The sequence below is a fragment of the Lissotriton helveticus genome, chromosome 10 (genome assembly GCF_964261635.1).
Source record: "Lissotriton helveticus chromosome 10, aLisHel1.1, whole genome shotgun sequence".
NCBI lineage: Eukaryota > Metazoa > Chordata > Amphibia > Caudata > Salamandridae > Lissotriton > Lissotriton helveticus.
Window position 1 is genome coordinate 750,526,335 of NC_136071.1, and position 144,179 is coordinate 750,670,513.

The following is a 144,179-nucleotide window of genomic DNA, read 5'->3' on the forward strand; positions in this document are numbered from 1 at the left end:
TTTAGCATGTTTAAAGTACAGAGCACAAACACTTTAGCACTGGTTATCAGTGGTAAAATGCACAGAGTCTTAAGGCCAACAAAAACAAAATCAGAAAAATAGAAGGGGTGAAGGCAAAAGGTTTGGGTGTGACCCTGCAGGGAGGGCCACTTTCATCATTTCCCATTGTCAGTATTACAGGGTAAGTTCAGAATAGCAAGAGTTCAGAGTGTGGGTAGAGAAGGCTTTGAATGTGGGGGGTGAGTGGTGTGCTGGTTGAACACTATGAAGTGAAGAATGAAAAGAAAGGAACATTATTTTTTGTAGATCCTTTGAATTCTTTTGCAGCCATGATAAATGTTCTGCATTAAGATGTTCAGAGGGATAGAATATAGAGCATAAGCTTTGTATCTGCATCCCTACTGTGACTGTGTGGCTGCTGGGGAATAACGATAATGCTCCATTGAGACTTGCTCTCATACGTTGATTATTGAAGTTCCTTTTTTAGGTATGGTAGGGACAGCTTCAGTTGTTTTTCCAGCCTCATGTAATAAGAAATATCATGAATAAAACATACCTACATACATATGTACATTCATATATACATACAAATATAAAGGGGGCTTAGGGTCAACTCTCTTCAACCATGGGACCATTCAGCTGTCATTCACATTTTGGTTTCACCCACCACAGCATACAGCATGAAGAAATAGATCAGTTTAAATCAGCCATTGACTCCCTTGCATTCAGAGTGGTAGCATTTGGCCAGGTCAATACTGTTTTACGGCAATAGGAACCAGATTCTTTTAAAATGAAAGGCACTTTAAATACCGGAGATGTACTACGGTTTAGGTTTATAATCCGAGAACAAATGGGCTTTTTCACCTGGAGATTTAATAGCTCTTCGTCTGGTAAAACCACATAAAATGTTCACGACTACAATAGAAACATATATATTGCAGTTTGCTCTGATTCATGTTTATGCGCGATGTTTACAAACGGCACAAACACAGCCACGAAAATGAAGTATGTTAATTTGTGACAAAGAGAAAGTTTATCATGCTATAAAATTAGCAAAGTCATTAATTCATTAACACAGTAGACATTGAACACAATATTTAAAGTTGACATTTGGCAAGGGAGTAGGTCAATCACTTTTTCTTTTTTTCTAATTCTGGTTCACTTTATGTTCCTTAACACCTTAACTGCTGGGCCTTTTCCCATCTTGTGTTGAGCCCTTTTTTTGGCAATTTGGGGTAGTTCACACTTAGGGTTCCAAAATCTTTTCCACATAAGGTATCCACATCGAATTTGTGTCCTTTTCTTTTTACCACTTTGAGGATTCTAAAGGTACTCTGGGGTTGTGGATTGCCCTGGATGAGACAGAGAATAATAGGCAAAATGCAGCTACATTTTGCGTTTTTGGGCAAAAATAGAAACAAGCGCTCTGGATGCAAGTGGACCTCCTCCTTCCTCTCCGGCATCAGTCAGAGAGTCTGCCTCCCCACGTTCCGAAGCCTCTGAAATCATCTGCGGCGTCCCGCAGGGATCCTCCCTCAGCCCGACACTGTTCAATGTCTACATGGCGCCTCTCGCAAACATCGCACGACAGCACGACCTCAACATAATCTCCTACGCCGACGACACGTAACTGATCATCTCCCTCACCAAGGACCCCCTCACCGCCAAATCCAACCTCCACCAGGTAATGAAGGCCGTCGCCGAATGGATGGAGCATAGCCGCCTCAAACTGAACACAGACAAGATGGGGATCCTCAACTTGGGGCCCAACCCCTCAGCAAGGGACGACTCCTGGTGGCCCACATCACAGGGAACACCCCCCCGCACCCACCACCCACGCAAGCAATCCGGGCGTCATCCTCGACTCGAAACTCACCATGAGCAAACAAGTCAATGCTGTCTCCTCCACCTGTTTCAACACCCTCCGTATGCTCCGCAAGATCTACAGATGGATCACGACAGACTCAAGGAAAACAGTCACCCAGGCCCTAGTCAGCAGCAGACTCAACTACAGAAATGCCCTCTACGCCAGAGCCCCGACCAAGCCTATCAACAGACTGTAAAGAATCCAGAATGCCTCTTGTTGGACCTGCGATGGGCAAGCCCAGCACAAAGGGGGTAGCTTGGCTCAAGTGTCAAGGCAGTGAAGGCTGTAGTGCTAAGCCGGCTCTGACCCAATAATAACCCCCTGCACAGTCACACCAAAAGAAGGACACCACACCACTGCTGTAGAAAAATACGATTCCTTTATATAAAAGTTCTCTGCTGTAAATAGGGATCAATTGGGGAAGCACATTCACATTTCATTTGTTACAGCACTCTGGGATTCAGGTTGAGAATAAATACAGTAAATAGGACTTCAGGAACACTGGTGTTGCATAAATATTAGGAATAGCTCTATCAATAAATAAAATGAATATCAGGTTTATATATCACCAATACATGGAATAATAAAGCCTGGTTCATTTAAATGCATAACCACATTTTCATTCTGGTATCGCTGCCACCAATTAAATAAATCAGGAAGTTTACATTTGCAAGATAAACCCACTTTGAAAAGGATAACAGTACTTGTGGAATCATGGGGAATGCATGCGGGCTTCTCTGGATTCACGGTGCACTGGGGACTCTTTTATGTTCGCGCGGGGCCCATGCGCGTGTACCTAAAGACAAGGAAACACGGTAAATATGACATTTGGCCCTCCGCTGCCACCGGGGAAGGATGTCCGCTTGCCGGTGAGGTTTACTTGAGCCTACGCCAGTATCGCAGGCACCAGGGTAGCACAGTTCAAAGTCAGTAGACGAACGAACGGCTGCCAGCGGGGTCACTCAGTCTCAGCGCTCGCTCAAATCAACGCCGGTGCACAGTTCCTTGATAACGCGGCACCCCTCCAGGGGAAACGACCCACCTCACTACGGCTGCAATCGAATAGCGATTCAGTCGGGGCACAGCACTTCCTACGCCAGCATCAGGGTTCTCAGGGGCTTCACGGACCTCCCTCCGACTTCCTCATACGGGTACTGGTCCCGCCCACGGCAACAGTTTCCCGAGTCTCTGGGAAAGGGCAGGGACGCTAATCCCGCCCAATGAAGGCCGGCCTCTCCCCGCCCCGGCGCACCACCTCACCTTCGATCACTGCACAACCAGGAAGCGTGCAACGCCGGTGGGGCTTGGAGACTTCCGAGTCCCCCACGATAGGCGCTATTCACGAAGGGGGCACTGTGGAAGGTCGCGACTCACCTTTTCTTCATGACTTCGCCACCGGGGGGGGGGGGCGGGGAGGCACATAAACTTGGCCACAGTCTTATGGGGCAATGAGGCACTAGCTGGGCAGGCGTTGTAGGCGCAAGGTTACTGGAACACGCCTGACTGGAACGCCAGTCAGGAATCAGGATATTAACCCTTGCCACTCTACTGCCTGTGCTCTCAGCCACCTCAGGGGTCAGCAGGGCAGGTGTCACTCTGGTGTCAAGTCTGGAACCTGAATTACATCTAAAATGGCCGCCAGGGACTGGGCTTTATATAGCCAGTGCCCTGAGGTACTGGCACGAGCCAGAAGGTTCTAGAACCTTCCCTGGCTGTGTCAATGGCTTGGCACTTTTGAGGTGTCTTTTGGTCACTCAGAGCCACCGTACTGGGGCTCTGAAGCAGCCATTTTGTGTACCTGAGGAAAGTTATGAAATTCCTGTCAGGAAAGCGCGCCAACCAGAAAGGGCGCCAAAACCTCAAAAGGTCAGGGTTCAAGGAGGCTCCAATGGGAGTCACTCACATGAGGGAAATATGTGTCCACCATTTTAAGGTTAAACACACACAGGTTGCCAACCTCAGTTTTCATGTCCACAGGTTTCGCGAGGCGCCTTGTACATAGGTGCCAGAAACCTTGTGAGCAACTGGGTGTCAAGGAACACCTAGCCCCATGAAACAACACACAAAAAGGTCCTGGTAGACAAATAAAAAGCGGCAAATTTTGGGAGGTTCAGGGGAACAAAAGAAATCATATTGGTGAGGGGACTCTCAGAAGCAGACGGGTCCAACACCTCTACACGCCTGATCGTCGACGTCCCACGCCGCGACCACATCACCGCCCACCTGAGGAACCTGCACTGGCTCCCTGTCAACAAAAGAATCTCCTTCAAGCTCCTGAACCAGGCACACAAGGCACTCCACAAGACTGGCCCAGCCTATCTCAACAGCCGACTCTCCTTCTACGTACCCAACAGGAAACTCCGTTCCGCAGACATCTCCCTGGCTTCCATCCCACGCATCCGTAAAAACCGCAGCTGGAGGCAAATCCTTCTCCCATCGCGCCGCCAAGACCTGGAACACCCTCCCCCACAGCCTACGACAAACCAAAGACCTTCTATCCTTCAGGAGACAACTCAAGACCTGGCTTTTCGGCCAGTAGCAACAGCACCCCCTTCTCCCCTCCCTTCAGCGCCTTGAAACCCTCGTGGGTATGAAGTGCGCTTTACAAATTATTTGATTGATTGATTGATTGAAGTTTCTGATTTTTTTCCTAAGCATGTCATAGACTAATGGTTTTTTATGCTAAAGTCACCATCATCCCAGCTTTCAGGAACATGCAGAGCTGAATTAAAAACCCTAATTTTGTACCACAGTTATGCCATTTTTCAAAGAGGGAGCCTATTTTTGTGCTGTCAACCTGCTTCCAGCATGTGGTGGAAACCAGTGTGAAGCCAATGGGCGATCCAGAAAAGCTATAGATTTCACAAAAAAGCCAAAATCAGCAAAAGGTCATATGAGTAGATCCCTTAATGTTTTTCCAAAGAAGCTAACTGTTGAAGTAAAGAAATATTGAAAATTTGTAGGAATACAACGACCATTTGTAACAACATTTTCATCTGTAACTTCTCGTCACAATTGCTGATTAACAAAAGCAATAGTCTCTTCTGGTTGTAGGAATATATAGAGTTTATAGATTCTCCAAGAACCCAAGGTACACAGAGCCAACAACTGAGCTGCACCGTACAATGGTTTTTCATTGTGTACCAAGTATAGACCAATTAATATGGTGAAATACGTAGAGTGAAGTGGGTATCAAGAAAATCTGTGTGTTTTTGAAATGGGGACAAGATGTGAAGTTTGGAGCAGTGGTTATTTTTACATATCTGATTTGTGGGCACCCATATTAGCATACGATTTTAAGGGTATTTTTTAAAATGTCTTCTTTCTTACGCACTGGCTTACATTTGAAAGACACAAATGCAGCAAAATCTAATGTGTGATAACAAATGTTCTACTATTCTATGCTCCAATAAATATGGTGCCGCACTTGAGGAAAGGCAAAAACAACAGTTGATGGACAGAATGCAGAACAATGTCATACATTCACCCCAGTACAGAGATCTGGGCCTAAATCCATTGTTTTATTGCTCACCACACCACACCACCCCAGGTCAGACATGGCCATATGCAAATCAGCCTTGACCCTGTGCCTCATGGGAACAGTCCAGCCCGAACTTCCAAGCCATGTCCCTTGCTCACTTTGCCACTAGATTCAAGCAAGCCTGGCTGAAGACGGCTGAAATGGCAGCAAACGGTCCTTGTAAGCTTGTTTCCGGTCCAGGGAAGGCATGGCTTGGCGGTTCGGGCAGGACTGTTCCCATGAGGCACAGGGTCAGACTGATTTGCATATGGCCATGTCTGAACTGGGGTGGCAGAGTGGACTAAAGAACGGTGATGGATTAAACCCAGATCTGTTGACTGGGTGAGTGTTTGATTGGTTCAGATGCTCCGTCCATCACCACCTCCTTTTGTACCGCTTTGTTCGCCATAAGTTGGCAGGGTATGCTCAGACGTGAGTCCCTTGCTCACTTTGCCACTGGATTCAAGCAAGCCTGGCTGAAGATTGCTGAAATGCCAGAAACCGGTCCTAAGAAGCTTGTTTCCGGTCCAGGGAAGGCATGGCTTGGCAGTTCGGGCTGGACTGTTCCCATGAGGCACAGGGTCAGACTGATTTGCATATGGCCATGTCTGAACTGGGGTGGCAGAGTGGGCTAAAGAACGGTGATGGATTAAACCCAGATCTGTCGACTGGGTGTGAGTGTTTGATTGGTTCAGATGCTCCGTCCATCACCATCCCCTTTTGTACCGCTTTGTTCGCCTTAAGTTGGCAGGGTATGCTCAGACGTGAGTCCCTTGCTCACTTTGCCACTGGATTCAAGCAAGCCTGGCTGAAGACGGCTGAAATTGCCAGAAACCGGTCCTAGGAAGCTTGTTTCCAGTCCAGGGAAGGCATGGCTTGGCAGTTGGGGCTGGACTGTTCCCATGAGCCACAGGGTCAGACTGATTTGCATATGGCCATGTCTGAACTGGGGTGGCAGAGTGTGCTAAAGAACAGTGATGGATTAAACCCAGATCTGTTGACAGGGTGTGAGTGTTTGATTGGTTCAGATGCTCCGTCCATCACCACCCCCTTTTGTACCGCTTTGTTTGCCATAAGTTGGCAGGGTATGTTCAGACGGGAGTCCCTTGCTCACTTTGCCACTGGATTCAAGCGAGCCTGGCTGAAGACGGCTGAAATGCCAGAAACCGGTCCTAGGAAGCTTGTTTCCGGTCCAGGGAAGGCATGGCTTGGCAGTTCGGGCTGGACTGCTCCCATGAGGCACAGGGTCAGACTGATGTGCATATGGCCATGTCTGAACTGGGGTGGCAGAGTGTGCTAAAGAACGGTGATGGATTAAACCCATATCTGTTGACTGGGTGTGAGTGTTTGATTGGTTCAGATGCTCCGTCCATCACCACCCCCTTTTGTAGCGCTTTGTTCGCCATAAGTTGGCAGGGTATGCTCAGACGTGAGTCCCTTGCTCACTTTGCCACTGGATTCAAGCAAGCCTGGCTGAAGACGGCTGAAATGCCAGAAACCGGTCCTAGGAAGCTTGTTTCCGGTCCAGGGAAGGCATGGCTTGGCAGTTCGGGCTGGACTGTTCCCATGAGGCACAGGGTCAGACTGATTTGCACATGGCCATGTCTGAACTGGGGTGGCAGAGTGGGCTAAAGAACGGTGATGGATTAAACCCAGATCTGTTGACTGGGTGTGAGTGTTTGATTGGTTCAGATTCTCCGTCTATCACCACCCCCTTTTGTACCGCACTTGAGGAAAGGGCACAAAACGCAACTTGGACGCATCACATTTTTACACAGAAAACTGACCCTTTATATGCAATATGGGTAGCTGCGGATTTGGCACCTAGCTCAGCCAGCACCTAGGAAAACCAAGTAAACTTGCACATTTTTAAAAACTAGATGCCTGTGAGAATCCAGGGTGGGCTGACATGCATGGCTCTCACCAGGTTCTATTACCCAGAAACTCTTACAAACCTCAAACTTTGAATAAAAAAACACAATTTTCTCACATTCCTGTGATTGAAAGTTCTGGAATCTGTGTGGAGCCACAAACTTCCTTCCACCCAGCATTTCCCCAAGACTCACAATAAATACTGTACCTCACTTATGTGGGTAGGCCTAGTGCCTTTGACAGAAAAGGGCCCAAAAAGCAACATGGATACATCACATTTTTCCACTCTAAATTAACCATTTTTTTGGAAAGTAGGTAGCTGTGGTTTTTGGGCCCTAGCTCAACATGCACCTAGGGAAACCTGGCAAACGCACACATTTTTGAAAACTAAACACCTGGGGATCAAACCAAGGTCAATGGGGGTCCGTGCAAGGGGACATACAAGAGGGAAGAGAGTTTTATCATCACAAGTGGAGTAGCGCTGGGTGGTAGGAATTTTGTGGATTCCTGCAGGTTCTGGAAGTTTTCATCACAGAAATGTAGGGAAAATGTGTGATTTCAGGCAAAATTTGAGGTTTGCATGGCACTATGAGTAAGTAAACCTTGTGGGATCCACGCAAGGCACATGACCCTAGATTCCTTTGATTGTCTAGGTTTAGAAAATGTCTGCAGATGGTAGTTTTCCATGAATGGCTGATGATCACTGCCCTAAATCCCACAGCTACCCTATCACTGTTCTCTCCACAAAATGCTTTAAGGCCTGTTGTGTTGCGGTCTCATGGACCACCCACACAAGTGGGGTACTGTTCCTATCGGGAATTGTGCGGGAACTTAGGGTGGTCCCCTCCAGATTCCAGAAGTGTTCCTCACAGAAATGTAAGAGAAATGTGTGCTTTTAGTCACAGTTTGAGGTCTGCAGGGCATTGTGGGTACGAAAATGTTGTGGGATCCACACAAAGTACACCACCCTCAACTCCCCTGGGTGTCTAGTTTTTCAGAACTGTTAGGGTCTGGTAGGTTTTTCCTTTCCTTTCTGGTCCGCCGCCTCTCTACACATGCACCTGGTAGACAAGAAAATACAACGTTCCCTGCAGCGGCTTCGGAGAAAAGCAGTTCCCTCAGCGGTCCGCTATGCGGATAGTGACGTAGCTCGGTCACGTGTATAAAAATACCTATCCTGTCCGTCTGGTTACCTCCCCTTCAGCTTAGGTTGAGCCCGAGGTACCGATGGACAGGTAAGGCGTCTCCTCTCCATGAGGGATCATAGCGGTTTCTGGCGTCTTGAAGGTACTTGCATCCCACCTTTTTGGTGTGGACCTTTGAGATAGCCATATAATTAATTTTTAATTTTTAACTTTGTGTTAGGCATTTATCAGTTGCTCTGCTTTGAAAGTAATATGAAAAGCAATTGCCTAATATTATGAACACAGTGTTCCCAATCGGTATCATTTACCATCCAGGATACACTTCACCAGTAGCATATATTTCACCTATTGAATTTAAGACAGCGAGGTGTCATCTTTTGGTGGGAACACGGATGTCGAGATTTGGGTATTAATTTAGCGGCCAATTTCGACTGCCGATGACTAAATGCCACCTGGTAGATACCTTCTCAGAGGGGTTTGACAACTGTGGGAATCGCTACAAATAGGGTTTCAGGACTATCTGTAGCCGTGAGTCCATGCCTAAACTACAGATATGTTTCTGATTACATCCTTATATGTTTTTGATTACATCGTGATATACACTGATTCTGAGTGTTTAGACCTACCCAGACCAATATGCATAAATTCTTTCAAAAGAAGGAGGAGTCAATGGCACATACATGGGAGAGGATAGGTCTCAATCATGCTGTTGTCTTCATTGCTTATATCAAGTACCAAGGTTTTTGAGCTTTTTTAAGCTGGTGGAAAAGTGAAAGAGGGATACTGATTGAGTCCTCTACCATTTCTATCCACTCACAGAGCGGGGCCTCATCACCTGAGCAGTTGCCAGGAGAGGTGAGGAGTACTCCCATGATATAATGGGTGAGTCAATGACAAATTAAGGGATATCTTCTAATACTTAATAAAATTCTTGTTTTATTACTTAAATAAAAAAATGGATGTATGCGGTAATACTTATGATACTGTAGTTTAGAACTGTTAACAGCCTTTTTAGGAAATAATCTATTTCTATGAATACTTGTCCTACACGATGGAACCACAAAGTATGGTAGGACGTATCACTATTGATTTGTTTAATATTTTTTCAATACACAGTTTTTTTGTCGATTTTACAGTAGTGTAGTCTTTGGTCCTGAAGAAAGCCAGCGGTTATTTGTTACCTTCAAATGGCTGAAACATGTACACCCGTCTTAATTGATCGACGATAGATATTTTGTCAAACTATCCACACTCTGTTTTTAGTATTGACACTGTGATAAGCTCCAAATAAATTTACTTCTGTTATCAAATTAGTCAATTTTAAATTGCACTTTTTTGCTTTTCACTCACAATTAATATCACTGCAAAAAAATTTTTTTTTCAGCACCAGTTTTTACATTCATGGCCTGATCCATCACTGGTGGTTTTGATTCAGAACAGCTTCCGATTGTATATGGTGATCTGTACCATCAAAGACCGGTTCTTTTAAAAATCCCAGATGATGAAATTCTGCTATTTGGTGGGCTGATGGTATTCCTTTCCAAATTCAGCGCAGTCTTATAGGCTGCAGTCTCTGATTTTTCCCGCATTTCACCTTTGTGTCAGACTAGTAGTTTCCTTTTTTGTTATGGTATACTAGAGATTGGGGTCAGAATACTACTTGGTCTATAAATAATTTCCCTTAGACCCTCTATTAACTGTGTGTGTTGTATTTTCCAGGAGGCATCCTACTCAAGCCCAAAAAGCAAAGCCATTCACCATTGCAAAAGTGATAATATTGGGAGTTTGCCACACTCTCCTTGTCCATATAAAAAAACAACACCCAAAAGAATCAAATGTCCTCTCGCTTGCCATTGGGCTGGGATTCTTTAGTACACAGAGGAGCAGAACGACTGATGCTTTAGGGGAGAGGGCTACTTTTGGTGTTAGGGTGGGGCCTGATGTTAGGATGGGTCAGACTCACTCCGATATTTTATTTAAAAAAAATAGTATTCGTGACATAGTGGACTTTTTACCCCCTGGTGCAAACCTCCTGTATGCCCAATTTGGGGGAGGGGAGCCAAAGAGACTGGGTTGTCCTTCTTGGAGTTGGGCTGTGGCCAATATCAGAGTGCAACACCCGCTCTACCTTATTTTGCCATTAAGGCAAAATCCCTCATGTCAATTGGAATTTAATTTATACCCCTCAGAGGCATATTTGAGACCACCTTCCAAATTGGGATAAACCTATCTGCAGCATGGGGGAAGAAAGACAATGCTGCCTCTTCTGAGGTGAGGATATGGCTTGATGCCAGGGTACATTGCCCCCTCCTTTTGTTTGTTTTGTAATCCCTGGTATTCAGTGGGCTATCTGGCCCCCAGAGGCAGATTGAGGGTGAATACCCCTATATATCCCCAGGGGGTAGAAAGTCTTTGTTCTGCGAGGTAAGGGAGAGCACAGGCTCATATCCAGGGGGGCTATCCCCACTGCAAACAAATACTGCATAAATGCAGTCCTTGATGTCTAGTGGGCTTTCTGCTCTGGGGGATGGATTGGGAATAAACCCCACACCCACCCCAGAGAGGTCAGAAGGCCAGTCAAAAAATGTTATGTGCGGTGGGGGTTTGGCCAATGCCCATAGGGCTTAGCCACTACCCCCATATAATTTTTCTATATTATTGGTGCATAGTGGACCTTCTGCCCCCAGAGGGGCAGATTTGGGGTAATCACTCCATCCGTCCACCTGGGGGGAGCAGAAAGATGCCCAGTATATTTTTATGGGGTTGGAGGCATGACCATGCCCATGATGGACAGGCCCATCCCTATATTATTCTTTTAGATATTTCCCTGGTGACTAGTGGGCTTCCTGCCCCCAGGGGTCAGATTGGGGATAATCACGCTCACCTGCCCCCGGGAGGCAGAAAGACCAAAAGACCACCAGCATAGTCTTTCTGTGTGATGGGAGCATGGCCGTACCCATGATGGGTAGCCCCCACCTCTATATTTTGTTTTACTTGAGCCCTGGCACCTTCTGGTTTCTATCCACTTGGTGGGGCCAATTGGGTGTGCGAACTGAAGGCTGCAAACATGAAATGTGCTGGAGGAAGACCAAGCCCTTGCCTAAATGGTTTTTCCTCCGTCACTGGTGTCTAGTGGGTGAATCAATGCTAAGGGATCACTCTCCTGTGGCCCTTTCCAAAAATACTGCTCCCATCCTAATAAGGACCCAGAGGATTGAGATATGCCTTGTAAGCATTGATGCAGTGAAAGTAAAACAAGCCCAATGGCTTGCTTTGCTTTGTTATTAAACTAAAGGCAAAAAACAAACTGAGGCTACTTGGAAAGCTCTTCCAGAGAAGCCTGGGTTTAATAATAGTAACAAGGGAATCCTTCTAGTGCTCTGCACCAGAGGGGCCTTTATATGCCTCCCTGGTGTAGGCCAATGGCAGACTGATGCACTGTGGAGGTAGTGAGGGTGTCGGCCATTGGACGATAAACACACTTCAATCAATCAGTCAATCAGTACTTGTATAGTGCAGTTTATCACCCGTGAGGGTATCCAGGAGCTGGGCTGTGGGTCTCATTTGGATGTAAGGTCTTGAGTCCCTGCATGGAATCTGACAATGATGGTGATGTTCAAAGGTAGAGGGGAAGGGATTTGCAGGTTTTGGAGGTGAGGTGGGAGAAGGATCGTCCTCCAGGTGACAGTGGCGGATGCGTGGTGTCTGTGTGAGTGTGAGGTGGGCGTAGGTTTCTGGTTGGTTGGTGGAACTTAAGTCGGTGGTTCATGTATGCGAGTCCTTGGTTGTGAAGGGCTTTGTAGGCATGGGTCAGAGCTTGAATTTGTATCTTTTCTGGATGGGGAGCCAGTGGATATCTCTCAGCTGCAGGGTGATGTGGGTCCTTTAAGGCAGGTTGAGGATAAGTCTGGCTGCTGTATTCTGGATCGTCTGGAGTCTTCTCATGAGGTCACTGGTGGTGCCTGCATATAGTAAATTGATATAGTCCAGGGGCTAGTGATGAGGGTCTGCGTCACTGTTTTTCTGGTGCTGATGGGAAACCATTTGAAGATTCTGTGAAGCTTGCGTAAAGAGTGGAAGCAAGTTGAGGGGACTGCATTGATCTGTCGTTTCATGGAGAGTTTGCTGTCCAGGATGATGCCAAGGGAGGTGTGGCTGCTAAAAATTAGCACTTTGGTTTTGCCTGTGTTGAGCTTCAGGAATCTGTCTTTCATCCAGGCTGAGATGTTCTCCATGCAGCTGTGGTTTTCATTGTGGTGGGGTCAGCTGAGAATGAGAGGATGAGGTGGGTGTCATCTGCTTAGGAAATTATGTTGATGTTTTGGGTTTTGACAATGTCTGCTAGCAGCTTCATTTAGATGTTAAAGAGGGTGGGACTGAGGGATGAACTTTGCAGGACCCCGCAATGATGCGCTTGGGCTGTGAGATGAAAGGAGTGAGGCATATGCTCTGTGTACATCTCATGAGGAAAGCCGCCCTTCATCTGAAGGCTTCATCTTTGATTCCAATCTGGTGTGGTCGGCTGATAAGAGTGTGGTGGGAGACTGTGTTGAAGGCTGCAGAGAGTTCGAGAAGGATCAAGGTGGCGGATTCTCCTCTGTCAAGTAGTGTGAGCATGTCATCTGTCACGACGTTCAGGGCCGTCTCCGTGCTGTGGTTTGCTCTGAATCCTGATTAGGAGTGGTCTAGCAGGTTGTTTACCTCCAGGCGTTTGGTGAGTTGGAAGTTGATGGCTTTCTTCAGGACGTTGATGAGAAACGGGAGCTGCAAGATGGGGCTGTAGCACTTAAGGGGATCAAAATTGCACTTTTTGACAATTACCTAGATGTGAAGGGCTATAGAGAATACATGTTTTTTACATAATTTTAGATCAATATGAACCTTAGTGTTTTGAGGATATTGCAGTTTGGAATAGATGCAGCACCTCTAAGTGTTGTGTTTTATAGACTGGATATTCTTCTATGTTGGTGGGGTTCTCCATACATAACAATAAGAGACAATGCAAATCACCCAATATTGCTGTGGTTTTCTCAATACATATATAAATAAAGAATTTCAAACAGTTTAATCAAAGCTATTGGTAACTGCCCCCTGACTTTTTCACTACTATTTTTATTCATAAACATTCTCTGTATCTTCTCCAGATACAGAGCAAGGCACTTTGTTGACCTGCCGTCTCCTGAACTTGTAAAAAATTGGTTGAACCTGGAGTCTGGTTATAGTAGGGCAATTTTTACTCTTTCCATTGGGATGGTGGAGGATACTACATCGGTCACCCCAATGGACAGAAGACTGCAACATCTGGGGATCACCACAAACTCATGGTGATTCATGTGAAGGCAGTGAAAGTTTGGTGCACAGCAGCCATCTTTTTGGTAGCTGTGCACCAAATTCTCTTTTAGAAACAAAGTCCCAAAGCATGAATTTTTTTCTGAAAAACTAATTGTCCCACACCATTTTCTTCCAAGGTGGGGGAGGAAGTAATGGCTGCCAGGTTTTATATCTCACGACTGAATACATTTAGATGCCTAGGAACATCATAGGTCTTATGTCTGCCTGGCATAAGCATTGGCTTGCAGAGAATGTTGAACAATGTTGCATTGCCATTTTTTACACCGTTTCTTATGTCGCTCTGTTCAAACATTTGCATGAGTCCGGCATCTGCCTGGATGCCCAGAAATGGGCCAAATCTTTTATCTCAAACAGATCGCAAGCAGTCTTGTTGACTCTTTTTCAATCTGCTACCACTTTAGGTAACCAAACTAATTTCAGCTCCTATGTGACACAGGTAACCAACAGGTTGAGATTAACTGCCATAAGCTTAACGGCAACAAGACAGAAGTGATCTTACTTGGTAGGCCTTCAGACTATCAGTCTTAAAGCCAGTGTCTTAGGGAACTTGGAAACATTCCACAGCCCTTCCGTTTTGCCAGGAGCCTGGGGGACATATTCAACAAGGATCTTCCTATTGTTGATCACATCATCTCTCTGTTGACCTTGTGTTTTGGTATCTTAAAGATGTTACACAAAGCATTTATTTAGCTGTCCCTGAAGACTTGCAGAAAGGTGATTCAAGCCTTGGTGCAGTCGTTTGGATGACAACTGTGCTCTCTTTGTAGGCATTCCCACCTACTTAATAAAAAGACTGCAACTGTTCAAAGCTTTTTATCTTGGCAGGTACTCAACTTCCCTATCTATGCTTCTGTGTCTATCAACCCCAATACCCATCACTGACTATCCATGCACAAACAGGCTCTATCATTTTTTGCTTGGCTCACAAAAGGCTTTACTTCTTCACACCTGCTCGACTTTTAAGGTCCTCTCTCCTTATCTTGCTGCTATTCGCTGTATCATCTGTTCTAGATTAGGATGCCCCCCTTTGTGGACAAAAGCTGATATCATCTTCCTCACACCTGATCAGTGACATTTTGATGTTCAGAAAATGATGGAAACTTGGCTGTGTTAAATTTTCTGTTGCTTTCAAATTTCACCTTCCTTTGCCACTCAGGAAGTGTTAGTATACCCTTTTTGGATGACAGCTTGCTCTATAAAAATCACACTAGTATAACATAGATTTCCTCCAACCTATGCCATCAGGTTTTTGCCCAGATGAGGTATGCTTGATTTTGGTTTGTCACCTGTTTTTAATACTGTTCGTCAAACCACTTTATACGTCTGGTTATTGGTTTTAGATATACTGGATTTCCCTGCCCTATAGGTATTTAAATTCCTTTTGGTGAACAAGGTATTGTAAGAGTGATTTGAGGGAAGACATATATATATTTACATGTCTGTGACAGATTCCCTTGTGATATAGAGTAAGGCACAACAATATAGCATTAGCCAATGTTAGGTACAGTAATTTTATTCAGTGATCAATCAGAATCGTCATTTGTGTAATATATCATAACCCAGAGTTTCACTAGCTCAAGACACGTCTCTTTGAAACCAAGAATGTCTTTAAATAAAACTGCTTTGCCAAGTTGTTTTATGAACTCATTATAGCTCAAGGATCTTCTGGATAGGGGCTTGTCTTCTTGCAGATGGAAAACTGATTGCTGATCAGGATCAGTCTTCCTAATCCTGTGATTTCTTTCTCTCCTTTCATTTAGTCCATAATCCTCAAAACCATTGTCCCAGTACTTGTCACTTGCCTACTGAACAAACAAAGAGAGCTCTTTAAGATCAAGCTTCCCACTCTTGTATTTCCATGTGGACTGATCTCTCAGTCCCTTTTTACACTTCTAACTGGATTATAACCCTTCCCCTTCAGGCCCCTTTCCTGAAACCTTGAATCCCAACCACTTTTAAAATGAGGCTCATGCCGCATGGAAGTAAACGCCCTAGTCATTGTATCTCTCCATAGATTTTCCCATCTTTCTTCGAAGTTTGGTAGGCCCCTCCCCAATCAAACAACTCTGCTGCACTTGCAGCAAGAGAAACATGAACTGGCAAGTTGTGCTTTCACTTTCATATTTCTTTGAACGTCTTTTCAGCCCCTCAAGTGTTAGGAACTACATCCAGTTCCTTTGGAAAAGTGTCTATCCAGAAGTGTGTTCAAGTATTTCCCAATCAGATTTCCTGTGTTTTTAGAATGTACTCCACTTGTTCTTTCCAGGGTTATTTGATTTCATTGTGTCTGGTGGATCTATCTCAAGATAAAATGCCATGTTTTTAAGGACACTTTGAGACAAGAGAAAACACTTATCCTCAAGTAATATTTGTAAGGGTTTTTCCATATTATTTCTCAAAGTGTCCTAATCTTCAAGTGTTTCAGCAACCCATATTGCTTGCACAAAGCCACCCTTAATGGATTTCTTGGACGCAATTTTGTCTGTATGGTAACACTCCTGTGATTCTCATGAGCATTTCTGGCATGAAATTGTTATTTTCTTCCTTGCACTTGTTCAGCCCTGATTTGGCACAATTTGATTCAAGGTTTTTTCTAGGAAGTCTTGTTAGGTCTCCACAAGGCAGCTTAGGTATGGACTTGAAGCTCCGCCCATTTTCCGCCCATCTTTTCCATTGGCTCCTGTTACTGTCCTTTCTAAATGGTTGCTTTTGATCCATGAATAGGCTTAGCAGTTCCTCCTTAGTACTGCCTGTTCTCCTTTTGTAGCCTCACATGAGGACTGGTCCTCTTATGTGTGTTGATACTCTGTTGTATTTATCGTCTGTGAGCACTATTTACCTAAATGATTTTCTCCTATTGCAGGGACAACATGCTTTACTGCAACAGCGCACACTTTTCCACTCACTGCTGACTGTCTGCTCCTCATCGCCGCCCCACCTCCCGGCGCCAGACTTTAGGTTTCAGCACAGCGCTTGCTTTTCTATTTTTATTAACATCCACTTTTATATTTTTATTAGCAATGGCGGCCGCGTGATATTTTCAAAATGCATGGGTCGCCCAACATGCACCTCTTCATCTTTATTTTTTTGGCATGGTGGCCTTTCTTCTCCTCGGAGTAGCAGACAATGGTGGCCGAACACCTTAATTTACAAAATGCGCGCCCTGCCCCCACTCCAATGCTTCATTTCTTTATTGGCAATGGCAGGCGATCGTGTTATTTACAAAATGCGCAGTTAGCATGACTTGTTTGATTGAACCTACCAGTCTGTATTGTGCACCGCTTTGAAAAAAAGCCCTTGCAGACTTAGTTGTTGTGTGTTAGCGCTACAGAGATGTGCGATGAGTGCTCTGGTGTTTTCCTACTGTCGCCTCTCTCCATTTTCCATTCGGCTTTCTACCCTGTTTTTTGTTCTAAAAGAACTGTAAAAAAGTGCATTTCGTTGTCTGTCTTGCAGCGTTGTGCACTCCTCACAGCCTCCCCCATCACGTTATCCTCACAAGCAAAGATCACAATACCCACTAAAGTGTCAGATATTGTTTTATTAAATACATGCTGCATTAAATTGAAGTATTTTGTATTGCCTGTGATCAATACATTATTGATGTAATATTGCATTCACTGCACATAGTTGGAAATGTTTATTACAGCTATAAACAATTGTAAGATCCACCGTAATGTATTGGTAACATGGTGCCTAAGGTTGTCGGCACACAAGTCATGTTTTTAGGGTATTATTTTCTTCCTGCTGTTTGATGTTCTTCCCAGGCTTCTGTTCATAATTTGTTGAAAATGCTCTGGCTGGGAGTGGGCTGGCTGGCGCAACAGCTGCTGTTTATGCAGCAAATATATCCTCTGCCTAACTCCGAGGGCTTCAGCCAGCTTCTGTTTGCTCAGTCTTACCTGCTATTCTGGAATATTTGATTGGACACTTCAAATGTGGTCCCTTCTTCCTTCTGACGCCCATTGCACCTAACAATCGCCCGGTATTGTGAGCCAAGCCAGACTTCACAAAGATGCCTTCAGAATCACACAGTTGCAGAACTTAATTGTCCCACCAGAAGTCAGCTTATCTCCAAGCAGAGGTGGGAAGGAAACAAGCAGGCAGCACTTTCTAACCCTGTTTTAAAAATAAAAATACGATCCTGGTTTCCGTTGTTTGTGAGAGCCAATGCCCTGCACCCAATACCCCCAGTTGATTGCAGCAGACGAATTAAGACATGCACTGAAATGCCACTGCAGATAGAGCAGGGTGAAGCCTCTGATTATGATAGTAAGAATTGTCGACTAATGGTAAACTGACACGTGTTCTGTTGGTACAAGTTCACTGTGTAAGACGATATAAATATAAATGTATAAAGCCCTCTGGCTACAGTTTCTTGCGGCTGGCTGAGTGAGACCGTGTGAAGAAGGGAGATCATGGGGGGGAGTTCAAGAATCATGAATTGAAATGTATGATACTTCTAGTTTCTGAGCCAAATTGATTTTCAGACAGTGACATCCTAGTCAGAAAAGGTCCTCTGTTTTATGGAGTTTTCTACAAATCATCAGCCTGATTCATCATTCTCCCGTTTTGCGAGCCCCTAATAGCGATTCATAACGAATTGCTATTAAGGACTTGCAAAACGGGATTCATGTAGGAATTGCAATAAATATTGCGATTCCTACATGTTCCTTATTTGCGATTAGCTAATTGCTAATCGCTAATAAGGAATCACTCCCCATGCATTCCTATGGGCCCACAGGCCCATAGGAATGCATGGGGAGTGATTCCTTATTTGCGATTAGCAATTTGCTAATCGCAAATAAGGATGCGATTTCAAAGGTGCAGGGGTGTCCAAAGGACACCCTGTAGCACCCCTGAAATGTAATCTACATTGGTGTTGCGCACACACATGTCCAAAGGACATGTGTGTGTGTAACATGCAACTTAGAAAAATGCATTTAAATGCATTTTTCTAAGTTTTTGCTATTTACCGAGAGGTCTGACCTCTCGGTAAATAGCGGCCCAAAATTGCAATTTCGCAATTTTAAAATGCTTCATGAATTGAATTTAAGGAATCTCAAATAGAGATTCCTTAAATTCAATTCTTCGCAAATGTGCGAATTCTTAAATAGCGAATTTTGCATTTGGGATGATGAATCCCAAATGCAAAAATTGCACTCGCAAAAGGCAAGATTCTGAGAATCTTGCCCTTTGCGAGTGCAAATTAGCCTGATGAATCAGGCGGCATGTGCTGTAAATTTGAATCGGTGTACACGCTTTATACTCTTAACGCCGAATATTAGTCTGAGTTTGTTGCCAATCAATCCCCATTTGATGCAGATGGAATGGCATGACATCCTCTGGCTTCTGAGGTGGAAAGCTGTTCAGTGCTCTTACATGTGAAGTCACTAGGATGTGTGATCCGCATGCTGAAAGTGGCTCCCTTTATCTGGGGGTTTACTAGAGGTGGATAAGCAAGCAAACTAAGACAGCTGAGCCAAGGACCTTACTAGGTTTTAAGCGTCTGTGCACTAGCCGAGCCATGGAAATGTTTGGCATGAAAATTGTGAAACAATCATCTTGTAAAATTGATAGTCTCTTTACAAATCAAAAATGTATTTCTTTAAAATGTGGCGGTTTAGTACATCAGATTATATTTCTACATTAAGCAGAATTTAATAGGTGTATTCATACACACCACTCCATGACACTACATTCTACTCAAATGTACAAAACTATACTCAACACCCTTGCACACCAAATAGGTGTAAACATAACACATGGCAACCACACATATACAGCAAAACATAAAAATATTAGCAAAGCTATTCACACAGTTCGACACAACACAATTAAACTCCACACATTTCCAATCCACACCACATAATTCAACACAAAACCACATAGTTGAACTCAACAACATAATTGCACAACACACCACATACATCAAATTGAAACCACAGAATTCCGCATCATGCTACAAAATTCAACTGCAAATCATATAATTAAACTCCACTACATACCACTCCAGAACACAAAATACCATTCCACATAATCACAGTCCATAACACACAATTCCACTCCACGTAATTCCAGTATACTCAATGCCACATAATTACTATTCACATAATTGCACTGCACACCATGCCATATATGTTCACTACACAAATCCACTTCACACCACACAATTCAATGCTGCACAATTTCACAACCAACCATTCCAATCCAACTAACATAAGCCCACTACACACCACATACATACAATCCATAAAAAATAGGTAAAACACCCTGCCATTTACAATGTTAATAGCGCTAACTCAAACAAATGCGAGACCTATTGCATTCCAATACTTGTTTTTTTGGGTGAATCGTCTTAATGTTGTTTAAGTATTATGGTTATAGTTTTTTTTACTCACTATTCTAGATTCAGTTTGTTGAGGGTAATTCTAGATCAGATTCCAGTGAATGCTTTGACACCTGAGTGAAGTACTATCAAGTTAGCCTTAGCTGAGGAGTTTAAAGTGCTGTTGTTTCCTGAGTACTCGGGTAGTAGGCCAAAAGTGCTGTTGTTTCTGTGTGAGGTATTAGTGACTTTTTGTAGCTCAGATTTGATATCACCATTGCTTACTGAGCGAGGTATGCACTGAGGTACTAACCCAGAGTTTGTTTCCAGCGTGGATTTCATCTGGTCATCCAGCTATCCATTTAAAGGGCTAACTAGGCTTCTGTTGTGCCGAATATTTTTGTTAGTAAAAGTGGGATGATTAGCCCTCATTATTATGACTATTCTTGTGGGAATGGAAATGTATGAGAGAGAATAATTAAAGTTTGCATAAAAACATCTCATGGACGAGTAATATCAAATGGCAGCTTTGGGTAAAACCCATGAAACATAAATCAGAAGATTTCATAACTAATATGCTGAGAATCATTATAATAAGTTTTTTTAACAGGCTAAAGGAAGTGAGATACAGAGAAATTAAAATTTTAAGAAATACCAAATGCTTGTCAAACTTACCAAAACACTTAAGAACCACTATTACTGATATAAAAGTGAGACCTAGTGCTTTGCTAATGCTTGATAACGTCTATGTTGGGGTTTCTTCAAATGGACAAACATTTTGCAAGCAATGGTGTCCTTCCTTGGTTGGAAACAAGATGGACTAAGTGTTAATTCTTGGCATGTTTGACCTACAGTTGGATAGAGATTGCAGGAAGGATGGTTGACATCAGTGGTATATCTGAATGGTGGCATTTGAGGTGGAGATCATGGACCATGGCATGGGTTATCTTAACCCTTCATTCCATGCAGCAGGACGTGCTACTCAAATATTCCACATTACCTGCATTCATTCTACTGACTACAATGTGTGTGGACAGTGACCATTTCACAGTTAGTAACAGAAGTGGCTTTATAAAAGAGAAATTTCACTTCAGGACCGAGTAAACAAATACAATCCCTATTAAAAAATGTCTCCCTTTTAAAGAACACAATGTTCTTTCATTCACCAATTATTATTATTATTTTTTTTAAATATGTTTATTATTGCAAGAAAAGACAAATTAATTTCACATATCAATAGGATAACAAAATTATAATGAATAGACAAATCAATTGCTATCAAAAAAACGACCAAACAAGAGGAGAAAACAGTACATTATAGAAAAACATATGTAATATTAAATAAATGATAGAAAATCACAAATAATTAAGTTTGGCCTCTTTTTTAACTAAGACTTATATAGTAATTTTTCAAAATTCGAGAAAGTGTTTCCAGATCTTTTCCTTTTTTTTACAGGCTTTTGGACCTCTATGTTTTGCTAGCGTAAGTTCCATTATTCTTATTTCGCTTACCAAAGTACACCATTCTGATATGTTTGAGGGTTCTTTAGAAATCCATGATCTTGCTATCACTAACCTAGCACAAGCAAATAGTATAGTTATGAGATCTTTATTCTGGCAGTTAGAATCTTGAATGTCTAGAAGAACCAGATGTGCAGAAAGCACCGGAGTTATAATTTGTTTGCGTTTTAAAACATCCATTATTCCTTTCCAGTATGTGAATAGTTTTGGACATGAAAACAACATGTGTTCTATTCCGGCTGCAAACAAGTCACATTTCGGGCATTTTGTTTTATCAGTTACAGAGTTACCCTGTGACCAGCTAGATATTCTTTGTGGGGTATAATAAAGCTGTGTAATTGTTCTATATAATTGCAGTCTTAGATTGGAGGAGTGTACTATAGAGTTTATGTGAGATAGTGAGGCTGCAATCTGTGCAGAATTAATATTCATGCTAAGTCTGCCAGACCATTTGGATGCAATTTTAGTAGTATCATCGTATTTGCCACATGTTAAATATTGATACCCCAAGCTAATAAGTGATTTTGTTTTTTCCGAGTATAGACAAGCTAATAAGTCTGATTGGGTTACTTCCAATATTTTCATTTTACGAAAAAGGTAGTCTCTTATTTGCATATATTTGAAGTACATATCATTTGTTAGACCGAATGTAATTTTAAGTGTTTCAAAATTCAGAAATCCATTTGGACCGTAGAGGTCTCCCAAAATGCTAATGCCATGTCGGGTCCAACGATTTCCTGTCCCATCTGAAAATATATCTGGGAGGCCTGGATTGCCCCAAAGTCTAAGTTCAGCGTTAAAAAAGGAACTTTTATCAATAATCATAATTTGATCCCAATTTTTTTTTATGTGTCTAGCCGTCTTGAATTTGGCATTTGAGGTGGAGATCATGGACCATGGCATGGGTTATCTTAACCCTTCATTCCATGCAGCAGGACGTGCTACTCAAATATTCCACATTACCTGCATTCATTCTACTGACTACAATGTGTGTGGACAGTGACCATTTCACAGTTAGTAACAGAAGTGGCTTTGTAAAAGAGAAATTTCCCTTCAGGACCGAGTAAACAAATACAATCCCTATTCAAAAATGTCTCCCTTTTAAAGAACACAATGTTCTTTCATTCACCAATTATTAAGGATTAAAATATGATGTAGCAGTCGGATCAACAATAGACAGATATTTGCAACTGTCTGTTAAAGTTGTAATTTCCAGAGTAATATATCAAATGTGTGGGGACAAAATGATGAGAAGTGCCACAGTTCCCCATTGTCTTAATTGTTTCAATACATGTTCACATTCTTTTGACGAGGCTTACTGACACTTGCACATATGTCGAGTCTAAGCAGCTGTTATGCATTAGTCACATTCTTGAATTCGGAAATACAATTAGCTACACCCAAATATATACAGATTTCTTTTTCATGCAGGATTTCAATATAGGCATTTTCAGGGTCTTAACCCAGGCCCCTATAGCACAAGGAACCCCCCCCCCCCATTTCAATTTCCCAGATTTGTATTTGGCGCACTTGATCTGCAGGTATTGGAGCGCTTTACATGAGCACCAGTTACAGTAAACAAGGACACATTCATGTTTTTTTGTAGGCACAGGAAGATGAAGCGATTTCCCAATAGTCAATTCAAAGTTTTGTTAACCTGATGTTTTCAAAGAAAAGGCAATTGAGAATAGTCCATTCAATCTTGAATTATGGGCCAGTTGCACTAAGGGCCTAAACAGTCGCAAACGCCCCAATTAGGCTTTTGTGACCTTTACATTTATTTTTCTTATTTACCGGTCCCATTTTAGGTGTTGGAAAATATTTTTCGACGCATAAAGTGGGATTGTGAAATTATTCGCTATTTGGAAAGGGTGAGTAGAAGACTTCCCTACCAAATATTGAATCAGTATTTAATGTATCAATGTTTTGTGACTAAAATCTAGTTGGAAACATTGATATTTTCCCAACACCTCAAAGGAGGTGGTAGTCTATTTGCAAAAGGTAGGAGCTCATCCTGGGACCTCTTCCTTTTGAGAATGTATAAAAAAATAAGAGGGGGAAGTGCTCCACAGGACCACGGCCTCCTCTTAAACAAACAAAAAAAATTAACAAACTTTTCTTTTTAAACTCTCTTTGAACTTTAAGGAATACATGCGGCATTTAAAAAATTGCTTTATTAAAAAGCAATCACAGAAATAGTGGACATTTTTTGCATTGACTTCCCACCGACTTGTAGATATTGTCCCTGTCCGGCCCAACGGGATGAGAATAAAGTGGGCTGGCGTGGACCCGCCGGAGATTCAAGCAGAGGTGGTTACCAGATGTAGGGACGCTATTGATTGTTGTTTAAACAAGGATGTTACACCTGGAATTTTACTAACTAAGTTTACAGAAATAAACAATGTAATCAAGAAAGTACTGACTAAAATTCCTAGAGCGGAAAAGCCGGGTGGCACGAGGTGGTTCAACTCAAAATGTACTCAGGCTTTACAGAAACTCAAACTAGCGTTAGGGTCTAAACCCCACAATCAACTGTTAATCCATGAACTTAGAAAGATTTATAAAATTATTTTGTTGTCACATAATAAAGAAATGAGAACTGAAGCCTGGGATAAACTAAATATGGCTGCCGACACGAAAAACAGTCAACTTTTCTGGGAAACTGTTAACAGCCCCTTTTTAAAGGAGAACTGTACACCTCAATTAACATTTTTCTAACATTTTTAACCCTGGTTTTAAATTTATTTTTAGACAATGATTATACGTGGCCAAGACTACCATTGTTAATTAATGTGGTTGAGGTACGGGAGGGTTTGATAAATAGCAAAGGGGGAAAAGCACCAGGACCGGACGGCGTCCCAATAGACATTTATAAGGATTTGATGGACTTGTGGGCTCCGCTCCTTACAATAATGTTTAACATATCGGCTTTGGGGAATTTTCCCGTAACATGGGCACAGTCAATCATTGTCCCATTACACAAAAAGGGATCATGCTCTGAGGCCTGTAATTACCGGCCAATTTCATTACTGGACTCCTCCATAAAGGTGATGAGCAGGGTACTCCTAAAAAGACTGGAAACTTGGGCCACAGATCACAATGTAATGACCCCAGTCCAATTTGGATTCCGGAAGGGCATGGGAACGATCGAACAATGCGTAAATCTGTATCTACTCATCAGCAAGTACACAGTCGCCAAGGAGGGCAACTTGTTTTTGTGCTTTGCTGATTTGAGTAGTGCGTTCGATCTGGTGGACCAAGCCCTGCTATGGAAAGTATTGCTTGAATCTGGAGCCCCTGAGGAAATAGTATTTTTCCTGGCGCGAGTATATGAGAGACGTACGTGCAGTGTGCTATGGGCCCACAGGCAAGCGAACCCCCTTTTTTCCAGTAAAAAGAGGCATAAGGCAGGGTTGTGTATTGGCACCCCAGTTGTTTTCCCTCTTTATCAATCAAATAGCCACAATTTTAAATAATATCCCAGCAGATGCCCCAAAAATTGATGACACAGTGGTATATGTCCTAATATATGCTGACGATGCTGTTTTAATCTCCCGTACCCCCCTAGGCCTTCAGCGACTTATTAATGAATTTACAAATTTTATTAAGGATAGAAAACTTTTAATCAATAAATCAAAGACTTACAACATGGCATGCGGTAAAAATAAGAAGACACTAAGGCCATTTTTTCTTGAGGGTTCAAAAATAGAGGCCGTTACATCTTCTTGCTACCTTGGTGTCACTTTTGAATATAATAGTAAATGGGTATGCGAACAAGAAAATATTAGACACAAAATGATAAGGAACACCAATGGTGTTTTTCATTTTGCTAGTAAACTAGGGGACCGTAGATTACAAGATATGGTAACCATATATAATGCCAGATGTGTCTCCTCAGCTCTATATGGAGCCGGTATATGGGGCCATTCATCTACAACCCAACTTCAAAAAAACGAAAATTGCTTTTTAAAATGACTAGTGTGTGTCCCGGTTTTGGCTTCTAATGATTTAATCCATCAAGAAACCGGCCTGAACTACATATAAGATCTAGCAGCCTTACGCCCATTACTTTTGTGGCGTTCGATCTGGTATAAGAGCGAGACAGAGTTCACTCAGAAAATAATTGAAGACTGCCTCAACTTACCATGGCTTAGCTATATCATACATTGGTATAATATATTGTTTGATCTTAATATTTTAAAGATATCCGAATACATAATCCCCTTCACAAAGAAGGAAATCAAGGATTCCTTCTTGTTATACAAAAGGGAAGGGCGACCGAAGCTAACTAGGACTCAAAAAACTGTTGTGTTTTATAGGCAACTCGAACTCAAAAGTGGGTTCCAGGCTTACCTGTCCGATGTATCTAGACCCTCACATCGTTTTGTTTTAACACGCCTGAGGTTGGGGATTGTACATCACTTGGTATCCTTTCCTGTAATAGGAGAGAGATCTACTGTGTTATGTCCATGTGATAATACCTCTAGCCAGAGTTGCTGTCATTTTTTACTTTTCTGTAAATTTATATATTTTTAAGGAAATTTTATTTCAAACCTATCCTTTTAAAATACAATGTTCGTACAACAGCGGATGCAATGAATTTATTATGTGTCCTTGAAAATACAGTTATTTGTTTTCGAGTTGCATTGTATATACTGAAATGTAGGACAATAAGGAAATCGATAATACCATAACTACCACAATTAGCAGTTATGTTGACTCACTCACAAAGCACAAGACACTTTTTGGAGTGGAAATGTCTAAAATGTACCATAAGATCACAAATGTTTACTCAGGCACATGTCACTTTAATGAAAATTTATTAGGGGCAAAACCCTTAGCTAAAATACTTTTTAGCACTATGCACTTTATTGTAATACTTTTCCATTTGCTGCTACTAGTTTGTACGTAAGTGTTTACCCAGGCACATGTCACTTTAATGAATAATGGCTACAGCCTAAGTTAAAGTACTCTTAGCATTATGCCCTTTACTGTAATATTTTTCCATTTGCTGCCATTAGTTGCACGTGAGTGCTTGAACTATTTTTTAGTATTTATTAAATAATGTTTTCCCGTTGGTGCACCACACTGTGGGTAAATATATGGAATGCGCAGTCAACCCTTTCTACCTTACCAGGGAAAATGTAAAATTTTAAAATTATGATGAATTCACGTTATATGCTATTGAATGTATTTTTTAATGTTGCTTTTATGGTTGTGTCATGCAAACCGAATAAAGCTTTCCAAACTGAGCTGAACTGCATTGACTTCCCACCCACAGGTAGAACGGAAGTCCTGTGCAGTACTAATCTATATGACAACATGGGACACAAGAAATCAAATCATGGCACTAATTATAGAAAACTTACTAACTAACCTGCATCTCTTCAAGGTGCATCGGAAAGAGGTGGTTAAGACTGATCTATTCAAGGGTCTATCGGATGGCAAAGAAGAGAGAGAAATGAAGAACAGACAGGTACCAATCAAATCACTATCGGAACCCACTACATAAAATCCTTAGTCATGCATTGAAAATGGCATTTTAACAATCCTTTTTATTTTACTAAAAATGCATACCAAATAATCAGCATTAAATGGGCATACAGAGATGTACATTATCTGCATTTTTTATCAAAACGAACAACTTATATTGGACAAGGGGTGGAGCCAGTTTTCATGCGCTAAGGACGCATTGCGATGGAGCTCCCCACTGCCTGTGATCTCCCTGGCCCTATTCACTGGTCGTTGCCTCTCCGCTTCCATGGGGGAGGCTTCCTGAGGTGGCTGGAATCTCGGCAATGTGCCTGGGTTGCCTTGAGAGTGTGGGCCTGGGTTTGCGGCCACCGCTTTCTCCAGCAATGGATCCAGAGTGCTGGACAGGATGGTGACCCCCTTTGATCGCAGCGGCTGCATTATTGATGCCCTCAGCAGTGGGATTCCTCAGGGGAGCTCCCCCTTACAGCTGGTGGCCCCCTCATTATCCCCCAAAGGGTATACAGATATTCAACAGTGTTTAGACATGGGACATCATCACCTATGTGGTCCCGCCCTCTTCTTCAGGCTGATTTCCAGCTACCCCATGGCCGTATTGGTGTGTGTTGTGGGCCGAATTCCCCCTTTTTCTTCTTTTGTGAGGGGGGCCTGTGATCTGGCCGGCCTCCTGTCATACTGCAATCAGAGCCCTTGGGCTCATACGTTTTGCTGCTGGCCCGCTCCCTGTTTTCTTGATGACTCTTTTCCATACGCCCGCTTTCTTCCTGGCAATGCTGGGGGGTGGGGGAGTGAGATGGTTGGCTCTCTGTTCCACCGCTCCAAGAGCCCTGAACTCCTACGTTTGGTTGTATATCGTATCCTCATCGGCTGCAGAGGTGAGCTGCATTTAAGGATGCCAAGGCCCTACGTCAATATTTTGAGGTGGGAAGGTGGTTGGCTGCTGAGACTTTGTGGGGGCATTCCAGGCCTGTCTTACTTCTTTGTGTTTGGCCCTGTACCCCATTTGGTGTGGGCCGCCTTTGCTTTTTCAGGAACCTCAGTCTCCCACTGATTTATCTCCCCTTGTGCCATTGAGGGAGTTGGTGGCCTAGCCTGTGGTTCTGCTTTTGGCATCCCTTAAGAGTCCTTGCTATTTCTGGGAGCCATTATAAGATTCACTCAATGCTCTAAAAATGCTGCTGCTACGAGTGCCTCCCCACTGCAGGGGATGAAATAGGGTGCCGGCGGCAGAGACACCACTTATGGAGATGACAAAATTGATAAACTCCTGGCTGCCATCAACGCTTCTGGGGAGTGCTGGGAGGGCAACATTGACTCCCTTTCCATTGAGCTGGGTCTTATCTGAGAAGATTCATGAAAGGTTTAGGAGAAGGAAACTGCCTTGGAGACTGGGGTACAGACTCTGATGACAGCTGTTCAGTCAGCAGATCATTGCATTTAGTCTCTTGAGGAGCAGCCTCAGCATCTGACTGCCCCACTGGACCACCAGGAGAGCCGGGATAGGCGTAATACCAGCGGCATTGTTGGACTACCTGAGCATGCTGAGGGGGATTCACTGCTGGCTTTCCTTGAGGCCTGGCTAAAGGAAGTTGTGGCCCAGAGGGTGTCTCTACCTTCCATCCTTGGAACGTGTGCATAGGGTGTCGGCCTGGGAGCCTTGCCTAGGGGCCCCACTGCAACCAGTAGTGGCTCTCTCCTGCATTTCAGGAACTGGGATCCTCTCCTGCAGCAGGCCTGTGCTCAATGCCCATTTGTGATGGGCAATACCAAGGTGTCCCTGTAGCCTGACTTCACCCTCCAGGCTCAAATGCAGAGGGCATCCTTCCTGGAAATAAAGAAGAATCTGAATGACTTCCTTGACCTTCCCTGTTCTCCTGCGGGTCCAGTTTAAGGATACAGTACATTTCTTTTCCAGTTTGTCTGTGGCCAGGGTCCGGATTGAACTCTACAAAAAGGCTATGGTGCACCCTGAGATTTCTGGACCTACTCTCCCTATCGCAACCCAAGCACCAATGCTCTCGGTGGTGAGGGGCAACCCACCCTTCCAAGACACAGGTTGCACATTAACAGACAGGTACAGGAGAGGCTGCTGTCACTGTGGGGTTTGGTGGGGACTTCTTGAGACCGACTGTTCCAGAGTGCACATTTTCCACCTCAGATTCTGAGGACTCTGCAACTCCAGGTCTTGAGGGTATTCAACATGGGGTCATCCTTGGGCCCATGGACGATCTGGTTTGAAGCGTTCCACTGGGCTACTCCTGAGTGTTTTGATTTGTTCATATGTACAATGTTTATGAAGCAGGTTGGTTTACTGGCTCTTCATCAAAATAGGACAAGAGAAGTAGGAGTGAGAAGTATGTGTAAGGGTTTACACTCAGCTTCACTTTTCATATACAACAATACTTGAGGAAGGTTACCTTATTTTGTTGGATCTATTACAATCCACAAGACAGAATGTTGCATTGCCACTGTCTGTCTCGGGTGCAGGATTGTTCACCCATGTAAATCATTGACAATCAGTGTGCCCTTGTGGGATGTATTTTACGATCCTCACCCACAGGCACCACCTATGGCTTGCTTCATCATCAGACCCTTGTCCCGCTCACCTAGTGTGGGGGGGGGGGGGCTCAACATGGTTGTAGGTGGAGTTCTTAGGCTGTGTGGTTTTAGGGATTGTGAGAATTCAAATTGCCTGCTGGATCTTACTAGTTTTTTTAATAGTTGGTCCATTGTCAAGGTTAAAAACAGTGTGATGTCATAGGTGAGTGGTGGCCCTGTAGATCAGAGGTCAACATCGCACTTGTGGGTTGGTTGGCTTTCTTCAGAACCTTATTTTTGTGCTAATCCCTATAAGTATAACTGCCCTTTATCACCATGTATATCTGTCTTTTGTTTTTAAATAAAAAAAGGGGCCGTGCACGCAAATCATACAAACCAGTATTTTGGACTTTTTCCTCGTTGCATTTGTCTGAGCGGAGCAAGAGAGAATCAATAGCGTTATGCATTGTACGTATTTTCTTCCATGCAGTTGAGCGTCTTGTAATCCACACTCATGTTAAAAATGTCTTGTATTCTATATCACAGTTTAAAATAAGTGTCAGGCATTTGTAATACAATCAACTTATATTGCACACTATGCATGCGATTTCAAACGTGTACACAATCTACTCCTACTTGCCTATTTAGACAATAAGGCTTCATAAAGTTAATTTGATGTGGGGGTGCTCCTTATAGTCACACTCTATTGAAATAAATTCAGAAAATAAACTCAAGAATAGCATGTATATTAGGCACTCTGAAAAATGATTTTTGAACAGAAGGTGCATCTGGATCTCTCCTGCTTTTGTATGACTCACTTTGTCAAAGGACAGCGCCCATGTCTTCACCTATTCCACTCCTGCACCCTGCATCAAGGGGCGTAAGCCGGCTGTCTCCGGTTTTATCCTCTTTCTTGTCATGTGACCATCACATGATCAGGAGGTCTTTGACAGAACTACACATTTCTTGGGATTTATAGCTCTAGGTTTTTTTCTTTTTCCTCTGTGGAATGTGAATCAGTGTCTGGCTTTTATATGGTGGTGTGAATGAACTGCTGTGTGGCTGGGGTAAGGGTCTTTCCCTTCTAGGGTAGTAGTTTCTTTCCTTAGCTTTCTGCCCCCCTCCTTGAGGGCAGATCAGATGTTTGTGATGCTGTCCTGCCCCAAAGGCATACTTCATAGTGTTTTATCATGTTAACTGTTTTATTCATTGTCATAATTTGCATTGGCAATCTAAATGTTTTATTTCTCCTTTTAATTCTAGTGCAAAGCTTTTGATTTCCTTAGTGGCAACTCCTGCTTGCGGGTTCTTCTCTTCAGTTTGTGTAGTTGCATGTGTTTGGTCAGAAAATTTTTTGTACTGTTTTCTTCAAATGAGTATCATTGCCCAGCATGTATGTGTTTTGTTTAATTTTGTGACAATTGCAACATATTAGATGTGGCTAGACTGAATTATCACCACTTTCCTGAATACATTCCTCCAACACCCAAAAAAAACTATCCTTGTTTGAGATATAGAGTCTGTGTCCGAGGAGGAGTATGAAACGAGAGTCATATGTATTGCCCCGAGTGGCCGTCTAATCCTGACCTATGTGTGCCCACATGTTTTAAATTGTACCATACATAACACAACTGTTAGGAGCAACCATGACGGTAAACGGAATTGACTGTGGTCTATATTGCTATATATTTCCATTTTAGATACCTTGCTGGCAGTAATTTGATGTGCTCAGTTACACCTGTTGTATATGCAATCAGTTGGTAGTTCATCTTCTTCCATTAGGTTGGTTCTTTCTATTTTTTTTAAATGCTGTTTTTAGTTGGAAGTTTTATTTTTTCCTGCCTGTGCTTAGTGTATGTGTGTAATCTGTTCATTGTGGTAGTGCTTTGAAATGAAAGTGGTGTGGATTTTCATCCTGAGGTCTCAGTGGTTTTTGGCTGCCAGTATGTGTGTGTTGTGACCAGCAGCAAGTCACTACACATATACACACCACCACTAAAACACCAGTTGACCCATCCCACTAGCTTCCAGGGGGTGTGGTTTGTGTGTCTGAAATGGCATCTTGCTAGTGTGTGTGGTTGGCCTCTGGCTGGCGGCATGTGTGAGCTGGCATGTTGCTGGTGGTGTGTTAGTAGTGACTTGATGCTGGTCACTACACACACATTGCCAGCCAAACACCAGTTCACACACTCTGTAGGCTGCCAGGCAGTATGATTGCTGTCAGTCCTGTGGGCGTATGAAAGTGATGAGCCCCTGAATGGTGCAGTTTCCCTTATGCCACATCCATCGAGTATGAGTGTGCACTTCAGGTGTATATGGTTGTTCAGTATTATTTGTATTTCCTGTGTTTCTCTGCCAGGGTGTACATTGTCTCTAAGCAAAATCCAGATGTTTTCGTAAACTAAACACAAGAGGGCTCCAGGGTGGCTCAAATTAATCCCTCAAAATACTGGAATCTGATGGGAGCTTAAAATTTCCTGCCACCCGAATTCCCCCATATCTACTGATAAAAATGGTACCTCACCAGTGTGGGTTGGTGTAGTGTAACCATGGGCGTAGTTCGCATAGTAGCACTACGCGTAGCTACGCGAAGTGCACTTCGCACTACGAGAGCTACGCGAACTGCATAGTGAACTGTGCAAAATGCTGTTCGCACTGATTGCACAGTGCCGGATGCTTGTCCACACTGTGCAATCAGTGCAAACCGCATCTTGCACAGTGCAAGCGGTCGTTTTCTGCCGCTGAAGTAGATTTCTACTCGAGCTGCAGCTTTCTCAACGCGGAAAGGTAGTTTCTCATCACGAGCGGTCACGAGCATACGTGACCACTCCCAATGAGAAACCTGACCTCCCCGCGTTGAGAATCTCACCAAGCTCATTAGTACCTTTAATCAGGGGCAAATCTCAGTGTATGTTCACACAACTAACTGGATAATCATCCCAGTCTCTGTTTGTAGACAGGTCTTTATATTCTGAACAATTTCAGCATGCTCTGTATATTTTTCAAACTTTTTTCGACTAACAAGCACGCCCGATAGGCGAAGTGCTGGCAGGTATATAAATTACTGCTGTCCTCAACTTCAGATCTTTAAAAGATTATGTTGCCCATCCGAGGCACAGAAACCTCAGTTGGTTCGGCGTAAAAGCGAAAAAGCGAAAAAGAGACTGGGATGATTATCCAGTTAGTTGTGTGAACATACACTGAGATTTGCCCCTGACTAAAGGTACTAATGAGCTTGAGGATCTTTTAGCTGTGTTTTTACTGTTTTTACGGTTGGCAGTATTTCAGGAGACCGCCGTGTGCCAAGAAATAGATGTTGATTTGGATTGGGACTTTTATACAAATCTTCCTTAAGAAGGTGTTGGCTATAAAATTAGTGCCTACCGAAACGCGTCGATGCTTGAATAAGAAAACTTTATAAAATCTGTGGCGACAATTGTATCAAACTTCAGTATTTGTATGAACTATTCATAGCTGTTGCAATTGATCCTTATGTGGTTTATTAGTTTTCTTTAGTAATAGGAAATCATTTTTCCTTTTTATTAGGTCCCTTTGTATTTTTGTTTTTTTATGTAGATATATATGTGTGTGTCTTTTTAAAGGCCTGAAAAATATTGTCTAGCCACGATATTTGAATATGATGTATTGTATGCACCATGATATACATGCTCTTAAACTATGAATACATTTGTATTTTTTTAGAATTGTCATCTTTTTTGTTTACATCCCTCTTGTCCACTCGAAATTAACTGTTTTCGAGTGAGTTGTGTATGAATGGAGTTATGACTAAGAAAGAAGACATTTTGAGAAATGGTCTCTAATTTGTACCTGTGAAATCTGACCCTAACTATAATTTCCCTGTAACCTTTGTTTATTGCAGTGAATTTCTAAGGTTTGTTAAAAGCTAATTCCTAACTATAATGTCCCAGCAATGTTTGAGTTTTTTTACAGTGAATTTCTATGTTTTTTAACTACTAATCCCATTGTTCAGAGTGGTGGAGAAAGGGGGCTGGGCCTCCTACCAGCTCTCAGGCATCCCACTGTTTAAGACTAATAGGACATACCATGAGGGCTCCTTGGCCTCCAAGGTCCCTCAGGAGTATAGTGGACTTCATGCCCAAGGATGTCGTTAGAGACGAACAACCTATCCTGCTACCTCCAGTAAGTCCCACACACCAAGATTGCTGAGAGGCTGTCAGAGGCCCAGCCCCCTTTCCCCACCTCTGTTCAAACTAACCTCCTGGTGCACTACTAGTAGGGGATTAAGTCTCCTTGGCTTCAGAGGACCCTTGGGGGCCAACTACCCCTCCTGTTAACTCCAGTAAGTACCACATAGTGGGTTTACTGAGAGGTGTTAGGTGGCCACGGCCCCTTTCTCCACCACATTGCAGACCCTGCCTTTTCCTTTTTTTTATTTTATTAAGGAAGGGGGGGCCACCTGGCACCCCTTCCCTGGGCCAATCGTGGCCCCGGGGACCCCATCTGCCAAGGCCAGGCCTTTATTTGCGTGTTTTAAAAAGGGGAGGGTGCCGCTGAGATCCCTCCCCAGGCCTTTTTCAGCTCCAGGGACCCTATTCTGCTGGGCTAGGCCTTCATAATGTTTTTTTAAATGAGGAGGGTGGCCTGTGCAGCCCACCTCCCCGGACGATATTACCCTGAGGACCCCATCCTCCAGGGCAAGGCCACCTCATTGGGGACTGGGTTAAGAGGCTGAAGGCCCCTGCGGTCCCTACCAGCTTCTCGCCTCTTGCAGGAGCCGGCATTGCCTTTGAACAGAGGGAGATGCCATCATGCTGGGTTGGCAGTCCCCAGGGTCATCTAGGGCTCCTGGAGGGGGGCCGCACAGCCCACCTCCTTTGTGAAGTAAGCCCCATGGAAGTGGTGGTTCCGGGGGCCAGGTTTCAGCAACAGTCCCCCTTAATTGTTGTATGTGTGCCCTGGGGAGGTGGCGGTAGGCTGGCCTGCTGCATGGGGGATGTAGGACCCCCACCAGGCATTTTAATTTCATATAGACCCAGGCAGGTGGCTGTGGGGGCCACGTGGCCCCCTGCATTTCTCTGAAATAGGTCTGAGGAGGTGGTGGTCCCTGGGCCTGCGTGGTTGTCCATGCGGGCCCCATCTTAATTCTCATAATGACCCCAGGACTTGGCCCACCTGTGGGCCTAATTAAATGGAGTGCAGGACCCTGCACTTCATTTTTTTCATTTTCTGTGGGAGTCACGAACCCAATGTGACTCCTGCTGAAATTGTTTTTTTTAAATGCTTTATGGCCCTGGGGGTCCACCCCCTAGGAAACCTAGGGGGTCAAGGTGTTTCTATCCTTCCCCCTTTCTTTAAAAAAAAAATCTTTTTTCTTGTGACTCTGTTCAACCGAGTCACAAGATGGCTGCCAACACTTCCTGGTTTGAAGGTATGTGGTACACAATGAATGGCAACTCTCATTGACCAAAAAAATCAAGAGAGGACCCCTAATAAATCCAAACAGGGACAGGGGAAAAGGTGTGTTACAAAGGAAAAACTCCCTATGTGTTGAGAGTATAGAATCTCAGAATAACAGTCCACAATAACCAAGCCACCTTACAGTACAAACCACTGTGAAATTACACACAAAGTCATAAATTCATTAATAAAAAATTATATTCAATACATTTTATTGGGTACAATACGTTTATTAAAAAACACAAATGTTTAGGCAATAAAATTAAAATTAAAATTAGGACATAGACAATATCCACACAATTAAAACATAGCAAGGTGCCAATTACAATGGTCACAAACAGTAGTAGATGACCGTATTCATACAAAGTAATTGATTATCCAAATCAAATATTTATGCAGAAAAACTTGTCGACGCAGCGTTTCGGTCTAGTAGCAATTTTTACACCTTCTTCAGGACTGTTTCTCAATGAATAGTTTTATCAAGGAATCCCTTTATATTGGATTCAGAAGGCAGGTTCGATGGTGTGCACTTCTTGGGATGTACACTGGTATCAGCTACTTACATCCAGGTATTACAATGTAGTTGAGCTTATATAGCGCACAGCTACCCGCAGTGGGTTTACCGGCGCTTGCTTAGGGAACCCGTCCTGGTATTCCCCTGTGAGATAGCAGGGTATCCACAAGGTGAAAGTCAGGCATCCCGCCACGAGGGGCCGTTGTGGAGATTAAGCAAGCTATTGCCCAGAGTCGCAGAGTGTGAACCCGTGAGTCGAGGAGGCACCGGGGCAAGAATTATCGAGTCTGTGGAATTTTTAGCCCAAGACCCGCCGAGGCGGGGAATTGAACCCTGGTCCAGGACCGATCTCAGCTTCCGGGTCTGCTGCCTCTAACCCCTGAGCCACACTTCTCCACAATCATACTTAAGTCGCGATTATGATAGAAATATTGTGCCAGGGGAGCCACCGTTTCTGATTTTGATAGTTGCAAGATAAAATCAATTTAAAAAAACGGATAGAGTCCTAAACCGACATAGCCTTGATTGTGATGCTGCTCATTGCACCATCAGGATTCAAGCAAGCCGGGCCGACGAGGCTGAAATGCCAGAAACCGGTCCCCGGTAGCTTGTTTCCTTCCCAGTATAAGAATTGGCTTGGTAGTTTGGTTTGCCCTGTTCCCATCATGCACTGGGACAGGAACAGACTAATTTGCATATAGCCAAGTTCTGAGCTGGGATGGTGCAGTGAGCTAAAAAACGGTGATGGATCAAGCCCTGATCTTTGGACTGGGTAAGAGCGGTCTGCTTAATTCAGGCACTCTGTTCATCACCACCCCCTTTTCTGGCTCATTGATAACGGCATGAAGTACTTCTTAATTGTACAACGGACTCAATTTCTTTTTAGTCAATCGTGATGTGTAATGACGGCCTCCCTGCTCCCTCTGGTGCGAAAAAAAACAGGATAACCATGCCTCAGCCTCCATCCACGAGCACTCTCACCCTCACCCCTCAGGTGAGCAGATAATTTTCCAAAAGGCTTGCACTTCCAAATTCAAGCTGCCTTCAAACTTTCAAGACCATTTAAATACGCTCAGTAAATTACTCGCCGAAGAGCTCCATAAAAGTAAGAAAACAATGTTAAAAAGCCCTCAAGGCACAAGTAGCTCCATTAATTAGTTCCACCAGCAACATATTGCCACATGAACACACAGGGGCAGATTTACAATAACTGGTGCATTCCTACATATCAGCAGGGATGCGCCAGTTATTGTGTGCCATCCCTCAGCCACCATGGATGCGCCGCATTTACAATGCTGTTTACAACAAGGGGTGCACCATGGAGCAAAAAGGCACAGATGCGTCACGCATCTGGCCGTAAAAGCGGCGCATTGCTGTAGTTGCGTCGCAAACGCGACGCAGCTCCAGCAATGCTCTGGGGGCCCAATAGTTAGAATGCTGTGTCAATCCAGGGTTTTGATGCAGCATGGGCCCAAAAGTGACTGAGTGAAATCTTGTAGATTTCACTCAGCCACTTTAAGGAGGCGTTCCTGCGCCAGACCCCCCCTCCCTACCCCCCCGTGCAGGAACGCCTCCTTCTGGCGAAGGGCTTTACAACATGACGCATCTGAGAGATACGTCACGTTGTAAGTATCCCGCACCATGGCGCCACTTTTGCGCCGCCGCTGCGTCACAAAAGTGACGCAACAGCAGCTAAAAGCGGCGCAAGGGGTTTGTAAATCTGCCACACAATGCTTAATAGTCCTTCGTTATGGACTGCAGGATGTAAACAAGTCAAATGTCCCAGCCGTCCACCACTCAAAAGTATGTCCATGTATGATAGGCTGCCCACTGCTTCTGCTACACACTGCGCTGGCTGGTAAACATGACAAACAGGCAAAATATGTTGAAATAAATTCCTCAGAAGAGGATATAAAGAAGGTCAAACCTCCAGATTGCAGGCTGACCAGATGGTATGGGAGACTGGTGGGGCTACCAGGGTGTTCCTTTTCCTTCTAGCTTCAGATTTCTTCAGTTTCTTCAGCAGGTTGAGTCACTCTCCATCTTCCACAGCATGTAGGCTCTTTCACCTAACTAAGGCAAAGTATGCATAGTAAATATTCAGGTCACAACACTTTGCATACTGTTAATTAGTATTTGTCTTGTGAGGTTAGAAGATGTGTCAAAGGCTTCCCTTTTTCAAAAATTGATACTCTGAAACAGTGGGTATCATACTTTTCAGGCAGAACCTGACATTTTCACACCGGCATTTTCAAAGCAATTGCCCTGTTTTGGAGATGATGACTGATGTCTGTGATTGCTTTCTTTAGAAAACCATTCTATAGTGAATCAAAGGTTCATGTGAACTGAGAGCACTAATTAAACTTCCAACTATACTATGCCCATTTTGCCATCATACTAAACAAAGTGATTGGCTCCTGAGGCGGAAGCCAGGAGTGTTTTTAAAATTGTTCCTCTACTCTGCTCTTTACTTTGCGCCGCATTACATCCCCATTTGAAATTGCACATTGTTTTTAAAAACGAATCGAATTCTCGCTCTCACCTACCTTCTTCAAGCCGATTAGGTGCCTGAAGACCACACGCTAGGACGTTGTTCACCACAGGAGCGGGAGACATATTGGGCAGGTAGCTCAAGCGCCAAAGGCAAGCCCGTCTGCGCCCGTCCGTGCCAGGCCGTGCCCAGGGGGTAGCCCCCCTGCGCGAACCACCTCTTACATCTCAGGGGATTTAAGAACGCTTCATCAGGTAGACGCTTCATCAGGTTGCGCTCTGCCCTACTACTCATGCACGCCTCAAACGCCTGGGTATCCTCCATTAGCACAATATACGTCAGAAGCTTCCGTTCATTGTCTCCAGCCAAAGTCAGATGCCTTTCCCTGGGCAGGTTAGAAACTCTGCGTTGCGTATCTTCTACCCTAACACCCGCTCCCTAGTTAAGCATCAATTCGATATTTTTCTCCTTCTCCTATCGGACAAACCAGATATTTTCTTTATCACCGAGACATGGCTGAATGCTGACTCCGCCCCTGATATCCTGGTAGCCCTTACTGACACCTATTACATCTTACATGTCAATCGGGTTCCAGGAAAAGCTGGTGGCGGAGTAGCGGCTATTATTCATAAAGACCATATCTTTACCTCTATGTCCCCCTTAAACCTTCCTTCAGCAGACAACATGATCATTAAACTTGATTCTAATGTTGGCCCACTAATCTGTGTTTTAATATACAGACCCCCTCAACATATGCCCCTATTTCCTCTGTCAGTGAGTGAGCAGCTGGCCACTTTGGTCACGGATTACGCAAAAATACTCCTACTTGGCGACCTCAATTATTGGTGTAATGATGACTCTGGCGGTCCCCATGCCAGTGAATTAATGGAACTCCTCTCCAATTTAAATTTTAGTCATCATATCTCCTCTGCCACACATATCAAAGGTCACATCCTGGACCAGGTATGGACCACTAACCTTACAGTCTCCACACCCACTATATCACCGTGTATCTGGTCCGATCACCATTTAATTGACTTCACCATTTCTTTTCCTATTTACAGTAAGCCTCCGGCACTCGAGGGGGGCCTTATCAGAAAATGGAGCACCTTTGATAAACAGGCTTTTCTGGACAGCTTAGCTAGCACCACCCCTGTAGACAATCTAGATTTGGACTTAGCCGAAACCGATATTTCGGATTGGCTTCTAGCAGCTAGCAATACGCATGCTCCACTAAAAAAACTTAAAATTGCTTGCGGGTCTGAAGCCCAGAAATGGTTCTCCCATGACCTTAGAACCCTCAAATTAGTTTGTCTCCAAAAATAGAGGAAATGGAGGCAGGCCATTGCCCTGAATGCGAAACTCCTGTATTCGGCCGCGCGTAAAGACTATAAAAGAGCCATTGTTACAGCTAAAGCCACCTATTTCTCGGAAAAAATTGAAAAATCTAATAACAAATCTAAAGACATCTTTGCTATAGTCATCGAGCTATCCAATGTGAAGAGAATCCTTCCTAAACTCGCACCTACTCAATACTTGTGCGATTCTCTCGACAAATATTTTTTAGAAAATCGCCACCATAAAAGCCAGCATCCATCTCGCCGACCATAAGATGGACCCTCCGGCCATGATAACCAGTACTCATACCCTTGATCATATTTCACCAATAGATGTACACTCTTTACAGGCCCTTCTGGTCAGGGTAAAGTCTGGTTCCCCAAGGGACTGTTGCCCCCCACACATCTTAAAAGACGTCTTCTTGGCCCTTCCATCTCCCATCTTGACTTTTCTCAACGATTCCCTGTCTCAGGGTAGAGTCCCCAAAGCCTTTAAGGAGGCAGTCGTTGTTCCTCTTCTGAAAAAACCAGGAGCGGACCCTTCAAACCCCAACAACTTCTGGCCCATCTCACTCCTCCCTTATCTGGCCAAAATTCTCGAAGCGCACGTTACCACCCATCTCTCCAACTTTATAGAGCAGTCTGACTATCTTGACCCCCATTAAGCTGGGTTTTGCCCTGCCTGCTCACTCTACTGAGACGGTCATCACTGCAGTCATGGATGCCCTTCGAGGAAACGCTGACAAAGGAATCCCACAGGCCTTGGTCCTCTTGGACCTCTCGGCCGCGTTTGACACGGTCGATCACACCATCCTATTGGACCGTGTCAAACAGGCCGGCATCCGTGACTCGGCTTACAGCTGGATCAGGTCCTTCCACAGTGACCGCACTCAAGCAGTCCGCCTAGGCCCTTTCACTGCTCATACACTTCCCACCCCCTGTGGGGTCCCTTAGGGTTCTTCACTTTCCCCTTTATTGCTTAACTTGTATATGTTACCCCTGAATCTCTCCTTGAAGGACTTCAAGGCTACCACGTTCAACTATGCCGACGATCTTCAACTGATTTTTACAATTGATAACTCCCCTGATTCTATCCGGGAGTTCCAGGGTACTATGCTTCACATCCGCCAATGGATGGATCTTAACCATCTGAAGCTAAACACTGGGAAAACCGAGTTAGTCTTGAATGGTAACAGTCAAACCCTCTGGGGCCCACATATTGGTCCCCAGAACTTGGTCCTCCGCCCATTCCATCCCCTTCGGTAAAAAGCCTAGGGGTGACCATTGATAAGGATCTCTCCCTAAAAACCCAAATAGGCACGGTTGTGTCTTCCTGCTTCTTCCAGCTTCGTAAGATCTGGAAGATCAGCTAGATGCTTATCCAATCGGCCCTGATCCAGGTTGTGATTGCCCTGGCATTATCACACTTGGACTATGCCAATTCCATCTACTTAGGCCTTCCACTCTTCCTTAGCAAATATCTTCAACTGGTCAAAAACCAGGCGGCCATACTGATCCAATCTGCCAGTCCTTTGCTAAAAAAACTTCACTGGCTTCCAATCTCCCAACGTATTGCTTTCAAGACGGCCTGTACGATCTTCAAATCCCTCCATGGCCGCAGCCCTCAATTTATTAGCCATCTTCTACCTAGGAACACTCCCACTCACAATCTTCGCTCCGCCAACCTCCATCTCCTGGCCATCCCCTCCTTCAAGCTTCAATGCTAGGGAGGACGCAGGTTCGCGAATCTGGCCCCCAGACTTTGGAATTCCCTTCCAGTGGAAATCCGGTCCTGCAACAATCTCCTAAGCTTCAGAAGATTGCTCAAAACATGGCTTTTCACTCAAGCCCTTGCTTAAACTATACTGGCCTCTGAATTCTCTAGACTTAGCGCCATGAAACCTCTTGGTGTACGTGCGCTCTATAAGCAATTTTTAACATATCATAACATAACATAACATAAAATCAAGAGGTGAAAGGAGCTATAATTAATAGAGGCAGTTTGACCTACAGTTATGTGAAATTAAGATACAGTGCATGATGATTTCCTTCAGGACATGCTTTCAATTGCACTTTTAGTTAAGGTACTGTTGTATAGCTCCTATATATCCTTATATCGTGTTAAGTTAGCATAGGTACATTTGAGATTTAAACGCCATTTTTCCTTTCTTGCAACTTCTGCACACGACCCTTAATTGTTGACTTAGCTTTCAACCTAGTGGTTTGCCGTGGTGTATGTGAGAATAATATGTTATTGCTCTGATATCAGTTTTGTTTAATAAACCATGTCTGCACGGAGAGTGCTGAAGTTTCAGGAGCAACACGATATGGAATTGTTATGAGGTCTGATCTCCACGCCTTCATAGTCATAACACAAGTGCAGCCTTTGCCAACTTGGGCTTGAGGCGGGATTGATATTGCTTTGCACGAGAATTGCTAACACACTTGATGCGGTGCACATGCAGAGAGAGCTGGTGTATGCTGATGTGATTCCTTCATGCTAGGACACTAAGGTATGGGCCCGCCCTAAAACAACCCAAAGAGACCTTCTTAGCTAATAATATAATATATGTGTTAGGGAGGGTGAGATATAAGTGTTGTTAACTCTTATTCATTACAGCATGTTAACATGCTGTCACCATTCGCTTTTTATGTCTTAGTAACTATGCTGATAATTTTGCTACTGATAATAAGTATACTTGTATTATCTAAGATACTGCGCCTGAGAAGACGGCATTAGTAAATAAACATTTCAAATGCACATGTGTCTTCTTTACTCCATGTTCTGGTTTGTAATGATAATATAACGAAAGAGTGTTCATGAGTCCCACGTACCCTGAGGTACTGTAAGTTCATGTTCTGGTTTGTCTAAACATTGGGAGTTTGATATGTCCAATGAGACACTGTAGCTAGCTCGGTAAGGGGTGAGTTGGTTGCTAAGGTAAGTTTTGGGACACCCTAATTTGCCGAGGTTCCACTCCTCTGTGCACAGTTCTGTGTGAGTACAGAAACCCTGCAACATGGCGCCCAACGGTTTCGGTGGTCTTATATCATGACACTCGAGTAGTTTATCGTTCATGCCTTAACCCCTTCACATCCGTTTCCGGAAAACGGGGTGTCGGTGAAACCTACCTATTTTTTGAAATAGGTCTTTATTCAAGCTTGATTCTTTCTTAAACGGTTTCTTTGAATTACTACCCAGTTGTGCTACAAAGTATTCTTTGTGTGTTCTTGTTTCCAGTGTTGTCATGGCGGCGGTGGCTATTGCGCAGCATAGTCGCGTAGCGGTACGCAACCATCTTCAGACGTACCAGGTCCCAGTAGATGGGATGGCTGTGATTTTCGTGGTATGTGCAGATCCGGCGTTTCCTTACGAGTTGTTTTACTCTTGGGTTACGTTTCCGGCTGTGGACGCTAATTCTGGTTTGTTCCACTCCTACACCGCCTCGGATGTCCCAGCTGAATATACGCCGTACAGGGCATTGGAAATACCTATTGATCATTGGCCGCATCGAGTTTGGTTTGATGGCGCCCTCCCCCACTCTTTGTCCGCTGCGAGGTTAGGTCCACTCTCAATTCCAGGTACAAATTGGCCTGCGTTGGGTGGCTTTACCCCGCACCCGAATCACGGGGCTTGTACCCTGGCAGAAATTCGCAGGCTACATGTTGTTTCCATTTCCGTGATTCGTGCTTTAGTGCAATACATCGGTCGACATCTTCCTGGTGGTCCCCAGGGGGGTGCGGCCGCTCCCATGGAACGAGGCGGAATGCGTCTCAATCCAGTGATGGTTAATTCGGTTTTTGGTGCGCGTCCTGTTGACAACGATGACTTCCCATTCTGGCTAGCAGAGAAGTTTGATCAACTGGAGGCGGTTTTTCCGAATTCTACTCCTGCTGATAAACATAGAATGTTAACGATTACTCTACCGAAGGATATTACTCCTGAACTTGCTGACTGTGAAAGCTGGGGAAAAACATTTGCGGCAGTTTATACGAGGTGCTTCGGCACCCCGTCTATGAATGCTCTGCCTGAAATCATTAGACGTGTTCAGAATGATCACGGTCCAGAGGCAGCGGTTGAATTGGGTATGCGCCTGTGTGGTTCTTTTGAGATTGTAAGTGATCTCATTCTCTCCAATGTTAAAGGAGATGCAGTTAACTTTCAGGTGTCGAATGCTTTGGCTGCTCTGCCCGATGCCGACAAACCCCGCCAGTTAGCAAAGATTGTGGTGGCCGCTTATAAGACAATTGGCCGCACAAGTAGAGGTCTGAAATATTTTCCAGTGAAGGATAAAAAACAACCTCAGGGACAATCTGCAGTGACAGATGTCCAGCCCAAGTCCAAAAAACAGATTTGGCCTAAAAAACAGACACAGGGGAAGCAGACTAGGCAAACTCAGGATCCTGTTCCTGCAATACAAGCTCCTGCGCCGGCAGACAGAGTTTATGATTTGCGCGATCGCGCGATGATTAAATCACCTGATCGTTTTCAGGGTTCTGATCAACGCTCTCCTCGTTCCTTTCAGGAAACATCGGCCCAGAAGACCGGTGGTGGAGGAGGGGGTGGACGTGGACGTGGTGGCCAGCAAGGACGTGGTCAGTCCCGCCAGACAGACGGCGCAGTGAAGCAGGAGGATTCTACGCCTAAGCGTCCGCAGTTTGCGAAGAAGAAAGTCGCGGCCTTAACAGCGCATAGATATGCCACAGATAGTGAGAACGCGGCTTCGGAATCTGACGTGGGCTCTGACCTTGCTGGACAGCGCGGCGGAGATTACCATAGTCAGAGAGGCGCTCCGTCCACTACTGAGGGTGACAGCGACTGAAGTTTTTGTTGTTATAGAAACAGCCGATACGAGATTAGCTCCCCCTGAAAGACTTTTTGAAATTGTCCTGTTAATTGAAGGTGACATACAGCGTACTGTCAGAGGGGTATTTTGGGAAAACCTTTCGTCTACGTACGACATTTTGCTTTCCGAGGCTGACTGGCCCCCACCTTTTGTGCTCGCGGCGCCGCGAGGGGAGGAGGTGATCCTACCCAGTTTCGCGAACACTGTCTCGACTGAGCATGCGCAGCATTTTGCAGAAGAGTGGGCTCGGGCTCTTGCACCGGCTCTCTACCGCAACCAATGTGGTTGGGACAAATTGTCGCCTTGCCACGAAATTCCGTTGCGGTCTCAGCCGCAGCCTCAACCTCAATATCCCATTCGGCGTGAAGCAAAATCTTCCGTCGCGGAAATCCTTGAACAATTGGAATATCAGGGAGTTATTGAAACGTGTGTGTCACCGATGAATAATCCCCTTTTTACTGTGAACAAACCTGACGGATCATATCGTTTGGTTTTGGATTACCGGCATTTAAACTCGCATTGCCGTAACTGTGCTGTACAGAATACCCACGGCTCTGCCCTAGTGGATAGTCTCGTGCGTAAGCGTTTCAAGACAACGCTTGACATATCCAATGGTTTTTATGCCCACAGATTGGACAGCTTTAGCTCCCAATGGACCAGTTTTACGAGCGCTGGAGTCCAAAAGCAATTCCGGCGTCTTCCAATGGGCTACAAGAATAGTCCTGGTATATTTACCGCTCGAATTGTCTCTATTCTGGAGGCACTCGACCCTGATGCTTTTTCGTATGTGGATGACATATATCTCACAGACGACGATATTTGGGAGCATCTGTGTCGTGTAAATTCTGTTATTTGCAACTTCGCTGACATGGGTTACAAATTTAACTTTGCAAAATCGCACATTGCTGAACACACAGTGTTGTTTTTGGGCTATGAGCTCAACAATGAAGGTAGAGGTTTGGCTCCTCACTTCTTAGAGAAGTGCGCACAATTGCGCGCTCCAACAACACTGAAAAAATTACAATCTTTACTGGGCTTTTTGAATTTCGGCAGGACTTACATTCCAGAATATGCCCAGCGTATCAAGCCTTTGTATGCTTTGATACAACCAACTTTCTCAAAATCATGCTGGCTGCCTGAGCATTCAGCCATTTTGCAATCCTTGCAGGCTGATCTGCTCGCTTCTAAATATTTACTGACTCGTGATAACCACACCAACCTGGTAATAAGAATAATTCCTGGGACGGTGGGTTTCACATACCTCACTTTTAATGAAGGTGACACAGTACCTATTGCTTACAAGTCACACTTGTACACTTCGGCTGAGATGCGGTTTCCCACAGTGGAAAAGGTTTTAACTGCTGTACAGATGGCAATTCTAAAAGAACGAGCACTGTCTCAAGGGAAACGCATGCTGGTGGTAACACCCTGTCCTCACTTGGAGGCAGTCACGAAAGCCAGTGTACCGAATTCGAAAGCTTTGCACCCTCGGTGGATTCAGTGGGCAGCGTCATTGTCATCCACGGATGTCATGTTTATTTTTGACGCTTCCTTACAGTCGCAGGAGTACTTACAGTATGAATTCGTTCATCCTGCTCCTCTGGCTATGCGACCTTTGGAGGACTTCCATTGCATCATTTACACTGATGGGTCGGCGCAGGTTGCGCATGGCTCTAAACATGCCTACGTTTCCGCATGCGCCATTGTGGTCGGTGCTATGTTGAATGATGAGTTCGTTTCCAGGGAAGTGCACACGTTGCCCCTGGGAGATTGCACCGCACAATTGGCAGAGCTTCGTGCTCTCTTACTAGCTTTGGAGTACGCAGATCCAAGTGTTACTACTCTAATTGTAAGTGATTCTTACTACTGTGTCCAGTCTTACAATGAAAACTTGTTCTTTTGGATTCAAAATGATTTTCATGATTCCAAGGGTAGCACAATAAAACATAAAATGATCTGGGTTCGAGTGGCAGAGCTTAAGGCTATGTTGCCACTCGTTTATGTGATTCATACTCTCGGTCATCAGCGCGTAGGAGTTCACGCTGTTGGCAACTCGCTTGCTGATGAAGCGGCGAAATCAGCAGTATCTACATACTTAGTTGCAGCAGTTACTAGGTCTAAAACCAAGATTGATAGCGACATCTTGGCAGCGATTGCTGCCTCTGAGAAGGGAAGTAAACATCCTTCGGGATTCCCTTCGAAGTATAAATACCACTTAAGTCCCGAAAAGGTTCCTTTTGTGACAATTCCTGATGTTGGGGAACGGCTGATTCCCAACTCGGATCGCAGAACAGACTTGATTACAGCGGCTCATGAAGGTGTGGCGTCTGCGCATGCGGGCGTCTCAGCCACTGTAACGCAACTACAACAACGTTTCTGGTGGCGGGGACTGTACAAACAGACGCGTGATTATGTCCTTCTTTGTGACATATGCCAGCAGATTAAACCTTCAACTGCTACGCGTCCGCCACAGACTCAGTTGTACATTTCTAATAAACCACTAGGCTGTGTTTATTTAGATCACTGCGGTCCTTTTTCATCTGATACTGCGTATAAGTACATCTTAGTAGCGGTTGACTCATGCACACGCTTTGTGTGGGTATGGCCACATCGCAGCGCTGATTCACGGACTGTCATTAGAGATTTGCGTATCTTTATAGGGATTTTTGCCTGTGGTACCTTCCATTCGGATCAGGGTCCGGCTTTCGCCTCTAAGGCGTATAAGGATGCCATGACTTCGATGGGGGTCCAAGTCAAGTTTTCGTCATCCTACAGACCTGAGGGTAATAGTGTAGTTGAACGAATGAACCGTGATTTAAAGCAATCTTTGACAGCCCGAGTTATAGGCACTGGCAGAAACTGGCTGGCTCACCTCTATGGCGTGCAGCGTGCTCTTAATAATCTCCCTAGAAGGTCTCTGGGTGGGCGGACCCCATACGAAATGCTCTTTGGCATCAAGATGTACGTCCCTGACCTTGACAGTCTAGACTCTGTGGTTCGCGCCACTTCCTTTGACGCAGATGAACATTGCAATGTTTTACAGAATCTACAAAAGTCCAGAGACAGTCTTGCAAAGGAACATTTGCCCTCCACATCGGATGATGCGTTGCAGGTCCCGGTAGTTGGCTGGCTACCCCAAGTTGGAGAACTGGTTCGAGAGAAGATCGACAACAAGAAAGAGTTTGGTCCCTCCTATCGAGCTCCGGTCCCAGTGCTTGGAGTGAAGGGCACAAGAACAGTCATTTTACCACCACTTCCAGGTCGTAAGGAAAACAGGTTTATTTCTATTGACAATGTCAAGATACACAGAGTGGCCGATTCTTCTTAGCATGACACCAGCTGTTTCCTGTCCTTCCATTGTGAGAAATTCAATCATGCCCACTGCTTCTAATATTGAACCTGAAGTGGCCATCGAATTACCTGTTGTTTCCAGTCCATTATTAAATAATTTACCCGGAACTAACGTTGATGAATTGGACTATACATACCCCACTGATTTGTCCATGCCTGACCTGCAAGCTCGTTTAGCCACGGAATCCAGATTTTCATTTGACTCTGCTTCCCTTGCCTCGAAAAAACCCTCTCAAATTGCGGTATATGCTAGCCTGTTTAAAAAACATTTTTTGATTCCTCCTTGGATATACATTTGGCTGGTCCTTTTTTCGGTTTACCTTTTTATGTCAATTGGTTTTGTGTTTTATTTTTTTCGAATTATGAATGGACACTATGTCGAGGAGAGAACTTGCATTACTCATTTAAATGGAACATTGGCCCCACTTTCCTCTTCACATTCTACACACAGATTAAAAAGAGACTTGACTTTGGTTAACATCACAGCATGGCCTGTTCTGGATGGAATCGCGTGGGATGCAGTTCGTTTTCAGATTCATGGCCCAACGGAAGTCGTTAATGTTCCTAATGTACTAAGAGTTAATATGGGGGATGTGGTGAAACAAAACATTCGTTCTGATGATTGGGATGTTAATGCTGTGGAAAGTTTGTTTTCTGATTTGAAATACTATGCTGCTTTTGATGCTGAGGATTTATATTTAGAATCTGCTAATTATGGTGAATTGTTCTGTTACCAACATTATGGCAATCACTTCTTACACAAAACATCTTCCCGAAGGGATGCTGTTAATTTTACTCAGTGGGAACATTGCCCAGCACCTACACAAGGGAGTTCAGAAACGTTTCTTAAAAAGTATACTTATTTCACTGACTTTAATCAGTCCAATCCAGAGTCCTTTTATTTTAAATTTCACAAACAGCCACTGTCCAAGGTTAGACTTACCGATACAAAATTGTTGTATTCGAAGGCCTTCCTAGATCAATTAGTTACTGGGGGCTATGAGTTATGGAAGGAAACCATAGACCTTAAATCGGTTTGGGGTTCAAGGGCCTGGCAGGTACGAGGCACTGAGGCTTTGCACCGTGCATGTCTCATCCCGAATCATATGTTGTTTTTGAATGAAACCATTTCCCAGACCACGTGCTTTGGATTGGCTACATCTAAAAGGTTGAACACCCCGTCTTTCCCGGAGTTGGAGGAATATGAGGATTGGAGTAATTTTACTCAATTGTCCATTAAAGATATACAGGCTCTGCTTCTTAATTCCTCCTTTAACATTTCCAGTATGAATCCTAAGGGTTGGCTGCTTTGGCACCGTAGTGCTGATTCTTGCCAAAAAAGATTTTTGAATATAACTGACGGTTTTAAGACTGTTAGATCTGATCCCCGGTTTGATTTGAGTCATACTGTCACCTCTTACTCTGTGGGCAAGTTGTGTCAAGCTTGGCTGAAACATTCAACTTTACCTGCGGTTAAGTATCACCTTTCCAAACTGAATGCAGACGTGGATTTAAATGATTTCATTAAAGGCCCAGCTAGTGGCAGGTCGAAAAGGTGGTTATATGGGGTTTACAATGAAATTTGGAAACTGTCACAGATTGAGGCTGCTTCTCGCCTTAGGGCTATTGATCAGGCGAACCTTGAGAAAGTGCTTGCAGTTGTTGACAATAGCATTAACGTGCTTTCCTCTAGAATTTACACATTAGATAATATTGTGTCGTCTGTTGTTGATATTGTGCATGATGAAGTGTCTGTATTATACCATGGTCAAAATCAATTACGGTCAATCATGCAGTTTGCATGGACACTTCAGACTCTGAAAATGGGTAAAGTTCCCTGGGGATACATGAACGTTTCCTCTTTGTTTGCACCGTTTAATTTGACAGACAAACAACGCTTGCTTTCAATGCGTGATGCTTCCTTTTCTATGCTACATATTGAAAGGTTGGAATCTTTGCCTTTTTCTGTGGCAGAGGCCACTGCTGCTACGTGGCTTATCCATGGTTTAATAACACTGCCTTTTGCTTTATATAAGTTTTCAAATTGTATGAAATATGTGCCAATAGGTCGTTTTGAACCCTTGGGTAGCGGTTTTCTTCATGAGGTCTGGTCACTCCCATACACATACAGATGTTTCAAGGACGAACAGGAGGTTTATCTAACAGGAGATGAGTGTACTGAGACGCCAGATCATTCTTTAATGTGCAGACACATACAGTTACACGGTTCATGTAACAAGGACCGACCGAATATGGCTTGCGTTTTACAGGGCACGCCAGTTCCTGCTATCATCCCCACGTTTAAATTGTTAGAGAATGGTAGTTATTTAATGCTCAATAATGAAAACTGTTGTGGTTTAATTAAAGGTATAGCTTTCATAGTAACAGTAAGTGAGCGAGTTATTTGCTGCAGAAATGTTCTTTATCCTCCCACACGTGAACATAGGGAGTCTTCCATTTGGCCACAGATACCGACCTTGGGAGCAGAATTCAGCGGCATGGCTAGAATAAGAGCTCTATTGTCCCAGAAAGAGGTGGCCTTGAGCTCGGCCCGTGAAACTTTCGTGCTTCACATTGCTAACACCCGTACGGAGGTTCAGGCTCTTTTAAACACTGATTTGCCTTTGCATTTCGGAGCCATGGTCCGTTCTATCTTTAACGCATCCTCCACAACGGGCCTAGCACATTTTTTTAAAGTTGTTAGCGGTGGTCTCGTGACTTCCTTTGAGAAGATTTTTGGAGTCATCCCTGCCTTCTTCCATTCTATTTTTTCGTCCTTATTTGGAGGGTTCCCGTTTTTACTTGCATTAGCGGCTGGCGCATTGGTGGTTTTCTGCCTTTTTAAATATGGATGCCCTTCCTGTGCAAGACCACGCTCAGCTGCTACTGACGCGGTTTCGCAACCGCATGCTTGATTATTATGGCACACTGCCGTTGGCGACTCTAAGCACGGCGTTTGGATTATCTTTTCGGTTCTCCTATTTCACCTGTGTCCAGCCTGTATTTCGCTGCCTGACCTGTGATTTCCTTTGGGCCATTGATTTGTGTCTCTGCGGACCAATATCTTCTGACGTCGATTTTGATCAACTGATGAGTCCTATCATTGCTCACGAGTTGGTTTGTTCTGACGAAAGGATTATGGCCTTGGCGGTGGCACATGGACTAATGGGTCCCTGGGATGTGTTGTCGGCAGCGCAAAATTTCTTGGAACGAAGTTTTCTTGAAAACCCACCGAGCTGTCCTCTGATGGTTATAGAGGATCCGGTGCTGGAAGATCACGTATGTTCCTTTCATCTTTTAAATTGGATGGCTGAACTGTTTTCGGATGAGGACAGTGACTTCCTCCTGGAGGCTGTTGCAGCTTACTTTTCATATACAGTCTTATCATAGACACTGCCTCAAATTGACATGCTGATTGATAGCATTTCCTTGATTTTATTGACTTTTGGTCAAGATATTTTATTTTTGCTTGCCTATTGGCTTGAGCCACATTATACTTGTGGGCTATTTTTTAGCATTAGTTTTTATAATTGAATTTTTATTCATGCTTGTTTATGATTGGATTCTGCTCTCATGTGATGGCACTTCTGTTATCTTATTTAGTCCGTTCTCGGATCATGGGGGGGTGTTGTATAGCTCCTATATATCCTTATATCGTGTTAAGTTAGCATAGGTACATTTGAGATTTAAACGCCATTTTTCCTTTCTTGCAACTTCTGCACACGACCCTTAATTGTTGACTTAGCTTTCAACCTAGTGGTTTGCCGTGGTGTATGTGAGAATAATATGTTATTGCTCTGATATCAGTTTTGTTTAATAAACCATGTCTGCACGGAGAGTGCTGAAGTTTCAGGAGCAACACGATATGGAATTGTTATGAGGTCTGATCTCCACGCCTTCATAGTCATAACACAAGTGCAGCCTTTGCCAACTTGGGCTTGAGGCGGGATTGATATTGCTTTGCACGAGAATTGCTAACACACTTGATGCGGTGCACATGCAGAGAGAGCTGGTGTATGCTGATGTGATTCCTTCATGCTAGGACACTAAGGTATGGGCCCGCCCTAAAACAACCCAAAGAGACCTTCTTAGCTAATAATATAATATATGTGTTAGGGAGGGTGAGATATAAGTGTTGTTAACTCTTATTCATTACAGCATGTTAACATGCTGTCACCATTCGCTTTTTATGTCTTAGTAACTATGCTGATAATTTTGCTACTGATAATAAGTATACTTGTATTATCTAAGATACTGCGCCTGAGAAGACGGCATTAGTAAATAAACATTTCAAATGCACATGTGTCTTCTTTACTCCATGTTCTGGTTTGTAATGATAATATAACGAAAGAGTGTTCATGAGTCCCACGTACCCTGAGGTACTGTAAGTTCATGTTCTGGTTTGTCTAAACATTGGGAGTTTGATATGTCCAATGAGACACTGTAGCTAGCTCGGTAAGGGGTGAGTTGGTTGCTAAGGTAAGTTTTGGGACACCCTAATTTGCCGAGGTTCCACTCCTCTGTGCACAGTTCTGTGTGAGTACAGAAACCCTGCAACAGTACTAGCTTCTGTTGTGAGAAAAAAAATCATAAGATCTAAGTGGCAAGGATCTCAGACAGTCCAAAAATTAAACAATTAATTTAGTTTTAAAACTAGGGTGTTTGACAATCCGCATCATTACAAAATATTTTGGGAACATTAAACAAATGTATTCATAATTATGGGAAATGCAAATCTACTATTCAGCTTTATATTTTAGTGTGAATTGTGTCATTGAGGACCACATTAAAAAACTGTGAAAAAAACACAATTGCCACGAACATCATGGCCATGGTGTAATGGTGTTGTTTTTGACATTTGGTGTGGTAAGCGTAATGCAAAATTGCCGATATTACATGGTTTATTCCAGAGTAAATTATGTGCCCATGCCTATTTAAAACACACTGGATTTCATCTTCCTCGGAATGGGAATCGTGCAATAGTGAGTGTAGTGTTGGACTCGAATCCTGTCTAAAGAGAAGGGGCAAGAGCAAATTCGCACTAGTGTACTTTAGGGACATAAACTGTGACAATTTAATCTAATCACCCAGAACACTTTTCATGAAGTCGAAGCACCATTCCTTGTTTCTTCTGACTTACATTAGGAAGTTTAACCTATTTGGGATACTAATGATACTTTGTTTATTGACCATTCAGGCGCATGGCTCTAAAGCAGTCCCTCCCAGGGAGGTAGGGTAATCATAGTGGGCTGAGTGCTAGAACCTTGCGTAGTAGTGGAAAAAATACAGAGTTTTATAATGAGATAAATACAATTCATCACCCCTGCCTCGTGTTAGAACATAACTTGCAAGGAATGGGCCTTCTATGTGGTCTATATCTTTGAAGATTCACCAATGCTTTGAAGTGGTCCTGGGCACAAGGCAGTCCGCACAATATTATTATAAACATGAATAAATTAATGAAAAAAATCTGAAATAAAAAATAACTAAAAACATGAAAATGACAATCATTATATCTTAAAACTATTACAAATGAAACACAAGAAAATGAAAAACCAACTAAGAGGTTCAAAGCATGTTTGTTCATTTTTATCTCCATTAAGGTGGAGTAGTGTCGCCCAACAAAAAAAAATGCCCAGAGATAGAAAAATAAAATGGTAATAAATTACCATTTAATTTTTCAAAACCCCGCCCTGAGCCAAGTGTCAGGACGGGGGGTAGGGAGGAGGCAGGGCTTTCTGCTGCTTGCTTGTCAGACAGCAACAGAAAGCAGTGATAGGCAGTGTACTTTTGTTTAAAGTGTGCATGTTTTTTTCGCCAGCCGTCTTGCGACGGCCAGCCAGACATGAGTAGTTTAAACCCCTGTAACTCAGCTGTCTTAGACAGGTGGTTTAGAGACAGTATAGGGCTCCTCCATTAAATCCTGGTGCTGCTCTCATGAAGCATGAGAACAGTGGCAGGATTGGCTATTGCAGTTTCCTGGACCCTGCCTGCCTCATGAAGACCCAAGCGAGGTGTAGTGTAGTTCCTATTATCCCAATAGGCTCTGCGCATTGGAATAATACCTTCAATAGTATAGGCCTAGACCAGACGTTAACTAGGTCTTCTATTGTCGATATTAGACTTAAAGTTTTGGGTTTGCCAGCTAGCTCAGAGTTCACTAGAAACTTTCTCGAATAGGCAAGGAGGAGTTGAACCTCCCTGGATAGACAAGAAGGGATTTAGTTTCTGACAACCATAGAACATGACAACTTTGCTCTCCCCTAATCAAGAGTGTATCTCTAGAGTCGTGTGAAAACAAAAGACAACTTATTTTACTCAATCAGTACATGCATTCTTAGTCTCACCAGATTGTAGAGAAAAGGAAGAGACGGGGGTGTTCAATAAAAGATGTTATTTATTGATCAGTCTCTTTTCTCATACAAGAGAAATGAATCGATATTATTGCAATACTTATGGTTAAGTAAAGTGCATACAATAAAAGCAGAAGTATAAAATAGTACTGTAAAAACATTTATATGGTTTCTAAGCCATATGGTGGTTTAAAATGGATAAAATAGATACATACACATATACATTTGACTAATCGTACTCAACTAGTGTTTCTAACTACGCCTACCCCGGTGTACCTGACCTAAGCCTAATACGTGGGCGGGAATAGAAAGTAGCAGTTTAAGTTAAGTTTGTTTTGCCAAGTGACTGACTCAAGAATTCTCTGCAAGGGGTTATTCAGTTCTGTACCTGGAATCTAGGATGGTTGAGGGATGGTATCTCTCGTCTTTGGTCTCGATATTCCAGGCTGCCTGCAAGGGCTGCTCGGAAGCGCCGGAGCTGGATTTCTCGGCAGGAGAAAGCAGCGTCTCGTTCTCAGCGCGTCAGGAAGGCGGGGCTGCGCCAGCGGGGTCTGCTCTGCTCTGGGCCTCGGCAAGTCTGGCTGCTCCGATCTCGTCACCACCGCGTGTGTTTGCTTAATGCAATACCGGTAATATTTATACCTGTAAGGTGCCGAGATTGACGTAAGGATGGACATAGATACGTCAATAAGGATGTCATACGAACTGGTCGTTAGCACATTCTTTTGCTGAAGTTCTCGGTGAAATCAAAACAATGGCCGCAGGGTTTTTCCCAGGTTGTCATAGGTTTGATTTGTTTTGAGAACTCCGTATGCCTTATCAGGGGCTGGAGGAATATTGCTTTGCCTAATTAGATGGCAAGCGTTATGACCTAACCAGATAACGCGCTCCTGTGCCGTGGTCTGGCGTAATCAGATAACGGTTTCTGCATCATGGGATGGCTGCTAGTTAACTTGTTAACCAGAATAGGGTCAGGAATAGGGGGATCGATACAGAACCTATAGGAATACATCACACCCACTCCACGCTAACTATGGCCATATTTACGAATTTAGGCATAGTAAAACATACTGTAGAGTATCGTGTATACCTTACCACCCCAAAATACATATAATGCATTTCGAATTTATGTAATATACGGAAAAAACAGTCATATATACTATATGCACTCAAGCTGTAGAATAATCCTAAAATAATCACGCATATGTATACATAATTACTATTTGAATATGAGAATTACACATGAAACGGCTCTTAATACAGAAGAAAAGTTCGAGACCATTTCATCACAGAATAAAATAATTATGAACATACCAGCGGGCAGCTAATGTCTATAAAGTTTTTAAAAAGGAGAAATTTTAGTTCTCTAAGAATAGTTCTTACTTTAAGCAGAAGATAAGTGTCCCGAAAATCGTAAAAATATTTTGGGGCTGCTGAAAAAAAACTGCTGTCCGTGAACTGGAGGGAAAATTGTTCATGCTACTTTATTATTAAAGTTGAAGGCCAAATTCAGGGTGTTGGGAACGCCGTGTGCTAGCTTGCTCAAAAGTCGTTATTTCTGCTCTGGTGAGAACATCATATCATTGAGACTGTCGAAAAAGCTGTCAACAGCTTCCTGTGAAAGTTCCACTAACTCGGAAAAAGGTGTAACCATGCATTTGTGTGCATGATTGTCTCTATTGACGTTTTGATTAGTATTGCTGACAGAAGGTCGTACCTGATCGATGCTGCTTTCATCTTGAACTTCACTACCCCTTAATCGTAGTGGTGAAGTTTCCACAAATGCCGTCATCAGGATTGGCAGCCGTTGAGGGCAGCACAATGCATGGGCTGTTACCGGACCAAACAATGCTTCTGCATCCATTGGCGCATCCGATTGTAGCGTCAGACAGGTGTCTAACACGCATTCTTTTCCGCACAGCAAGCACCCTAATACAGGTAAAACACATCGATGCCACATTGGTCGAAATGAAAGAAACCAAGTCATGTTCAGGTCTCTAAGCCGGGATAGTCCCAGGATTTTTGATATCCGGTCCCGGTATCCAATGGCTCGGATTGTTTCTTCCCTTGTCGCAGGTGTTTTGTCTGTGACATGGTTTGCCATAACGAAATATAAGGACCAAGAATAGGATTCCTGCAATTAGTCCTAAAATGAGGGGAAGTCCGCCAAAAATCGAATGGACGAAGTCTGGAAAAATACCCAGTATGGCTTTGAATGGTGTTAATGCCATTGAAAATACTGTCTTAAATACTTTTGAGACTCCACTGGTATCAGAAATATTTAAGATTTCATTCAGGATTTCTGCGAAATGTATGGGGGAATTAGTTGATAACAATGAGTGAATCTCTGCAGTCGTCCTTGCGACTAGGAGATCATACGTTTCTTTTGATGACGTGAGTCTGGTCGGCGTCTGAAGAAGCACTGTTTTCATTCTGCTTAAAGTATCTATTCGAATAGAAGTAATTTTCGAATTAGGCATGCCCTTGCCTCCCTGTCTGGAAAGGAGCTGGGGAACAACAAGCGTCCACAGCACATGACCTTCACAGTCGTACTTATGAGATAAGGAACCCCGGGCAGTAAACTACAACATCTGCGATCCACAATTAGAATGTAACTCCCGTTATAGAGTCTTTTAAAGAATGGTTCTATCTCTGTTGCAGGTGCGCCTAGCTGGTGACATGAAAGGTTATTTGAGTTCCCTTCACAGGCTCCATGCAAACTAATTCCATTACACAGAAGTGTACCGATTAGTGACATCGCACAATTATTGCCACTAAGAAACACTTTCTGTCCTTTATTACTGACACATGCATGTGAATAGGGCAAGTTCCATGTTGTCTTAATGTACCCTTTTCCCAATTTTTCGTACATGCCAGCCTGTATATATTTTTGGCAGTATTGAAACCTGAAGGTTGATATTGGAATATTAATTATCCCATGTATTATCCATTCACTGACAGGTCGTTCTGACATTGTCACTGGTAATCTCTCGAGTTTCTCAATGCTCAGGATTGTATAATCAGCACCCTTTTGTGCCATACTGATTTGTTTATCAGTAAGGTTAAAGATATTGAATAGTGACGTTGTGTTGATTAAACGCCAAGGCACATAGCCTGAACGCAGGTTTTGTAACGTCCAGCCAAGCTGTACAATAGAACGCAATTGAGACTGACCGTGTTGTAACAACAGTAAGTCTTGCGATATTATGTCGATTGCTGAAGACACAATGCTGTCCAAAGAAAAAATTCTGGAGGACAGAGTCATTAACCCATTGTCCACTACAGAAAGTGATTTTTCCAAATGAATACGGTCAATTTCCCGTATACTTTCTGCTGTCTCAATTTGAGTTACCTTCCAGGCCTCGTTGTAAGCTGCATATACAGAGGCTGCTATGAAGCGTTTTTGACGCTGTTTGCGCGGTCCCATAATGAAATCACGCAAGTCAGCACCATCAGTAAGTAAAGTTAGGTGTTGCTTAATTTCTGTTAGTGTGGAAGTTTGTAGCCATTGAAGGCAGAGTTTGCCCACACTGTAGGTGGTGATTATCCCTGGGTGTTGTCTTTGGGAATATCTAGGATCTGGCCTGGTCAATGTGAACCCCTGTATTTTGTTCAGGAATCCGTCTTGACAGTTATTAGTATCTGTGGGCCAGATTAACCATTGTTTCCAATCAGGATGTGTTCTGTTTTGGTTTAATACATATTTCACGTCTATCTCTTCATCTGTAGAGCTATTGCTGTTCATAGTTGGCTTTGGAATAGACGGTTTATTTAAGTCTTTGATTTTGGCTAGGCCAAGACAGGTAGTTTGTTGAACAGTGTCATTCAAAAATATAATTTGTTCTGGGATCATGCAGGCTCTAAACAATGATTCTATACCTTGTACTTGCCATTCTTTTGTACCCCAAACACTTTTTACTTCAACATTTTTGTCCCAATAATCAAAACCAAAAGTATTCATTTGTTCAAAAAACGAGTCTGAATATATCAATTTCGTATTTGTAAGCATGGTCTTTGTCCCTGTCTTATTTGACAATTTGAAATAAAATGTTTCAGCATTACTTGTGTTGAACCCTGAAAAGTATGAATATTTGTCATAAAAGGTTCTTGAGCTTCCTTTTGGAGGGGTTGCACAATGTTCCCATTGATTATAATTTAAAACATTTCTAGGTTGTGCAGATTTATGTAAAAAATGGTTACCATAGAGGTTGTAACAGTACATACTATCATAATTAGACGAACCCTGCAAATAATCATGTTTGGTAAATTTAGCAGACATCACTAGGTCAGACATCATATTATTTATACTTTCAAAATCCCAATCATCAGCAAATGAGCTTGGTTTTACAAAGTCACTCAACGAGATCTTGATTTGGTGTGGATATTTGAGGATTTCGACCGGACCATAAATTTCATAGTCAGTATTGTCCCATGCTACCCCACCCGGTATAGGATTGGCTGTGAAGTTGCCTTAAGAAAGTTCTCTTTTCTCGACGTGTGAAGATGTGTGTGGCTTGAGGATCAAGTTGATTTTCTGGCTTGCTGTGTCCATTTTAGCATATTTTCCCTCAATGAAGCGTCCCAAGCATATTACCATGATGAGCCAAAGTATGAGGATAAATGCACCAAAGGCCACCCAAAATTCAATCCATGGAGAAATCAGATATGTTTCTTTCAGTTGTTTCAAAAGTGCCTTAGCTTTATCTTTAAAGGTTTTTGTTGATGGCTGTGTCTTTGATTCACTGAGGTCTTCAGAGGAATCATCGAAGTTTATGAAGTAGCCGGATGCCGTTCTGTCAATTGTTCCAATTGCTTCAGGATTACTGTTTCTTGCATATTCGTTTGTTACTTCATTGTAGGTTGGTGTGTCTCTACTAAATGTTTTTATTTGGGTTTTCAGAGGTGCGAGTTCCATTGCATTGTTGCATAGTCCTTGTTGTTGTTCTGTAGGCGTTTCGAATGTGATTAGCCTTTTAGTTGGCACCTCTGTATTGGTAGCAAACCTTGGTGTTCTGCTACTTATTGGGAGTCCACTTGGCCTACTGTTTGTTATCGACCACATGACTGACTCAAGAATTCTCTGCAAGGGGTTATTCAGTTCTGTACCTGGAATCTAGGATGGTTGAGGGATGGTATCTCTCGTCTTTGGTCTCGATATTCCAGGCTGCCTGCAAGGGCTGCTCGGAAGCGCCGGAGCTGGATTTCTCGGCAGGAGAAAGCAGCGTCTCGTTCTCAGCGCGTCAGGAAGGCGGGGCTGCGCCAGCGGGGTCTGCTCTGCTCTGGGCCTCGGCAAGTCTGGCTGCTCCGATCTCGTCACCACCACGTGTGTTTGCTTAAGGCAATACCGGTAATATTTATACCTGTAAGGTGCCGAGATTGACGTAAGGATGGACATAGATACGTCAATAAGGATGTCATACGAACTGGTCGTTAGCACATTCTTTTGCTGAAGTTCTCGGTGAAATCAAAACAATGGCCGCAGGGTTTTTCCCAGGTTGTCATAGGTTTGATTTGTTTTGAGAACTCCGTATGCCTTATCAGGGGCTGGAGGAATATGCTTTGCCTAATTAGATGGCAAGCGTTATGACCTAACCAGATAATGCGCTCCTGTGCCGTGGTTTGGCGTAATCAGATAACGGTTTCTGCATCATGGGATGGCTGCTAGTTAACTTGTTAACCAGAATAGGGTCAGGAATAGGGGGATCGATACAGAACCTATAGGAATACATCACACCCACTCCACGCTAACTATGGCCATATTTACGAATTTAGGCATAGTAAAACATACTGTAGAGTATCGTGTATACCTTACCACCCCAAAATACATATAATGCATTTCGAATTTATGTAATATACGGAAAAAACAGTCATATATACTATATGCACTCAAGCTGTAGAATAATCCTAAAATAATCACGCATATGTATACATAATTACTATTTGAATATGAGAATTACACATGAAACGGCTCTTAATACAGAAGAAAAGTTCGAGACCATTTCATCACAGAATAAAATAATTATGAACATACCAGCGGGCAGCTAATGTCTATAAAGTTTTTAAAAAGGAGAAATTTTAGTTCTCTAAGAATAGTTCTTACTTTAAGCAGAAGATAAGTGTCCCGAAAATCGTAAAAATATTTTGGGGCTGCTGAAAAAAAACTGCTGTCCGTGAACTGGAGGGAAAATTGTTCATGCTACTTTATTATTAAAGTTGAAGGCCAAATTCAGGGTGTTGGGAACGCCGTGTGCTAGCTTGCTCAAAAGTCGTTATTTCTGCTCTGGTGAGAACATAATATCATTGAGACTGTCGAAAAAGCTGTCAACAGCTTCCTGTGAAAGTTCCACTAACTCGGAAAAAGGTGTAACCATGCATTTGTGTGCATGATTGTCTCTATTGACGTTTTGATTAGTATTGCTGACAGAAGGTCGTACCTGATCGATGCTGCTTTCATCTTGAACTTCACTACCCCTTAATCGTAGTGGTGAAGTTTCCACAAATGCCGTCATCAGGATTGGCAGCCGTTGAGGGCAGCACAATGCATGGGCTGTTACCGGACCAAACAATGCTTCTGCATCCATTGGCGCATCCGATTGTAGCGTCAGACAGGTGTCTAACACGCATTCTTTTCCGCACAGCAAGCACCCTAATACAGGTAAAACACATCGATGCCACATTGGTCGAAATGAAAGAAACCAAGTCATGTTCAGGTCTCTAAGCCGGGATAGTCCCAGGATTTTTGATATCCGGTCCCGGTATCCAATGGCTCGGATTGTTTCTTCCCTTGTCGCAGGTGTTTTGTCTGTGACATGGTTTGCCATAACGAAATATAAGGACCAAGAATAGGATTCCTGCAATTAGTCCTAAAATGAGGGGAAGTCCGCCAAAAATCGAATGGACGAAGTCTGGAAAAATACCCAGTATGGCTTTGAATGGTGTTAATGCCATTGAAAATACTGTCTTAAATACTTTTGAGACTCCACTGGTATCAGAAATATTTAAGATTTCATTCAGGATTTCTGCGAAATGTATGGGGGAATTAGTTGATAACAATGAGTGAATCTCTGCAGTCGTCCTTGCGACTAGGAGATCATACGTTTCTTTTGATGACGTGAGTCTGGTCGGCGTCTGAAGAAGCACTGTTTTCATTCTGCTTAAAGTATCTATTCGAATAGAAGTAATTTTCGAATTAGGCATGCCCTTGCCTCCCTGTCTGGAAAGGAGCTGGGGAACAATAAGCGTCCACAGCACATGACCTTCACAGTCGTACTTATGAGATAAGGAACCCCGGGCAGTAAACTACAACATCTGCGATCCACAATTAGAATGTAACTCCCGTTATAGAGTCTTTTAAAGAATGGTTCTATCTCTGTTGCAGGTGCGCCTAGCTGGTGACATGAAAGGTTATTTGAGTTCCCTTCACAGGCTCCATGCAAACTAATTCCATTACACAGAAGTGTACCGATTAGTGACATCGCACAATTATTGCCACTAAGAAACACTTTCTGTCCTTTATTACTGACACATGCATGTGAATAGGGCAAGTTCCATGTTGTCTTAATGTACCCTTTTCCCAATTTTTCGTACATGCCAGCCTGTATATATTTTTGGCAGTATTGAAACCTGAAGGTTGATATTGGAATATTAATTATCCCATGTATTATCCATTCACTGACAGGTCGTTCTGACATTGTCACTGGTAATCTCTCGAGTTTCTCAATGCTCAGGATTGTATAATCAGCACCCTTTTGTGCCATACTGATTTGTTTATCAGTAAGGTTAAAGATATTGAATAGTGACGTTGTGTTGATTAAACGCCAAGGCACATAGCCTGAACGCAGGTTTTGTAACGTCCAGCCAAGCTGTACAATAGAACGCAATTGAGACTGACCGTGTTGTAACAACAGTAAGTCTTGCGATATTATGTCGATTGCTGAAGACACAATGCTGTCCAAAGAAAAAATTCTGGAGGACAGAGTCATTAACCCATTGTCCACTACAGAAAGTGATTTTTCCAAATGAATACGGTCAATTTCCCGTATACTTTCTGCTGTCTCAATTTGAGTTACCTTCCAGGCCTCGTTGTAAGCTGCATATACAGAGGCTGCTATGAAGCGTTTTTGACGCTGTTTGCGCGGTCCCATAATGAAATCACGCAAGTCAGCACCATCAGTAAGTAAAGTTAGGTGTTGCTTAATTTCTGTTAGTGTGGAAGTTTGTAGCCATTGAAGGCAGAGTTTGCCCACACTGTAGGTGGTGATTATCCCTGGGTGTTGTCTTTGGGAATATCTAGGATCTGGCCTGGTCAATGTGAACCCCTGTATTTTGTTCAGGAATCCGTCTTGACAGTTATTAGTATCTGTGGGCCAGATTAACCATTGTTTCCAATCAGGATGTGTTCTGTTTTGGTTTAATACATATTTCACGTCTATCTCTTCATCTGTAGAGCTATTGCTGTTCATAGTTGGCTTTGGAATAGACGGTTTATTTAAGTCTTTGATTTTGGCTAGGCCAAGACAGGTAGTTTGTTGAACAGTGTCATTCAAAAATATAATTTGTTCTGGGATCATGCAGGCTCTAAACAATGATTCTATACCTTGTACTTGCCATTCTTTTGTACCCCAAACACTTTTTACTTCAACATTTTTGTCCCAATAATCAAAACCAAAAGTATTCATTTGTTCAAAAAACGAGTCTGAATATATCAATTTCGTATTTGTAAGCATGGTCTTTGTCCCTGTCTTATTTGACAATTTGAAATAAAATGTTTCAGCATTACTTGTGTTGAACCCTGAAAAGTATGAATATTTGTCATAAAAGGTTCTTGAGCTTCCTTTTGGAGGGGTTGCACAATGTTCCCATTGATTATAATTTAAAACATTTCTAGGTTGTGCAGATTTATGTAAAAAATGGTTACCATAGTGGTTGTAACAGTACATACTATCATAATTAGACGAACCCTGCAAATAATCATGTTTGGTAAATTTAGCAGACATCACTAGGTCAGACATCATATTATTTATACTTTCAAAATCCCAATCATCAGCAAATGAGCTTGGTTTTACAAAGTCACTCAACGAGATCTTGATTTGGTGTGGATATTTGAGGATTTCGACCGGACCATAAATTTCATAGTCAGTATTGTCCCATGCTACCCCACCCGGTATAGGATTGGCTGTGAAGTTGCCTTAAGAAAGTTCTCTTTTCTCGACGTGTGAAGATGTGTGTGGCTTGAGGATCAAGTTGATTTTCTGGCTTGCTGTGTCCATTTTAGCATATTTTCCCTCAATGAAGCGTCCCAAGCATATTACCATGATGAGCCAAAGTATGAGGATAAATGCACCAAAGGCCACCCAAAATTCAATCCATGGAGAAATCAGATATGTTTCTTTCAGTTGTTTCAAAAGTGCCTTAGCTTTATCTTTAAAGGTTTTTGTTGATGGCTGTGTCTTTGATTCACTGAGGTCTTCAGAGGAATCATCGAAGTTTATGAAGTAGCCGGATGCCGTTCTGTCAATTGTTCCAATTGCTTCAGGATTACTGTTTCTTGCATATTCGTTTGTTACTTCATTGTAGGTTGGTGTGTCTCTACTAAATGTTTTTATTTGGGTTTTCAGAGGTGCGAGTTCCATTGCATTGTTGCATAGTCCTTGTTGTTGTTCTGTAGGCGTTTCGAATGTGATTAGCCTTTTAGTTGGCACCTCTGTATTGGTAGCAAACCTTGGTGTTCTGCTACTTATTGGGAGTCCACTTGGCCTACTGTTTGTTATCGGCCACATGACTGACTCAAGAATTCTCTGCAAGGGGTTATTCAGTTCTGTACCTGGAATCTAGGATGGTTGAGGGATGGTATCTCTCGTCTTTGGTCTCGATATTCCAGGCTGCCTGCAAGGGCTGCTCGGAAGCGCCGGAGCTGGATTTCTCGGCAGGAGAAAGCAGCGTCTCGTTCTCAGCGCGTCAGGAAGGCGGGGCTGCGCCAGCGGGGTCTGCTCTGCTCTGGGCCTCGGCAAGTCTGGCTGCTCCGATCTCGTCACCACCGCGTGTGTTTGCTTAAGGCAATACCGGTAATATTTATACCTGTAAGGTGCCGAGATTGACGTAAGGATGGACATAGATACGTCAATAAGGATGTCATACGAACTGGTCGTTAGCACATTCTTTTGCTGAAGTTCTCGGTGAAATCAAAACAATGGCCGCAGGGTTTTTCCCAGGTTGTCATAGGTTTGATTTGTTTTGAGAACTCCGTATGCCTTATCAGGGGCTGGAGGAATATTGCTTTGCCTAATTAGATGGCAAGCGTTATGACCTAACCAGATAACGCGCTCCTGTGCCGTGGTCTGGCGTAATCAGATAACGGTTTCTGCATCATGGGATGGCTGCTAGTTAACTTGTTAACCAGAATAGGGTCAGGAATAGGGGGATCGATACAGAACCTATAGGAATACATCACACCCACTCCACGCTAACTATGGCCATATTTACGAATTTAGGCATAGTAAAACATACTGTAGAGTATCGTGTATACCTTACCACCCCAAAATACATATAATGCATTTCGAATTTATGTAATATACGGAAAAAACAGTCATATATACTATATGCACTCAAGCTGTAGAATAATCCTAAAATAATCACGCATATGTATACATAATTACTATTTGAATATGAGAATTACACATGAAACGGCTCTTAATACAGAAGAAAAGTTCGAGACCATTTCATCACAGAATAAAATAATTATGAACATACCAGCGGGCAGCTAATGTCTATAAAGTTTTTAAAAAGGAGAAATGTTAGTTCTCTAAGAATAGTTCTTACTTTAAGCAGAAGATAAGTGTCCCGAAAATCGTAAAAATATTTTGGGGCTGCTGAAAAAAAACTGCTGTCCGTGAACTGGAGGGAAAATTGTTCATGCTACTTTATTATTAAAGTTGAAGGCCAAATTCAGGGTGTTGGGAACGCCGTGTGCTAGCTTGCTCAAAAGTCGTTATTTCTGCTCTGGTGAGAACATCATATCATTGAGACTGTCGAAAAAGCTGTCAACAGCTTCCTGTGAAAGTTCCACTAACTCGGAAAAAGGTGTAACCATGCATTTGTGTGCATGATTGTCTCTATTGACGTTTTGATTAGTATTGCTGACAGAAGGTCGTACCTGATCGATGCTGCTTTCATCTTGAACTTCACTACCCCTTAATCGTAGTGGTGAAGTTTCCACAAATGCCGTCATCAGGATTGGCAGCCGTTGAGGGCAGCACAATGCATGGGCTGTTACCGGACCAAACAATGCTTCTGCATCCATTGGCGCATCCGATTGTAGCGTCAGACAGGTGTCTAACACGCATTCTTTTCCGCACAGCAAGCACCCTAATACAGGTAAAACACATCGATGCCACATTGGTCGAAATGAAAGAAACCAAGTCATGTTCAGGTCTCTAAGCCGGGATAGTCCCAGGATTTTTGATATCCGGTCCCGGTATCCAATGGCTCGGATTGTTTCTTCCCTTGTCGCAGGTGTTTTGTCTGTGACATGGTTTGCCATAACGAAATATAAGGACCAAGAATAGGATTCCTGCAATTAGTCCTAAAATGAGGGGAAGTCCGCCAAAAATCGAATGGACGAAGTCTGGAAAAATACCCAGTATGGCTTTGAATGGTGTTAATGCCATTGAAAATACTGTCTTAAATACTTTTGAGACTCCACTGGTATCAGAAATATTTAAGATTTCATTCAGGATTTCTGCGAAATGTATGGGGGAATTAGTTGATAACAATGAGTGAATCTCTGCAGTCGTCCTTGCGACTAGGAGATCATACGTTTCTTTTGATGACGTGAGTCTGGTCGGCGTCTGAAGAAGCACTGTTTTCATTCTGCTTAAAGTATCTATTCGAATAGAAGTAATTTTCGAATTAGGCATGCCCTTGCCTCCCTGTCTGGAAAGGAGCTGGGGAACAATAAGCGTCCACAGCACATGACCTTCACAGTCGTACTTATGAGATAAGGAACCCCGGGCAGTAAACTACAACATCTGCGATCCACAATTAGAATGTAACTCCCGTTATAGAGTCTTTTAAAGAATGGTTCTATCTCTGTTGCAGGTGCGCCTAGCTGGTGACATGAAAGGTTATTTGAGTTCCCTTCACAGGCTCCATGCAAACTAATTCCATTACACAGAAGTGTACCGATTAGTGACATCGCACAATTATTGCCACTAAGAAACACTTTCTGTCCTTTATTACTGACACATGCATGTGAATAGGGCAAGTTCCATGTTGTCTTAATGTACCCTTTTCCCAATTTTTCGTACATGCCAGCCTGTATATATTTTTGGCAGTATTGAAACCTGAAGGTTGATATTGGAATATTAATTATCCCATGTATTATCCATTCACTGACAGGTCGTTCTGACATTGTCACTGGTAATCTCTCGAGTTTCTCAATGCTCAGGATTGTATAATCAGCACCCTTTTGTGCCATACTGATTTGTTTATCAGTAAGGTTAAAGATATTGAATAGTGACGTTGTGTTGATTAAACGCCAAGGCACATAGCCTGAACGCAGGTTTTGTAACGTCCAGCCAAGCTGTACAATAGAACGCAATTGAGACTGACCGTGTTGTAACAACAGTAAGTCTTGCGATATTATGTCGATTGCTGAAGACACAATGCTGTCCAAAGAAAAAATTCTGGAGGACAGAGTCATTAACCCATTGTCCACTACAGAAAGTGATTTTTCCAAATGAATACGGTCAATTTCCCGTATACTTTCTGCTGTCTCAATTTGAGTTACCTTCCAGGCCTCGTTGTAAGCTGCATATACAGAGGCTGCTATGAAGCGTTTTTGACGCTGTTTGCGCGGTCCCATAATGAAATCACGCAAGTCAGCACCATCAGTAAGTAAAGTTAGGTGTTGCTTAATTTCTGTTAGTGTGGAAGTTTGTAGCCATTGAAGGCAGAGTTTGCCCACACTGTAGGTGGTGATTATCCCTGGGTGTTGTCTTTGGGAATATCTAGGATCTGGCCTGGTCAATGTGAACCCCTGTATTTTGTTCAGGAATCCGTCTTGACAGTTATTAGTATCTGTGGGCCAGATTAACCATTGTTTCCAATCAGGATGTGTTCTGTTTTGGTTTAATACATATTTCACGTCTATCTCTTCATCTGTAGAGCTATTGCTGTTCATAGTTGGCTTTGGAATAGACGGTTTATTTAAGTCTTTGATTTTGGCTAGGCCAAGACAGGTAGTTTGTTGAACAGTGTCATTCAAAAATATAATTTGTTCTGGGATCATGCAGGCTCTAAACAATGATTCTATACCTTGTACTTGCCATTCTTTTGTACCCCAAACACTTTTTACTTCAACATTTTTGTCCCAATAATCAAAACCAAAAGTATTCATTTGTTCAAAAAACGAGTCTGAATATATCAATTTCGTATTTGTAAGCATGGTCTTTGTCCCTGTCTTATTTGACAATTTGAAATAAAATGTTTCAGCATTACTTGTGTTGAACCCTGAAAAGTATGAATATTTGTCATAAAAGGTTCTTGAGCTTCCTTTTGGAGGGGTTGCACAATGTTCCCATTGATTATAATTTAAAACATTTCTAGGTTGTGCAGATTTATGTAAAAAATGGTTACCATAGTGGTTGTAACAGTACATACTATCATAATTAGACGAACCCTGCAAATAATCATGTTTGGTAAATTTAGCAGACATCACTAGGTCAGACATCATATTATTTATACTTTCAAAATCCCAATCATCAGCAAATGAGCTTGGTTTTACAAAGTCACTCAACGAGATCTTGATTTGGTGTGGATATTTGAGGATTTCGACCGGACCATAAATTTCATAGTCAGTATTGTCCCATGCTACCCCACCCGGTATAGGATTGGCTGTGAAGTTGCCTTAAGAAAGTTCTCTTTTCTCGACGTGTGAAGATGTGTGTGGCTTGAGGATCAAGTTGATTTTCTGGCTTGCTGTGTCCATTTTAGCATATTTTCCCTCAATGAAGCGTCCCAAGCATATTACCATGATGAGCCAAAGTATGAGGATAAATGCACCAAAGGCCACCCAAAATTCAATCCATGGAGAAATCAGATATGTTTCTTTCAGTTGTTTCAAAAGTGCCTTAGCTTTATCTTTAAAGGTTTTTGTTGATGGCTGTGTCTTTGATTCACTGAGGTCTTCAGAGGAATCATCGAAGTTTATGAAGTAGCCGGATGCCGTTCTGTCAATTGTTCCAATTGCTTCAGGATTACTGTTTCTTGCATATTCGTTTGTTACTTCATTGTAGGTTGGTGTGTCTCTACTAAATGTTTTTATTTGGGTTTTCAGAGGTGCGAGTTCCATTGCATTGTTGCATAGTCCTTGTTGTTGTTCTGTAGGCGTTTCGAATGTGATTAGCCTTTTAGTTGGCACCTCTGTATTGGTAGCAAACCTTGGTGTTCTGCTACTTATTGGGAGTCCACTTGGCCTACTGTTTGTTATCGGCCACATGACTGACTCAAGAATTCTCTGCAAGGGGTTATTCAGTTCTGTACCTGGAATCTAGGATGGTTGAGGGATGGTATCTCTCGTCTTTGGTCTCGATATTCCAGGCTGCCTGCAAGGGCTGCTCGGAAGCGCCGGAGCTGGATTTCTCGGCAGGAGAAAGCAGCGTCTCGTTCTCAGCGCGTCAGGAAGGCGGGGCTGCGCCAGCGGGGTCTGCTCTGCTCTGGGCCTCGGCAAGTCTGGCTGCTCCGATCTCGTCACCACCGCGTGTGTTTGCTTAAGGCAATACCGGTAATATTTATACCTGTAAGGTGCCGAGATTGACGTAAGGATGGACATAGATACGTCAATAAGGATGTCATACGAACTGGTCGTTAGCACATTCTTTTGCTGAAGTTCTCGGTGAAATCAAAACAATGGCCGCAGGGTTTTTCCCAGGTTGTCATAGGTTTGATTTGTTTTGAGAACTCCGTATGCCTTATCAGGGGCTGGAGGAATATTGCTTTGCCTAATTAGATGGCAAGCGTTATGACCTAACCAGATAACGCGCTCCTGTGCCGTGGTCTGGCGTAATCAGATAACGGTTTCTGCATCATGGGATGGCTGCTAGTTAACTTGTTAACCAGAATAGGGTCAGGAATAGGGGGATCGATACAGAACCTATAGGATTACATCACACCCACTCCACGCTAACTATGGCCATATTTACGAATTTAGGCATAGTAAAACATACTGTAGAGTATCGTGTATACCTTACCACCCCAAAATACATATAATGCATTTCGAATTTATGTAATATACGGAAAAAACAGTCATATATACTATATGCACTCAAGCTGTAGAATAATCCTAAAATAATCACGCATATGTATACATAATTACTATTTGAATATGAGAATTACACATGAAACGGCTCTTAATACAGAAGAAAAGTTCGAGACCATTTCATCACAGAATAAAATAATTATGAACATACCAGCGGGCAGCTAATGTCTATAAAGTTTTTAAAAAGGAGAAATTTTAGTTCTCTAAGAATAGTTCTTACTTTAAGCAGAAGATAAGTGTCCCGAAAATCGTAAAAATATTTTGGGGCTGCTGAAAAAAAACTGCTGTCCGTGAACTGGAGGGAAAATTGTTCATGCTACTTTATTATTAAAGTTGAAGGCCAAATTCAGGGTGTTGGGAACGCCGTGTGCTAGCTTGCTCAAAAGTCGTTATTTCTGCTCTGGTGAGAACATCATATCATTGAGACTGTCGAAAAAGCTGTCAACAGCTTCCTGTGAAAGTTCCACTAACTCGGAAAAAGGTGTAACCATGCATTTGTGTGCATGATTGTCTCTATTGACGTTTTGATTAGTATTGCTGACAGAAGGTCGTACCTGATCGATGCTGCTTTCATCTTGAACTTCACTACCCCTTAATCGTAGTGGTGAAGTTTCCACAAATGCCGTCATCAGGATTGGCAGCCGTTGAGGGCAGCACAATGCATGGGCTGTTACCGGACCAAACAATGCTTCTGCATCCATTGGCGCATCCGATTGTAGCGTCAGACAGGTGTCTAACACGCATTCTTTTCCGCACAGCAAGCACCCTAATACAGGTAAAACACATCGATGCCACATTGGTCGAAATGAAAGAAACCAAGTCATGTTCAGGTCTCTAAGCCGGGATAGTCCCAGGATTTTTGATATCCGGTCCCGGTATCCAATGGCTCGGATTGTTTCTTCCCTTGTCGCAGGTGTTTTGTCTGTGACATGGTTTGCCATAACGAAATATAAGGACCAAGAATAGGATTCCTGCAATTAGTCCTAAAATGAGGGGAAGTCCGCCAAAAATCGAATGGACGAAGTCTGGAAAAATACCCAGTATGGCTTTGAATGGTGTTAATGCCATTGAAAATACTGTCTTAAATACTTTTGAGACTCCACTGGTATCAGAAATATTTAAGATTTCATTCAGGATTTCTGCGAAATGTATGGGGGAATTAGTTGATAACAATGAGTGAATCTCTGCAGTCGTCCTTGCGACTAGGAGATCATACGTTTCTTTTGATGACGTGAGTCTGGTCGGCGTCTGAAGAAGCACTGTTTTCATTCTGCTTAAAGTATCTATTCGAATAGAAGTAATTTTCGAATTAGGCATGCCCTTGCCTCCCTGTCTGGAAAGGAGCTGGGGAACAATAAGCGTCCACAGCACATGACCTTCACAGTCGTACTTATGAGATAAGGAACCCCGGGCAGTAAACTACAACATCTGCGATCCACAATTAGAATGTAACTCCCGTTATAGAGTCTTTTAAAGAATGGTTCTATCTCTGTTGCAGGTGCGCCTAGCTGGTGACATGAAAGGTTATTTGAGTTCCCTTCACAGGCTCCATGCAAACTAATTCCATTACACAGAAGTGTACCGATTAGTGACATCGCACAATTATTGCCACTAAGAAACACTTTCTGTCCTTTATTACTGACACATGCATGTGAATAGGGCAAGTTCCATGTTGTCTTAATGTACCCTTTTCCCAATTTTTCGTACATGCCAGCCTGTATATATTTTTGGCAGTATTGAAACCTGAAGGTTGATATTGGAATATTAATTATCCCATGTATTATCCATTCACTGACAGGTCGTTCTGACATTGTCACTGGTAATCTCTCGAGTTTCTCAATGCTCAGGATTGTATAATCAGCACCCTTTTGTGCCATACTGATTTGTTTATCAGTAAGGTTAAAGATATTGAATAGTGACGTTGTGTTGATTAAACGCCAAGGCACATAGCCTGAACGCAGGTTTTGTAACGTCCAGCCAAGCTGTACAATAGAACGCAATTGAGACTGACCGTGTTGTAACAACAGTAAGTCTTGCGATATTATGTCGATTGCTGAAGACACAATGCTGTCCAAAGAAAAAATTCTGGAGGACAGAGTCATTAACCCATTGTCCACTACAGAAAGTGATTTTTCCAAATGAATACGGTCAATTTCCCGTATACTTTCTGCTGTCTCAATTTGAGTTACCTTCCAGGCCTCGTTGTAAGCTGCATATACAGAGGCTGCTATGAAGCGTTTTTGACGCTGTTTGCGCGGTCCCATAATGAAATCACGCAAGTCAGCACCATCAGTAAGTAAAGTTAGGTGTTGCTTAATTTCTGTTAGTGTGGAAGTTTGTAGCCATTGAAGGCAGAGTTTGCCCACACTGTAGGTGGTGATTATCCCCGGGTGTTGTCTTTGGGAATATCTAGGATCTGGCCTGGTCAATGTGAACCCCTGTATTTTGTTCAGGAATCCGTCTTGACAGTTATTAGTATCTGTGGGCCAGATTAACCATTGTTTCCAATCAGGATGTGTTCTGTTTTGGTTTAATACATATTTCACGTCTATCTCTTCATCTGTAGAGCTATTGCTGTTCATAGTTGGCTTTGGAATAGACGGTTTATTTAAGTCTTTGATTTTGGCTAGGCCAAGACAGGTAGTTTGTTGAACAGTGTCATTCAAAAATATAATTTGTTCTGGGATCATGCAGGCTCTAAACAATGATTCTATACCTTGTACTTGCCATTCTTTTGTACCCCAAACACTTTTTACTTCAACATTTTTGTCCCAATAATCAAAACCAAAAGTATTCATTTGTTCAAAAAACGAGTCTGAATATATCAATTTCGTATTTGTAAGCATGGTCTTTGTCCCTGTCTTATTTGACAATTTGAAATAAAATGTTTCAGCATTACTTGTGTTGAACCCTGAAAAGTATGAATATTTGTCATAAAAGGTTCTTGAGCTTCCTTTTGGAGGGGTTGCACAATGTTCCCATTGATTATAATTTAAAACATTTCTAGGTTGTGCAGATTTATGTAAAAAATGGTTACCATAGTGGTTGTAACAGTACATACTATCATAATTAGACGAACCCTGCAAATAATCATGTTTGGTAAATTTAGCAGACATCACTAGGTCAGACATCATATTATTTATACTTTCAAAATCCCAATCATCAGCAAATGAGCTTGGTTTTACAAAGTCACTCAACGAGATCTTGATTTGGTGTGGATATTTGAGGATTTCGACCGGACCATAAATTTCATAGTCAGTATTGTCCCATGCTACCCCACCCGGTATAGGATTGGATGTGAAGTTGCCTTAAGAAAGTTCTCTTTTCTCGACGTGTGAAGATGTGTGTGGCTTGAGGATCAAGTTGATTTTCTGGCTTGCTGTGTCCATTTTAGCATATTTTCCCTCAATGAAGCGTCCCAAGCATATTACCATGATGAGCCAAAGTATGAGGATAAATGCACCAAAGGCCACCCAAAATTCAATCCATGGAGAAATCAGATATGTTTCTTTCAGTTGTTTCAAAAGTGCCTTAGCTTTATCTTTAAAGGTTTTTGTTGATGGCTGTGTCTTTGATTCACTGAGGTCTTCAGAGGAATCATCGAAGTTTATGAAGTAGCCGGATGCCGTTCTGTCAATTGTTCCAATTGCTTCAGGATTACTGTTTCTTGCATATTCGTTTGTTACTTCATTGTAGGTTGGTGTGTCTCTACTAAATGTTTTTATTTGGGTTTTCAGAGGTGCGAGTTCCATTGCATTGTTGCATAGTCCTTGTTGTTGTTCTGTAGGCGTTTCGAATGTGATTAGCCTTTTAGTTGGCACCTCTGTATTGGTAGCAAACCTTGGTGTTCTGCTACTTATTGGGAGTCCACTTGGCCTACTGTTTGTTATCGGCCACATGACTGACTCAAGAATTCTCTGCAAGGGGTTATTCAGTTCTGTACCTGGAATCTAGGATGGTTGAGGGATGGTATCTCTCGTCTTTGGTCTCGATATTCCAGGCTGCCTGCAAGGGCTGCTCGGAAGCGCCGGAGCTGGATTTCTCGGCAGGAGAAAGCAGCGTCTCGTTCTCAGCGCGTCAGGAAGGCGGGGCTGCGCCAGCGGGGTCTGCTCTGCTCTGGGCCTCGGCAAGTCTGGCTGCTCCGATCTCGTCACCACCGCGTGTGTTTGCTTAAGGCAATACCGGTAATATTTATACCTGTAAGGTGCCGAGATTGACGTAAGGATGGACATAGATACGTCAATAAGGATGTCATACGAACTGGTCGTTAGCACATTCTTTTGCTGAAGTTCTCGGTGAAATCAAAACAATGGCCGCAGGGTTTTTCCCAGGTTGTCATAGGTTTGATTTGTTTTGAGAACTCCGTATGCCTTATCAGGGGCTGGAGGAATATTGCTTTGCCTAATTAGATGGCAAGCGTTATGACCTAACCAGATAACGCGCTCCTGTGCCGTGGTCTGGCGTAATCAGATAACGGTTTCTGCATCATGGGATGGCTGCTAGTTAACTTGTTAACCAGAATAGGGTCAGGAATAGGGGGATCGATACAGAACCTATAGGATTACATCACACCCACTCCACGCTAACTATGGCCATATTTACGAATTTAGGCATAGTAAAACATACTGTAGAGTATCGTGTATACCTTACCACCCCAAAATACATATAATGCATTTCGAATTTATGTAATATACGGAAAAAACAGTCATATATACTATATGCACTCAAGCTGTAGAATAATCCTAAAATAATCACGCATATGTATACATAATTACTATTTGAATATGAGAATTACACATGAAACGGCTCTTAATACAGAAGAAAAGTTCGAGACCATTTCATCACAGAATAAAATAATTATGAACATACCAGCGGGCAGCTAATGTCTATAAAGTTTTTAAAAAGGAGAAATTTTAGTTCTCTAAGAATAGTTCTTACTTTAAGCAGAAGATAAGTGTCCCGAAAATCGTAAAAATATTTTGGGGCTGCTGAAAAAAAACTGCTGTCCGTGAACTGGAGGGAAAATTGTTCATGCTACTTTATTATTAAAGTTGAAGGCCAAATTCAGGGTGTTGGGAACGCCGTGTGCTAGCTTGCTCAAAAGTCGTTATTTCTGCTCTGGTGAGAACATCATATCATTGAGACTGTCGAAAAAGCTGTCAACAGCTTCCTGTGAAAGTTCCACTAACTCGGAAAAAGGTGTAACCATGCATTTGTGTGCATGATTGTCTCTATTGACGTTTTGATTAGTATTGCTGACAGAAGGTCGTACCTGATCGATGCTGCTTTCATCTTGAACTTCACTACCCCTTAATCGTAGTGGTGAAGTTTCCACAAATGCCGTCATCAGGATTGGCAGCCGTTGAGGGCAGCACAATGCATGGGCTGTTACCGGACCAAACAATGCTTCTGCATCCATTGGCGCATCCGATTGTAGCGTCAGACAGGTGTCTAACACGCATTCTTTTCCGCACAGCAAGCACCCTAATACAGGTAAAACACATCGATGCCACATTGGTCGAAATGAAAGAAACCAAGTCATGTTCAGGTCTCTAAGCCGGGATAGTCCCAGGATTTTTGATATCCGGTCCCGGTATCCAATGGCTCGGATTGTTTCTTCCCTTGTCGCAGGTGTTTTGTCTGTGACATGGTTTGCCATAACGAAATATAAGGACCAAGAATAGGATTCCTGCAATTAGTCCTAAAATGAGGGGAAGTCCGCCAAAAATCGAATGGACGAAGTCTGGAAAAATACCCAGTATGGCTTTGAATGGTGTTAATGCCATTGAAAATACTGTCTTAAATACTTTTGAGACTCCACTGGTATCAGAAATATTTAAGATTTCATTCAGGATTTCTGCGAAATGTATGGGGGAATTAGTTGATAACAATGAGTGAATCTCTGCAGTCGTCCTTGCGACTAGGAGATCATACGTTTCTTTTGATGACGTGAGTCTGGTCGGCGTCTGAAGAAGCACTGTTTTCATTCTGCTTAAAGTATCTATTCGAATAGAAGTAATTTTCGAATTAGGCATGCCCTTGCCTCCCTGTCTGGAAAGGAGCTGGGGAACAATAAGCGTCCACAGCACATGACCTTCACAGTCGTACTTATGAGATAAGGAACCCCGGGCAGTAAACTACAACATCTGCGATCCACAATTAGAATGTAACTCCCGTTATAGAGTCTTTTAAAGAATGGTTCTATCTCTGTTGCAGGTGCGCCTAGCTGGTGACATGAAAGGTTATTTGAGTTCCCTTCACAGGCTCCATGCAAACTAATTCCATTACACAGAAGTGTACCGATTAGTGACATCGCACAATTATTGCCACTAAGAAACACTTTCTGTCCTTTATTACTGACACATGCATGTGAATAGGGCAAGTTCCATGTTGTCTTAATGTACCCTTTTCCCAATTTTTCGTACATGCCAGCCTGTATATATTTTTGGCAGTATTGAAACCTGAAGGTTGATATTGGAATATTAATTATCCCATGTATTATCCATTCACTGACAGGTCGTTCTGACATTGTCACTGGTAATCTCTCGAGTTTCTCAATGCTCAGGATTGTATAATCAGCACCCTTTTGTGCCATACTGATTTGTTTATCAGTAAGGTTAAAGATATTGAATAGTGACGTTGTGTTGATTAAACGCCAAGGCACATAGCCTGAACGCAGGTTTTGTAACGTCCAGCCAAGCTGTACAATAGAACGCAATTGAGACTGACCGTGTTGTAACAACAGTAAGTCTTGCGATATTATGTCGATTGCTGAAGACACAATGCTGTCCAAAGAAAAAATTCTGGAGGACAGAGTCATTAACCCATTGTCCACTACAGAAAGTGATTTTTCCAAATGAATACGGTCAATTTCCCGTATACTTTCTGCTGTCTCAATTTGAGTTACCTTCCAGGCCTCGTTGTAAGCTGCATATACAGAGGCTGCTATGAAGCGTTTTTGACGCTGTTTGCGCGGTCCCATAATGAAATCACGCAAGTCAGCACCATCAGTAAGTAAAGTTAGGTGTTGCTTAATTTCTGTTAGTGTGGAAGTTTGTAGCCATTGAAGGCAGAGTTTGCCCACACTGTAGGTGGTGATTATCCCCGGGTGTTGTCTTTGGGAATATCTAGGATCTGGCCTGGTCAATGTGAACCCCTGTATTTTGTTCAGGAATCCGTCTTGACAGTTATTAGTATCTGTGGGCCAGATTAACCATTGTTTCCAATCAGGATGTGTTCTGTTTTGGTTTAATACATATTTCACGTCTATCTCTTCATCTGTAGAGCTATTGCTGTTCATAGTTGGCTTTGGAATAGACGGTTTATTTAAGTCTTTGATTTTGGCTAGGCCAAGACAGGTAGTTTGTTGAACAGTGTCATTCAAAAATATAATTTGTTCTGGGATCATGCAGGCTCTAAACAATGATTCTATACCTTGTACTTGCCATTCTTTTGTACCCCAAACACTTTTTACTTCAACATTTTTGTCCCAATAATCAAAACCAAAAGTATTCATTTGTTCAAAAAACGAGTCTGAATATATCAATTTCGTATTTGTAAGCATGGTCTTTGTCCCTGTCTTATTTGACAATTTGAAATAAAATGTTTCAGCATTACTTGTGTTGAACCCTGAAAAGTATGAATATTTGTCATAAAAGGTTCTTGAGCTTCCTTTTGGAGGGGTTGCACAATGTTCCCATTGATTATAATTTAAAACATTTCTAGGTTGTGCAGATTTATGTAAAAAATGGTTACCATAGTGGTTGTAACAGTACATACTATCATAATTAGACGAACCCTGCAAATAATCATGTTTGGTAAATTTAGCAGACATCACTAGGTCAGACATCATATTATTTATACTTTCAAAATCCCAATCATCAGCAAATGAGCTTGGTTTTACAAAGTCACTCAACGAGATCTTGATTTGGTGTGGATATTTGAGGATTTCGACCGGACCATAAATTTCATAGTCAGTATTGTCCCATGCTACCCCACCCGGTATAGGATTGGATGTGAAGTTGCCTTAAGAAAGTTCTCTTTTCTCGACGTGTGAAGATGTGTGTGGCTTGAGGATCAAGTTGATTTTCTGGCTTGCTGTGTCCATTTTAGCATATTTTCCCTCAATGAAGCGTCCCAAGCATATTACCATGATGAGCCAAAGTATGAGGATAAATGCACCAAAGGCCACCCAAAATTCAATCCATGGAGAAATCAGATATGTTTCTTTCAGTTGTTTCAAAAGTGCCTTAGCTTTATCTTTAAAGGTTTTTGTTGATGGCTGTGTCTTTGATTCACTGAGGTCTTCAGAGGAATCATCGAAGTTTATGAAGTAGCCGGATGCCGTTCTGTCAATTGTTCCAATTGCTTCAGGATTACTGTTTCTTGCATATTCGTTTGTTACTTCATTGTAGGTTGGTGTGTCTCTACTAAATGTTTTTATTTGGGTTTTCAGAGGTGCGAGTTCCATTGCATTGTTGCATAGTCCTTGTTGTTGTTCTGTAGGCGTTTCGAATGTGATTAGCCTTTTAGTTGGCACCTCTGTATTGGTAGCAAACCTTGGTGTTCTGCTACTTATTGGGAGTCCACTTGGCCTACTGTTTGTTATCGGCCACATGATTGTGGTTTTACCAGGTCGATGGATACAACTCGGTTCTCCTTTTTACCAGCAAGCGGCGGTAGTACAACTGATCTTGTCCCGTTGAAAGACAAGACAGGAACTGCTTTTCTGTAAGAAGGCCCAAATTCCTTCTTTACCGCGATCATTTCTCTGACTAGATCCCCAACTTTTGGAATCCAGACAGGTCTTGCTGGGACAGGTGGTGGTTCTTCAGTGGTTGTTTTTGTGAACTACTCTTCTGGAATGTAGCTGGGCTGAAGCAAAAAATCATCAACCCAGCTTGGGAGTCTGTAACAGGAGGCAAGGACATAGTGGCCCTACAAGAAACATGGACCCAGGTCCCAATCCATATAAATGGCTTTAGAACCTTCTTTACCCCCGCAGTTGGAGGCCATTTTGGAAGGGTAAAAGGTGGTTTGACCACGTTTGTTTCTAATCACCTTAAAACAAAACAGGTCCAATGTCACCTAAACTCCAAATACTTCCAGCTAATAATTCTAAGAGATCTTAAAGGAGCAAAGGTGATTATCATAAATTTTTATAATAATGTCCCGAGGGATGAAATTGTGGTTGCGATTAAGCAGCTCAAGGAGGAAGTTCAGTTAGAGGTAGACAAAAATGACAGAGAATTAGTAATTTTATGGGGGGGGGATTTTAACTGCTCGCTTTGTACCAAAGGGAGTCAGGGCCTATGTGGCCTAATGACAGAGAAAGATGTGAATCTGACCCACTTCGATCATACTCTAATGGGGGACTTGCTGAATGAATTATTGTTTATGTTTGATTTAGGGTTTGCCAATGAATTAGCGTTAAAACCCACACCCTTTGTCCCGACCTTTGTTGGTAGAGGCTCATCAACCATTGACTTTATCATCGCCTCCAGTAACCTTAGTCATAGAGTTGTGACGGTTACAAACATTCCACTGCCCATAAGTGATCATCTTCCCCAATGCCTTAAGATTGCAGATCTATTCCAAGACCCATCTACGGCCGCGCCACTTGTTGAGGCAGCGGTTGATGTGGCCCTTGGGAGACAAAATGGCTATACACTTTACTGGAATAAAGTAATCCCCGCAACTTTCTTCAAGCAACTCTGGGAGGTGTGCTCTACTAGTTTTTCGATCTGTCTGGGACATAATTCTAGTAGTGATCAAATAATTGAGCACTTTGGCATTATAGCCGCAAACATAAAAAGCAGCTTAAGGGTGGAGTCGAAGCGTAGAGGTAAGGGCCCTAAGAGCTGGTTTGATAATGCATGTACCAGGGCTCTGAAAAATCTAAAACATGCAGTGCACAGAAGCCCCAGGGTTACAGGTGAAATAAGATCATGTAGGTCGGCATATAACCAGGCCCTTATAGCAAGGAAAACTGCGCTAAATAAGGAGGCCATTGATTCACTCTGTGAGGCTTCAAAGACAAAAAACTCCGCTGCATTTTGGAAAGTAATCAACACCCCTTTCCCCTATGAAACTCACACGGCGCGAATTGAGATCGCTATATCCGAAGATAATTGGGTGGATCATTTTTCCAACCTTTACAATGCACAGGATGATACCCGCAGTAGTGATCCTCAGACCAGTTTGGACTTGGAATCAGGACCAAACCTGGTTGTCTCACTCGATGAGGTACTGCTTGCCCTAAGAGCTACTAAAGGAGGAAAGGCAGCCGGTCCTGATGGGATCCCTGCGGATGTATTTAAAGAAAATCCTGAAATCTGGGGCCCAATGTTGGTACAACTTTTTAATGCGGCCTTATCAAGGGGCCCAAAGGAGTCTTGGTTCACCTCTGTTATTGTTCCCATTTATAAGAAGGGGGACAGAAACAGCTGTGCCTGTTATAGGCCAATCTCCCTTCTTGATTCCTCAATAAAAATCTTGGGTCGAATAGTGCTGGCAAGACTCCAAAGCTGGGCGGAGGAAAATGAAATTATGAGTGACCTGCAATTTGGTTTTCAAAAAGGGATTGGCACAATTGAGCAAGGCCTAAACTTGATGTTACTGCAACATAAATACATAAGGATTAAGTCGGAACGCTTGTATTTTACCTTTGTGGACCTCTCATCAGCGTTCGACTGCGTGTCGCACACCAAACTGTGGGCAGTTATGAAAAGTTTGGGAGTGGACAACACCATCATCTCCTTCCTGAGGGATCTGTACAGTGGAGCCACAGCTTCTGTTCGCTACGGTAGGGGGGGTGAATGCTCCAGACAATTTAGTGTGGGTCGTGGAGTGCACCAAGGATGCGTTTTAGCACCTTTTCTTTTTCTACTTTACATCAATGGGATTGAGCATCGCCTGCTGCATGAGTGCAGGGACATGCCCAGAGTGGGGAGGAGGGCTATCCCTGCACTCATGTATGCGGACGATGCCGTGCTTATGGCACGCACTCCTCGGGCTATGCAAAAACTAGTAGTAAGCTTTGAGAACTTTATGCTTAATCTAGATTTGCTAGTAAACTGTAGTAAAACTTTTACAATGAACTGTGGTCCCAAATCAGGTAAACCGATGAATCGGATGATTTTAAATAATGTTCCTTTAGATAACACCCCAACTTTTTCTTATTTAGGCATTTTATTCCATGAGTCAGGTTCTTGGACAAGTGCAATCAAGGCGAGAACTCTTTTATTTATGAAAACGATCATGGCCTTAAAGAATTTTGTAAGAAAACTGGGCAGGAAGCCGATAAAAGAAAGGATAACCATCTATAAAGCAACATGTGTATCGGTGGCTATGTATGGCTCAGGCTTGTGGGGGTACTCAAACGTTGATCCAATTCAAGTGGTGGAAAACAAATTTATGAGGGAAGTCCTTGCTGTTCCACAGTGTGTTGCCACCTTTAATTGTCACGCTGAACTTGCCCTACCCCACATAACAGACATTATTAAAATTCAACCCATCCTGTTGTGGCACAGGGTATGGACTACAAATGAATGTGTTATGAACCGGGCTCTATTACAGGATACCCTCAACTTGGATCACGTGGAGAGATCACAATGGCTGGGATATGTTAAGTGCTTTCTGACTGAGATTGGGTGCTACTCTTATTATTCGGATCCATCTACAATGGATAGCATCACAAGGAGCTCATTGAAAGCCCTCTGCTTGGTCCACCTTGAAGATAAGAGGAGGAGAGCTGAATCTCTGAAACACTCAGTACAGTCACACCTCCTGATTTTATGTGAGACTAAGTCTGTACAACCATACCTATCCCTGCCTATGACAAACTATGATCGTTTCCTTTTAACCCGTTTTAGATTTTGTATATTTTTTAGATTGGTGTCTTTTCCTAGAATGAATTCATGGATACGTACTCTGCCCCTCTGCCCGTGTGATGTCACCTCACAACAATCGGATATTCATATCCTTTTCTTTTGCAGACTCTATAGTGCCTTACGTAGAGAAATCATAGTCCCTTTTTTAAAAGAAATGAATTTTATTAGATGTCGCCCAGCTTTTTTAGAGTTTCAGAGAATGGATACGGTTTTATCTGTATCTGTGGTTTTAAAATTCCTAAAGAGTGTTTTTAAATCACGGAAACATAGGGTAACAGAAATGTGTTCATTGTTTATTTCTTCTTCCGTTTAAGACTCTGTCTTTTTGGTCCTCCTACTGAACTTATTTTAAGAGCTGTAACCACTGTAAATCTGTTCTTCATGTTTGTTACTTTTATGGTTACTTGTTTTTAACCGAATAAAGTTCTTTGAATCTGAATCTGAATCAGTGGTTGTTGGCTGTTGTTTCAACTTTATGTTGCTCAGGTCTTTTCTTGTTTCGTTTAAGTCCTGCAAAATAGCCAAACGATCTTTGATATCAAAGCTTTTTTCCTTCACCACTGAAGTCTGACTGTCAAGATCTAAGACCAACATCCTAGTTCCAAACAATAATTCGTACGGACTGAATCCCCTCAGAGAATTTCTTGGCAGGTTGTTTAGACTACGTTGGACACTTATTAGATGTTTGACCCACCCAGCTCCCGAACCTAATATCCTTTCCGTTATAGATAGCTTTATGCCTTGGTTTTTTCTTTACACCATCCCGTTCCCTCAGGTAGGAAGTGAGAAGAGTCCCGCCATGCTATGCTCATTTGACCTTGTTTTTCCATGCGCAATAAGGCACGTGGAAAAACTTTAGCCTAACGTAGCATGCTTCTAGCGTATATGCCATTATAGACTCGCAAATCTTTTTATAGCAGTTCAGACGTCAGCCGAGTGCTGGGGATCTACATTATAAGTGGAAACTAGCCTGTATATGTTAATCGGACGCTTTGCTTTTTACTGTTGATCCTTTCTGGAGTGAAACGCCACGGCAGTATACCGTTTCTTTCACCACTGCGATTTCTGTTACAGTTTGGGCAGTTTTTTACAAAAATGGTATGATGCAGGCTCATGCCTGGCCACCAGTACACTGATTGTAATTCTTCCAGAGAATCTTTTAGTTTGAGGTGTCTGAGACCCTCACCTATATGTGCGTCTGCTATTAACAAGCTTCTCCTGTCCATGTTTGGAATCACTCTATCCCCCACTCCAGGGATTCGAGCAAAAGGAACAGAGTTCGCATCGATTATGTATGTATAATTGAGTGGATAGTTGATCGGTAGCGCTGAGCAGTCGCCTTTTGATGACGTTTTCACCACCAGCACTGTTTCACCGTCAATGTATTTCACTGTACGCTTTTTTCTAGCTACGGAAGCCGATTTAGTTGCTACCGCTGTGGCTGTCTCAGCCAATGAATTCCCTGCAACGTGAACGCCATCACGCTGATGACTCAGTGAGTGTGTCACGTGAGTCTTTGGTAGTTCTTTTTGTAAAAGAGCTACTTGTTCCCAAAGCAGTTTTTGCTTTATTGTTGCACCTGTGTCATCTTTGTAACCGTTTTGAATCCATTTCTGTAAATCACTGTTATATGATTTGACGCAGTAATACGAATCGGACACTATGAGTGTCGGGAATTCGCGATCTGCATTATCTAGCGCCATTTTCAATGCTATTATTTCAGTCTGTTGTTCTGAATTAGTTTCTACTGAGTGTGTTTTTGTTAATAGAGGTCTTAGTTTACCTCCGCGCCACACTTCTTTTGTAATCTCACATGTGGGGTTGTATGCTTGTTCTCCCCAAACGGAGGGTTGAGCATGTCCGTCTGTATAGATTACACACGCGTACTGTCGTAATGGCAGAATGTCGATTGGCAGAGGGAATGTTCTTTCATATTCTAGATTTTTTAATTCTTTTAATTCTGGATCAAGGTAGTATTTTACTCTGTCCGTTCTAATTGAATTCACCCATTGTTTCCATTCCGGATTCAATGCTGTTGTTGGTAAATTACACGGTGTTGTTAATGCCTCAAAGGCTGATTCTGCTGTTCTGACTGTGATACGTCTACCATCAGCTTTATCTTTTTCTCTAGCTATTGCGGTTTGAACTGCATGAACAATGTTTTCTTTAATGCTGAACTTCTTTTCAGCTTCTGTGTACAAGTGTGATTTGAATGCAATTGGTACCTTTTCTCCCTCATTAGAGGTCAGGTATGTGAATCCGCATCTTCCTGGGATGACTCGAATCACAAGATTGCGTGTGTTATCACGTGTTTCTAATTTTGTTTTAATTAACATGTCTGTTTGTAAGGATCTCAGAATTTCTGTGTGTATTTGAGTCCAATTCGTTCTTTTAAAATCTGGTTTTATTAGATCATAAAGGGGTTTGACCCTTTCTGCGTAATTTGCAATGTATGTTCTTCCGAACTTTAGGAAGCCTAGAATTGACTGTAAGTTTTTTAGTGTTCTAGGTGCTTGGAGTACGGCACATTTCTCTAGGAAATTGTCAGCCAGGCTTTTGCCTTCACTTGATAATTCATATCCTAAGAACAGGACTGTTAGATGGGCTATTCTAGATTTTTTAAAGTTGAATTTGTAACCCTCTGCTGCGAACCCAAGTATTATGGTGTTCACTCTCTTCAAGTGAGTATCCAAGTCATCGTCTGTTAGGTATATGTCGTCGACATACGATAATGCTTCATCATCATATGTTTGTAGTAACTCTGTTACTCTCGCTGAGAATAATCCTGGGCTGTTCTTGTACCCCTGGGGTAACCGACAGAATTGTTTTTGAGCACCATTTATTGAGAATGCGGACAAATATCTGTTCTCTGGTGCTATATTTTGACAAAAGAATCCATTAGAGATGTCTAATGTTGTTTTGTATTTTTTGCGCACTATGTTATTCATTAGTGCTGCACTATGCGAGTTTTGTACTGCAAAAGTTTTGCAACATGAGTTAAGGTGTCTGTAATCCAAAACTAGACGATATGAATTGTCTGGTTTGGAGACAGGAAACAAAGGGTTGTTCATTTGTGAGGTGCAAGTTTCAATCACCCCCTGGTATTCTAGTTGATCTAGAATTTCTTTTACCTGTTTTTTAGCTTCTTGCTTGATTGGATACTGCCTTTGTGCAGTAGGTTGTGATTTTAACTGGATTTTGTGAGGAGGAGAGTCCTCATCCCATCCTACATGATTTTTATATAAAGCAGGAGCTTGAGCTACTGCCCACTTTCTTGCAAGTGTATATTTTTTATGAATTGGGATATGATTTGAGAAGGCAGGCATAATTATTTCTTCGCCATGAGGGCAGTCCCTGACAAACTCTGGTGGCCAGTCTTTTTCAGCTAGAAGGATGTCATAGCCCTTGGAGAGATTATCCCAAAATAGTCCCCTTATTTTTCTAGTCTTATCCCCTTCTATACGTAAAGTTATTTCATATATTTTGTGAGGTTTTGCTAACTCTGGTGTCTGCAGTTTCCACCTGAAGGTATTCATTCGTGTCCACTGTCTCCAGATGATTCATAAGGACTTTGCGTGCTATGCTCACTTCTGCTGCGCTGTCTAGCATTGTCTGTGCCCACTCTCCGTTTTTCAGCTGCGTCCTCAGTATTCTCGGCATTGTTGAATACTTTAATGCTGGCTACCTTCTTCTTGGGAAACTGTAATTTTTTATTTGTATGAGCAGGTTCCTTGTCTTTGGACTTGACGTGCCCATCCCTGGGTTCCGATCGTCCTCTTCTTTCCGATTTCTGCGAGGAAGTCTGAAAAGATTGAGAGAGACGTGTATCAAAATCTTGATATCTATCCGGTTTCTTTATGTTATCCCTATTTCTAAGGTCGTATGTTTTCACAGAGGGCTCCCTTTGGGGAGACTTGCGTCCTTGGTTCGGAGATCTTTCTCTCCGCCGAGGAGACCTTCCTCTGGACTGGAATTTCTTTTCTTTAGGATTGAATTGTTTGTTTCCATCCCAGCTCTTTTTTTGACTGTTTAGATTATTTTTAATAAATATTTTTTCAGGACTTTCAATTAGTTGGGGCTTCACTGGTATTCCACCCAAGCTATCTCTACCTAGTTCCTCATAGGATTTTTCTATAATTCTGGCAATTTCAGCTGGTTGGTCTGCTAAATCTGTCTCTTTTAACCTCTGGCGGATCGCCACATTCGCTGCTTCTCCTTTTATGTTGGCTAGTAATATTGCCGAGACCTGCTTGAAGTCTTTTAGTAATTTCATACCAAGAGTTAAAGCGGGTTCTGGACCGTATTCGTCTTGAATTTGTTTTAGCACATCTGGTATTACTGACATGGATGGAACTCCATGTGTTTTTGTGTAAATGGAAGCAAAGACTGTACCCCAAGTGTCACAGTCCTCCACGTGTGGTGCGATTCCCATTGGAAGACAGAATCCTGTGTTTATCCACAGGGGTGGTGTCTGGAAACACCGCCTCTATTTGGGTGATTTTTTGTGCTAACCAGAATGGTATTTGTTCCCGTTTAGCTGGTACTTTACCTAGGCAGGACTGTATGTTCTGTGGTGTAATTTTATTTGTGTTCCCCTGATGGGGGGTCAGCTGTGGAATTTTAATTGCTGGTTGGATTGTTGAAGTCCGCATTACATATTGGACTAATTGTCTATGTACTTTTATTAATTGTTTTAGTTGCATTAAAAGATCTGCTGCAGTCATTCTTTCGATGTCTGGATATGGTGTGTATCCTGCTAGGACCGGTCACGTTGCTCCTGGTCTACCTAATGGACCGAGCCTGGTTATGTGATTATTATGTTTTAGGGCGCCATTAAACAAGAGCAGGTGCTCTTGAAATTTAAGTGGTACTTCCACCTCCTCGAAAGGAGTGTACTCTTCAGGAGGTTCCTCTGTTTTGTAATAGTGGAAGACCTTTTTTACAGCATTAGCTGCTGGAAAGTTTATCCATGAATAGAATACCTCTGTCTGCTGATATTCGTGTGCCTCAATTACGAATATGACTGTGCCACCTCTCGGTGTCAGTCCATTTTCTATAAGTTTTAAAGTTATAGATTTTCTTATGTTGACCGGGATGAGTATTATCTCCGGGTCTGCTGCTTGCATAGTAGTATCAGCTGCTACGAGTTCAGCTGCTATTCTAACTGCCTCTCTTTCTCCTTCACTGTCTGACATTGTACTGTCCAGAAGGTTATTCCGTTTGTTTGCAGATCAGGTTTCTTATGGAAACAAAGATTAGATGCACAATATTTTGGAACAGTGTATCCTTCAACGTTGATTGAACCAAGAACCATACATAGGAGTTCCCTCCTGCGAGGTTTGGCGGATATGACCTTTCACCCACTCCAGACGTCTTTGGAGTATTATGGGAAAAAAAGGGGTCTGAGTGAAAAAGCACGACTGAGTTACTCTAATGTCTTGCGTTAGTTTTATCGCCTTTCCAAACGTTTGGGCGCCATGTAGTGTAGTTCCTATTATCCCAATAGGCTCTGCGCATTGGAATAATACCTTCAATAGTATAGGCCTAGACCAGACGTTAACTAGGTCTTCTATTGTCGATATTAGACTTAAAGTTTTGGGTTTGCCAGCTAGCTCAGAGTTCACTAGAAACTTTCTCGAATAGGCAAGGAGGAGTTGAACCTCCCTGGATAGACAAGAAGGGATTTAGTTTCTGACAACCATAGAACATGACAACTTTGCTCTCCCCTAATCAAGAGTATATCTCTAGAGTCGTGTGAAAACAAAAGACAACTTATTTTACTCAGTCAGTACGTGCATTCTTAGTCTCACCAGATTGTAGAGAAAAGGAAGAGACGGGCGTGTTCAATAAAAGATGTTATTTATTGATCAGTCTCTTTTCTCATACAAGAGAAATGAATCGATATTATTGCAATACTTATGGTTAAGTAAAGTGCATACAATAAAAGCAGAAGTATAAAATAATACTGTAAAAACATTTATATGGTTTCTAAGCCATATGGTGGTTTAAAATGGATAAAATAAATACATACACATATACATTTGACTAATCGTACTCAACTGGTGTTTCTAACTACGCCTACCCCGGTGTACCTGACCTAAGCCTAATATGTGGGCGGGAATATAAAGTAGCAGTTTAAGTTAAGTTTGTTTTGCCAAGTGACTGACTCAAGAATTCTCTGCAAGGGGTTATTCAGTTCTGTACCTGGAATCTAGGATGGTTGAGGGATGGTATCTCTCGTCTTTGGTCTCGATATTCCAGGCTGCCTGCAAGGGCTGCTCGGAAGCGCCGGAGCTGGATTTCTCGGCAGGAGAAAGCAGCGTCTCGTTCTCAGCGCGTCAGGAAGGCGGGGCTGCGCCAGCGGGGTCTGCTCTGCTCTGGGCCTCGGCAAGTCTGGCTGCTCCGATCTCGTCACCACCGCGTGTGTTTGCTTCAGGCAATACCGGTAATATTTATACCTGTAAGGTGCCGAGATTGACGTAAGGATGGACATAGATACGTCAATAAGGATGTCATACGAACTGGTCGTTAGCACATTCTTTTGCTGAAGTTCTCGGTGAAATCAAAACAATGGCCGCAGGGTTTTTCCCAGGTTGTCATAGGTTTGATTTGTTTTGAGAACTCCGTATGCCCTATCAGGGGCTGGAGGAATATTGCTTTGCCTAATTAGATGGCAAGCGTTATGACCTAATTAGATAACGCGCTCCTGTGCCGTGGTCTGGCGTAATCAGATAATGGTTTCTGCATCATGGGATGGCTGCTAGTTAACTTGTTAACCAGAATAGGGTCAGGAATAGGGGGATCGATACAGAACCTATAGGAATACATCACAGAGGAGGAGGACGTCGAGCATAAAAAATAAGCAGGATTATTTTTTCTTTCTTTCTTTTTTTACTTTTATTTTAGCCCCCCTTCCTCACCACCCTCCTTAGATGCTAGCCGCCGCTGGCTATAACAGAGCTGTTATACTGCTTTAGACAGTAGTAAATGGTTACTTGACACAGGAACTTAAAAGGCTTGTGAGATTTTGGCTGGTAATGTAGCAGCCTTTGTTGACAAATTAAGGATTACATTGATTTGTATTGATTTTGCACAAGAAAACAAATCACTCGTCTACAACCAATGGCCGTCAAGGAACAACAAGGGAGGGAGAAAGGTATGAGGGAAGGAGGAGGTGGAGGTGGAGGGGTCAGGAGGTAGGAGGGGGTTGGGAGAGAACCAGAAGCAAGAAACTATGAGGTACAGATGTGCAGATAGTTGAGCAGCTATATTTCAACGTCCCTTCAGGACAGTGGGGGTTAAGGCGGTGTGAAGTCATCACCAGTAAGTTGAGATACTCGCAAGTATATTGGGCAAGAAATTTCCCCGAAGTTTTGAGAAAGAAATATCAGGCATGTCTCCTGTGTCTTTTCAAAGGTAGGGATTGTATGTTCTACAATAGAGGTCAGCTTTTACATACTGAGTAGATCCCAGAGTGTGTGTAGCCAATCCATGTTTGTAGGAACAGTATCAGTGCCCCGTTTAGATAACAGGACTTGTTTAGCGGCACAAAGTGCTATGGTAATAGCCCTCCCTCTCCTCAACGTCAGTGAATACGTTAATGGTGTTGTATGGCGTTTTAGATTCCAAATGTATTTTCCCGATTCATGCCCTTATATATATACAATTCACATTTCCCTTATATAGGCATAGAAATCAAGCTCCTATTTAGGCATAGCCCATGCAACGCAAATACAGGCATGGCTACTTCCATCCGTGCACCAAACGTCACAACAATTTCTTGGAAAACCAGCCTAAGCCATTAGGGACTTCGCCTTGCTTGAATACTGATTTCTCCAAGAACTCAGTAAGTTTTACAATGAACATCTATTCCTTAGGGGTTCATTCATGGCGTTCATATGCCCGACTTTACGTCAAACATGGCATTCCTAAGCACATTCAAGGTATAAATATACCTTCACTTGTTATAGCAAAGCACGGTGGTTCAGAGCAGTTCGACGACCTACTTGCCGACGCAGCTCGCTACAGCAAGTGCCGATGGAAGCAGACTCTCCAGCTGACACACTGATCAGAAAGCTTCCCTCCTCTGCTTAGAAATCCAGCTCCAGTGTTTTTGACTCCCCTTGCGGGGTGTTTGGAAATCGAGTCCCGAGACAGAGATACCAGACCTCCTTCATTCTAAGGTTCTGATTAGAACCTAGAGAAACCTTTGGTAGATTCTTGGTAAAAACTAAACCTATGCTAAAGACCTTACTTACTTCTTCTCACGTACTAGACCTAGGTTAGGTATATTGGGGTAGGCGTATTTTAAAAGCACCAGTTGAGTATTTTAGCCTGTGCTATTTATGAATGTATTTTTATATGGCTTAGAAACCATACAATGCTATTACAGTATTATTTTATAATAATATTCTCACTGTACGCATTATACTTTGCATTCTGTCTAATGATTGTAGCAGTTCGCCTCTCTTGCATGAGAAAGAAGACTGTTCAATAAACCTTTTATTGAAAACGCCCGTCTCACTATTTCTCTGCAAACTCTGTAGAAAAGAAGCATGCACGATTGACTGAGTGAATAAATTATCTATTGTTTCCACGACTCTGAAAACAGTTATTCCAGTCCTAGGGAAACAAAGTTGTCATGTTTATGCGGTTGTCAGAAATGAATCCCTTCTTGTGAATTCGAGAAAGCTTCTAGTGACCTCTGAGCTAGCTTGCACTCACAATTAAGTTTAGTATATCCGATAGAGACCTACTGACCTAAGTCTTATGTCATATCTATTGGATATATGTGAGAAGTGGCTCTATATATACTGGGCCAGAATAAGGTACAGTGTGTATAGAGTCCACAAACCCCAGAGGTATAACAGAGGTTAAAGCCAGGTGTGACCTTACTGTCTAAAGTGGTAGCTTGGTCGAGGACAGTGTAAAGCATTTGTTGTTCACACTCAGTCAGCAAAAGGTTTCACACACTCAAAGACTGAACTCTAGGCCAATTGTTTTAATATCAAAATATATAGTTGTTTTATTTCTAGAACCAACAGGCATAAAAAATATACTGTTCTCAATATGAGAGTTCTCAGATGAGTACTTTGCAGAAAGGCAATAAACTTTGTAAAGACAATATGTACAGGGGTTGCAGTAGGCAACACAATTCTACACACGATTTAACATTGAGCTCAATGGATTCCCTTACATAAACACAGGTGATTACTTTGTAGATTACTTTGGTAATGCCAGGACTGGCTCCTAGGTTTATTCCTGGGGTCTAAGCTGGAAACAGTTTAGCAAAAACGTTTTAGGTATTGTGGTGATTTTTCAGGAATAAAAAGTTATTTTAAATGTTCACACTTAGAAACTTTTCAACAGAAATCTGGCAAAGTCATTCAATGGGAGAAAATTCAGGTTGCAGGTAGAGTACGATCTTGTTACTTTTGTAATCCAGTACTGGTCTCCCGGGGCCAGCACTGGGGTCTCAACTCAAAACAGGTAAGTAATTACGTTTCAGTATTTCGTATGATTTTTAAAGAATATTTCTAGTTTTCAAAAGTAGACAGAAGAAATTTTATAGAAAAGCAGACAATGGATTCCTATGGAGAAAATACAAGTTACTAGTAAACCCGCTAGGGATTACTTTTGCGTTTCAGCACTGGGCTACAAGGTACTGTACTGACTCCTCTCCTGATCACGAGTGAGCATTTCAGAATTCGGAATTCGGGTGATTTTATATGAATATTTCAACTTTTCAAAAGTAGACAGAAGATTTTTCGAGTCAAACCAGTCAGTGTTATTCAACGGCAGGTAAGTGAGTTACCGGTTTCCTGGTGAGTACTCGACTGGTGAAGTTGTGGTTCTGGGCATAGACTCAGGGGTGCCCCAGGGTCAGGTAGGTACAGTTGGTTCACCCTCAGCCACGCTGGGGCAGCCGGGTGCAGAGGTAATTAGGCCCAATGTTATTCAATGGGGGACGGGGGGCTTCCGGTTGGTGGCTGCTGGCTAGCAGGCCACGTGGCTGTGGGAGCTGGGCTCCTGGTCACTTGCTCAGGACAAAGGGGGAAGCAGGATAGGACAAAGGTGGCACAGCAAGCGGTACTCGGGAGGGTGGGTTCAGGGTGCTTTTGACCCGTCGGGCACGCAATGTTATCCAATGGAAAAGGTCAAAAGGGAACAAAGGAGGCAGGCTCAGGGGCGGTGACCTTCAATGGGCGACCAGAACATCGAGAGGTAAGTTGGGATCTTGGAGCGCAGGTAGGTACCCCAAAGGGAGGCACAGGGGGCTGTAAGGCGCCGGGTGCAGGGGTGTCTTTGGGTGTCGGAAACGCTTACCCTCAGCTGGTCGCGGTTGGGGGGGCCCTGGTTCTGAGTCTGCAGACGTCGTCTGGTTCGTCGAGGAGGGTCTTTGGGCACTGGACTTTGGGTTCCAGTCGCTGGGGGGACGTCCTCGTGAACTTGAATCACTCGGGCACGGGCCGGGCTCTGCGGGTGCAGAGTGGGCTGGTCCGGAGCTTCCTGGCTAGCACCAGGGGGGTTGTTGCAGCAGAGCCTCTGCTGATGGAAGTACCAGTCTTTAAGAGGGTCAAGGCAGGCAGGTCCTCTGGGTGTCTCAAGGTTTCTGTCCGCAGGAGTCGCCGGGATTTAGGCAGGAGCAGGTTCCAGGTTCGAGTGGCCGGTAGGGCTGGGGCCAAGTCAGTTGTTGTCGTCCTCTTGTTAGCAGCTGCACGGCTGGTCTTCTTCTTCTTGATATTCTTCCTTCTTTTGGTATCGGGATCTGATGAAGGAAGGTTCAGTGACCCCCTAAATACTGAATTTAGGGGCGTTGCAGGTAAGGCAAGGGCAGGGACCAATAGGTCCTTGTCCTGGGGTGGGTACACCTCCTAGCCTGCTCCTCTCCTGTGAGAGTTGGGCAGGAGCCTAACTGGGATTGGGCAGGGCTCCCCATCTTCAAGATGGCTGGAGCCAGGGGTTGTGCTTCAACTCGTGTCCCCCACCTGAGGGGTGGGGTTGGCATAGGCTGGCACACACCCCTTCCTGACGTGGTTTATCCCGCCTGTCTTCCCGCCACAGTGGGGGTCACAACTGGTGGGGGCCAGTTGCTGGGTACAGCAAATGGTCTGGAGAAGCTCACAGAGGCGGCATGCCTTTGAAGCTTCCCCCTGCCCATCCTGGGGGAGGAGACCTAGCACCTTGCCCAGGATGTGGATTTTTGCAGGTCAAGGAAAGAAGGGGGCTCTCCACCCAGGGGTCCAGCAACATGTCTGCTGTGTGGCAGCCTCTGCAGCCACTCAGCCCAGACGTGGATTGTAGGTTAGGTTTTCAGAGGGCATCTCTAAGATGCCCTCGGGTGCATTTTACATTAAATCCCACACTGGCATCAGTGCGGGTTTAATGTGCTGAGAAGTTTGGTACCAAACTTGTCAGTCTTCAGTGTAGCCATTATGGTGCTGTGGAGTTCGCAATGCCAACCTCCCAGCACCATATACTCTTAATGGCATCACTGCACTTACAGTGCCCAGGAATGGCCCTGGGTACAGTAGGGGCACAGGGCTCATGCACCTGTGCCCACACCTCTGACAAAGGGCACCCAGCTAGGGTGGTGACTGAAGTATGCCAGGGCAGTGGGTTCTGTGGGCATGGCACAGAGGGTTGTGTGCCATGTTGACTCTTGGTTTAGCTCTGTACCTAGACACTCAGCCTGCAAAGGCAGTGTGTGGGTGTCAGGGTGCAGGGCCCCTGAGGGTGGCACAATAAGTGCTGCAGTCCTCAGGGGTCTTCTCCGGTCACCATGCCCTGGGTACCTAGGGTACCATTTACTAGGGGCTGACAGGTGGCCAGAGATGCCAATTGGGTTTTAGTTTCAACACAGCTTTTAGGGAAGGAACACAGGCCCTGGGTACACGGTTGGCAGGGACTCAGGGCGCATTCAGTCAAAGCACATCAGCAGTTCAGAAAAAAGTGGGGGCACACCAGTGCAAGAAAGATGGCACTTTCTCACAATATATTATTCCAATGCGCAGAGCCTATTGGGAATATAGGAACTACACTACATGGTGCCCATTGTTTGGTAAGGCACTAATTTAATGCTAGATACTAAAGTAACTCAGTCATGCTGTTCTCAGAGATCCCATTTTCCGTACTACTCCAATAGACGTCTGGGGTGGGTAAAGGGATAATATCCGCCATAGCTGAGTAGGACGAAAAATCCTATGTATTAGCTTTTTGGTTTGTTCAACGTTAAAGGATACAGTGTTCCAAAATATTGTGCATCTTATCTTTGTTTTCTTGAAACTTGCTGTGCAAACTTTCAGTCAACAAAAATGTCCCTAAACGGGGATAACAACACCGAAACCGGTGGAGCTGCGGCTGATCCAGCCGATGCAGCTCTTAACATTTCAAGTTTTAACAAAACCGTCAAGGATGCTATAAGCATACCTCTAAATTTATGGAAAACCATCACTATAAAACTTATAAAAAATGGCCTATCAGCAGGAGGTCTATTCAAGGATAATCTTCCCTGAAGCATATCCAAGAACACATGTGTTTCACTTCGACAAAGAAGATGAACCACCAGCAGAATACATTCCTATCGAGGATATAGAAATTCCACTAACTTACCAAGAACATGCACTCTGGTTTAAAGGCGCCCTAAAACATATAAATCACATTACAAGGCTCGGTCCGCTACATAGACCAGGAGCAACATGGCCGGTGTTAGCCAGCTATACTCCACATCCTGAAATTAATGAAATGACAGATGTGGAACTACGAGCTCAACTCAAAGAGCTCAACAAAATCTATAGACAATTGGTTCAATATGTCATGCGAACTCTTATAGTCCAACCAGCAATAATGATTCCACAGCATCCCCACCACCGCCTGATCATAAAAGCATGAGTGCTTCTTTGTAAGCGGACATTGCCATTCCACCAGCAAGTGTAATTGCGCCACCTGGTAATGTCTGTTCAGGTGAATGATGCCAAGTCTCCCCTCGCCACGAGCAGATATGAACCCTTCTTATTCATACGTGTGCGCTTACCACCCCAGACAAAGGCCTTAAGGAGTCGCTGTAGCAGCTGCAGACAATGCAGTGGGGGCAAGAGTGGCAGCGTTTGCATGAGTTACAAAATCTTGGGCAGCTGGGAAATCTTAACCGCAGTGATCCCGCCGAGCACCACCAAATGGCACATAACATATATTCATGAACACATTTCTTTTGATGTGGGTGTTATAACACGTGTGTGCCAGAAATTGTCATCTTTAAGGACAAAATATTAAAGCAGAAACTCGGAATGAGATATTGATTTGTCTGAGATTTGATAAGATAGTGTTTAAATGTAGTCAGGGTTTTAAATGATGTGGTACATTAATTAATTTATAAATACATGAAAATATAAACAACTGCTGTATGTGTACTCTATTTTAGTATTCTAGATGTATTTTAACTATGTTATCATCATGAATCAGAAGGCTGAATGCGGAGTGGTGTGTTAATATCACCAGAGTTGGAAGATGGCAAGACAGGAATGCATTTTTCATATATTAAATGTTTATTTTGCTGCAATGTCCACGAACACACAGTTTATTTTCTAAAACAGAGAACGTTATATTGAAGATAGTGTGTAATACTGGACAACGCTGTTTGTCCATCTACAGTTAAACGAACAGAAAAGCAATTATGTAGTTAAGAAAACAGGGTTTCAGATAAAATAGAACAAAACACATTTTTTCAGGCAAAGCAACATTATAACACAATTAAAACAGAACAGGGCAAAGCTTGACAAAACAGTCTGAAAGAACACAACAAACACATCATAGCAAAGTCACATTACAATAATTAAGCACATAAACACAGTTCTATTTTTAAATAAAGATAAATCTCCAGCACGACCAAATGGCACATAACATATTCACAAACATCATTTTCTGATCTGATCCAGGGTAATATAACTCTAGTGTGCCACATATTGTCATCCTTAAAGAAAAAATATCAAAGCAGAAGAAGCTCGGAATGAGCTATTAATTTGTCTGAGAATTGATAAGATGGTGTTTAAATGTAGTCAGGTTTTTAAATGATGTGGTAAATTAAAAGAAATTATAAATACATGAAAATATAAACGACTGCTGCATTTGAACTCTATTTCAGTATTCTACATGTATATTAACTATATTACCTTTCATGAATCAGAAGGCTGAATGCTGAGCGGTTTGTTAATATCCCTAGAACTACAAGATAGCAAGACAGAAATGTATTTTCTATACATTACATGTTTATTTTGATGCAATGCTTAAGGAAACAGTGCTTTGCTCTAAAACAGTGAACTTTTATCGAAAATAGTGTGTAATACTTGACACCACTGTTTGACTGTCTACGGTAAAACAAAAATAAAAGTAATTGTGTAGTTAAGAACAACGGGTTTCAGATAAAACAGGTGTTGCTTTCTTAAAAACACATTCTGGCAATAGAAATCCGAGATTGTTTGAGCTACTTTTTAGCAAGAGAAAAATAACAATGAGCCCTCATTGGAATGAAATGTTTCATCTTTACTAAATAGATTGCTAATTAACCAATTGGTACTAGCTAAAGTCGGAGATGTTTACATTTTTTTCCTACAAACTCCAGCTAACGATGTACCCTCATTTCTACAAAGATTGAGAAATATTGCATGAGTCCCTATGAAATATGGATTTCTAAGGCCTCTGCATTGCATACAATAAATGGTCTTATACATGTATGTAGACACATAATACCAAGCACTTGTGTTAACAGTCCATGATGGATTATCTCACTCTCTCTGGCCACGAAGATATCAACATGAATTTGAAATTGACAATATGTAAAACGAAAGCACTGCATGACAAATTCATTCAAGCAACTGGGGTCATCATCCGGTAAAAGAAACTCACATTCTGCTACATGTCATTCATCAATTGTAGCCCAGGGGCGAAGCTACCACTGGTATGGCAGCTGCAGTGACACCGGGACCCCGATCTCTAAGGGGTCCACATGAACCCTGAGAAGTCCTGTATTTACTGCCCCAACAGCAGTGAAAGGGGCCATTTTCCTACCTTGCACCCGGTCCCTTGGCATCATTGACACGCTACTGTTGCAGCCGTGATGTACAGTCACAGAGCAAAGCCCACTCTGAAAACAATCAATGCCATTCACAAGAACTTGAATAGTAAAGCCATAGATGTCAGAGGACTTCTTATCTATCGGGTGCCATTGCATCACATTATAGCACAGATGGCTTCACAGTATACCATACAGAGCAGATTACCCAGGACAAGTCGCTGAAGTGTAAATTAATGTGGCTTAGTTTGAAATCTTTTTGAAAGATTACACTGAAACGGTGTTCCTTGGGATGACAGTTTTCTGGTTAGCTGAAAGCAAAAGCTATGCCCGCCATTCCTGTAGTAGTATGAACTATTTCTTTTAATCTTGATGCAAAACTTGGAATGAGAATAAAGTGGGACAATTACTCGCCTATCAACTGCGTTCTTCCCTTGTGAACAGGTTTTGTACAACATGGAAGATGAGCAGAACCGCTATTTTAGGGAGACACGGTGCTGGCTGGCATAATTGGGCCTCTGTGCCGCCTTCCATTGTTGCTGACAATGTCCGCAGTATAAAGAAAGCATTGTGCAATGGATGGTTTCTGCACAAGCAGTCATTTTCCCACTGATGGAATCTAATTGTGCATTCTTTCCCTGATACATTCGCGATAGCAAAGGCTCTGCTGTCATTGTATGCAAAGGAATCCAAAATGAAGTAAAATGGAAAAGGCTAAATGTCACATCGGGCAATAAAGACAGGAGTGCAGAAAGATCAGCCATGTATTCATTATAATTAATCGTTGAACCCCCGAAGCCTCTCTGTGTCTCCTAGGCGAGCAGTGTAAAATAAAAAATCATGTATTCTATATTCGACCAGCAGAAAAAAAATGTAATAAAATACAAATACATTAATACAAATAAATAAATAAAAGAGAATAAAGGGCAGAACATATTTATAAAGAGAAATCTGTGTAAGAAATGTCAGCATCATAGAGGTAGAGTTCTCATGATGTTTTTTGAAAATGTATTTGGTTGTTATCACTATCATATATTTCTCTTTCTTATTTATTTATTTATTTATTTATTTTTGTGTTTTATAGAGCGCAAACTTGACCCGTTAGGTTAGGGTATCAGAGCGCTTCACAGAATCATAGAGTTGTATAAAAGGCATGAAATCATAAGAGTATACAATCAATTGGGAGGGGGCTGGGTGCTAGAAACATAAGGGATGGAGGGATACAAATGTACAGTTTACATTACAGTTATCAAGACAAGACCCCAGGTTTCTTGGTGGGGTGACTAGGTCATCAGAGGGAGGCAATAGCTGGGAATTGATCAGGGTCTTTCTGAAAGTCATAACTCCCTGCTATGACATCACAGCAGTTGACTGTTTAACAACTGTTGTGAAGTCATAAAGGCCGTCTATTCCTGGTGGGTTAGTTGGCCCCCAGAGACCCCCAGTATTCACAAGGGAATTAGTTCCCCCTCTGCAAACGTGCCAGGGGGTGGCCTTGCAGGGCTGTGTAAAGAGGCCACGCCCCTTTTTACACCTCTCTGTGACGCAGCCCCCTGGTGCATACTGGAGGTTCCTGGTGGGCTAGTTGGCCCCCAAGGACCCCCAGTATTCAAGGAAAATTAGTTCACCCTCTGCAAATGCGCCAGGGGGCTGCGTTACAGAGAGGTTAATCAGGCCACGCCCCTTTTTACACCTCTCTGCAACGCAGCCACCTGGCGCATACTGGAGGTTCCTGGTGGGCTAGTTGGCCCCCAGGGACCCCAGTATGCAAGGGGACTTAATCCCCCAACTAAGAACGCGCTCTGGGGTGCGTTTGCATAGTGGTGAAGGTAGGGGGCGGGGCTTAGGGTGCAGGTCAGATTGGACTCCTCTGCAGAGTATTGATAATAAAAGCTTGTCTGTATTCTCTACTGTTTGACTGACTCTTCATTACTTGGGAAGGCATAGCAGGTGGTTGTAAGTAATCTGAGTGGCCCTGTGGGCCACTTTCTTCAGATGGTGTGCAAGTGTTGGGAGTGCGGAATCCCAGGGATCCAAACTGGCTTCTCTGGTGTCCACACTGGGCTGGACCGATGCCTGGATCTCATATCATGCAACAAACAGGGGCTGCATATATTATTCAATGGTTTACAGCTTTTTTAGACTAGATAGACTAGATTACCTATCTACATAAATTCTCGGGTGTCAATATTCTTCCATGGGGGCTGTCTGACTATTTCCCAGTGTCCCTTGAACTTCATGTGGGCCAGAGTCACCCTCCATTTCGTTGGTGCATCTCGCCCTGGCATCCCCTGAACCCATCCTTTAGGACGCTCATGCATCGCTCTATTGAGGAATATTTACAATGAATACTTCTACAGCACTCTCTCTGGAGATATTGTGGTAAGCACTTAAATCAACTCTTCGTGAGATAGACATACGCTTTTGCAAAGGCGAACGTAGACATAAAATACAAGAATAAGAAGCGTTGGAGGCACAGATGGGCAGGCTGGAAAAGAATAGTAGAGGCCAGGAGGGTGAGGTTGCACTGTGGCAATTAAGTTTCACTCAACAGCTGTACCAACAGCGTCTCCTCGAGGCAAAACAGGCATGGCAGGCCATGCAATGTCGTATTTACCTCTGGGGTGATATATCCTGTAAGATGTCACACAGGCTATGTCAGTCCACTAATGCGGTTCCCCCATTCCCAGTGGTGCAAGATGCTCGGGTGAGCTCCTGTCAGGATCCAGAGACGTAGCCCAGAGCTTTCCTGCGTACTACAGTAGGCTATATGCTAAAAATGACAAGGTCAACGCTGATCAGATTCTAGAATTCCATAGCACACTTCCTCCATAGTCCCTGTCATATGTAGGTTGAGCACAACTCGATGAGAAGATAACTTTGGAGAAGTTGACGACCGCCCTCGCTGAGTTGAGGACTGGGTGAGCTCCTGGGCCTTACAGCTTCCCCTGTGAGATCCTCAAAATCTTCTGTGCCACAACTGGGGAATTCTCCTTTGGATGTCATTCATGCGCCATCTGAGGACGCCAAACTCCCAGTGGACTAGCGTCATGCTGAAATTGGCGTTTTTACCTGAAACCTGAGCACCCGCAGATGCCCACTCATCCTATTGGCCAATCTCTTTCCTCAATTTTCAGTTGAAACTCTTCATAAAAACGCTGGCCAATAGGTTAATACAACAGATGCCAGACCTGGTTCAGCCCGATCAGGCGGGGTTTATGCCCCATGGGGGCATAAATGGGTCTATAATACACTAGCAATGGTGGACCACCTAGAGAGACCCGCTGCTGTGCTGCTGGCTGACAAAGATAAAGCATTCAATTTGGTTAGCTGGGAATACCTGTTCGCCCATCTCCAAAGTGTCAATTTAGGCCTGTGCTTTATATCATATATTCAATTTCTCTACACCAAATTAACTGCATCAGTTTGGGTTTTCAGGGCAATTCCTGACTCTTTTGAAATTGGCAGGTGTACTCAACAGTGTTGCCTGATGTCCACCCTACTGTTCGCCTTAGCGATAGAACCACTGTCGGCCAGTGTACTGAATTGATGCCCAGGTGCTGGGCTTTGAGTGGGCCATGAAGCTATCTGACAGGATAGATCTATGTGCAGACGATGTCTTATTCTTTATCACTGACTCTGCAAGCTCTGGGCCTCGAGTTTTGTGGATCATGCAGGTCTTTGGTGAGACCTTGGGACTTTGAATGAACGTTAAGAGGTCGGTGGTGTTTATGATTGGAGGGTCTGCTGCAGATGGGACGTGGGTATCTGGGCTAACGTTGGCCACCACTGGGTGTTTTTAACTCCCCAGGTCCTGCCATGTCATGGGCCAATAATGTGGCCACTCTCTTACTTCATTTAAAAGAAGAAGTCAAAAATTGGTCCTTTCTGCAACTGTCTCTGCTGGGTCGTTCAATGATATTTAGGATGGCTTTGATGCCCGCATCTTGTATCAGCAGCAGAACTACCCCATTACCATCCCCCCTATCTGGTTCAGTCAAGTTAATACAGTACTGACCCAGTTCCTTTGGTGGGGTGGCACGCATTGCCCTCTGGACATGCTTTCAATCCACCTAAAGTGATGGCATTGCTGCATCGGACGTGCATTCATATTATGCTGTGTGCCACTTATTAATCATAAATTATTGGTGGTATATCACGCAAGATGACCCTGCGTATGTGATAGAACTTTAGGCAACCCTCTGTATGGAGTGAGGATGAAACAGTCCCTTCTCCTGGCAACCAAGTAGTGATACTTATATGGAAGCGTTCTCTCTGGCAGACGGGTTGGTGGGAAAGGCCAACTCAGACAACACCTTTATGGAAAGGGGGCTTTTTACGCCAGGTGACTTAATTGCTGGGATTCCGACAGTGGGATGCTATAGGGATTCACACTCCTGGAGACATTATGCAAGGCACAGTTCTGAAATCGTTACAGACTGATTTTCATTAACATCGTACCCAATTTTTTAAAATATTTACAGGTACACCACGCTCTGTCCCCATACATTCCAGATCTTCAAGATCAATTCATTAGAAGGCAAACCATAAATGGGAGACCTAGGTACACATAAGATAAAGCAGATCTATCAATTACTGATGACACATAGTGCAATCACACCGCCCATCCTTAAGACAAAATAGCAGAGTGATTTGCCAACACTGGACAAGGATGATTGGACAGCGGTCCTCGCGGCCCTGCTTGAGGCAGCTACCCCATCCTGACTCTGTCTAATTCAACTGAAATTCCTCCACAGAGTATATTTTACTACATATAGCCTTTGGCATGTGGGCACCTTTAGCTTAGCCATATGCCTTTGTTGTGGTGTGGGCATCTTCCTCCATACAGTATGGGACTGAATGGCCCTGGAGGGCTTCTGGAGGAGTGTGGTATTGTGCTTCGAGGAGGTTCTTTCTTGGGTGTTCCCATTGGATCCAAAGTTGCTCTTGCTCCACAGCACTGAGGGGATAGGAGTTAATCCATATGAACAACACTTAGTATCCATAGGCCTCATATTGGCAAAGTGGAATATTGCTAAACTCTGGAAAGACACAGCATCACCCACATTTGGGGCCTGGAAGAGAGGAATGGATCACTGTATGGGGCAGGAAGATACGGTGTATCGGGCGCAAGGCTGCCTACAAAAACACACTAAGATTTGGCAGTAGTGGGCGGACTACAGGGGTCTTGTCCTGGCCCCGGTCCTCCCTATGGAGTCCCTACTTGAGGTGGGGTATTTCTGGGCTGTACTACATGATGTTGTCACTGTTGAATTGTGGGGCATGCGGGGGGATGGGGTTAATCTGCGTATATCACAATAAATTAATGGAATATGTCTTATCTTTATTTTAAGGCCATGTTGGCCTGGATATCACAAAACCAAAAATATCCAATAAAGTTTGGTGTGAAAAACAATAATATTTTCATTGTAAATATTAATGTAAATTCATTTTACTTATTTACTTTATATGTAGAACTACATATAAATGCTACAGCACAGTTAAATACATTTTGAATGAAAACTGTAATTAATATCAATATGTTGGTTAAATTAAAATAATTTGTTTCTGAAATTTAAATTAAAAAATAAATCCCCATCTAAAAAAAAACATAATTTTGAATGTGTGTTACTAAAGGTTAAAACTGATTTATAAAATTAATGCAAATATTTTTTATAAAAAATGTTGCTACATTATTCTTTAAATTCAACATAGTTTGTCAAAATATTTTGTAATTAAATAATAAATATGTACTATATTTAGATATTGTTAACAATAATTTCAATGTTTTTCTATTTACTGTTTTTTTGAACAATTTAATGTAATTTAACAAGTCCCTACCTCTGTTATTTTCTATGGGATTATGTTGCAGTACCAGTGGGAGGCCATGTGTAGTGATGGATTTACTACCAATTTACCACAGTGCAATTGACAATGGAGATTGTGAATAATGAAAAGTAGTAAACTATCTCAAAAGTATAAACTTGTTCAAAAGTGTAAGATGCCTTTGTGAATCCATATGGAACCCATTCTTTGTTCAATATAATATTGTATGTCACATGGAATCTAGTGTTTGGATGCCGTGTCTGTACTGCCTTGTATTTCTTGACTTTATATTATATTTCTTTATCTATTTTTTCTTTCCTCAGGAGGTGCTTTTGCTTCTGCTTCTTACGTGGTTAGATTTGTGACTGTTTCGCTTCTTCCAAGCTATTTAAACAACAATGATTTCCTTCACATTGAGTGTATGATTAAATGATAAAAATTACATGGAACATATTTCTTTTTTCCTTAGGATGATTCACATGTTGGTCACTAGGAGCCATGGGAGGTTTTTAGGTTTTATATTGCTAATGCTAACAATGAAACCCTTAATACAAATATGCAACTCAAATTAAGCACTGCATGTCCTATTGTATTTGTGTTGTCTGAAAACCGGCAGTGACTGTTTTCTGGTTCTGTGAAGTTCCTGAAGAAGAACAGCAGGTATTATTAGTTTGTGGGCTGGACAATGGTATAGAGTGCCAAAACTGCATCCTTTGTTGTGGTGTGTATGCATGTTTGTGTGATTATGTGAGTGTTTGTGTCTGTGTCTGCATGTATACTCTTGATGTGTGCTTACTGGTTGATCACGTATATTGACAGTTTTTTTAAAGTTGCTAATATTATTGTTACACCGATAGGCCTACAAAGAACAATATCCGAATTAACAGATTATTTCGACAGAGAAGGCCTGGAATTAAACATCAAAAAAACAAAAGTGGTGAGATTGGCGGGCACCAGCAGAAGATCTTATAAGTGGTACACAAAAGGCAAACACATCGAGGAAACAACTGCTAATAAATATCTGGGGGTGACAATAAGTAAAAACATGTCCCTTTCAGACCAAAAAAGAATCATCGCTGCAAAAGCACAATCACTGAGCTTTGCGTATAGAGTCCTCCAAAAGAAACTGTATTGTCCATCATACGACCACCTGCTAAAAGTAATGGCAGCCCAAGTCTTACCATCCCTCGCATATGGACTGGAAATATGGCATGGGAAAGAAGCAGCCATTTTAAATACCCTCCAGACAAAAATATATAAATCTGTGTTTCACCTATACAGAGGATCAGCCCCGGCCCAAATAAGGCTGGAATTTGGCTTGCAAAATCAAATTTATCAAAGAAAAGCAGCCCTAGCGAAATGGTGCTGGAAATTGAGATCGGCGGAAATAGGATATTTAAACAACTTATGTTGGCAAGAAATCAAAAAACAATATGACCAACAGGAATGCAACTCATGGGGCGATGATCTGCGAGCATCACTTGAAACTCTGAAAATAGAGGAGATCTGGAAGAATCCACCAGAAGAATCATCCTTCAAAAAGATTTGCAAGCTAAACGCAAAAGCCCTATCTTTGATAGAAGATAAAAAGACTCTGGCCAAACGGCGTCATGCATGGACCGTTCTAAACTCGTACAAACGACTAAAACCTCAACCCTACCTCATGGCGCACTTCGGCTATCGTTAAAAACAAAATTTACTGCCCTCAGAATGGGTGACCATTTCTCAAAAGACTTGATCCCGTCATGGAAGGACACACATCAGGGACCAAAATGTAGACTATGTGATTATCACAGTGAGTCCTTGTGCCACCTCCTGTGCACATGTGAGTCCTCCAAAGAAAAAAAGGAAAATTTTATTGAAACCAATTTTTGATATGTTACAGATCCGTTCCTGCAGGCAAGCTGTGACTAGCTGGATGGGAGCAGGTTCAAATATCTTAATATGCCGCGTGGTAAAATTTATGAACTTTGTAGAGACTCAGTTTCAAAAAGTAGAAACAGACCATAGATAGGGTCTGGGATAAAGTGTCCAATTAAAGAATGAGAAAACAAATTCTAATCAAATGAATTTTTAACCTGTTGCAATTTTAAATGAATTTTTGTATATGTATGCTTTATGGTTGTGAAAAACCAAATAAAGTAAAATTTTGACTTGACTTGACTTATTGTTAATACATTTTATAAAGTGCATGGCTACCCAACAGGGTTTCTCAGCGTTAAGTAAAACCAAAGTCTGTACAACCAGAATTAGAAAAGCCAGGACCTCAGGAGTTTCCTAAAGACGACAAAGGATTTACAAGACCTCATCAGGGCAGGTAAAGAGTACCACAATTTGGTGCCCAGATAGGAGAAATACGGACCACCTTGTAGGGCCTTGCTAATCCTAGGGACTATTGAAAGATTGAGATTACTTTAATGGAGGGGTCCACTAGGACAGTAAGGTGCCACCAAATATCTAAGATAAAGTGGACCAGAGTTTGCCAAAGCTTTATGCATATAACATGAAGCTTTAAATTGGACACGCTTGCTAATCAGGAGCCAATGGAAGAGGGCTAGAAGAAGATAAAATGCAGAGGAATGTTTGGGAAGAAAACAAAGCAGCTGGACAGATGCGTTCTGAACTGCCTGAAAGTGCTTAGGTGATGCATTCGAAGCCCCCAGTTAGAGACTATTACCAAAGTCCAGCCTTGAGATGATTAGCGCCTGTACTACTGCACTTTGGTCAGAGACAGGGAGAAACGAAAGAATTTTAATTAACCACCTCAGGACGCCAAAACAGGTGGAGGCTACCATGGTAATTTAATGATCCATCGAGAGTTGATCATCCAGGCAAACCCCCAAGCTCTTATCTAGTCAAACAGTGGTAGGGGTGGACCCCAGAACGTCAGGCCAATAACGAGGACCCCAAAGATGTGGTTGATTGCCCAACAATAAAATTTCAGATTTATCCTCATGTAGCTTAAGAGAGCTACTGTTCATCCATGTGATCAGCTTAGTAAGGCAGAAGTAAAGGGGGTCAGAACTGCGATCATCATTGGGAAGAAGAGAGACAATAATATGGGTGTCATCTGCATTAGGAAACAAAGTGAGTCCACACCTTCCACTGCATGAGCCAGGTGCTGGAGATAGAGGTTAAACGGGGTGGGACTCAAAGACAAACCCCGTGGCACAACAGAGGAAAGAGATTAAGAATTTGATGTCTGTACAGTGGTAAAGACCTGAAATGGGTGGTCTTGTAGAAAAGATCATAACCAAGCGGGGCCAGTTCTTGAATGCCCATATCCTCCAGTCTTTGAAGAAGCAGCTGGTGTGAAACGGTTTCAAACATTGCGCTAATATCTAATAAGATCAAGGCCGCTGTACCCCCCTATCAAGATTGAGCCTAAGCTACTCAGTGGCTGCTAGCAAGGTGGATTCAGTGCTTTTGCCAACCCTGAGTCAAGATTGTGGGGGGTGAAGAAGACCATTGATGAGAGCCTCATGTGTATCCCCATTGATGCTTTATGCATGTTAAAGCTGTATGTGACTCCCTATATCTCTGTGAAAGTCTCTTGACATTCACCATGACAAGGATCATGAAGTTCTTCATGTGGCTGAAATGATGAAATCATTGAACCTGATATCTGAATCTTGCTCAGTACCCATGTTTAAAGACTAGAGAAATATATAAGTGACAAGTATTATCAGACTATTACACAAGTTTGTCCCCCAAAATTGTTCATTCCTGGTTCACCTCAACAATGTTGTCATACCCACACAATTTTAAAACCAGCATGGAATCCAACTTCAAGACCACATGAAATGAAATAATATGCTTCATGATTGACAATCATTATTCCAGAAAGACAATGAGTTCACTCTAGCCAATGACCATAATTAACATTTTTCAGCACCTGGCACAGGACAGATGCAACTTATCATCTTCCTTCACCTAACAAAGCATACAAAATTATACATCTTAAAACATTTCTAGACTGACCTGACAATCCAGAGACATCAAATTAGCATTGGAAACATGTTGCATTGATCAACTCTGGAGTTCCTCAAGGGCCATAGTAATCAAACAACTGCAATTGAAATTTAATGTAGATGATAACCCACATTAGAACAAGACAGAACCTACCTGTTCCTAAGTGATGCTTAATCTGAGATCATTGTGACCAGCAGAGGAAATGAGACACTGTTCCCATGGTCTATACAAAGGAACCTATCTCTGAGCACTTCACAGATGGTGGAAAATCTGCAATTTTATGACCCTGATAACCCCTTTAGAGCAGACCACAGCTTTCACAGAATGCAGCAATTCCTATAGTTGAAGGACCATGTTTATAAACATGTTGCACTGCTGCAATGTCACAAAAAGTGATGCAGCCAGTGAAAAGTGTTGATTAGCTATTTACTTTCCAATGCAAAGCTTTATTTGCAATGGGAAATTGCCTAGGAATAACACACAGTAGAGCTATATACTGCTTTGCATTCATGTGCACCAACAGGGCATCGCATGGATGGTACATGGGTACTCACTTGCTCCCACTCATCATTTTTTATGCAAAGCTCTATCTACGAACATATGTAACAGGGCTTTGCACCAAAATATTACACCTTATTGAGGCACAAGCAAAGAGAGGATTTTTGTTTTCTACAAACATTTACAATTTTGCATCTGTGCTACACTGTACAGCACACGTACAAAGTGGTAAAAGTTTACAAGTATCTCTGGGAATAATATTTTGTACTGTAAAGTTAACCTTTCAGTACATAACATAGGCTAAGCATCACACACAAACCTCTCTGCACTTAGTCAAAAGGTGTGTGCATGGAACAAGTGAGCCAAATTGCAAGCCATCGCTTGGGAAGAGAGCAGCACCATACCTTCGAAGATATGGCTCAGTCCTGCTCTCTCCCTCTCTTGTAATTCAGTGCAGAGCAGTAACTTGGGTTGCTGTGCTGCTGCCTACCTCCTTAGTAAATGTGTATCAGAATTAGGTGCATTAGTTGAGGTAGGTGAGAAACTACCTCCAATGTGCATTGCAATCCTTATCAGGGTGAACTACAAAAGTTAGTAAATACATCTGTGCTCAAACACTCTGGTAGGCTGGCACAAAGCAGTCAGGCTTAAATTAGAGGCAATGTGTAAAGTATGTGTGCAATACTCAAACAGCAGTATAGTGCAAACACAGCATAAGAAAACTCACAAACCCATTTAGAATTATAGAGAATATTTTAATAAATAAAACAACACCAACAATTCTATAAGTGGAACTGGAGTTCTGAAATTTCAATGGTTGAGTTAAAAACAGTGACAAAAGTACAAAGAACCCACATGTATCTGGTCGTGCTAGACTGGGGCAAAGTTAAGGTTGACTGCGATAGAGCATGGGTCAGATTCAGAGACCAGGATTTTCCCATGAATAGTTTACCTTAAAGCTTACACATTTTTACTGGAGGAAAAGTGGTCGTCAACAAGACGTTCGCAGGAATACTGCAAACTGGATCCAAAGCAGGGCTTAATGACGGTAAATTACTGAGAGCAAGGTCTCAGTGTGGTAGTCGATGAAGGTGGCAAAGCTCCAAACGAGCGAAGTCTAAATTCTGTTCCCAGAAAGGTCTTGATGTCGATGGCTTACTTCTTGGCGTTAGTCTCGATGAAACCTATAAGTTTGGACTTAGAAACTTTTCTGAAAGTCAGATCTCCTACTGCAGGACAAACCAGCAAGTTGAATCTGGCCAATTGGCTGCTGTTGTTCTCCATGTTTTTCGAAATGAAATAAAGCAAACAGAGGGGTGCTAGAGGGCGCACGACAGAAGGGCCGCCCTTGGGTGAGGCTCCTGTAGCCTGGATCGATATCCTCTGATTATCCTGTTATACCGGCTCTATATCTAGCTGTAATTACCCTAAGCGATACAACATAACTTCCCCAGCACTCGTTGAAAGTTTGGCTCCGAACGGGCAAATGCAAAAACGATTTTGGAGACCTGGATTTTTCCCCGGGTGCGCTGCTGGACTGAGGAGTGCACTACAAGCGGCAGCGGTGACCAGGAAAGGTCGCGGATTCCAATGTGCGACCTCGCAGTCCCGACTACCGCCGGAGCACGTCCACGTTCGGAAGGAAATCACCGCGACGCGTATTAGAGATGAGGGGCTGCGGGACATGCCTCTTGTGATTTGAATGCGGACTCAACCCTCGGCACACGCCGGCCACGGTGGATTACGTGATGCGCATAATGGCGGCCTGAAGAGGAGAACTGCCGGGCGAATGCAAACGGACCGCATAGCAGACCACTGTTATCACAAGTGATAGCCAGCACGACTCGCAGAGGCCAGAAGGTGAGGGAACTATTGGCGATAGCCGGGAATACGGGCAGAAACGGCGGTTGATCTGCCCATATGAAATTTGGCGCACAAAAGCTGATGGCAGTAATACATGGTCAGGGAGCACGTGAGGTAAAGAAGTTACACTCATCACCAGAATCAGTGGCCACTCATTGTACAACAAATAGTTATTTATACACGCGGTCATCTGAGAGCTGCCTACTATTAATGACTTGCCCTGCATAACCAAGCCAGCATTCCTGCACCTACATTACTCGCTGGTGTGGCAAGAGAAGGGCTTATAGACCGGGGTCACCACACTGCTTGGCTGAGTTACACCACCCGCTGTCCGTGACTCCCTACTAGGCGGCACTTAGATCCCTAAGTGGTAAAGAAACTGCGACGGCCAGCCCATGGGTGCATCGGACGGAAGCTTGATCCTCCCTCAGGCACTTTTGAACTAAGGTGCGATCCCTCGGCTCACTGAGACTTGACAGGAGGTGGGAGATACTAGACCGGAGCAAAGATGGGGAAGCAAGACCCCCGTCAACCTAAACTAACCTTTGACCCCGCTAAAAAAGGATCGACTTCCACCGGGGAGAAAGGAGCGCCAGCTGGGATGGATCAGGCGGCGGGCGGGTCAGCCACCACTGACATTAATGTCCAACAACTCCTGCAAGAAATACGGCAAGGATTTGCCACAGTAGTGGACAAAGTGGACAAGATGTCGACCAGGATGGATGCCATTGTACATAAGATGGATCAGCATGAAGACAGAATAGGGGAGACGGAACGGCGCATCTCAGTGAACGACGACAGCACGGCAGGTCACACCGCGCAACTTACAAGAATGGACAATCTCCTGCGTACTATAGCTGCGAAAAACGAGGAGTTGGAAGCCCGCAGCAGGCGCAATAACATACGTGTCACAGGCGTTCCGGAGTCCACCAACACAGGACGTATGGAGGACTATGTAGAAAAGCTGCTGCTGACGACCATCGGGGTAGAAACCCTATCCACGCAGTTCATAGTGGAACGAGCACACCGCTCCCTCGGACCACAGCCCAAGCCTGGAGCTCCGCTGCTCCCCATAATTGAACGTTTACTAAATTATCGGGATCCTGACGCGGCCTTACGGGTGGCTCGAACTAAAGGAACTCTGTCCTATGAGGGCGTCACCTTCTCCATTTATCCGGACTTTACCCCAATGGTTCAGGAGGAACGACGGAAATTCATCGCAGTGAAAAAGAAACTACGCGATGCAGAAATAGATTATGCCCTGTTATACACGGCCCGGCTTCGAGTGACGCACCAGGGGAGGCAACGCTTTTTCACTAAGCCACAGCAGGTGGAAGACTACCTAAAGGCATTGAAGAAAGAGCAACGCTGACCGTCTGTGCGGCGACCTGCAGACCAAGACAATATAAATGAGACTGATGAGGACGCTTGAGACAATCTCCATGAAGACTGCCTAGGGCTCTGATTGACCACGAAATCCAGTTGTTGCTTTCCCACACGTGATACCGAGAATGGGGACGTCGATTACTTGCTATACAGACTGGGTTCGAGAGTTCCGGTGGTAATGTATTCCAGGCCCACCACCCCTCCTTGACTGCTGCCTAAGGAGCGTCAAGGATCGAGGCACGGGAAGGGAGGGAGGGTGGATGTGTGACCACCTAGAGTTGTTCCCCATAGGGCGTTCCCCTATGTTCAATACTGTTTTTCGTCTGACGGTTATGTTGTTTGTGGGAAAATGGGGTGGGGGGTTGGAAGAGGATGCTGGCAAGTTGGGGATGCTTCAGTGGGAGGGGGGCGGGTTACTGGAGAGGGGATGGGACTGTGGTATTACACAGCCTTTTGTTGCTCATTTGCCACTAGATGTTCATCTTTTACGGAAGGGTGGGGGAGGGAGGGGAGGTGGGGATTTTATGGATGTCTCCATTTTGATTAAAAGCGGAAGACGTTATCTGTCTCCCAGATGCAAGTGGATGGGAAACCGGTTGTTATATGAGCATAATTCTATAGGAAGGTATGAGATGCAGGTGCTATCACACTGGCTGGTACGGGTTCGGGCAATTGAAGTATTGATATATGCTATCCTTCTGATATGTAGTAACACTGTCTATTGTGATGATAGCTGACAGGCTGATATCAAGGCTTTCTGTTATGACTTGGAATATACGGGGCCTGAACGACGCCAGAAAGGGTAGGAATGTGTTGGCTTACCTGGAAAGACACCAAATACATGTCGCCCTATTGCAGGAGACACACCTAAACCCCCAAGCCAAACATACATTTGCTGGTAAATGGGCGTCACTCCGACGATTCTCCTCATATTCTGCATACGCTAGAGGGACGGCTATATTAGTCAGGAAGACAGTGCCCTTTGTACTGCTCGGAGACTTAATGGATTCTGAGGGTCGATTTGTTCTAATATGGGGTAGGCTTGGACTGGATACGATCACGATAGTGAATTGCTATGCCCCTAACACCGATACACCTGATTTCTTTGCCCAGCTGTGGGGAAAGGTGATTGATATAGGTTCCATGCATGTTATATGGGGGGGGTTTTAATGTGGCGCTAGTCCCAGGAATGGAGAGATCGGACGGAAGTCCCCATTATAACAGGCGGGCCAGTGAGATGTTGAGAGACATAATGGCGGAAGGGGGGTTAATAGATAGCTGGAGGTTCACCCTTGCCACACACAGAGAAGGGACGCATTTTACTGCACACTCCAACACATGGGCACGGCTGGATTACTGTCTGGTGTCTCGGGGGTTGAGCGTGGACTTAGGCAAGGTGTGCCACTTACCGAGGACGTTATCGGATCATTGCCCACTATTGGTCCAAATCAGCATACCTGGGTATGACAGACCGAAACCCTCATGGCGGCTTCAACATACAGCACTACTGGACGAGGTTTTTAAATCGGAAGTAGGTGATGAGATAACAGAATTTTTTCCTAGAAATAAGGGATCCGTGGAGAATGTAGAAACGATCTGGGAAGCGTTTAAGGCCACGATCAGGGGTTATTGCATCTCCAAAAGCTGTGGTGTTCTGAGGGACATTCGAGGCACTATCACGAAACTCGAACAAGAATTGAAAGAGTTGGAGGTAAAAATGACGCGGGAAGCAGGGGGCAATTCCATAATGAATTCCGAGATAAGCTCACACAGTACGAAACCGAGGCAGCTAGAGAAGTTAAGTTCAGGGGTAAGCACTGGACCGCTAGGAGATATTGCGAGGGAGAAAGGCCAGGACGAGCACTTGCAGGCCTCACACAAAATCCCCGTTATAACACACACATACTTGAGGTGCTTACACCGGAGGGAAAGAAATGTATGGACACTAAGAGTATCATGCATCTCTTTACAACACATTACAGAGGATTATATCATACAAAACGATCAGGAGAAGCGATGTTTGATGACTTCCTAAGTGAGGTGGTACTGTGTTGGCTTAGTGATGCGCACAGACAGTTTCTTAGTGCCCCTTTAGAACTGGACGAAGTGCGGGATGCCATAATGTCATTGAAGAATGGAAAAGCCCCCGGGCTAGATGGCCTCCCAGCTGAATTTTATAAATGTTATGTGGACATAATGGCCCCACTTTTGAAGGTGCGCTAGAGGTGGGGATACTACTGCGCTCAATGCGAGAGGTGGTGATTACCTCCCTTTTAAAACCCGGAAAGGACCCCTCAGATTGTGACTCTTACCGACCGCTCTCCCTCATAAACTGCGACGCAAAGATCTTGGCCAAAATATTGGCGACTCGGTTGTCTCTTTTAATGACCATGATAGTGCTCCCGGACCAAGCTGGGTTTGTACCTGGAAGGTCCACCACTCATAATCTACGCACCCTTTTTTCACTGATACGAACCATAGCACCGGAAGTCCCGGTGGCTGCCGTTTTTTTGGATGATACGAAAGCATTTGATTCAGTCGAATGGGACTACATGATAACGGTATTGAACAGGATGGGCTTTCCTAGGTTGTTCGTAGACTGGATCGGATTGCTTTACAATAAACCGACGGCGAGAGTGCTTATCAAAGGCGCGCTGTCTGACCCGATTTTTATCACCAGGGGCACTAGGCAAGGATGCCCGCTCTCCCATTTGCTTTTCGCCATCGCGATCGAGCCCTTGGCATGTCGTATTCGACAATTCCATAAGCAAAGTGCGTTTAAGTGTTTCCAGCGCAGATTGACGTATCCCTCTATGCGGATGACTTGACGCTATATGTCACTGACCCCCAAACTAACCTCAATCCACTGCTACGCGAGTTCATAGTGTTCGGGTGCGTGTCAGGCGTACAAATTAATTGGAAGAAATCGCAATTCTTTCCACTCACTCCGGCTGTGACCCGATTTCAATTAGAGTATCCACTAGACTGGTGCAGTTCGGATCTCCGTTACCTGGGCATACAGCTGACCATAGACAAAGAAGAAACCATAAGACTGAACTATGGTACTGCTATCACGAAACTGACCGATGATGTCTCTCGCTGGCTGTCATTACCGCTATCAATGGCGGGGAGGGTGTTGCTCATAAAAATGGTTATCCTCCCAAGGTTTTTATACCTCTTTCAAAATATCCCTTACTACCCGGGTGCATATTTCTTTAAAACACTGAGATCGGAACTGCTAAGACTGTTCTGGGGTGGCAAGCAGCCGAGGCTGGCCTAGTCTGTCATTACCCAACCATATACTAATGGAGGGTTTGACGTGCCTGACTTTTTTGTATATTACTTGAGCGCGCAGGCACAATATGCATACCATTGGTTCGCACCTACCCCGTTTATGCCGTAGCTGGCTGCCGAGGATTGGATATCACGGCCCTTACCCCTAAAAGGAGTAATATATGCCCCTGTAGAAGCCATAGAAACACCCTTCATGACGGTGACGTGCACAGTAGATGCCTGGCGGAGGATTTGTAAAATGTTGCAACTACGAATACTTTACTCGCCGGAATTACCTCTCGTATATCATCCCCGACTGACGTTGCTGCAGGAAGGTGGGTTTCGAATTATGTGTCATCGACTTAACATTCAAAAATGGGGCGACCTCTTCCTGAACGGTCAATTTAAAAGTAGGGATCAGGTATTCCATGATATCCAACCCAAGTCTCTTGAACTATTCTATTGTATCAGACTACGACAGGGATTGAGGGATATACTACCACAGTTCCCTGAAGAGCCCGAAACAACGCTGCCTCTGCACACTGTACTGACGTCGGCAGATGGGAGTCACATGGTATCCCACATATATAGGAACATTAGGAACCAAAGCGCGAAAACACAGTGCAGAGCTCGTATACAATGGAGCGAAGACATAGGGGTTGACATTGATGATCAACAGTGGGCCTACTGTTGCGATATCACCGCCAACATTTCCTCTAGCTGCAGACTTAAGATTATACACTACAAATTTTTGCAGAAAATATATTATACACCAGCCAAAAAATTGAGATTTCATTTGACTGACAATGACAGGTGTGATAGATGTGGGGTGGAGGGTGCGGATTTTTTGCACTTAGCATGGGAATGCCTGAGGATTTCCGAATACTGGACGGAGGTTCATACGGCGCTCCAAGAGATGATAGAAGGGACGATTGACAGAGATCCACTCATTATGTTGCTAGGATATACGATGGGAATACCAAAACCTGTTAGGAAATTTGTCAACATTGCTTTACTGCTAGCGAAGCGCAGGGTTGCATGTCGGTGGGGAAGAGGGAGAGCCCCAAAATGTAACTAATGGCTGAACGATATTATATACAGTCAAGATCAAAATCAAATCCATGCAGAAACACTACCAATGCTCAGCAGACCTAAAGATTTATGGGACCCCCTGCGGGGATACCTTGCGAAATACAATAGTGACTCACACGACTAGGACCAGGCAAATACGGGCTCTGCTGCTGAGCTATACAGCATGCTATTCGTACGACCGCTATGATACAATACATGACCTTTGTTCATATCTGCCTGGCATTGCAATAGACACTATGAAAAAGAACTGTCCATAAGTGTATTATGAATAGCAGAATGTCATTAATGTCATGCTGTAGATACGGTGCTGATATATGCATAAACTAGCTCTAATCAAATGGACTTATTGATGGTCAAGGATGTATGTTCCGTTATGATTTTGTGCCCAGGAGTATATTCCTTAAAATAGAAATGGCCTATATGCTACCATTATTAATACTGTAATAGTGTTATGTGATGTATAGATTGCCAGAATTTCTGCCTGTGAGAATACACCTGTACTGTAACTGGAGAAAATTTTCATAAATAAAGGTTTAAAAAAAAATAAAGCAAACAGAAGGATCTGATTCAAGACTCTATTTAGACTTCAACTGAAACAACATTGATCTATGGCAAATTTACACATATGATGTGAAAAAAACTGTATTCACTTATCGATTCTTTTGTGCCTTTGGATAACAGTTACAACTATTTGGTGTGCTTTGGTGTATTTTGGTTAAATATTGAATCTGACCAATGTCGATGGCGGCCCTGGTCTCCCACCTATTCCTTGAAAGAAAAGTTTGCAAAAGGTTTATAAATCTGACTTTTACAATCTGTACAGGAGAAGTACACTCTAGGACCAGACAAGGGTCCAAGATCTGGGGGCACAACGTTTGAGCTAGCACTCACTCCAACAGAGGCCAGCAGCAGGATCCAGGGCAGATCCAGTTGGAACTGGTGAGCTGGGCAGTCGCAGGAGAAAGGCCTCTGTAAGCTTTTTGTGTCGTTTTAGCTCACATAGGAGATCTGCCACCTGACGCTTGGAGTCACACCTAAAGTTCTGGATTCAAGGCGAGCAATTCAATATTCCTTCAGGATTCATACAGCAGGGAAGTCCTTCTTTTGATCCAGAAGTGTTTATTTCAAGTTACTTGCCCAACTAAAAATAGGTATAGAAATGAATGGTCTAAATGCAGATAATTTTTGTAACTGGTATAAAGAGCTTTTTCTAAGAGTGGTTGCCTGTCTGAAGGATTAATATAGGAAAGTCCATAGTGCTAACATCACTAAATTTTATTGGAATAGGAAAAGAATAACATGGTTTGATTCCCAATGTCAACTACTAAAATTGAAACTCTGAAGAAGGAGATCGGGGGGAGATGGGCCTGTCGATAGTCTACAGAAGCGGTCAATTTGAAATATGTCACTAACTAAGCAGAAAAAGAGAGATATTTGGAGGAAAGTACAAAAGATGTTAAAGCAATTCGGTCTAAAAATGCAAAAGAAATATTGGAAGCCTGTGCATGATGGTATTGGCTTGGATATGGTAAAGACCAGTTTTGTGGCTCCTTGAAATTAAGTGGCTAGAATTTCTTGCACAGAGCTATAGTAATGGGCATACTGATCATTCTGTAATAGAGTTTACATATGATGAGGATTTTCTTAATAGTATATCAATTAAAAAGATTCAGAAACTGATCACTGCATTGAGGTTGACTAGGGCAGCAGGCCCTTTTAATTTGCCTTCTGTAACTATTAAGGTTAACAGCGCCTGGTGGGCCTCCCTGTTATATCAAGTGTTTAGAGTAGTGGTAACTACTGCCACTATGCCCACAAGCTGGAAGGGAGCAAATGTCAAAACTATATTTAAAAAGAGGGATCCTAAAGACTTTATGAGTTATAGGCTTATAAGCCTTTTGCATGTGAGTTTGAAAGAATTTCCAAATTATTGCTTAGTTATTTAGAGGTCCACTTAGACATCTTAGATTTTATTCTGACAGAGCAATGTGGTTTTAAGAAAGGACATTTAACTATGGATCACTGCTTTTGCATATGGGTAATAGCTAAGAAATTGATTGATTCAAGAACTCGATTGAAACACTGGGTAACCTGTTTGGTTGCTTTGTTGATTTCAAGGCTACTTTCGCTTTGGTAACCTGAGATATATTCTGTGAGCATCTGAAGAACATAAAAATCCATGCAGGGATAGTAAATATACTGAAACAAATGCGTAGGGGCAATTTGGAAAAGGTTGAATTAAACCTTGAAGGCCTGTTGCTCCCCCAAAATATTGACAATTGTCTACCAAAGGATGCATATTTGCACCCACTCTATTTGTCATTAATTTATTGGACTTACCCCGTATTTTGGCAGATGTGAGAGCATTTTCTCATAAAATGGATTGTTTTCATATTACTTGTTTGTTATAGGGAGGCAATTTGGTAATTATGGATGTTACTCTGGTTGGGCTACAAAGGAAATTGGAGGTCTTTGCTGAATATTGTGATAAGAAAAAGTTGGTAATTAATATGGACAAAACAAAGAAGTTGGTGTTTGGTCCTGAAAAGGGGAAACATCAATGGTTCATTAATGAGGCAAAGGTTGAGGAAGTTACTTCATGTAGATATCTCCGCCTCCTTTTTCAGTCAATTCTCAATTGGAAATCCCATCTGAACACTGTAAAAGCACACAGACACACAATTCCCTGCATTTTCGGGTTACACAAGTTTAATAGATCTTATGGAGGCTATGATATGACCCCAGGTTAAAAAGCTTTTAAGGCAGTAGTGCAAACACATTTTCTTTATGCCACAGAGATCTGCATGAGTGGACATTATGATTGAAACAAGTTGGAAGGGCAATGCCTTAAAAGATTGTGAAGCCTTCCTCAATCGTCTATGGTCCAAGCAATATATTTAGAACTCAAACTTGTATCTTTGCATTATATCTATAAAACTTCAGCATAGATGTCCGAATAGGCTACTAATGGATGGAGAGAATACAATTTTCCACTTCTGTAAAAATGAGCTTTTAAATAGTGATTTGTCAAGGACTGCGAATGTTAAAAAAGAATTGCCCTTAAAAATGTCACGTATGGACGTAAATACGAAAGTGGAAATGTTATCCAGAAAATATTATTATACATATCTGGGTACAAAAATGTGTTACCCATTTATTGGAATCGTGGGGTAATGAGGATGTGTATCCGTATATTACAGGTTTACCGGATCCAGTCTTGTGAAACATTATATTGAAAAAAAGATAGGGCATGAATCCGTTATTGTATATTATGAAATGACCCAATGCGACTCTTAGAACTGGTGGATTTGTAACTCTGGTATTAATATGAAATGCGCTAGTGTGCACATCTTATTGGTCGTTGGTTTTATACTGGGGCAAGACCTACATTTCTAAAGCCTTTTTTAATCCAATATAATATTAACACACCTCATGTAGACTTACGGTTTTGAGTGCTATGAGTTCACTTGATACAATCATTGCAGTTAGGAAATTTCTACAAGCAATTGGAAAGGGAAATAGGGAGATTAATACATTTTATGATTTTAATGTCACACCTTGTCATAAGTTTATTCATTTAAGTATTTTTTTTTAATGTTGTGATATAGATTCTTGCTTATGATTTATGTATGGGGTAGTTTAATGGTCCATGGTCCCAATAAACATATTTATTACTACTACTACTGCTACTACTGTATGAAAAGCAACATCTTTGGTTACAACCTTATGGGGTGTACGTCCCTTTACTAAACAGACAGCAAGAGTTGAACCACCTGCCCCAAAAACACTTTTATGAAGAGGAGTCATAATATGAAGTTTGCATTGTAAATCATGAGCTTGAACGGCATACACAGCAGAACATTGAATAATAGATGTATTTCACAAAAAGTCAGTAAAAATAAACTAAAGTGCAAGGTTGGTTAGTGAAAACCTATTATGTATCATCCAAATGACAAGAACTTTTCAAACAAAAACATAAACCAGCGGATTAAATCTTCTTGTGTGCGTACTGACATTGGACTAGCAAAAGATTTACTGGAGATCCATCAAAAAATCCTAATGTGAACATAAATGAGGCTAAATAACATTCACGAAATGCCATAGCTTTTGGTAGCCTGTTTATCCATATAATGGCAAACCAGGAAAACACATGAAAACCAATAGCAGAAGGAGTCTGACCCAAAGCTCACTCTCTTTCTGTACTTTATATTGTACTAGTTTAAGAATCAATAGTATGAGATGCCCGAAAGTGCAAAAACTATTTAGCCAGACCTAAAATGTTGTATTTCTGTATTCAATTTATGTACGAGATAAAGAGGTGAATCTGGCAAAAAGTGTGAATGTTGAGTGTAGTTTTGAGATGCAAAATCATTTTTTATGCATTGCATTGCATTGCATTGCATTGCAAGTACTCCATATTAGGTACAATCAAGCACCAAACTACAATTTATGTGATGGTGAGAGACAAACATTCCTCTGGAATTTGAACTAAGATGTCGTTGATGGTGCCTGAAATCATTGGCTGAAAAGGGTTAGTCAATAAAAGCCAAAGTTGAAGGGGCCTAATCCAAATCTCTATGTATATTCTAAGCAGCAGGTCTTGGAGACAAGTGCACTGCCAACCCGAACCTAACAGTGCACCCTTCTGTCCTGTTCACATATTCACTCTGCTTCCTGTGATGTTTCCCCTTGTTTGAATACCCCTTCAACGCGTTTATGGCCTGGCCTTTAATAGTGTTAGTGAAAGCATTAGTTCTGCCCTCATTGTTCAGGCCCATACATTGCATTTCATCCAGTGATAGCGTTCTTGTGTCCAGGGTAATATGTAATGAGACTTCCCAAACCATAGGTTGTAGTCCACTATAATGAGGAGGTGGCACAGCCTGTTACACCACTAAAAAGTTGTCAGATGATAACTTTCATGAACCAGTGGTCACTGCCACGTTCACATTCTTGACCTAAATTCAACATTACTGACAATGTGAACATTTGTTGAGTCACCCAATCACCTAAGATCTGCAGGCACATAACATTTTTAGCACTAGTCTGAAGACTGCTATAGGTGCCTCGATAAAATTACGTTTTACCTAAAATTAATAATAGAAATACTTACATCTATACATACATAGAAGGGCTTTCAGATGGCCCTTTTCCCCAACTGACTGGTTCAAGTTTCATTCACATTTATTGTTTCCCTTCACCATAGCATGCTGCATTGGTCAGTGGGCCAGTCTTCCCCATCAATTGACTGTCTTTCACTGTGAGTGACAGCAATTGTCCTAACCACATGTTCACTGCTGCCTGAAAATGAGTGCAATCTAATGCCATGTCTTATGTGCTTTTGGAGATCGCACAGTCCTCTGTTTTTTATCACATTTTTTAGCTGTGAAATATTTTAATTTTTTCACCAATTGTTTATTTTTTAATTATTTTTCTTTGTAGCTTTTTAAATGTCTACCTTAACAGTTTTGATTTATGTTGCATATGCTTTCAAAATACATCAGTAAATAAAAAATCATTACACACTTGCCTAAGGCCCCACTGATCTGTTAGTTCTGCCAATGCTTATTTTTATGTCGGCTTTATATTAGTAGTAGTTAAACCAATATCTGGATTTGCTAAAACCCCAGGGCCAGAAGCAGCCTTTTTATAATTATCTAGTTTAATCAGAATTGAAGAAATTGGGATCTATCACAAAGTTGCAGACTGCACTCAGTTCTGGAGCAGTGCCTTGATGGACTTTGCTCGCGCACAGCCGAGTCGAGCTCCTGTTGTGTGTGCCTGCTTGCAGATCGTGAATCCATTTAACCCTTTAATTCTTTGAGTTAATGCTTTTTCCTTACAGCTCGAAAATAGAAAGGAACATACCTTGCTGAATATTTATGAGCTATGCAATGTGAAAATAAAGCGCTTATTCAGCGAAAACGCGAGTTAAAAATAAATTCATTCACTTAACGCAATTCAGGTGGATAAAACAGGAGGGCGGCTCTGCGGCCCCAAAATACTATTTTACCACACCACAGAATCCACCTCTATCTTTCTAAACGAAGCCAGGCATTTCTTGGGTTAACCATGCTCCGAGTCCTCTGTGGTGAATTCAAAATAGGCTGTCATGATACTCCTATCTGTGGAGCAATAAACACACTGTCAAAGTTCTTTTATATTACGTCGCGCACAAAGACTCAAAATACGCGTATAAGATCGGCGCAATCTTTTCTCCTCACCTTTTGGCGCCATTGGGACCGAACACAATGCACCTTTTAAGCATCTGTGAGAAAGTGTTATTTCTTTCCCTAATCAAAGTTAAACTGCGGGGGGTTTTAGATGAGACAGAATTTGTGAAATTGAAAAAGGCCACAGGGGTTCGCTCATAGCCTGCAGAAAATTGGTATCTGATCTTTTATGGAGACGCGATGGGCACGTTCACCTGAGCTGGTCGCCTCATACGAGGCATTAGGAGTGCATGCTGCCCCTGACACATTGGCTTTGCATCTGTTCAGTATGATGGCTACAGCTGGAGAGTCTGCCTTCTGAATTAACATGGATGGATTGCATTCTCATCCGTGACAAGTGCTCCCCTGCTTAGCTTGTGAGATTTGACGGGATTACTCTTACAATTATTATGTTAAACTGCCACACTATGGCTAACATGGATTTTAAAGTTTAAACAAATGGGATTAGTATGCTATTACAGCGAATCACGAAATACAGAGTCTGAATATGAAGGTGACGTTCCCATCTTTCAGTGGATTGTTCTTAAAAGGGACAAGGTCAGACAGTTTAATTATTTACCAAAAAGCCATTAAGTAAATATTTGTCGTCAACAGCCTCATTAAAATTGCCCTACCATTTAACTAAACTCACAGGTAAATGTTCTCTCATGAAGGTCAATCAACAGGTTGCTTGCAGACCGTTCATTTTGATTTAAAGGAAAACATGTCTATAAAAAATAGCAGAGCACTAGCTCAGGAACGGCTCCTCCATTAGAGTGGAGGAGCGTCGCCCAACTAAAACATGCCCCCAGTAACCCCCCACAGCTGAAAAATAAAATGGTTTTAAAGCTTATTTATTACTATTTTATTTTTCACCAACCCGTCACGAACCAAGTGTCAGGATGGGGTGGATCATTACTGCTGAGTGGCAGCAGCGGGTTGTGCATTTAAGCTTAAAATGTGCATGCCATTTTGTCTGGCTGTCTTGCAACGGTCAGCCAGACATGTGCATTTTAAATATCTCTAAGCCAGCTGTCTTAGACAGCTGGGTTAGAGATAGTACATGCCTCCAGTGCTGTTAAGAGCTCTGAGAGAGGCCGCTGCCTCCAATCCTGGTGCTTCTCTTATGTTGGTTAACAGCATGAGAGCAGTGCCAGGATTGGTTAGGGGAGGTGGCTGGGTCCTGCATTGGAGCCTTGAGGAGAGAAGACCGGACAAGCCAAGAGAGGAGGATGTTGTGCTGCGAGCCAGGAAGGTAAGTGCCTATTTCTTTTATTTATGTTAGTACCACCCATTTGCCAGCCTCACCACCCTCCGTACCTGCCAACCGACATGAGCAATATTATGCAATCATTCTGTTAGTTCTTTAACCATTCTGTGCCTATGGGAGAATGCCTTGGTCCATCTGTCTGTAAGTTTTATGTATTGATATACAAAAATATTGTATCCAATGTGTTGACTACCACTACACTGTTATGGTAAGTACAGATAAGTAAGTATAGATTTACTATTGAAAACTCCACATGTGCATACTTTGAAGATTGGTATAAAGAACTTAATAATGTAATACAACATTGATTTGGATGTATTACACTTTTCCGTGCATGCCCAATCTCGCTTCCCCGGAACATCTCTTTGTATAGTAGACTGCTTCTGCCACACTTAAGGCGATTCCACCTTAAAACATATAATTGTTGATTTAAAAAATGGCATATCTCAAGTAGTCTTAACGGCAAAGCTATGCCCATGTTTGACCCACCCAGGTTTACAAAGACCTCTAATATCAATTGTTCATTCTCCGGGTATGCAGCAGGGATCTGGAATGCATTTGTGATACACATGTGATAGACCACATGTCGATCTTCTCTTTCAAGTGGGACCCCAAACATCCCTTTCTTAGAGACCTCACATAAATTGCTCTCAGCACCTGAGTTTATCCAGGATCCCCTTTTAGGAGTCAGAAAATGTTTTCCAACTCCCAAAATGAATCAGAGTACTTGCAACTGTTAATATGTTTAGTATATTGGGCCCCTAGTATTGCCCTTAAAACGGTTTAAAAGTGAGCTCCTAGCACCTTGGCTTCTAATGTTTATTCTCATTATCTGGATTGGTGTTCAGTATATGTATTCAATCTATAGCTTACACTAGAACTTCATGTGGCAAAGAATGACACTCTACCTATGACTATGTTCTTATGAACCAAATTGAAACTTTTCTATTGGTGATTTTGAAGAAAGGGATTTCCTTAAAGTTTAGAAAAGAAAATGGTATGCTTTCTTTTATACGTCACACATTACATTTGGCTCCTTGTTTTTCAATTAATTAGTCATCTTATCAAAACAGCCCTATAATTTAACACGAGTTGGACATTTTCAAAATCTTTGCTGAATAGGCACATAATGCATCTTTCTGAGCTTCAGAAGCTGTTGACCCTTATAGACCTTAGATCATCAATTTTGATATTGACAATGTATCATTTACTGCTTGGGTCACAACAATTAATATAGGTCTTCCGTGTTTACGGTAATTTTGGTTGTTGGTGCCTTAAATGCTATTCTAGGTAAGTGACATAAAATACAGAGATTCTGCCAGAGCCAGCCCACACCAGAACTATGGTGTCATGATGTCCTTCAGAAAAATAACGTCTAAACACTTAGGGTCTCTTTTACACTCCCCTGAGGCACTGTTGTATTGCAGATGCTTGTGAGACCCTTCTGTAATACAGACTGCGCCGGCACACATACTTTGACAGAGCTACCTGAAGAAGGGCTTCTCTCATTTGCATGGGGGCATGAGCCCAGTTCATAGTCAGTGCACCCCAGGCCATCCGCTGGAGGTCTTGCAAAGGATCCAACAGCAGTAGGTGTCAAGTTAAAAAGGGAAAACTAAAACAAAACCGGTTAAAGTCAGTAACGGCGAGACTCAAGCAAGCCATATCAGTCCTGTGGTTTGGGATAAACCAATTGAGAGACTAAAGCTAGGAATTGGAAGGCATATATTTTTCACCTCAAACCATCTCTTTGAAAACAGTTTAGGAATATCTCAAGTGTTACTGTACATTCCTCAGATTGTCAATCCAGTCTTGAGAATCTCACTTTTAAAGTGATCAGTCATTGCTGCCCAGTAGTGCTGTAGTGGATTAAAGTGCTGTAATATCCCATGAACATTGGAATGCCATATCACTTTGTAGCAGAATTTTAGTGTTTGTGTTTGGTAGTTTCATGACACATGCTTTCCACACACACATCTAATGCGTGGAAGCAGACATATATGCTCAAAGTTGATAACTTGGGAATGGTAGTGAAGCACTACATTCTGTGGACAGCACTGATTAAGAGAGAATGGAATTAGGGAGGGACATCACAATAGAGAATGTCCACACCAGAAAGGTGGCTTGCATACAGTGCATCTCAGCATGACCAAGACATATCTCTGAATGATACTGTATGCCAGAGGGGATCTTCCTCTATAAGTGATAGGTGGAAAAACAGCTAACTGCTCTGCAGAAGCATTTCTCTCAACTGTTTGACAATTGAGGTAATTGCTGTGCCCAAATAAAATAGACATCAATAACTTCAACAACAGGATCAAGAACTGAGCGGACTCCTTCACATCAATCAAAACCAACAAGCATAGTAGATCATACAAACAGGCCAACTGGCACACTTAAAACCTCAAAGACACCAAACAACACTGTAAACATCAATAAGGGAAATGGAGAGCCAGCCACGACACCTCCGACAGAACTACCAACGAGGAGATGCACTCAGATGCTGTCACCAGCAAATAAGCGACATCAAGAAAAAAGCACTAGTGGACCGCGTCGAAGAAACAAACTCCAACAGTTTCAATGATATCTTCTTGATTGTTAAGGATTTCACCATACTCTCAGCTACTCTCACCAACATTGCTGCCCCCCAGCAACTCTGGGACAACTTATCCTATCCAACTTTTTCCACAGCAAAATCGCAAACATCTACATAAACTTCGCACACCAACCCAACCCCTAAGAAGTCATTGCTGACCCATACCCCACCAACCATTATGGCCACCTGACTGAATGGACAACACTCACCAGAAATGAGACAGCTACAAGCATGCAGACCATCACTCAGAGGCCCCAATGGACCCATCCTCCCACCACATCTAATACCTGGGAACATCCCCACTCAGCACCACCGTAAACAGTATCATCAGTATCTCCATCAAGTCCACCACTTTCCCGGATGAATGGAAAACAGCAGAAGTCAACGCCCTCCTCAAGAAGCATACAGACGACTCAAATCAACTGAGAAACCTCTGAACCATCTCCATTCTTCCAGCCAAAGTGATTGAGAAGGACATCAATAAGCAATTCACAATCTACCTCAAACATCACAATCTTCTAGACAACCCTCAATCAGGATTCAGAAAGAACCACAGCACCTAAACAGCACTCATCACGGCCACCAATGACATCCAAATCATTCTGGACGGAGGAGAAACAGCAGCCCTCAACATTCTCGACCTCGCTGCATCGTTTGACCTCATCAGAAGAATCCAATAGATTGGTTAACAAGGATCGCCTTTCAAATGGATCTGTTCCTTTCTCATGGGAAGAACCCAAGGGGGCAGGCTGCCACTCTTCACGAGATACCAAGACTGTCGTATGAAGAGTCCAGCAGTGATCGTCGCTCAGCTCCACCCTTTTCAATGTATCGATAACACCACTTGCCAACATCATCCACAAGGCATCACCATCAACTCCTATGCCGATGGCACCCAACTTTAAGGGTGGGTGGGGAACTCTGATCCACTAACGGAGTTTGTAGAGTTTTGCCATCTCTGAGCTCCACTGGGGACAGGGAGTTTGGACAAAAACTCAGATTCTGCGGCATGGCAGAGTTTGCCCCTGCCACCCACCCCAAGGAGAGAGTTAAAGGGTGAGGAAGACCAGCACTTACCTGGGTTTGGCGTTCTCTGCCGTGCCCGGGCTGCCCTCCTCCTGTCCTGGTCTCCTCGGCATCCTCCTTGGTGCACAAGCAAACCCCCTACACTGTACATCTTGGGAGGACTGGGCATGTGCACGCGTGCAGGTGGCAGTCTGGGAGTCAGGAACCCTGGCCAGGTCTGCTGCCTGCAGTCCGTAGGTCAGAATTCCACAGTGTTTTTAGGCAACTCCACGGAATTCTGTGTAGTGGCACTCCCCCAATTCCACCCACCCTTACCCAACTCATCCTATCCCTGATGGACAAAACAACCACTGCCAAAACCAACGTCACCAACTGCCTGACCATGGTAGCAGACTGGTTGCAAATCACCTGCATGCAGCTCAACTTCAACAAGATGGAAGTACTTGCCTTTGGCATTCGGACCTCCCCATGGAACTCCACCTGGTGGCCGTTGGAGAAAGTACAAATACCAACACCCACAGACCATGCAATAAATCTAGGGATCATCCAAGACAACAAGCTCAACATGACATCTCAAGTCAACACAGTGTGCACCTTTTGCTTCCAAACCCTACACATGCTGTGAAAAATCTTTAAATGGATGCCTCAGAACACCGACGGACTGTTGCACAAGCACTAATCACCAGCAGGCTCGACTACAGCAACTCTCCCCTACACCAGAATCACCAAACTACTCCTACACAGACATCAGACCATCTAGAACACCGCTGCAAGACTGATACTCCATCTCTCATGCTTCACGCACATCATACCACACCATCAGAAGCTTCACTGGCTCCCCATCCACAATATTAGCCAATTAATTTACCCATGCACAGAAAGCACTACACAACACAGGACCAGAATACCTGAACAGCTGCATACACTTTCACCAACTCATCAGACACCTATGCTCTGCCACACTTTCACTGGCACACATTCTCTGCATTTGCAAAAGCAAAACTGGAAGTGGCTCATTCTCCTACATCACACCCAAGACATGGAACAACCCCCCTCAACACATCATTGCCTCCTCCACAATTCTTGAGTTCTGCCAGAAGCTGAAGACCTTGCTCGTCACATAAGCACCTCTGTTACCACAAACCTACACACCTGCCCAAGTGCCTGGATACCCTCTTGGGTAAGTAGTGCACTGTACAAATTAATATAATATAACTTAACAATAGAGAATTGTTTCTTACTGAAAAATAGGAAAAATAAATACAGGCACAACTTTGCCTATAATATCAAAATCCCAGGTAGCTAATAAATGAAGAAGAAACATCAAAAACTTGTAATGTCCTGGAATGACCTATGATTGCGCTACCTGGCATGCAAGTGAGCAATCGGGAGTCAAGACTCTCGTGGTGAGTGCTAGGACATCTCTTCTTCCCACTTGCTCTCTTAGTTTACAGTATTACCTATTGTGTTAATCACTGGCATTTCTCCTCTACTAGACACAACAGGGTAAATGTCATTGGCTTGTGGGCTAACTGATGAACATCATCAGAGAGGGATGGTGGCTCTCTTTAAATCTCCTTGTTCATCCAGCAAAGCTGTCATACTATCTAGCCACATTGTTGACTATTTGGATCAGTGGATGTGGGTATTTGTATCTCCTGCTTGCCAAGAAGTGCAAGGACTGCCAAATGTCTTACTGTCTTGCTGCTGACAACTGCTTCCAGGCCAACCTTTTGATTTCCCATGTTTATTGTTTAGAATTTAGAGAAACATAAATTAGCAAATGCTCTGTGATATCTGTAATGATGAAGGATACTTCACAAAAGCAAATTCATAAAATTACAACCCTTGCAAAAAACTGCTAAGAGCTAATATAATGAAAGCCCACCCATGAAATGTTCATCAGAAAACCCTGGCACCATGGCACAGGAACAAAACCTAAATAGAATACTACTATAGCCAGTTTTCGACTACGTAGTCACAAATTTAACTCATGCCAAAACAAAGAAATATAAATGAACTCAGTCTTTGGTAGTTTCGGCTTTAGGTCTAATGTGAACAATCAGGATGGAATAGTGTCCAGGCAGTGTTTTAGGCCCGGACAGAGCTGTTTCTTATCAGCGTTAAGTGTAAGGAAAGTCTTGTTCAACTACCAGGATTTCTAACTGCTTCTTGTACTGACTGGTCTAAATATCAAATGGAGACGATTGGAGCCTTGGAGGGCTTCGTATTTCATGGGGGAGGTGTGAAAACATCCATCTTAACACATTGAACATATTCATGCTTGTTGGAATAAAAGGAGGTCCTCCACAATTTCAAAACTCTGTTGTACTCCTGCAGTAAAAAAGTATTTTGAGATGGAGCTTCTGATCACTTTTGAAGGCCATTAGGAGAGAGAGTAGGAGAAAGGATCAACTTAACCTGTAATGTGTTGGGCTTATTCAATATCTTGCACTTTATGTGCTGCAGCAGAGGCAGAGGCCATGTTAATGGATTGTAGGAAGCTGTGGTAATCTCTGTGATGTATATTGCCACACATCATTTAATGCCCTTGCTATGGAAGGGATTAATAAAGTGGTAGCAATTGTCAAAGCCTTAATTGGGCATGATTTGAGGCAGACGACAATAGAGCTGTGGTCAGATAACCATGTTGGTCTTCCCGCATTCCAACCAAAGTTTTATTTCTGACTTAGTCTCTGAAAGTCAAAATCCTTCAATGGGGCAAGGTCCAGTTTAAGACCAGGGAGATCTTTAAAAGTATGATACATCTTTGTCAAGCTCCCGCTGATGTCATGGTTTTGGCACCAAATTCTCAGGGAGGGACAAAGCTGAATTTCATAGCCACCAAGTTCTCTTCACAGGTTTGATAGATTTTGCTCCTTTCTATGTTTCAAGATTTTACTTTCAGAGTTTATCACATTTTTGGCACTCAAAATCCTCCAAAGGCCAAGGCTGGCAACTGTAGCAGGTCAGGGCTCCAGAAGGCTGGCTGGATATTTTTTAAACCAGGTCCTGCTAAACCTTTTATTCTGAATGGCAAAATGTGGCAAGTGGGATGATGCTGGTTTTCATGTCCACCTTAAGTGTGACTTCCCTAGGCAAGTCTCAACTAACCCTGGGCATAGTTTGCGAAGTAGCACTATGATTAGCTATGCGAAGTGCACTTCGCACTATGCGAGATACGTGTAGCGCTACGCGAACTGCGTAGTGCGCTGTTCGTGATGATTGCACAGTGTCGGATGCTTGTCCGCACTGTGCAATCATTGAAAACGGAATCTTCTACAGTGCGAGCTGTCGTTTTCTGCCGCTCTAGTAGACTTTTACTCGAGCAGCAGCTTTCTCATCGCGGACTGGTAGTTTCTCATCGCGAGCGGTCGCGAGCATACGCGACCACTCGCAATGAGAAACCTGACCTCCCCCCGTGGAGAATCTCGCCAGGTGGTTCATTTTCCATGCTCACGATCGGCAACTTGAAGTTGCTGATCGTGAACGAGGAAAAAGTCTTGTTGCTCGTGGTCGCCAACTTGACGTTAAGGACAGTGAACAAGCAAAAAATGACTGCTGCGCTACCCCACAAGTGTTTGCACTGTGCGACGTGCAGTTCGCGTAGTGCGATGTAGCGCAAACTTCGCAAACTACACGAGCAAACTACATAGCCCAGGGTTAGTCTCAACACCATAGGTGAAAAAAATGGCTAAGTCACATTTTTCTGCACCTGATGAAAAAATTATTTCTGGTAACTCCTACAGCCCCTAGCTTCGTTGGGCCAGCCTCTAGGCACCTGTTCTATCTCCAGTCATGTCTCTTACAGGGTCAGCCCTCTACAACCCTTTTGCCATCAGGAGTCCTTGTTTTTTTTATGTCCCTGGAGCAGGTGAACAGGAGATCACCTAATTGGGCCTTGGTGAGCTTTTCCAGTCACTAGTGTCAGCAGGAGTTATGAGCCCTTTTGTCCTTGAGCCCTCTTCTTCCAGCAAAATTCAGGCGTCAGGCACCAGGCATCATCTTTGTTCAACAGGGCCATCTGTTCCAGGTGTAGTCTTCAAAGACCCAGAACACTCTGAGAAGTGAGGTGCAAGTCTTACCTTGTGCACCAGCCAGTGATTGGAGACTTTTCCTTTCCTAATCCTGATTTTATTCAAAATGTTAACCCTTTTGCAAGAAGGGTTCTGGAAGAAAGGAAGCACAGAAGACCGGATTTACAGACTAAATTTAATAGTCTGGAATTACCTAAAGCTTTGAAAAGACAATTTGTATATGGCATTTGTGGATCTAAAGACTGTGTTCGATGTGGTCCCCAGAGAGCTATTCTGGCCCACTCTAGCTCAAATGGGGATCAATATGGAATTGCCTGACATTCTGCAAAGACTGCACACAAATAACTTTTCCCAAGTGAGGGGGCAGGTGGCAAGCTCACTAAGTAAATACCCATAGAATGAAGAGTCAGACAAGGATGTGTGCTTGCCACAACATTTTTTTCATCATACATGAATGATGTGATTAACCATCTGGGTCTAGGCACACACGCCTCACCAAAACTAGGCGGTGTATCCACTTTACTGCTATCCCACACTCAGGTGGATTCCAAAATCTGCTAAATAAATTTGTTGATTGTTATGATCATCTGGGCCTGGAGGTAAATGCCTCCAAGATGAAGATAATGGTTCATAGGCCACTCAAGACATTTAAAGGATATATTTTCATGAAGGAGGAAGGGCTGCAATCTGCATTAATCTTTGATTATCTGGGTGTTAGGTTTGACAGTTCAGGCAAGTGAAAGTCCCAATTCCTTAAAAGCTAAATGACTTTAGTTCAAAGCACATTTACTGTTAGCAAAAAGGATAAAGCAACCACCCTTAGGTCTGTCACTCCAGCAATTGATGTTTATAGGGCACAAACACAAGCTGCAGCCCTTTATATGGCAGAAATATGGGAAGCAGGATGTGCTACAGAAGTATCAGTAAAGGAAAAAAAATTTCTGAGACCACTATTTATTCTGCCTGAGAGCACACCAATTAATTTTCCCCCTGCATTTCGATATGGTGTTAAAGACAATTGGTGACCTAGCGACATTAAAACCATTACCCTTGTGCGTAAGATTGTGGCAGACTCCCGAACTCTCATCCTACAGTCAAGCAATGGCAGAAGTTAAAAATTACGGGAATTGCAATGTTATACCCTGGTTAGACATATTAAATTACAGCTTAGTGAGATAGGGTTGAGTATGTTCTGGGACACCACACACTGGTAAATAACAACACTAGATCAATGATCAAAGAGGCATTTTGGATGCAAAAAGTCCTATTTGTCATCGAACAGCTAAGAACGATGGACTGGTTGATGAATTTTTAAACCTGCGCCTGTCCTAGAACCGTTTATGGATGGTATGTAGCCCCCATGCACGAACTTTTTATGAAAGATTTAGCTTGGGTACACGGCAAGTAAACAGGTACACGAAAAATGGAAGGCACACCAGGCCAAATCATTGCACTGTGCACTTTGTACACAGGAAGTTGAATGTGTGGAACTAATGCTTTTTTGTCAAGCTTATGTTAAACCTAGAAGGTCCTAGATAGGACGTTTTGTATTTCGCTTTTATGACTAATTGTCGAATAAAGCTTGTTTGACTGACTGGCTTTCAGTATAAGACACGTTAAGTTAGCGTATCAAATTTTCCGGACCAACAGCAACCCCAGTACGTTTATATGCATTAGTAGCTATTTATTCTCAGTATGGTGGATTAGGAAATCCAAAGGTCTTCCAGTGTAATCATTTTTTTACCCCTGAACTTTTATTCCATTTTGGCAGCTTATAATTGTTGAGTATTGTTTATATTATTAATACATTGTAAGCATATCTACTATGTGTGTTCAGGTTTGAACACAACGTTATTTGAAAGTTGTTTATGTTTGACACTTAAGGCATTTTCATTGGGTTTTCATGAACATTGTAGATAAATACCATAGCCGTCATTGCTTTCCTTATGTATTATATTTGTTGTGATCATTATTTGTGTGAGGTTTTATGGGCCTAGTCCCAAAATAAACTTGAAATTGATTATTGATTGAGTGGGGACCTCTTAACCTTTTGAGAGAGGGGTGGGAGCAAGCTCCCAGGAAACCTCCTCAGGATGTGGTCAGCTACATTCTGGCCCTGTGCAACCAGATGCATAGATTCTGGAAAAAGGCGAAAACCAATCTTTGGGCCAGTCAGGAGGTTATGTAACTCTGGTATGACAAGAGGGCCACTCTGGTAGAGTCTAAACCTATGGAAACGAGGACGGGGTGGGTTGATACACGTACACTCCAGATTATGCAAGTTCGCTATCTGGTGTGTCATCCTCGTAATCTATGAGGTTTTCCCCTGACAGTTTGGAGGATTACCACATACATTTTATACACCACACTATTAGGTGGTGATCTGTAATGGTGGTGAGATGTGACTGGGCATCTAGTCACCCTTTAACTTTAGCGAAAACAATACACCATTGAGCTCCTCACCCTCTGTGGAAGATTGGTTGTCCCTTGATTTTGCATTTGGTCTGGACAAAATGCCCCCAGATCGCTCCACGACTAATTGAGTCATGAAACATGTTGACCTTGATTATAGACCCTAGCATAATAGAAGGTCCATAGGTGACCTAAACTTCACTTAGATCAGAGACAGGGACCATTGTTTCCCACACTCTGCCACATATTTTTTTACCTCAACATTAACCATTGACACCACATTAAATATATTGGCACATATGGTCCATTGTTGATTTTCTCCCACTTATTTTCAAATCTTCACGCACATTTACTGAATTCACCTATTTAAGTCCAGTCTATTCATCTGGCGAATTACGAAAAGATCTCCAGTAAAGTACCCGCTCACAGGGCCCATCAGGCGTTGCAGTGCCAGTTCGATGTGGAGCAAAGCCTGATAATTAAGCATGTCACCCGAGGGTGAGTGAGGGCAATTATTCCTAAGAGCACTTGCTCCCGGTGACCTGTTAAAAGCTAGAGAGACTGTTTCTCTAGAATCACATACGGAACAGTATACTTCCATTTTTTGTTAGAGTTTCAACCTGGCCAGAAGGTGTACGTTATGGAGCCTGTGGAGCCCGAACTCTCCAGGATTGCTGGACAGGCCCATACGAGGGGAGGGAGCGGAAGGGGTAGTTCACCTACTTGGTGGATCTCAAGACGCCTAGGAACACCTGAAGGGTGCTTCACGTGAACTGCCTTAAACCACATGTTTAGATGTATGACATACAGTTGTCCACACAATGGTATATGGGAAAATTAACAAACCAAAGAAAGTTCTGTCTTCAATAGCATCATTTCAATAATTCATAAAGAGATACAATTCAATTAAAATGTCCGGAACACGGGCGGTCGTTTGGTATCCTTCCGCTTCCTGTGACGTCAGACGCCAGGATTTATTGGTCGCCTTCGAGCATCAGGTCCCAATTAATCATTCTTGCCTTACGCTGCATCATTAAACAGTCGAAGGCCAAGCAGACCTTGAAGCTACGTAATGTCTCTTTCTTATTTGGAAGTGTTTTATCCTGACATTTTCAGACCTGTGGCGTTATTTCTCGCACTTTTGGTGCTCTGTGGCCTTATTCTAATAGAGCTTTGACACATAGCGTCTGTGAATCCAAAGGACACTACGAAAATAATTAAGTAATCTGTGGCTACTCCTGAAGTAGGCGTTGAGTACGCCGAAACGCGCGTCAACAATTACATTGCCACTAGTTTTGATACTTTATTTGTACCTGGGTTTTTAATTGTTTTAAATATTCTGTAATGAAATGTTATTAATTTTTCTGTTTGAAACCTAAAATATACTGTGTTTCCACGCAGTTTTTAATTGAATTGTATCTCTTTATGAATTATTAAAATGATGCTATTGAAGACAGAACTTTCTTTGGTTTGTTAATTTTCCCATATACCATTGTGTAGACAACTATATGTAATTGCCTTTCTTCGCTCATCTTTCCGTAACCTAGTAATTGAACTAATCAGTGTTCAGGGGGTCCTTGTTAATTACATAGATGTAGGACATAAGCATGCTATTGGTGATAGATGAGGGAGTGGAAGAGGAGAGAGTGCCTCTTCCTGATCTCCTGTCTGCCCAGTAACACATTGGGTCAATAGAGTGTGTCAAACTCTCCTCTAGTCTGACCCCAGAACAGCAGAGTCACTGTTGTCAGTTACTGGGGCAGTTCACTTCTCTGTTCTCTGTCAGCCCTGGACTCACACACCTGTGCATCCATGACATAAACACGGGGACAGTCTACCTGTTAAAAACAAGATTTACATCTTGTCAGAGAAGGTGAGGGCCAGTTATTGAACCCTTCTACAGTCCCTGGTGTAGCCCTATGGTGCTGGTACCTAAGGCTGCCCCACCAAGCGCCTATCCAGAATTTTGATTCTGTGTGGACTTTTGGGATCTCAATTCCATCACAAAGACGGATGCACATCCCATCCCATGAGCTGATGAGCTGATAGACAGGCTGGGCACTGCTAAATTTCTCACTACTTTGATTTAACATCAGCTTACTAGCAGATCGTTCTGGCTGAGGAGGCAAAAAGAGGTCTGCAATATCAACCCCAGAGGGCCACTTTCAGTTTTGGGTGATGCCCTTTGGTTTAAAGAATGCCCCTGTCACTTCTCAGAAGTTGGTCAGTGGCTGGAAGCAGGAAGTCTGTCTGCCTACTTTGACGACAAAATTGTATACAGCTCCAGCTTTGAGGAACTCCTGTACCATCTCCAGGAGGTACTTCAGGCCCTGTAGCAGGCATGCCTATCAAGGGTTCCATGGTATATCTGAGCCACATGGTGGACGGGGGCAAGCAGCCCTCCAGGCTGAGATGGAGACTATGCTGGCCTGGCAACCCCCTATAACACAGATTGAGGTGAGGTCCTTCCTGGGCCTCACAAGATACTGTAGGAGGTTTGTTAAGGGATACAGCATAATTGTTACCCCCTTAACAGAGCTGACTCTAAAGAAATAGCCCAGACAGGTGATCTGGACAGAAGCCTTCCAGAAAGCCTGTGACACCCTTAAGGATGCCATGTTTACAGCACCAGTACTCAAGGCTCCTGACTTCTCTAAGGAGTTCATTGTGTAGAAAGACGTATAGGGGCGGTCTTAGCACAGTTAAATAAGGAGGGCTTAGACCAACCGCTAGCCTTCATTAGCAGAAGTTTACTTCCACAGGTTTATCAATTTCACGAAGAAACCATTAAAACACTAGCAGAAGTTAACATTTATGTGACTAGAAATTGATTTGCAAATGTAAACATCCTCTTATTTATAGTTTTAAAACCAATGGGCATGTCATGTAAGGAAACTTAAGCCAGCAAGGTTTGAGTTTGTCAGCACAAAAATATTATGCATCCTAAGAATTTATCAGCATTTAACTGTGTAGGATATGATGATATCAATATTTTGGGCAAAAAAATTTACCAGGGATTTTCCAAGGTATTCGACTAAATATTATTTTGCACACAAAATTGTAATACCACAGACTTATTCTAACACAGACAAATTCAAATATCTCCAGCACAAAACTGCATACTGGTTCAGTCAATACAAATGAGAAAATAAAATGAATATGATACAAAGTAATGTATGTAATTGGGACATCTGCATCATTTTTTAGATGGGTGGTATTTTATACTTGGTGAAGTTTTATAAAGGACATGATGGTGCTCTAGAGTACTAAATGCATAACCCAGGCTGATGTAATAGGAGAAAAGGGAAGTTTTAATGCCATGCTAAACATCAAAGACTCTTGACAGGGATCCTTGGGTAAGATGTCCCCCGAACTCTGTTGCTCTGACCGAATCCTTAACTTCCATGCAAAAGTTTCGGATGGTAGTAACAAGCATGCGCGGGGCAGCAATGGCGGCTCTTTCGCTAAGGCGGAGGAGAGTCGCCCCACTGAACAAAAGGAAAAATAAAATGATAATAACTCTTGTTATTAGCATTTTATTTTTCCTATATACTTTTGTGACTCTTTGGCAGGGCTGGCAGGGTACAGAGAAGAGTGGTTTACACTCCCTAAGTGCGCATGACTGCTTGGCCAGCCCTCTTGGGCCGGCCAAGCAGTCATGCGCACTTTGCATCTTCCCCACCAGGCTGCATTACACAGCCTGGTGAGGAACATGCACACCCTCCCAGCCCCTATCTGTGCGCTGATTTACAGCACTCACACCAATCACAACGCTGCATTGCAGCATTGTGATTGGCTATGGGGAGGCTGAAAGGGTGTGCTCTTTCTGCTGCTAGCTGGGAGTGCAGGAAGATGTCAGAAGGATGGAGGAAGAAGGAGAAGCGGCAGCCGTTCCAAGTATGTTTTTTTTTCTTCTTTGTTGTCCACCCCTTCCCCACCCCACCTCCCAGGTCCAGTAGCACCCTCTTCTGTGTGGCAGTCAAATGAATGATATCCTAAGGATAGAAGATCCTAAATTTGGCAGCGTTCCAGTAGGGGGAAGGGCAGGCACCGAGATTCATGGGCCAATCAGATAGGCAGGCTTCAACGGTCCTTGAATAGGGAGCCAAAGCGGTTGAGGTAGATCTGGAAGAATGCTGTCAGTCCATATCTTCACATGCCTTCGCATGATACCTAAAACATACAAATAAAAAATGATATGTACATGAAACAAAGAAATGTATGTGATGTATGCTAACACAATTGACAATCAGCATTCATAGTAGTACTATAGTGAATATATCAGAAATTCATGTAATACGTAATGTATATAAAGTTTCCAATCTCTTAACAAATGTCTTCACGCAATACCTACCAACTTATAGGTCAATGACACAAAAGAAAAAAACAACATTGTTTTCAAAAGTAAAGCTTGGGCAGAAAATGACCATGTATTTTCCTCCTCTGAACTACCAATGTAGTTATGGGGTTGGGGCAAGGGGTTAATTACGCAGGATAACAAGTTTGGACCACAAAATGGGGAATTACTACAGAAACATGGAATAACACATCCTATTCCCATAACAATTGCCCACTTCCTTCTGTACCTAATTTCGCCAGCTTTGTGCAAGTAAAGTGTTGAGGCGAGAGACTCCCAGAGTTATTGCGCATCTTGTAATCGTGATGGGACGGGATGAGTAACTCCTGTCAACGACCCCATCAGGATGATTGGGGTATGCCCAGTGAGGCCATACGTGCTTTGCTGACTTTGCTATATTTATTGAAAACATTAGGTTTTAGCAACAATTTAGCATGCCACAGTTAACAGTATTGCAGCAATAGTAACTACAGTGCATCACAATGTTCCAGTGCGATGCAAGTGACATGATACTTGATTTAAATTAATATTTTGTGCATTACCTTCTGGGCGGGATTATTTGCCGGACCGAATAAGCTCCATGAACATTTAAATTATTTAAACTGTTAATCTAAATAGCCTTGAATTGAAAGCAAGTTCAACATTTTCAGCCACTTAAAGCAAAAGTAAAACACTTGCTATCAGAATTTATCCATCTGCAAACTGTATTTTCCTTTGATAGCTCCATGGATTAGCAGTTTCATAAATCTGCTACCTAATTGGGAGCACATTAACATTTGTTCCTTGCAGATAATTATAGGCTGCAAACACTTCTTTACACTTAAACATAAAAATAAGTTTGGTTATTATCACATTACTGCATTGTGGAGTGCCCTGCATGATTATAAACCACTTCCTTTCTATTAAAGCATAATTTGCCTCATGTTTAAATCCAGGCCCGTCTCGTTTCTGCTTACACACATTCATTAAGGTTCTGCTGCATTCTAATTGCAGTAAACAATTGCCAACTCTGTGTAAATCTATTCATGGAGTCTAATGGACAATTTAAAAGAAAGAATAAAGGAGGCACTTTCCATTAGAATGCTGAATGGACAATTCGCTACAAGTTACTTTGTCCAGATCATTTTTGCATGCTTTCTCGTAGGAAGCAAAAGAGAAGTTTACATTTCGAACTCTGTTTTCCGTGGGTTTGCAAAGTCCTTGAATTTATGCACACTACTGAGATGAAAGGCTGTTGCCGATGGACATTTATAAATAACAGTTGCAACAAATATACTAATCGTGGGTACTCCCCATCTCTACAAGACAATTATCTAACATGGTTCATCATGGCTTAAAACCATAGACTTGTAGGTTACGAACACAGGCACTTTGACCAACCTGTTATTTCAAGGCACTTTTCATCTACTTTGCTATACATATGGTGACATTTCCACCACTAACACGACATGAGATTTGGAGTCTATGAAAGACACTAAGGCCAAGATTATGGCATCATTTCTTACAGAATGTATCTGGCAGCAAAGATAAAAACATTACAACATTTGTTTTCCAACATGGATTAAACACTCTCACCTCTCGAGGATAGTCAGCACATCCATACCCCATGACTCGACAGTGAAATACCCATGACATCACATCCTACAACAAAAATAGTCCTGTCACAGAGCCACTTCCACTTCTTTGACTGCTGACCCAATGTCCAAAGAACAACACCGAAGGAAACGCCTGGCAAAAACCTTTAACATCTGACAGAATCCTGAGGATCATCTGTGTGGAGCCTCTGCTTCCATGTGAAGGGTAACTTCAGTTGGACAACCCCTAGGAAGCAGTAGCACAAGAGCATTCCGGCTGAAAGAAATTACCGAGAAGCAGTTTAAGGTAGTCATTTCCTGTCACAAAGATGGGGAGAGGTGATACTCTATTGCAAGATCAGAGGCTCTTTATGTCACGTTTACAACCTGTAAGCACCACAGCAAGGAACATGAACCACCAGCTTAAAGGATATAGGTTTCAAAGAAGATTCCTCAGCCCAGTGTACTGCTTTGATAATGCCCTCTAGTACCCCAGACATAACTTTTGGTTTGCAGAACATAGCCCTCTTGAAGTATGAGCCACAAACAAGGAAATATTAATTTCAGCCGTCGCCATCTTAGCCCATCTTGTACAAATTGAAGAGGTTTCAGGTATCAAAGCCATTTTGAAGGCTATTTAAAGCTGAAATGCTAATCAGTGGGTGGGAAATGACAATCGGTGCTTAATAGCACCTTAGCCACACATAATTTTGTACAATACAGAAACAAAGACTAAAATAGTGCAGTGGATACAGTTTTAATGTGTCTGGTAACATAAAATATAAACATTTTGGAGAAGTTTTGTTATCCACATCCAGAATTTGACATTGGATATCCGTATGAAAAGAATTCAAACACAACAACATAATTAACCTACCTGCAAGCTGCTTTAAAGTGAGGTCTTCATTGTCTGGCCAGCATAGAAGTAACCCAAAACCAGCTGACAACCCGAAAATGCTGAGTAACTACTTTTGGGAGGAACCTTTAGGAAAATTAACCATAGGCTCTACACATCAGAAAAATGCTTACCAATCGGCTCACCTTTCACCAGAATGTGATCTGCTGAATAGCTTACCTGTGCATATTAATTGTTCCATAGACCTCTCCTCTTGAGAAAAAGGGAGACTAGAAAATTCACAACCTCTACTAAAGTGGGAGAAACAGAATTAACCAATTGTTCCACGCACCAGCTATCCCAGGTGGACCTGGTATACTTTTAACAAGATCTATTGAATAGAGCCCAAGAATGTCTGTTGACCAACTGAGCCTACTATGCTAGTCCAGTGACATCAACATTGAATTAATTCTTGACCGGTGTTGGAATTCAAATCTGTGCCTGCAGCTTAGTTAGCACCTCCAACAAACTACTCAGCCAATTTGCTATAGGCTTCTATTTCTGAAAAAAATTAATCAGTGCAAGTGAAAAAACAATTCCTCAGAAATTTGACCTGCCATTAAAATGTCCTTTACTGATGAGTGCAACAAGTAATGTGTTTTGCCTGAGATGAAATTCTAGCTACAAAGGCCCGCAGTGGCCAAAACGTGAAATGCATACTTCAAGCATGTGCACGTTTGCTTCTCCTCACATGCACCTGAATTAAACATGGCTGCCTGACAGCACCATTGGGCAATGGCCTCGTTTCCCAATGAGTTATAAAGTGTACTAGGATCGAAGAAACTCTCAATCCTGAGACGAAAGGGCAAATAAGTCTTGCTTTTACCCCACCACAAAAGCCAAACTGCACACAAAGACACAGACAAAGCCACGGAACAGTGATGATTATGGGAAAGCAATAGCAAATATGCAAACATGGAAGCAATTGTTTAATAAACAATATTCTCATAATAAATACAAGCATAGCGAAATATGAGCACACATCTTCTGCTTGAACAGCAAAGGAGAGGAAGCGCACTCTGCGTTAGGACTAATTATATTGAGGCTGTAAGGTTATGGGTATCTCACTATGATGCCTTGAGATTGGATACTTGGGGGCACATTAGGATGGCGGGCAAAGCCCACCCGCCACCCGAGCGGAAATCGGGACCGCCTGCCGAAAGGGCGGAGGTCCCGACATTGGCATTAGGATGCGCCCGCCACAGTGGCGGGCGCATTCCTCAATTTAACATTGTGGCGGGCGGTGCTCACTGCACCGCCCGCCACAATGTTAAAAAACAAAGCAGCCTTTGCACATTCGAACCGGCAGGCACTGCGCGGTGCCTGCCTCTTCGATTATGCAAAGGCAGGCGGGTACCACAGGTACCCCCCGTGTGCCACCCCCCTTTGGCCTTCACTCTTTGGGCCCACAGGGGGCCCCCAGAGTGAACACCGCATGCCTTTCCGCCACGGAAAGGCATTTAAAAAAGCCCATTGTAATATGGCGGGCGGTGTCTAACAGACACCACCTCCATGTTACTCGTTTTCCGCCCCGGCCGCAAGGCGACCGGGGCGGAAAACAGGCAGGCGGTGTTTTTGACCGCCGCCTTGCCCTCCGCCATCCTAATATGGCAGGGGGGATTTGTGTTTGCGATGTCGGGCGGTGTGCCTCCGCCAGGCCGGCGGTGGCCACCGCCAGCCTGGTGGAGGCAAACTGCCCGACATCGTAATGGACCCCTTGGTTTGCAGACTCTGAACGTTGGACGTTTTTTGGGATATTCATGTTGAAAAAAACTTAGTTGTAATGTTTTGGTCTGTGCTGCTAGGGGAAATCAGTATAGAAATGAAATTTGGACCTCAGACTCTAGTCTTGAATGTAATTCAGAAATGTAACACACAATGTACTATACACAAAGTAGAATATTTAATGGAATATTCTTGAAACGGTTAAAAACAATCAGATGATCATTTTGAAGTCCAGCTTTATATCACTGTTGGAAAATGGCCATCTTTGAAAGGTCACCCCAAACATTTTGCCTTCCTCCTCCACGTTTTCTGACCTCGATTTTGTTAGCTTTAGGACTCTGAGCACTTTACCACTGCGAACAGGTGCTAAAGTGCATGTGCTCTCTGCTTAACATATGGTTTGATTGGTATTTTCAATTTACTTATGAGTCCTAAGAAAGCGCACTGCATGTGCTCAGGGTCTGTAAATTAAATAGTACTAGCAGGCCTGCAGCAATGATGTGCCACCCCCTTAAGTAGCCCTTTAAACATGTCTCAGGCCTGCCATTGCAGAGACTGTGCATGCAGTTTCAAACTGCCATGTCGACCTGGCAAGTTAACCCTTAAGCCAAGCCTAAACCTTCCCTTTTTAATATATATGTCATCCCTAACGTAGGCCCTGGACAGCCCAAGAGTAGGGTGCAGTGATTTTAAAACGTTGAACATGTACGCTTAAGTTTTACATGTCCCGGTACTGAAAAACACTTAAATTCATTTTTCACTACTGCAAAGCCTATCTCTCCCATAGGATAACGTTGGAATTACCTTATTAAATTTTATAAGAGTATTTTAAAATAGGAAAAGATTGGACCCCCAAGTTTTGTGTCTCTGAAATCACATTTTAAAATCACAACTAACGGTGAAGTCAGATTCTAAATTGTAATTCTGAAAATGACACTATTATAAAGTTAAACTAACGAGTGTGAGAGTGCACTCCTTTCCTTAAATGGAAACCATTCTTGAAAATCTCATTGTATGTGCGTGCAAACAGTGAACCGTGGATCACCTCTACCACAGTAATAGTAACAGTAATCAAACCAGGGCACATGTCTCGCGCTCCTCACTGTTGAACAGCAGAAAGTGGGATTAATCGCTCAAATATAACCAATTCATCCCGGTACTCTTCAAATAATCCATTGATACCTTTAATTAATTCTATTCCTTATATTTTAACTTATCCTTGTTCAACTCGATTCATCACTACGGAGACTGTGAGATTCCATCTGTACTTTTTATTAAACTTTTCATCCACCAGCTGTATGCCTGATCGGTCTTTGTACAACGGCTCGTTTATTACAGATGCATCAATGATGGAGTAGACACAACGTTTTCAGACCAAATGCATTTCGAGCCTTCAAGGCTCTTCTTCAGGGGTTTCTATGACAACTTAACTGACCTTTACATAAAAGCAAAGTGACGTAACATTGATGTGAAAAATGACAACGCTGTAAAAGTAAATTAGAATGACTAAACCCGTAACCCTCCTTTCAAGAATGGTTTCCATTTAAGGAAAGGAGTGCACTCTCACACTCGTTAGTTTGGCTTTTGCATTATATCGCCTCAATGAGTCTGCACCCTATTGATGGATTGAAGGTTTAAGGAACTGGAAAACCATAAAAGAGTTTTTATCACCTCGGAGACAGTCGAACGTTGGAGCGGAATCCTGTTATCAGCATCTGAAGAATGCATGAACTATTTTAACTGTATAATGCTAATAGAATTCTCAGTTTGTTTTTTCTACTTATGCTCGGTGTCCGTGAAGACGCTATTGTTTTTATTTCCTGTTTTTTTATTGTGAAGCTGTAGCGTAGTTTTTCACATGTGGTAATGGATATTATTTTGTCAAGAGTCTATTCTAAACCAGGTCTGCAAGATATTTGTAATGCACAACTCATCACTTGCCATGACAAGAGAGCTAGATTGCTCACACTGTTCCTGTTTAACTTTTGGAGACTATGTTGCATGAAATAAAACTAATAATGTTTCAGAAGCTCAATAGTTTTGGAAGAATGGGGCCCCTACATACAAGGTAGACTTGCCAGCCGCAAGGAATATATAACAAATAAGAAAAAACCTAGGCAAGTGACAATAGATACATATGTGCAGGCAAAGAAGAATTACAACATGCAATTTTTATTACAATGCATCAAAAAAATATACATACCTGTTGTGTTGTTTATCAAAAAAAAATTTATTTTAAATTATCACAAATCAGACAATAATAAATAGTTTGCAGCATAAAAACCATCAATATAAATTTAAACAGGGATCTATATTGCAGTATATATGTAGAATGGTGCACATTAGATTATGCACTTATTAACATTCTTTTCCTTTTAATGTTTCCTTGTGAATTTAAATACACATTACAATCATTAATCGGACCATAGCATAATTGGTAAAAGGGTCCACAGTGTGAATGACTCAGATGAACAAAAAGGCTGGCGGTATGCTGACACACTACACTTGTTTCAGCTGAGATACCTTCATCAGGATACCGTCAAAACATTCACTGCATACAATACAAAGGAAATAGTGAATACTAATTATGTTTACCGATAATTATTATAACATTCTAACATCTTTCTATAAGATCATTTTAGATTTACAAGTAAAGTATGGATGTTGGGACCCACGTGATCTTGCCATAGAACATTTTGTGATGGAGGAAAAAAGATGAAGTGACAATGTCAAGAACAGCCTGCGTGTCATTCACCCAAAGAAAGAGATGCAGCAACAGAAAATAAAAGAGCAAAACAGATGGTGTAGAGATTTAACAATAGTCTAATATATTTACAAAGAGAAGACAACCAAGTGCCCCTATTCATGCATCATACATGCATCCAACCATGGAGGGGTGGTTAAATATGGCAAATCCCAGGATTAGAGGTGTCCATAAAGCCTATGAGAAGCAAGTCCAAAAAAGTGTCATGCTGTTGCAGATATGCTAGCATAGACGAGTTACCTAACAATAGATGCATTTAGAAATCTCCAGGAAATAGCTAGTTCATGATACTATAGCCATCGTGGTGACGTCCTAAATATAATAAAAGGCGAGCAAAAGGAGTCATTCATAGACCTATTAGTCTTTTAAAATGCTCTATTCAATAGTCCCCTTTTGTATCGCTTTGTTCACCCTAAGTTGGCAGGGTATGCTCTGACGTGAGTCTCTTGCTCACTTTGCCACTGGATTCAAGCTAGCCTGGCTGATGACGGCTGAAATGCCAGAAACCGGTTCCAGGATGCTTGTTTCCAGTCCAGCGAAGACATGGCTTTGGCAGTTCGGGCTGGACTGTTCCCATGAGGCACAGGGTCAGACTGATTTGCATCTGCCCCTTGCTGCCAAATACCTGAATCATTAATTGGTTAATACTGCTGATAACCTTGTGACTGAGGTAATAATTCATCATACCTTTCTTGAACTATTGGTAAATACCTTCTGGAATTCCTATTATACCTCTCTAAGCTGAGATACATCAGTACATTACCCCCAGCTCTCTAAGTGGCACGTTCCTAATTGAGGTTGTGGTGAAATACAATTACCAATTTTAATGAAACTGCTTATTTATTTGATATTTTGAGTGAATACTTGGTCTTTCAGAGCTTCATTTATTCTGAATATTGGGCCTAACCGCCCTATGTATGGGCAGATTGAAGAAAGTAAGACCATCGTTGGTTCCCATGAATCGCACATTTATAGATTGTTCAAATCTTCGCGCCCACTTCGCTACAATGGATGTCTCTTCAAACACGCCACCTAAAAATGTTTTCACATCTAATAATAATGTTTCTTCCACGGTTAATAACGCATCAACCAAACGGTTGAAGAAGGACCCTCCTTCTCTGCCAAAGCAAACCTTATCAGTCTCCATGGATCTTCTGAT